This window comes from Elaeis guineensis, chromosome 16 (assembly GCF_000442705.2).
Source record: "Elaeis guineensis isolate ETL-2024a chromosome 16, EG11, whole genome shotgun sequence".
Classification (NCBI taxonomy): Eukaryota; Viridiplantae; Streptophyta; class Magnoliopsida; order Arecales; family Arecaceae; genus Elaeis; species Elaeis guineensis.
The window spans coordinates 6,139,160-6,283,338 of NC_026008.2; the positions used below are offsets into that span (position 1 = coordinate 6,139,160).

The 144,179-nt window shown below is 41.3% G+C and overlaps 1 long non-coding RNA gene across 1 annotated transcript; it reads left to right on the forward strand.

The window, feature by feature from the left end:
* Nucleotides 1-717: 717 nt before the first annotated feature.
* LOC140854336 (uncharacterized) lies at nucleotides 718-103,485 on the forward strand. The gene is made up of 3 exons (XR_012137543.1): nucleotides 718-906; nucleotides 1,347-1,413; nucleotides 102,797-103,485. It is a non-coding gene; the product is annotated as an uncharacterized lncRNA (long non-coding RNA).
* Nucleotides 103,486-144,179: the final 40,694 nt, after the last annotated feature.

Genomic DNA, 144,179 nt, shown 5'->3' on the forward strand with positions numbered 1-144,179 from the left:
TTTGTGGTATAGATTCAAAAAATATAAAAATAAAAAGAGCCATGAATATTTTGTTATTGGAGGGGAAGAGTTGTCGAGAATTGCTTAGTGATTATGTAAAGTTAAACTTGAGTGGTGTAGAGGAAAATTGCAGAATTGTATCATGGCATTGGAAAAAATATATATAACAGTATTGAGACCTTAGTAGCATGAAGAAATAGTAAAAAATATGAAAGTATATAGTGTAATTGGGACGGAATATGTTTAGTAAGTTGAAGGAAAAAAAAAATCATTTTAGGATTGATGAGAAAATTCATAGCTTATATGGAATTGAAGATGCAAAATCAATCAGAGTTCAATTGGATGGAAAGATATAAGTAATCAGAGATAAAATTGAAGAATTTAATTAGATGGGAATTACATGAATTAGTATGTATATACATTGGTGTATTGTGAGTCTATGTGAGAGAAACAGATTTCTGCATGGATGCATTGATTTGCAGAATTTGGATACGCCGCTTGTCCTTTCCTTGTGTTGCCACTTGTCTTACTTGGTTCAGCTGAATTTAATTGAGAAAGACAAAATACATGCCAAAACAGCTGAAATATCCTTAGGACAACCCCTCAGCATATTATTGTTTTGCTAGTTTTCCCTGTGCTTGACACCTAGCAAGCAGCTCCCTTAAATTTATTGTATTTCAAGTTTTAGTCAGCGATGCCTCTTGGTTGCTATTTTAGTTCAGTAGTAAAAATAAAAGAATAGAAAGGGAAAAGGGCTAGAGAGGATGGTATTTTCAATCAAGAATTCAGACGGAATTCAGCTAGAAGAAGATGTTCTATTGATAACCAAATCTGGAAGAAAAGATGGCTAATGGTAGGAAGGGAAAGAAGACTGTGTTTGTGGCTATAGTGCTCCAACTAATTGAGGTAAGAACTTCAACCCTAAACTAAATTTAAATTGAATTATGTATAATAACTATAAGACTTGATGTGCTGGGGGAATTGAAATATATGAATTGTGAACTTAAATTGAAGAATCAGTGTTGCTGCTGATTTTATTGAAATCTATCTGAATTGTTTCAGCAATTAGATGATATTATGGTGTTGGCTGAATTTGAGATAGATGATAAAAATAAAATACAGTCAAATTGCTGAAAATTTTAGAGTTTATATGGAGGCTTAGCTAACTCTAAGCAATGCAAAATAGAATAGAATAAAAGTAAGAGTTAAGGGGGCTAAGAATGAGTATAAAAAGCAAAAAGTAAGAGCTAGAAGAGCTAAAAAATAAGCATAAAGAAGCAAAGTATATATTCTCATATTCTTGTATCATGAAGTATTGTATTAATCGGTGTGTATCAACTTTATAGGAAAGGAAAAGAGGGCTCATGAGGGGTGTTTTGGATAAGTCAAGGACCAAGGTATAGCTAGTAAGAGGTGAGTGGGTTTTCCTATTTGACTTTGGTAATTTCTCCACTATACTTTGCTATGAAAGAACTTACTTCTGAAAAAGAAAGTTAAATTTTGTTATTCTACAGCTTAAATATTGGTATATATGCAAGCATTGGAAACAGGAAGTGATATGATATGATATCTTATTGAATGTTGAATGTATATATGAATGTATCGGTTTGAATAGCTTAGCATTTTGCTTTAAGAAATGTTTTAAATCAGCATATCAGCCTTTGAATCAGCATATCGGCATTTGAATTTTTATTAAGCATGTTTTTGAAAAGGGCTATCCATAGGAGTGATCAATCTATGAGGGGTGCTACTACATCAGCATGTAGACAGCAACAGTCGGCGCCACAAACATTAAAAAACAGCATAAAATTCAACATGCTTAGTGGGGCTTAGCAATATCGTTGAGATGTATTGGCTGCCATGGGAGTGGTGCCCTATGGTGTAGTCGGCAATAGCTAGCAGTATTCTTTTTCAAAATGATTTATGGCATAGTTTTATTCTAGTTTAGCAAATAAATATTTTGAAAGCATATTAGTAGTATGAGCTATATGTTATGATGAATATTAAAGCTAAGCTTTCCTATTTTCTCATAGTTAGATAGATTATTCACTCATTGGGACTTAGGTCTCATCCTCCTCACTTCTTTCTATTGCAGATTTAAAGCCTCTGAACTAAGCATAGAAGTATTAGCATCATCATTTGCACTTATATAGAAGAAGTTTGGCATATCAACTAAGTGAGAGAAGTGTGTTGGGTTATAATATATGTTGGGATTGTTCAATTCAGAAAATGTTAATATACTATCTCATGCTCCCGACCCGAGATCACGAGTCCAGGATCATGGCAACTGCCACACACTTATAGGGAACTCTCTCCACAAGCATGCAAGGCATCTTATCATGACATCAATGCATTATAGTGGAATAAAATTTAAATAATTATTATTCAATTTTATTTCAAAATAACTAAATCAAATATCTTACATCAAATAAAATTTTACTAAAAATAATAAAAATAAATCTAAGTTCAATGAAGCAGATGATTCCAAGTCTCGCCTATAAATTTCTCTCCCAAAAATAACCACATGTTCATAATTAAATTTTTTGAATTTGAAAAATAAAAGAGGGAGGTGATGAGCTTGAAAATCTAGTAAGAAATGAACATTTCAACTAGACATTTCAGATATTATATAATATTCAAAAACAACATCATAAATAAACATAAGAATATATTACATGCTAATTCAATGCAAATCTAATCTTTTCAAATATTCATATATAATATAATCATAAATTTGATTCGAAACAAAACACTCGTAACTCAACAGCCTCAATTATGATCAATATTTAACCCCAACTGATGGGATCTACTAAATACCAGCACACAACCTGATAGGGTCCACTAAATACCAACATACAACCCTCATTAGCAGGGTCCATTGAGTACCAACGTATAATTTCTATGGGCAGAGCCCACTGATCACCAACATATAATCTCCATTGGTGGGGTCCACTAAAACATAGTTAGGCTGAAAACATAAATCCGATCCATATCAAAGAACTTTTGTATCATAACATATCATAATTTTTACTGAACATATGCATAATAAATAAATGATAAATTTTTAGAATCACTTTTTGTTCAAAACATAATTTCATAAATCATACATAATTTTAAATAATAATTATTTACTTTCAAATAAATATGAAATATCTCAAGAAAATGATTCATTACTTACCTCGCACTCCAATGAATCCTTATAACTTCTGAAATTTCTCTTTCAAAATCTAATATCTAAAATTATGATTTTATCAAAATTAATCATCATTATTTTTAAAAATAAAAATCTTAAATCCTCACATGGCTAGCTATTCGACAGTTTACGGTCAAGATACCTTCACAAGGATCTATCAAAGTCCAAAGAGTCTTTCTAAGGTCCAGAAAATTTTAGAAGAGAGGCATCTTTTGATAGAGATTTGTAAAGAGAGAAAATGATATTTTTTTTAGAGAGAGAAAGTGGAGACTCAAGCTCAGAGAGATGGGAGAGAGGGAATAAGAGAAAATCTCTCTATTCTTTTTCTTTCTTTTTTTTTCTTTTCTTCTTTACGGGAAACAGAGGACTTGTGCATCCTTTTCGCCTTCTTCTTTCATAGAGTAGGAGAGCTCTTGCTCCCCTTGTTCCTGAGCTAGGACGGCAACCATCGTGGCTGGAGGGGCAGTCCCCAACGATGGTGGCTGGTCGAGTTCGATGACCAACGGCAATCGAATGGTGGGGTGAAAGACCCAAGAACAACCACAAAAAATATGGTAAAATTTAGGAAGCATTTTCAAGATTTTTTGATCAATTAATTTGGCAAAAACTCCTGCTTAGGACTTGAAGAAGATGTGGAAGGGATGTACCAGCTTTTTGATGGGGACCGATTCGATTTTCAGTGGCTAAATCAGGATCAAACCATTGCAATATCAAAAAGAAATCAGAGGATAACGGCAACTATCAACATTGATCCTTGGCATGGGGAAAACTAAATGATTTATGCCTTATAGACCTCCATGGGAAAGAAATTTGAGTTCGATTTCCACTCAATTTTTTGAGTGGATTAGGAGTCCTAATTGGTGAAGAACTCAGGAGTTCTTCCATGTTGCTCTTTTCCCATGCTATTCCAGCACGTGCAATGCATGTGCTGGTCAAATAAGTCTCTTCCTTCTTTTTTTTTTATTTTTTTGTAGCCCACTTTAAGATGTGTACTATATTGGGGATTGAGGTATCACATTCTCTCTCCCTAAAAAGAAATTTCATCCTTGAAATTTTTCTTGCTCAAGTCTTCAAAATTTCTTGTTTTGGATTCATAGTTGTAATCTCATCCTCGAACCTTTCAATATTCTAGTTTTCAATACAATTTTATCATTAAATTGTCTCATAAGAAAAATGTCAATGTCACAAGGGTTGATCTGTATCAGAACCATTTATTCCTTACAATCAAATCAATATTTTAATTCCTAATATGGATATTGAGTTCGTTGCCAAAACATCATCTAAACTTGTCTTAATCATTCTATCACAAGATTTTGATCAAACTTTACTATCTCTCAATAGATGACTATTCGAGTATAAAATTTAAAATTGATAAACAATCCCACATTCTTCCTAATGGATAGAGGAGTATAAACTTCAATTTTAGGAGAGAGAAAATCTATTGCTAAATATTTTCAAATTTAAGATCAAAAATTGATAGTCTACTCATTCAAGACTTAGGATTTTATGAATTTTCTTAGCATTGTAAATAGAAGATCTACTTGTAAAAATCACATAGAGATATTCGAAATAGTCTAGAATCAAAAACATTATCCTTTCCCTATAAATGATTTTTTTTATTAAGGAATATCAAATCATGTATTCCATCATAAACTTTTAACTCAAAGATTCAATATTGCTGACTATGTCAAAATAATCCAGATAATTCAGATCATCATGCTTTCGCTACGTTCTCTGATTCATATCGATCAATGTATTTGTATTAAATCTATGGTTTCTAAGTTGTCACAATCAATATCAGTTATCATCCCAATGTCTCTAATGTCTATCCACCTACACTCTGTTTGATTCTGTATTATAATTCATCCACTTATGCTCTGATACTATATTAATCTGGCTCTAATATCATATTAATTATCATGCCCCCGATTCGAGATCATGAGTCTAGGATCATGGCAACTATCGCACACTTATAGGAAACTCTCCCCACAAGCATGCAAGGCATCTTATCACAATATCAATGCATCATAGTGGAATAAAATTTAAATAATTATAATTCAACTTTATTTTAAAATAACTAAATCAAATATTTGACATCAAATAAAGTTTCACTAAAAATAATATAAATAAATCTAAGTTCAATAAAGCAGATGATGCCAAGTTTCACCTCTAAATTTCTCTCCCAAAAATAATACCCATATTCATAATTTAATTATCTGAATCTGAAAAATAAAAGAGAGAAGTGATGAGCTTGAAAACTCAATAAGTAATGAATAGCTCAACTAGATAATTCAGATATTATATAATATTTAAAAATAATGCTATGAATAAACATAAGAATATATTACATACTAATTCAATACAAATCCAATCTTTTCAAATATTCATATACAATATAATCATAAATTCGATTCGAATCAAAACACTCATAACTCAATAATCTCAACTATGATCAATATTTAACCTTCATTGGTGGGGTCTACTGAATACTAGCACACAACTTCTACTAACAGGATCTACTAAATACCAGCGCACAATCTCCACTGATAGGATCCACTAGATACCAACACACAACTCCCATTGGCAAGGTCCATTGAGTACCAACGTATAATCTCGATTGGCAAGACCCACTAATTACCAATGTATAATCTCCATTAGTGAGGCCCACTGAAACATAGTTAGGTTGAGAGCATAAATTCGATCCATATCAAAGCACTTTGTATCATAACATATCATAATTTTCACTGAACATATGCATAATTAATAAACCATAAAATTTTAGAATCAATTTTTGTTCAAAACATAATTTCATAAATCATACATAATTTTAAAAAATAATTATTTACTTTCAAATAAATATGAAATATCTCGAAAAGATGATTTATTACTTACCTCGCACTCCAACGAATCCTTACAACTTCAAAAATTTTTCTTTCAGAACCTAATACCCAAAATTATGCTTTTATCAAAATTAATCATAATTATTTTCAAAAATAAAAATCTTAAATCCTCATATGGCTAGCTATTCGACAGTTTGTAGTCAAGATCCCTTTACAAGGATCTATCAAAGTCCAAACGGTCTTTCTAAGGTCCAAAAAATTCTAGAAGAGAGGCATCTTTAGGGAGAGATTTTTAGAGAGAGAAAATGATATTTTCTTTAGAGAGAGAAAGTGGAGACTCAAACTCAGAGAGAAGGGAGAGAGGGAATAGAGAGAAAATCTCTTCCTTCTTTTCCTTTCTTTTTTTATTTTCTTTTCTTCTTCATGGGAAATAGAGGACCCATGCATTCTCTTCCCCTTCTTCTTTCACAGAATAGGGGAGCTCTTACTCCCCTTGTTCTCGAGCTAGGATGGCAACCACTATAGATGGAGGGGCAGTCCCCGATGATGGTGACTGGTCGAGTCCGATGACCAATGGTGGCCGAACGATGGGGGGAAGACCCAAGAACAACCATAAAAAATAGGGAAAAATCTAGGAAGCGATTTCAATATTTTTCTATCAATTAATTTGGCAAAAACTTCTGCTTAAGACTTGAAGAAGATGTGGAAGAAGATGTGGAAGGGATTTACTAGCTCTTTGATGGGGATCGATTCGATTTCTAGCAGCTAAATCAGGATCAAACCATCAAAATATCATAAAGAAATCAGAGGATAAATAGCAACTATCAATGTTGATCCTTGGCATGGAGAAACTAAAGGATTTATGTCTTTGAATAGATCTCCATGGGAGAGAAATTTGAGTTTGATTTTCCCTCAATTTTTTGAGTGGATTAGGAGTCCTAATTGGTGAAGAACTTGGGAGTTCTTCTATATCGCTCCTTTCCCACACTATTCCAGCATGTGCAATGCATGTGCAGGTCAAATAAGTCTCTTCCTTTTTTTTCTTATTTTTTTGTAGCCCACTTTAAGATGTGTGCTATATTTTGGATTGGGGTATCACATACTATGCATTAAAGTGATATGTATAAAGCTATGGATTGATGAATAAAAGCTAAAGGTTGTTACTAGAACTATGTTGAGATAGCTTAAGAATTGTGTTTGAATTGTTCTGGAGTAGGTTGTGGTAGATGAATAGGGTTTACTAGTGGCTTATGAACCATAGTATAAGATACTGATAAAATTATGCTCAACTATTACACCCTTGCTCGGTCTAGGGAGTGGGATGTGACACCAGCATCTTTACTACAACTATCAAGGTAACAAAGTATCTGACATCATGACCACATTCACTAAGGTGACAAAGTGTCTGGCCTCATGATTACGTTTGTCAAGGTGATGAAGTCCGACATCATAACTACATTCATTGAGGTGATGAACTATCCAGCATCATCGTGGGGTTGTCCACTTTGGCCTACTCGCACACCATAGCTTATGCTTGTGGTAGAGCCATAGCTTATGCTAGCGATAGCTGTGGGGTTGTCTACTTTGACCCACATGCATACCATAGCTTATGCTTATGGCAGAGCCGTAGCTTATGATTGCGGTATCCATGGGGTTGTCTGTTTTGGCCTACACGCATACCATGGCATATGCTTGCAGTAGAGCCATAGCTTATGCTTGCAATAGTCATAGGGTTGTTTGCTTTGGCCTACATGTATACCATAGCTTATTCTTAAAGCAGAGCCATAGCTTATGCTTGCGGTAGCATTAGGGTTGTCCATTTTAGCCCGTGTGCATACTGTAGCTTCTGCTTGTGGCAAAGTTATAGCTTATGCTTTCAGTAGCCATGGGGTTGTCCGCTTTGGCTTACGCATATACCACAGCTTATGCTTGTAGCAGAGCCTGGAGCTTGCGGTAGCCATGGGGTTGTCCATTTTAGCCCGTGTGCATACTATAGCTTCTGCTTGTGGCAAAGTTATAGCTTATGCTTTCGGTAGCCATGGGGTTGTCCGCTTTGGCCTACGCATATACCACAGCTTATGCTTGTCGCAGAGCCTGGAGTTGTGATGGGCTTCATCATGCCGCTTTGGCTTACGCATATACCACAGCTTATGCTTGTAGCAGAGCCTGGAGCTTGTGGTAGCCATGGGGTTGTCCGCTTTGGCTTACGCATATACCACAGCTTATGCTTGTAGCAGAGCCTGGAGCTTGCGGTAGCCATGGGGTTGTCCATTTTAGCCCGTGTGCATACTATAGCTTCTGCTTGTGGCAAAGTTATAGCTTATGCTTTCGGTAGCCATGGGGTTGTCCGCTTTGGCCTACGCATATACCACAGCTTATGCTTGTCGCAGAAACTGGAGTTGTGATGGGCTTCATCATGCCGCTTTGGCTTACGCATATACCACAGCTTATGCTTGTAGCAGAGCCTGGAGCTTGTGGTAGCCATGGGGTTGTCCATTTTAGCCCGTGTGCATACTATAGCTTCTGCTTGTGGCAAAGTTATAGCTTATGCTTTCGGTAGCCATGGGGTTGTTCGCTTTGGCCTACGCATATACCACAGCTTATGCTTGTCGTAGAGCCTGGAGTTGTGATGGGCTTCATCATGGTGACGAAGTGCCTGGCATTCTTTTTGTCTCTCCTAATGGCCTGATATGGGGCCCTACTTATCTGCAAAACTTGGAGGTAAGGGAAAGAAAGGTTTCATTAGGAGAGTTTCTTTACATTCATTGGTAGTACATCTGTAGGCTGCTCGAATTCCAAGGTCGTTGAAGTGGGGTCCGATCCAGCTACCTTAGATGGTAGGTCTCAGGTCTGACGATCTCATCCCATCTTAGTAAGTTTGCCTCTAGTTGGCCTTCATTGGTTGGCACTCTTAGGTCATTCTTTTTACTTCACTTCGGAGAGATCAACTTCAAGAGGTTGGCCTTTAGAAGATCGGCCTCCAGGAGGTCAGCTCATGGAGGCCGATTTATGGAGGTCAGTTTAGTATGATCTTCACCTTAGCTTAATCTTGAGCTTTGCCTGAGCTCAGCCTTGACCGTCACCTTGGCTCAGTCTTTAGTTTCACCTTGGCTTGGCCCTTAGATTCACCTCAACTCGGCCTTGAGCCTCACCTCGGCTCAATATGACCCTTCACCTTGGCTCAGCCTTGACATTCACCTCAGCTCGATATGACCCTTGCCTTGGCTTGGTCTTGAGTTTCACCTCAGCTCGACCTTGAGTCTCACCTCGACTCGACCTTGAGTCTCACCTCGGCTCGAGTGCTCAAGGACCTATGGTCCTGTAAGGAGGAAAGAAGATAGAATGATGGATGAGAGTTTGAGAGCCCCTTAACATGAGAGTTTTTGAGCCATGGGAGTCTCTCCCTCTTAAAGCCTATTTTCTTGAAATGTCCTTGATTATACAAGAAAGCATGAATCCATCATGATCCAAATATCAAAAAAATTTCCATAGCCTCCTTTATTTGGATGTTGCAATCTCCTTCCCCATTTGGGTTGTATGCCCCTCAATTTCTAACTCAACTAGGATAGCCTAGAGAGTGTTAACTAATCCACTTAATTTATGGCCATGGAAGAGGAAGTATTCGAGTAGTTGAGGTTAACATCATTCACCAACTCATAGATCACCTATGGGACTTTCTTAAGGAAGCCTTTCTTATCCTGATGAGAAAATAGAAAGGGCATTTATGGTAGTTTGGATGTGACATTAGATAAATAATGAAATATGTATAGAGTCCCATCATGAAGTATCATGCTCTCGATCCGAGATCATGAGCCAAGGGCCTTGGCAACCGCTGTATATTTATGAAGAACTCTCTCCACAAACATGCAAGACATCTCATCACGATATCAATGCATTATAGTAGAATAAAATTTTAAATAATTATAATTTAATTTTAAATTTAAATAACTAAATCAAATGCCCTACATCAAATAAAGTTTCACTAAAAATAATAAAAACAGGTCTAAGTTTAATGAAGCTGATGGTGCCAAGTCTCGCCTGTAAATCTCTCTCCCAAAAATAATGCCCATGTTCACAATTTAATTATCTAAATCTAAAAAAAATAAAGAGAGAAGTAATGAGTTTAATAGCCCACTAAGTAATGAATATCTTAACTAGATATTTCAGATATTATATAATATTCAAAAATAATACCATGAATAAGCATAAGAACATATTTCATGCTAAGTCAAAGCAAATCAATTCCTTTCAAATATTCTTATACAAATATAATCATAAATTTAATTCAAATCAAAACACACATTGCTCAACAGTCTTGACTATGGCCAACGTTTAATCCCTATTGGCAGGGTCGAAAACCAATGCACCATCCCCATTGGTAGAGCCAAAAATCAATGCATGACCCCCATTGGTAGGATCAAAAATCAATGTATAATCCCCATTGACAGGATCAAAAATCAACGTATAATTCTCATTGGTAGGGCCTACTAAAACATAGTGAGGTTGAGAGCATAAATTTAATCCATGTCAAACACTTTTGCAAAATAATATATAAGTCTCATGATTCCACTAAACATATGCATAATCAATAAATCATATTATTTCAAAAATTACTTTCCATTCAAAACATAGTTTCATAAATCATGTATAATTCAAGAACAAATATTTGCTTTCAAAATAAATATGAAATATCTTATGAAGATAGTTCATTACTTACTTTTTGCAGAATATTAAACGAACAGATCGATTAACTTTGAGGGGATCCTTAAGAGTCTATTATTTAAAATTATATTCTCAAATTAATTCTAATTTAAAACTAGATCTAAATAAATTTCAAATCAAAATCCTACTTAAAATTAGATCCTTTACTAAGTTCAATCAAAATCATCAAAAGGAAGTCCTTCATTGGGCTAATCTTAAAAAAATAACTTTGAGAGAGATAAATCCATCAAGAGAGAGAAACAATCTAGAGATAAAAATTAGGGATCAAACTTTAGAGAAGGAAGAGAGGGTAGAGAGAGATTCTCTCTCTTTTTTCTTTTTGTCTTTCTCTTTTTTCTTTCTTTTTCCTTTTTCTCTTTTTTTTCACAGAACAACAGAGGACCCGCACGTCCTCTTACCTTCCTCTTCTTCCTTCATGGAACATGGTTCTCGTTCCCCTTATTCTCGATGCCAAATGGTCCCCCCTCCTAGCTGGCAACATCTGACAACTGGAAGAGAGCATCATGACGACACAGGTGGCCTTCGTTCAATGACCAACGATGGTCAAACAGTGACAGAAAAAAATCAAGAATAAGCAAACACAGATGGTGAAAGCAGGGCAACCACTAAATTAGAATTTCTAAGAAATTTCTAATAGAAAGTTGGCTAAGATTCGAACTTAAGAACCATGGAAGATTGAGAAGAAAATGATTAGAGTGATTTACTTGATCTTCGACAAAAATTTCTTCGATTTCTATCCGCCTAAACAAGATTAACCTGCTGATAATCCATGAAGAAAGAAGATGAAAAGGGCAGTGGATCTTGAAAAATTTTTGGTTAGGAAGAAGTAAGAGATTGAGCATTTAAATAGATTCTTCATAGGAGAACTTAAGATCCTTTTTAATTCAAAATCCGAGTGCTTTTAGGTCTCTCGATTGGAAGAGAACTCCTTTGGGAGTTCTCCATGTAAACTCCCAATTTCCCACTGTGTTTCTAGCACATGCATTGCATATGCGAGCTTTTTTTTTTGCTACTTTGAGATATGTGCTATGGGATTGGATATTACATCCTTCCTTTCTAAAAAAAAAATTCATCCTTGAAATTTTTCTAGCTTAGGATTCATAATCCAAATCTCATCCTCCAACATTTTGATATTCAGATTCTCAATGCTACTTCATCATTAAATTATCTCATAAGGGAAAGGTCAATATCTCAACAATTAATCTGGATTAAAATCATTCTCTCTAGTAATTGAAATCAATATCTTAATTCCAAACTACAATATCAAATTTCTCATCAAACATCAACTATTCTTAATTTAATTAATCTATCACAAGATCACGATTAAAATTTAACATCCTCCAATGGATGAACATTTGAGTATAAAAATTTAAGATCAATAAACAATCTCATATTTTTTATTCTAGCAGATAGAGAAATATATACTTCAAATCTTGGAGAAAAAAAACCTATTGCTAAATATTCCAAATCCAAAGTCAAGAATCAATATTATTGGCTAGCTCAAAGTAACTAGATTATCATGCTTCCACTGCACACTCTGATTTGAACCATCAATTTTTTTTCAGATGTAATAAATAATTGTTCAATCAATTAACACTTTATATTGAAAAGATTCTAATTTAACTTCCAAGCATGTCAAAAGAAACTTTTGTATCATGTCCCCAATATGCATCAAGCACATCCATCTAAATCAATCTTTAAGTCAATTGACATATCCTAAACCATCATATAAGTTACTATAATCCAATATGAATTAAATCTTAATTCTCTATCCATTCAATTAAACAATTTCAAATCAAAATCTCATAATTAAAATAAATTACTTTCTAATTGCTCTACCATGTTAGGACTTAATTCAAGACAGATAAGTAAAACCAACTCAATCATCTCTTCTAAAGTCTCTTTCCTTCGAGATCTTTGATATCTATCAAAATTCTTCCATAACAATCATGCAAGCCTCTCAAAATTAAATCTCCAAGCAATACTGGATTTTATCAAGGACCTCAATAACAAAGGTAAAAGAATCTAGATTAGTTTCAATACCTAAAATTTTAAATTATACTTTCACATATCTTATAATCCTCGAATAGATATAAATAAGATCTTTTATCTTGATCATACAAAATAGCAATCAAGGATTCTACTTGCAGCCTCAACAATAATGATAGAAGATCTCTCGATCAACCTTGCTACATAATCCTTGAATAAAAGTTTTATTTATATCATATAATCTTTAATAGACATACACAATATCTATCATTTGGATCGAAAGATGGTAATTAAAATTCTATCCAAATGAATATTTAACTATCTCATAATTAATTTCTTCAATATGAAATAAACTTGTTTACAGTACCCTCAAATATATTTTTTGTTTCTATATGAAAGCTTCATACATGATCAACATTCTAGTATAAACTTTCAAAAATTTATTTCAATCAAATATCATAAAAGATCTTCTTAATCCAATCTAAAACAAACAACATTTTATCAATGAATCTTTACCTTATCATTCTAGAATTAATTTCAAATCAAGAATAACATCATAGTATTCTTCCATGTTAAATTTGAGCTTGCAATTCACTCAAAGTATTAATGATTAAATTCATAATCATAATACACAATAAAATTTCTTGATCAAAATCCAGCATGATCCATAAATTGTCCATCATATGTCAAATCTTATGAATCATAATTTCTAAGCAATCTTTTCATTCATAATAATAAAATTTAGTCAAAAATCATAAAGATAGCTCATACTGCAATCATCATCGATCTATATCCCAATGTCCCTAGTATCTATCCACTTACACTTATCCTATGTCTGATTTTATATGTCATAATTTATCTACTAATACTCTAATATCATATTAGTTATCACACATCTGACTTAAAATCATGAATCGAGGGTCATGGCAATCACCGCATACTTATGAAGAACTCTCTCCACAAGCATGCAAGGTATCTCATCACAATATCAGTGCATCATAGTGAAATAAAATTTTAAATAATTATAATTTAACTTTAAATTTAAACAACTAAATCAAATATCTTATATCAAATCAAGTTTTACTAAAAATAATAAAAATAGAGCTAAGTTTAATGAAGCTGATGGTGCCAAGTCTCGCCTCTAAATCTCTCTCTCAAAAATAATGTCCATGTTCATAATTTAATTATCTAAATCTAAAAAAATAAAAGAGAGGGATGATGAGCTTAATAACCCAATAAGTAATGAATACTTTAACTAGATATTTCAAATATTATATAATGTCCAAAAATAATACCATGAATAAACATAAGAATATATTTCATGCTAAGTCAAAGTAAATCATGTCCTTTCAAATATTCATATATAAATATAATCATAAATTTGATTTGAATCAAAATACACATAGCTCAACAGCCTTGACTATGGCCAATGTTTAACCTCCATTGATAGGATTGAAAATCAATGCACCATCTCCATTGATAGGGCTGAAAATCAATGCACAATCTCCATTGGTAAGGTTAAAAGCCAATGTATAACCCCCATTGACAAGATTGAAAATCAACGTATAATCCTTATTGATGGGGCCCACTAAAACACAGTTAGGCTAAAAGCATAAATTTTATCCATATCAAACACTTTTGCAAAATAACATATAGGTTTCATAATTCTACTAAACATATTCATAATCAAAAAATCATATTATTTCAGAAGTTACTTTTCATTCAAAATATAGTTTCATAAATCATGCATAATTCAAGAACTAATATTTACTTTCCAAATAAATATGAAATATCCCGATAAGATAACTCATTACTTATTTTTCATAGAATACTGAATGAATAGATCGATTAACTTTGAAGGGATCCTTCAGAGTCTATTACTCAAAATTATATTCTTATATTAATTCTAATTTAAAATTAAATCTAAATAAATCCCAAATTAAAACTCCACTTAAGATCAGACCCTTCACTAAGCTCGTTCAAAATCATCAAAAGGAAGTCCTTCACTGGGCTAATCTTAGAAAAATAACTTCGATAGAGAGATATCCATTAATAGAGAGAAACAATCTAGAGAGAGAAATTAGGGATCAAACTTTAGAAAGGAAGAGAGGGTAGAGAGAGAAATTCTCTCTTCTTTCTTTTTTTTCCTCTTTTTTCTTTCTTTTTTCTTTTTCTCTTTTTTTTCACAAAAAAATAGAGGACCTGCATGTAACACCCCGAGCCAACAAAGTGGTAATCTAAGAGATTTGCAGTTTCATTTAGCATTCATGTATGTGTAGTACAGCACTTCATCATATATTTGAGCATTTAAATGTTGATTAAGCAATAGTAATAAAATTTAAGTATAGTTGTTAGTTAAGAAAAAAATTATTGAGGAAAGAGATCAATAATAGTGGCATTAAAGTTAAAATTTGATAATTATTGAGCATAGAATGCATGATATTTTGAAGGATAATTAAGATAATATTATGGGTGTGGCAATTTTTGGGTACAAACTTATGATTTATAATAATTTTTGAAATCTAGAGGACTGGATCGACTCAGTTTTAAGAAGAGTCGGCTCAGTCACAGAAAATAGAAAGCATATCAGAAAAGAACTATGATGGTATGCAAGTTGGTCGATCCAGTTTTATGCTGAGTCGACCAAGTTTTGGACTGAGTCAGCTCTACCTCAAGATGAGTCGAATAAGCCGCTGGAACAGTTAAGTGGCGGGAGTTAGCCGAGGTGTTTTAATTTGAGGATTTAAAAAGATTTTTAAAGGAATTACTCAGCAACCATTTTGTATAAACAAAGGGGTAGGAAACCAAGATATTTGTTGCTTATTTTATAGGATTGACACCTAGCAAGCAACTCTCTTAAATTTATTGTATTTCAAGCCTTAACTACCAATTTTTTCCTTATGGTGCTATATTGAATTTTTGATGAACCCAAAAAAAAAGGATAGAGAAGGAGAGGGTTGGAAAAGGAGGTGTTCTCAAATAGAAATTAAAGGGATTTTAGCTAGTAAAAAGTGCTCTAGATAATTGAGGAAAGGAATAGAGTTCAAATGGGGTGTTTTGAATGAGTTAAGCATCATATAGCAGCCATAAGAGGTGAGTGATTTCTATCTAACTGTGATGTTTTTATTGTCTTTTGTTATGAAAAAAAATTATTTTGAAAAAAAAAGTTAGTATCTTATTGTTTTATAGCTTATATATATGCATGCAAGCATGGAAACATGACATGATTTTATTGATCGGTTACTCAAGAATAAATATATATATGTGGAACTATTTTGGACAGTGGAGCCTTCTTGTCTTGAAATTATATTGTATCAGCTCATCAGCTTTTTGGTGAGATTTATCAAACATAAATTTTTTAGCAAACCACCTATAGGAGTGATCAACCTATGGGATAGTAGATAAGTCCAATCGACTAGTTGACGGTAAAGTATATGCCTATGGTTATGAGCCTGCAGCGAAACTATATGCTTGTGGTTATGAGCCTGTGACAAAACTATGTGTCTGTGGTGATGAGCCTGTAGTGAAACTATACACCTATGGTAAACATTATGCCTATGATAAAATAATATGTTTGTGGAGAAAAAGTATACCTATGGCAAAATAATGTGCCGTGGAGGCTTAATGGTTTTAAGGGTGTGCTGGGGTGTAGTTAACAGTAATCACATGCCTGTGTTTGTTATGGTTTATTCCTTTTACATGGTTCAGCATATAGACTATCTTTTACATGACTTTATCCTTGTTTAGCATATAAAAGTGTTGAAGGTATAATAGTCTATTCTAGCAGTGCATGATGTAAGATATTATGTATATTAAGCTATATCTTTTTAGTATCTTCACTGTTAGATGGACTATTCATTCATTGGGATTTTAGTCTCATTATGTGGTTCTTTTTTTTCTTTTCTTGACAGATTTAGAGTATCATAACTTAGCATAGAGGTTGCATTATCAACACTTATGTTAGTGGGAGTCGGTTATGTCAACTAGTGGATGGGGCCTATTTGCTTTTGGTCATGTTAGCCTGTGAAAATATTATATTTTATGATATATTGTATGACATAAAAGAATAGTACCTTATAAGCCAATCACATAGGTAATACGATGAAACTTTTCTATGATATCTTCCTACTCATTTGCATGACATTGATTATTTTTTTATTAATGAGATATTATGTTTTATCATTTGCTGCATCATATTTTTATGATTATGATAAACCCCATAGATTAGGACAATAATTTTAGGGCCATGATGAGATCATGCCAGTAAGATCTAAAATCTTGATAGTGTCAATTTAAAATATTCTCAGTAATTGGATTATCGAGTCGGGGATCGATGATGCCGATAAGACTGGAACATCCTATGTATGCTCAATGGAGAGGATGATTGATCTCACAATCACTTGTGTGGTGATACTAATACAATGATGTAGGTGCTCATTAGAGAATGAGTTCACTGAACTGATCCACAGAGAGAACATCTGATGAAGCCTTATAGTATATCGACAGATGGTTCTCCAGTGAGAGTGGTACAAGTGATCCTTTAATTTGAAATCACTATGATATCTTATGTATATGGATCCTTACTTTGATTTATTCTCTAGCATGCCACTTTGAGATGTGTGTGGGATATTTTGGATGAACAGTAGAAAAGATTTCTACTGGTTCATCAACTGAATCATCATCATCTGATCAAGATATATATGGATAGGTATTTGAGCTTGACATATTTTCATACCCATAATCTATTTGGGATGTTGTGTGATCGAAGGATTGAATTACACGGTAACTCATCATGAAAAGATAATTTTGATATTTTTATCAAATTTTATATCTTTTAGGTAGTCATGATATGTTGCTAGATATCAATCTTGACTTGTAGACTTATAAGAATTAAAAGAGTTTAATTCAAAAATTAATTAGAAGGTGTTCGAATTAATTGATGCCTTTGGGCTGACCTAATCAGATTAGGTCATAAGTCTGGATCCACTGCTGACTAGGTATGGAACCCAATGGGTCACACACAATAAGGATTTGATCTTGGTTTAATCTATTTGGATTTATTATAAATCCTATGGGTTAATTAAATTGCTAGCACATGAAATAACTCAAATTCCTAATTGGATTTGGTGCAGAGGTGTTTGTGCAAACCATAAAGCTTAATGCCTTGATTTAATGGGATTAGGTTTGAACCTACAAATTATTAGGTGGCTTATTTGATTTTTATGGAAGTGTTCCATGTAAAGTCAACCTCCTCCACACCAATCCACATACTAAAATAAATTGGCACCCCATTTATTTTTGGTGTCAAGAAGGTGGAGTCATTCTGGTTTACTCCTCTTAATTTTGCTTTCTTATTTCCATGCATTTGTTGTTTCTCACACCATCAGATGGCACCTTGGGATGTGTGGATGTAGAAGAGAAGGAAAAGTCTTTCTCTATGAAGGAACTCACACACCAAAAAAATATTGGGATGCCCACATATTTTGTGCGATGAGAATGGAAGAGTCCATCTCATTTAAAACTCTTAACTACCTTCCATTTTTTCTTATTATTCCATGCTAATTCCTAAAGGGTGGCAGCATCAGATGGCACCTTGGGGGGTGTGTACAGAGGAGAGTCCTTCTGTTGATTAAATACCTAACCAACTCTCTTTATTAGTAATTAAACACCAGAGAAAATGATGGATGCTAATTGTTGGCATCCCTTGGAGGCACCCTTTTATACCTTATAAAAGGGACGCCACTTATGTGATAAAGATGGTTTTTTCTTTGCTTGTTAAGCATGGGAATAAAGAGAAAAAGATAGAAAAATTTTCAAAGAAAAAGATAAGAAAAAGAGAGAAAAAAAAATAGAAAGGAAGGCAAGAGGAAATTGGAAAGCATGTGATGCTTGTCCTAAAATTCAGATTGTTCAAGTATTAAACATCTAAAATCTATTTTTTGTAGTAAGATCTTTTGAGAAAAGTTCTCTAGTGTGGTCCTAGTGGAGGTTTCAAAGGCATATAGGCAATGGTGCAACCCATTCTTGAGAAGGATGATTTGCAGTGAACTTGCAAAGAAAGCTGCAGCATTACGTCAAATTGAAAAGGACCCTGATCTGTCCCATGTGGATCACCATTGGAGGGCTTCTACTTTGGAGCCTTGCGGAGATCTTTCTATTATCAGATTCTCATCTTCATATTTGGTATATGATTTCTAATCCCTCATTAATATGCATGCTAGAATTGTTTGTTTGTAATCATTAAGGAGTTCCTAGGGTTTGTATTTCGATAGTCATATTTTAATTGTTAAAACTTATTTTCAATAGTTGAATGTATATAAAAAATTTTAAAAATCATATTCCACTACGTCACCAAAATCCAACAGTGGCATCAAAGCTATCCTTGATTGATTCAATCAAACATCATGTTATTATTGTGATATGGATTAGATCCAATTCATATTACATCAAAATTAGATTTTCTAAATGATGTTTAATGAATGTTTTTGATGCATCTTTTGTTAAAGATAAATATTTTTAGTCCATGATCGAACTTGGATATGAGATTCCATGGTCTTTAGACTTGTGAGACAAGTTTAAGTTAGATCTTATGATCTAATTTTTTTATGAAATTATAAATCTAGTGCATGTGATGCGCTGAGCCTTGGAATGATACATTGGATGTACATTGTCAAGACCTAGGGTTCTTGCATATGATGTGTTGATGCAAAAATTTGTCGACGTCGGAGAAGCTGGAGTCGAGGGAGTCGCAGTCACCGTCGGGACCTGCAAAGGAAGTCTAAACCGGAGTTGGGGGTGCTCTGACAAGACCCTCCGATGCTCAAGTCAGTTCTCTGTCTCAACAAGAATGGAGTGCTCGAACAAAAATTTTAGCAAAATTTTTAGATAGAGATTAGAGCTTAGAGAATAACATATCTGGGGGTCCCCTTTTTATAGGCAGAGGGTGTAACAGATTGACAGTGATGTCTGTAACCGCCTGGTGGTGGGCCGTTCGGGGCCATAAGGAGTTTATTACGGAGAGTAGTGGAGTGGCATCGTGGCCATCACCGTGGCCTGCCACGTGGAGCCTGTTGTGGAGAGTGGAGTGATGTTCGTTGTCGTGACTTGTCAGAGCATGATGGAGCCGCATGAGATCCATCATAGAAAGTGGAGCAGAGTCGGGGCCATTACTGTGGCCTGCCAAGGAGTCCAGGCCTGTCGGCCGAAGCTCGATTGGGGTGTCTGGTGGAGGGGGGTAGCCCTCAGTCTGAGAGAAGCTCGGATGTTGCTGGCGAGCTTTCTACCGTTGGGTGCCTCGGGCGCTAGCACTGCAGGCGAAGGTCATCATTGTAGAAGCTCAGTCAAGGGCTTTCTGTGGATGAAGTTCAGTTTCACGCAGAATCTGGCAAAAGGTCAACTGGCAGTGGATGTCGGATGGTGCTGGAGAGATTCACCTACTGGAGGGGTTCGGCTGCTGGAGCCCGTGCATTGTAGGAGTTCGTCCAGAATCTGTCCGCTACAGAAGCTCAGTCGGAGTCTGATTTTCATAGAAGTCCGAATGGGGATCATTCGTTGAGGAAGCTCAACCAAAGCCTGCCTACAATAGAAGTCCGGAAGGAATTCGTTCACAAGGGAAGCTCGGGTGGAGGCTTACAGTAGAAATCCGACGCGAACCGCTCGTAGTAGAAATTTGAAGTAGACCGCTTGTAGTAGTAGCTCAGAGTAGATCGCTTGTAGCAGAAGCTCGGAGTAGATCGCTTATAGCAGAAGCTCGGAGTAGATCGCTTGTGGTGGGGGCTCTAAGTCCGGCCCTTATAAGAATTCGGATGAGGTCTACCTGCAATGGGAGCCCAGGGCTGAAGTCCAACTCCCGTAGGAGCTCGGACGAAGTCTACCTACAGTAGGAGTTCGGGGAAGAAGTCCGGCTCCCGTAGGAGCCCGGATGAAACCTAGAAGGTGGTCGACTGTCGTAGAAACTTGGATGGAGTCCGTCCGAATCTTGTTGGAAAAGATCCGGAAGAGGTCCGGAGAATGGTTGACCCTTGTAGGAGGTCGGTCGAATAGTAGAATCTAGAGAGCACTTGGAGCATCCTGATAGACGATCGAAGAAGCTTATCGTCGGAGAAGCCCGGGAGATGTGGCAGGAGTTCATCCGTCAGGGGAACCCGATCGTCACTTGTGGAAGAAGCTGTGGGAGTTTATCCATCGGCAGAACTTTGGAATATTGCGGAAGCTCGACCACTGGAGAGGTTCGAAAATATATCGCCCAAGGCTGGACGTCGGTAGAGTCCCGAGAGGGTCACTCCTGGTACAAACTTCGGCTGGGGGGGTATTTTATACCCAACACCAGTCCCCCTACTTTCGAGTTCAATTTTCGAATGAAGAAAGTATAGAGGAATTTTTACAGCCGAAGTTGCCCCCTTGATTTCTGCGTGCGACCGCCCTCAGATATTCTGGCACTTAATGCGTGCAGGCTGGAGTCTTTTTAAATCGGGACGATCCGAAGAGACTTTTTGAAATTTCTCCTGGAGCATTGCTCTAGGTACGGTGCAATAATGGCCTTGCCAGCTGTCAGCCACTTTTAGCTGCCTGCTGTGGCAGGCTTCTTGATATTGTCGGGGTTGAGGGACCAGAGGTGGTCGGTGCTGATGGCGGAACAGTAGAACTTGTTGCAGGGGCGGTGGAAGTAGCGCATGCTGACCTCGTCAAAGTACCTAGGATGGTAATTGTCGGAGAGGACATGGTGGTGTGCATGCCTCCGGCGTTACTGCGGCCTCTCGGATACTTTCGGTTCTTCTTGATGCAGGTCATCGTTGCCGCCGCCATCGCCACCGCTGCCCCTTGAGTTCTATCCCCCCTTTTCCCCTTAGGGTTAGGGTTTCGACAATGGGGCGGAATGAAGCGGAGGGTGAGAGTCGATGGGTTCATCATACGTATTGAGAAATACTGCTGAGAAAGATGGAACTGGAAGGAGAAGTCGAAAGCTTGAAGTGGTCTCTAATATATTCCTTTCAGGTCTTGTAGTATTGTTCTTCTTTCCTTGGCCTTCAGGGTTTTGTAACATATACCTTGTTAATCGAAAATGAAAAGGAGATTTTCTGTTACCTTGTCCGCACTTTGCATCAAGTTATCGTCCGCCTAACTTCTTTTATTTTTATATTTTTTTATATATTTTTTTTTTGTCTCGTTCGATGTCGATGTTGTCTGAAGGTTCCTGGTCGTCACCACGTTAGCTTGCTTTTCTTGTCATCTTTCTTTTTTGGCCTTAAGGGCTCTGCAACGCATACTTAGTTAATGAAATGAAAAGAAAATTTTCCATTACCTCTTCTACTCATGTGTTGAGTTGTCGTTTGCCGGACTTCTTTCGATTTTTGCCTTGCTCGATATCGATGTCATTCGAAGGTACCCAATCATCGTCGCATTGACCTGTCCCCTTTGTTTATGGCCACAAATTTGTCCGGGGCCACTCGAGTTTGATGCTTCCTTTCGGAGTTTGAGCTCGGAGGTCTGAACTTCTCGTCGCCCTGAGTAAGCCATCTTATCCTTGGCCTGTGTTGAGAGCTCTCTTGGAGACTGGAGATTTTTGATAAGAATCTCCATCCTCGCTGAGATGAGGTTCTCTGTATCTTTGATGTAATTTATTTTTCATTTGTCGCTGGTGTAGCTCGTCGCTTTCCTTTTTAACTTTCCCCCTTTTTCTTTTTCTTTTCTTGAGTGAGGGTTTTTCCTCTGCTCTTAGTGGGATCGCGGGAGCGCGGAGGGGCCATCGAGAAGGTTTTCTTTTTCTTATCTAGTCTTGAATGATCGGATCTTAGTTGGCATCAGGATGAGGTTCTCCTCCTATTCCTGATGTAGTCAATTTCATCCCTGATGTAGTCGATTTCAGCTCAGGTTAGGACGAGGTTCTCCTCCTGTTCCTAACAGGGCGTGGGGTTACATATGGGCGTTGCAGGGCCTCTCCCTCCATCCGATCTAAAAGTAACCAGGCCTTCAACTTTGCTTATATTAGGGCAAGTTTCTCCTCCTGTCCCTAACAGGACTGTGGGGGCACATATGGGCGTTGCAGGGCTTCTCCCCCAATCCGATCTATGGAGAACTGGACCTTTGACTTTGCTCATGTTAGGGCGAGGTTCTCCTCCTGTCCCTAACAGGGCTGTGGGGGCACATATGGACGTTGCAGGGCCTCTCCCCCCATCCGGTCTAAGGAGAACCGAGCCTTCAACTTTGCTCATGTTAGGATGAGGTTCTCCTCCTATCCCTAATAGGGCTGTGGGGGCACATAAGGGCGTTGTAGGGCCTCTCCCTCCATCCGATCTAAGAAAAATTGGGCCTTCGACTTTGCTCATGTTAGGACGAGGTTCTCCTCCTGTCCCTAACAGGGCTGTGGGGGCACATATGGGCATTGCAGGGCCTCTCTCCCCATCCGGTCTAAGGAGAATCGGGCCTTCGACTTTGCTCATGTTAGGGCGAGATTCTCCTCCTGTCCCTAACAGGGCTGTGGGGGCACATATGGGCGTTGCAGAGCCTCTCCCCCCATCCGGTCTAAAGAGAATCGGGCCTTCGACTTTGCTCATGTTAGGATGAGGTTCTCCTCCTGTCCCTAACAGGGCTGTGGGGGCACATAAGGGCGTTGTAGGGCATCTCCCCCGATCCGATCTAAGGAGAACCGGGCCTTCGACTTTGCTCATGTTAGGGCGAGGTTCTCCTCCTGTCCCTAACAGGACTGTGGGGGCACATAAGGGCGTTGTAGGGCCTCTCCCCTCATTCGGTCTAAAGAGAATCGGGCCTTTGACTTTGCTCATGTTAGGGCAAGGTTCTCCTGCTGTCCCTAACAGGGTTGTGGGGGCACATAAGGGCGTTGTAGGGCCTCTCCCCCCGTCCGGTCTTAAAATAACCGGACTTTCAACTTTGCCCATGTTGGGATAAGGTTCTCCTCCTGTTCTTAACATGGCTGTGGGGGCACATAAGGACCATTATATGGGCCTCTCTCCCCGTCCGGTCTTAAAATAATCGAACTTTCAACTTTGCCCATGTTAGGATGAGGTTCTCCTCCTGTTCTTAACAAGGCCGTGGGGGCACATAAGGACCGTTATATGGGCCTCTCCCCCCGTCCGATCTTAAAATAATCGGACTTTCAACTTTGCCCAGGTTAGGATGAGGTTCTCCTCCTGTTCCTAACATGGCTTTGTTTTCGTTGTTTAAAGGGGTTATCCCCTGTCGTTATGGGTCCATGCCAAAAGGGAAAGATATGCAAATCTGAAAAGAATCTTGATTTAAAGCAAAGTCATTGGTAATACACTTATAGATTTTTCAAATCCCATGATCGTAGAAGGTCTGCTCTCCGTCGAGGTCCTCCAGAGATAGAGTTGATGATCCCAATTGGAGGCCAATCTCCAGGCTGCTCTTCTCTCCTCGGCGGCTCAGGTTGGGGCAGGGCCCTTGGCCGATCCTCTCTACCCTCAGGCCGACGTCGAATGAACCTGTCGAGCCGACCTCGTCTGATGAGCTCCTCAATCTCGTCTCGGAGTTGAATGCATTCCTCTGTGTAATGGCCGTGGTCACGATGGTAGAGGCAGAACTTGTTAGGATTGCACTTCCCGGGGTGTGTGCGCATTCTTTCTGGCCTTGAGAGCTGCTCCCTGACCTCCATCAGCACCTCGATTTTCGATGCATTGAGGGGGGCATAGCTGTAGAATCTTCCTGGGGGGGAGCCCCGCCGAATCCTGCGGTCCGAGCTTCTCTGCCTGTGTGCTCGGGGAGGAGTTTGGACGTGCTCGTGCCTGGGAGGAGTCCAAGAATGTGACCGAGCTTCACTCGGCCCTCTTTCAACTGCGGGCTTGCTGGAGTCACCCGCCTGCTGCTCCTTCGTAGCTTCCTCGTCCTTCAGCTTGAAGGCTTCCTCTGCTCGGGCATATCCTTTGGCCCGAGCCAGCAGATCGGCAAAGTCTCTGGGATACTTCTTTTCTAGGGAGAAGAGGAGGTCATTCTTTTGAAGGCCGCTCTTTAAGGTGGCCATTGCAATCGATTGGTCTAGGTTCCGGACCTCTAGGGCGGCGACGTTGAAACGGTTGACATAAGCTCGGATGGATTCTCCCTCCTTTTGCTTGATGTTGATGAGGGACTCCGAACCTCATCAGAGACGTCGGCTGCTGATGAAATGAGCCACGAACTGGTGACTCATCTGGTCAAAGGAGAAGATTATACCCGGCTTCAGTGTCGAGTACCAATTCCTTGTTGTTTCCTTCAAGGTAGATGAGAAAGCTCGACACAAGATGGCGTCTAGCGCGTCATGGAGCAGCATCATGGTCTGGAAGGCCTCCAGGTGATCGATCGGATCCGAGGCCCCGTCGTAGCTCTCGAATTGGGGGAGCTTGAAGTTCGGCGAGATTGGTTCCTACATGATCATTTGAGAGAAAGGAGGGTCAGTGCAGATATCCTCACCATAAGCAGTGGGAGCACGACGGAGCTCTTCGATCCGTTGGTTCATCTCTTGGAATCTCTGATCCAGGAGGTCCTCTCGATTGCAGGCCTCGAGGGTCTTCTGGTGGAGTGGAGGCAGGGACTCTCCGGGGGTTGAATCATGATCGGACGGAGGACTCTCCGCCTTTTATTTTTCTTTTTTGGGAAAGACAGGGCGGCTGGCCCATGTGGCCCGCCCGATCGTCAGATTCTGGAACTCCGACGATGCTGTTTCCAACCACACCGATGCCTGCGGCTGCTGCGACTGCTGCTGCATGGCCTGCACTACTTCGGTGAGGCCTCTGACCTGTTGAACCAGCAGGTCAAACTGCTCCATGCCGACTGCCGTCATCATCGTCGGAGGAGCCCAGGAAATCAGAGATGAGGTCGAGGCTTGCGGAGCTCGCTGGGATCTGGCTGCGGAGGCCACTGACCACCTGGTGGATGCCCTTCGAGGAGGCATCAGGTGGAGATCAGGCAGGCAACCGGAGGAGGAGATGTCGAAGAAGATGACCGGAGGTGGTCCCATTGAGCGCTCCTTTAAGAACAAGGGTACTGTGAAGACACAAGGTCGAAGGTTCAAGCCCTTCCTCTAGCGCCAATCCTGTTGATGCAAAAATCCGCTGGTGTCGGAGAAGCTGGAGTCGAGGGAGTCGCGGTCACCATCGGGACCTGCAAAGAAAGTCTAAACTGGAGTTGGGGGTGCTTCGGCAAGACCCTCCGATGCTCAAGTCAGTTCTCTGCCTCAACAAGAATGGAGTACTCGAACAGAAATTTTAGCAGAGTTTTTAGATAGAGATTAGAGCTTAAAGAATAACATATCTGGGGGTCCCCTTTTTATAGGCGGAGGGCGTAACAGATTGACAGCGACGTCTGTAACCGCCTGGTGGTGGGCCGTTCGGGGCCATAAGGAGTTTGTTACGGAGAGTAGTGGAGTGGCGTCATGGCCATCGTCGTGGCCTACCACGTGGAGTCTGTTGTGGAGAGTGGAGTAATGTTCATTGTCGTGACTTGCCAGAGCATGATGGAGCCGCGTGGGATCCATCATAGGAAGTGGAGCAGAGTCGTGGCCATTACTGTGTCCTGCCAGGGAGTCCAGGCCTATCGGCCGAAGCTCGGTTGGGGTGTCTGGTGGAGGGGGGGTAGCTCTCCATCTGAGAGGAGCTCGGATGTTGCTGGCGAGCTTTCTACCGTTGGGTGCCTCGGGCGCTAGCACTGCAGGCGAAGGTCATCTGTTGTAGAAGCTCGGTCAGGGGCTTTCTGTGGACGAAGTTCAGTTTCACGTAGAATTCGATAGAAGATCGACCGACAGTGGATGTCGGATGGTGCTAGAGAGATTCACCCGCTAGAGGGGTTCGGCTGCTGGAGCCCGTGCATCATAGGAGTTCGTCCGGAATCTTTTCATTACAGAAGCTCAGTCAGAGTCTGGTTCCCGTAGAAGTCTGGATGGGGATTATTCATTGAGGAAGCTCGACCGAAGCCTGCCTGCAATAGAAGTCCAGAAGGAATTCATTCACAAGGGAAGCTCGGGTGGAGGCTTACAGTAGAAATCCAACGCGGATCGCTCGTAGTAGAAATTTGAAGTAGACCGCTTGTAGCAGAAGCTCGGAGTAGATCGCTTGTAGCAGAAGCTCGGAGTAGATCGCTTGTGGTGGGGGCTCGGAGTCCGGCTCTTGTAAGAATTCGGCTGAGGTCTACCTACAATGGGAGCCCAGGGCTGAAGTCCGACTCCCGTAGGAGCTCGGACAAAGTCTACCTACAGTAAGAGTTCGGGGAAGAAGTCCGGCTCCCGTAGGAGCCTGGATGAAACCCAGAAGGTGGTCGACCGCCGTAGAAACTTAGATGGAGTCCGTCCGAATCCTGTTGGAAAAGATCTGGAAGAGGTCCGGAGAACGGTTGACCCTTGTAGGAGGTCGGCCGATAGTAGAATTCATAGAGCACTTGGGGCAGCTTGATAGACGACCGAAGAAGCTTATCGCCGGAGAAGCCCGAGAGATGTGGCAGGAGTTTGTCCGTCAGGGGAACCCGGTCGTTACTTGTGGAAGAAGCTGTGGGAGTTTATCCGTCGGCAGAACTTTGGAACATTGCGGAAGCTCGACCGCTGGAGAGGTTCGGAAATATGTCGCCTAAGGCTGGACGTCGGCAGAGTCCCGGGAGGGTCACTCCTGGTACGAACTTCGACTGCGGGGGTATTTTATACCCAACATGATGCATTCACCCAAGATCCAAGGGCCAGCTACCATGGTATTAGGCATTCATCATTATGGGTCTTCCATTATGATTATTGCCCTAGGTATGTGTGGGGTCGAAAAAATTTTTTTTTATGGAAAGGATGCTTAAGACATGGATTAGGATTTTTGTCGAAGGATTTATTTTAACTATAATTCATTGATCTAATGTGATTAGAATTTATGATTGTAGATTAAATCAAAATCGTAGTTCTAATTTGATTAGAAATTATGTTTAATTAAGATTGATCAAATTATTATTGACCTAATTTGATTTAAGCTTGAGTCATGATTGATCGGATCTTAGCTAACCTAATTGGATTAGGATCAATCTAAGAATTTGTCAACTCAACTCAAAAGGATGACAAATGATTGACTTAAAATTGAAATTGGGTCAAGAGTTGAACCTGAATCAAAAATCCTAGATGGATCTTATGCCCATTGTTGGGTATAAAATCCCCCCCAGCCGAAGTTCGTATCAGGAGTGACCCTCCAGGGTTCTACCGACATCCGACCTTCAGCGACATCTTTCTGAACCTCTCCGACGGTCGAGCCTCCACAACATTCCTAAGTTCTGCCGATGGATAAATCCCCACCAGCGTCGATCAGGTTCTGCACGACGGACGGACCCCACCCAAGTTTCTACCTAGAAGGCTTCATCCGGACTCCTACGGGAGCCAGACTTCATCCCTGACTCTGGCTGCGGGTAGACTACATCCGGACTCCTACGGGAGCCGGACTTCATCCCCGACTCCGAATGTAGGAAGACTTCATCCGAACTCCTACGGGAGCCGAACGTTGTCCCCGACTCGACTGTAGGCAGACTTCATCCAGACTCCTACAGGAGTCGGACTTCATCCCCGACTCCGGCTGCAGGAAGACTTCATCCAGACTCCTACGAGAGTCAGACTTCGACCCCGACTCCGACTGCAGGTAGACTTCATCCGGACTCCTACGGGAGCCGGACTTCGTCCCCGACTCCAACTGCAGGAAGACTTCATCCGGACTCCTACGGGAGCCGGACGTCGTCTCCGACTCGGCTACAGGAAGACTTCATCCGGACTCCTACGGGAGCCAAACTTCCGCCCTGAACTCCTGTTGCAGGTAGACCTCACCTCGAACTCCTACAAGAGCCAGACTCCAAGCTCCTACGGCAAGTGGTCCTCGCCTGCAGCCTTAATGCCCAAGGCACCCAACAGGATTTGTAACATCCGAGCTCCTCTCAGATGGATAGCTACCTCTCTCCGTCAGGCACCTCAACCGAACTTTGGCCGACAGGCCTGGACCCCCTGGCAGGCCACAGTAACGGCCACAACTCTGCTCCACTTCCTGCGACAGATTCTGCGTGGCTCCATCACTCCCTGGCAGGCCATAATAATGGCCACGACTCTGCTCCAGTTCCTGCGATGGATTCCGCACGGCTCCATCACTCCCTGGCAGGCCATAGTAACGGCCACGACTCTGCTCCACTTCCTGTGACGGATTCGGCACGGCTCCATCACTCTCTGGCAAGTCACGACAACGGACGCCGCTCCACCCCCTGCAACAGACTCCACGTGGCAGGTCATGGTGATGGCCACGATTCCACTCTACTACTCTTCATGACAAGCTCCTCCTGGCCCCGAACGGCCCACGGTCAGATGGTTACAAACGTCGCTATCAGTCTATTGCACCCTCCGCCTATAAAAAGGAGACCCCAGATACGTTATTCTCTAATCTCTATTTTCCTATCTCAAAACTCTGCTAAAATTTTCGTTCGAGCACTCCATTCTTGTTGAGGCAGAGAACTAACTTGAGCGTCGGAGGGTCTTGTCGGAGCACCCCCACTTTGGTTTAGATTTTCTTTGCAGGTCCCGGCGGCGACCGTGACTCCCTCGACTCCAGCTTCTCCGACGCGGGCGGATTTTTGCACAAACAGGATTGGCGCTAGAAGGAGGGCGTGTGTCTTCGCAGTATCCTTGTTCTTAAAGGAGCGCTCAACGAGACTGCCTCTGGTCATCTTTTCTGACGTCCTCTCCTCCTTCCCTCACTAGATCTTCGCCCGATGCCTCCCCGCAAAGCATCCACACGATGATCCACGACCTCCACAGCCAGATCTCAGGCTCCGACCTCACCTCCAGTTTTCCAGCCTCCTCCTCCTCCTCCGGCAATGACGGTTGGCGTGGAACAATTTGACCTACTGGCCCAGCAGGTCAGAGGCCTCGCTGAAGCAGTGCAGGCCATGCAGCAGCAGCAACAGTGGCAGACGTCAGTGCGACTGGAGAGAATGTCGTTGGAACTCCAAAATCCGATGGTAGGGTGGGCCACTTGGAACAGCCACCCCATCTTTTTCGAAAAGATGAATCCGAGGGTGGAGAGCCCTCAGTCAAATCACGATTCTACTCCTAGAAGATCTCTACCTCCATTCTGCCAGAAGACCCTCGAGACCCGCAGTCGAGAGGATTTTCTGGATCAAAGGCTCTGGGAGATGAACCGACGGATCGAGGAACTCCGCCACGCACCCCCCGCTTATGGTGAGGACATTTGTACTGACCCTCCCTTTTTTCAAATGATCATGTAGGAACCGATCCCGCCAAACTTCAAGCTCCCTCAATTTGAAAGCTACGACGGGACTTCAGACCCAGTTGACCACCTGGAGGCCTTCCGAACAATGATGCTGCTTCATGGCATGCCCGACGCCATCCTATGCCGAGCTTTCCCATCCACCTTAAAGGGAGCGGTGAGAAATTGGTACTCGATGCTGAAGTCGGGTACCATCTTTTCCTTTAATCAGATGAGCCACCAGTTTGTGGCTCATTTTGTTAGCAGCCGGTGTCCCCGGAAGGGTTCGAAGTCCCTCATCAACATCAAGCAGAGGGAGGGGGAGTCCATCCGAGCTTACATCAACCGTTTTAATGTCACCGCGTTGGAGGTCCAAAACTTGGACCAATCGATCGCGATGGCCGCTCTGAAAGGCGGCCTTCAGAAGAACGACCTTTTATTCTCCTTGGAAAAGAAGTACCCCAGGGATTTTGCTGATCTGTCAGCTCGGGCCGAAGGGTACGCTCGAGCAGGAGAAGCCTTCAAAATGAAGGATGAGGAGACCGCGAGAGAGCAGCAGGCGGGAGACTCGAGTAAGCCAGCAATTGAAAAAGAATCGAGAAAAGCTCGGCCACGTTCTCGAACTCCTCCCGGGCACAAGCGTGCCCAGACTCCTCCCCGAGCACGCAGGCAGAGAAGCCTGGAGCGTCGGGTTTAGCTGGGCTCTCCCCCAGGAAGATTCTGTAGCTATGCCCCCCTCAACGCATCAAAAACCCAGGTGCTGATGGAAGTCAGAGAGCAGCTCCCGAGGCCAGAAAAGATGCGCACGCACCTCAGGAAGCACAACCTAATAAATTCTGTCTCTACCATCGTGACCACGGCCACGACACGGAGGAATGCATTCAGCTCCGAGATGAGATCGAGGAGCTCATCCGACGAGGTCGGCTCGATAGGTTCATTCGACGTCGGCCTGAGGGTAGAGAGGATCGACCAAGGGCCCTGCTGCAGCCTGAGCCACCGAGGAGAGAAGAGCAGCTTGGAGATCGGCCTCCAATTGGGATCATCAACTCCATCTCTGGAGGACCATGATAGGAAGCAGACCTTCTACAGCCCTGGGATTTGAAAAACTTGTAAATGTATTATGAACGATCCCGCTTTAAATCAAGATTCCATTCAGGTCTGCATATCTTTCCCTTTTTGGCATGGACTTGTAACGACAGGGGATGACCCCTTCGGACAATGAAAACAAACCCTAATATGGGCAAAGTTGAAAGTCTAATTATTTTTAGACCGAATGGGGGGAGAGGCCATACGGCGCCCATATGCGTCCCCACGGCCATGTTAGGGACAGGAGGAGAACCTCACCCTAATATGAACAAGGTCGAAGGCCCGATTATTTGTAGACCAGATGGGGGGAGAGGCCATACAGCACCCATATGCGCCCCCACAGCCATGTTAGGGACAGGAGGAGAACCTCGCCCTAACATGAGCAAGGTCGAAGGCCCGGTTATTTGTAGACCGGATGGGAAGAGAGGCCATACAGCACCCATATGCGCCCCCACAATCATGTTAGGAACAGGAGGAGAACCTCGCCCTGACATGAGCAAGGTTGAAGGCCCGATTATTTATAGATCGGATGGGGGGAGAGGCCATACAGCGCCCATATGCGCCCCCACAGCCATGTTAGGGACAGGAGGAGAACCTCGCCCTAACATGAGCAAGGTCGAAGGCCCGGTTATTTGTAGACCGGATGGAAGGAGAGGCTATACAGTGCCCATATGTGCCCCCGCAGCCCCGTTAGGAACAGAAGGAGAACCTCATCCTAACCTGAGCTGAAACCGATCACAAAGAAAAAGGAAAAAGGGGAGGAGAGTTAAAAAGGAAAGCGACGAACTGCATCAGTGACGAATGGAAAATAAATCACATCAAAGATGCAGGGAACCTCGTCTCAGTGAGGATTGGGGTTCTTATCAAAATCCTCGATCTTCAAGAAAGCTCTCAACATAGGCCAAGGATAAGATGGCTTCCTCAGGGCAACGAGAAGCCCGGACCTCCAAGCTCGAACTCTGAAAGATGGCGTCAAACCCGAGTGGCCCCGAACAAATCTGCGGCTATGAACAAAAGGATGGGTCAATGCGACGGCAATCAAGTACCTCCGAACGGCATTGATATCGAGCAAGGCAAAAGCCGAAAGGAGCTCGGCAAACAACAACTCAACATGTGAGTAAAAGAGGTAACGAAAAATTTCTTTTTCATGTCATTAATTAAGTATACATTACAGAGCCCTTGAGGCTGAAGAAGAAAGATGACAAGAAAAGCAAGCCGACGCGGCAACGACCAAGAACCTCCAGACGACATCGGCATTAAAAAAAAAAAAAAAACAACAACGCCAACAAACAAACAAGCGGCAAAAGAAGACACATAGAAGGACGAAAGATAAAAAGAGCCCTAAGGGGGCCCGACTTCCTCCGACTTCGAGCTTTCAGCTTCGACCCTCATCAGGGAGTGCCTTAAGCTCTCGACTTCTTCTTCCAATTCCTTCTCTCTCATTAGCATCTCCATATATCTCTGATGAAGTCGCTGGCTTTCATTCTCGGCCTCTCGATGCCTTTTTCTCAGGACCTCGGATTCTGCCTCCACGTCCTTGACTGCCTGCTGCTTGTATACAGCTGGATCTTCAATTACTGCAGTTCGGCCTTTCCCTCCCCAAGGGTGACAGATAGCTCTTCTACGGTTCTTCTTAGGGATTGGAGTTCGTCGGGATCCCGAACAGGAGCAAACTGAGCACCTTCAGCTAGCTGCCTTTGAAGGTGGGCAACCTCGTCGGTCGCCATCCTGAGCTTCCCCCTATAGTCGTCCACCTGCTTGCACCAGCCGGCACGGTACGCGTTATAGCTCACCTCGACATCCTGAAGCTGTTGCTGAAGGTCGGAGAACTTCTTCGACCATTTTCGATCACAGTCGGCCCGAGTCGAAAGCCAGGATGAGCTTCCTTCCAACTGGCTAATCCTCTCCTGTGCAGCCGACAGCTCCACTCTGAGGGAGCTGATCTTGGCAGCTTGGGCCCAAGATCGATCGCTGGCGTGCTTCTTATGTTCCTCGAGCTCCTTCTCAAAGTTCGCTTTCCTCCGACTGTACTCCATGATCCCCTTCACGTGGAGGTTCCGAAAGTGGGTGGCCTCCACGGTGGCCTCAGAGTGAGTCTCTCTCAACCTGCGAAGTTTGCCATCCATCTCCTTCGACCTTTTTGTTAAATGATGAACTTTCTTCTTCAGACATTGGATCGTGGACTTCAGCAGAATTCTCTATGGCTAGGGAAGCGCTTCGGCAGGACACTGCCATTGGGAGACAAAAACGTCAAGGCGCGTCTCATTGCAGAGAGAAAAAAAAAGAGGAGGGAGGAAGAGTGGAGAAGCCCTCCATAAGGAGAAACCCAATTTTATTGATTGAATATTTCTTAAAGACAAAAGGGAAAAAGAAAAAAATTACAATAAAAGAAAAATACAAAGTCGGAGGTCTTGGACCTTTGAAATAGGAGTTGGGGAGCTTGATGTTCTCGGAAGGGGGGCTGTGGTGGCAGTGGTAGTGGGAGAGGGCCCGACTTCATCTTCAGACGCCTCGTTCAAGAAGCTGAGGTCGAGCTCGGGAAATTTTTTGACCACCTTCTCTTGACAGAGCTCGAATCCTTTGATGAATGCTTCTTAGCCGAATTTGACATTCAAGTCCCTCATCTCTGCAGAGGCCTTAAACTCCTCCACTGCTAGGACCCTGACCTCCAAGATCAGAACTAAAATCTGCTCCATCAAATTTGTGACCTCGGCCTCCGCCTTCCTCACCGTCTCCTTCGAGGTCTGTTTTTCTTTCTCAAGGGCCTCTTGGAGGTTGGCTACCTCGACAGCCTTTTTTTTTAGGCGAGCGACTTCGGCCCGGTGACTCTCCTCCACCTGGATGGTGTCCCTCCTCGCCCAGTTCGTCGCCTCGATGTTGGCAAGGAGCTGGTGCCCGATCTGCAAGGGCGGTTAGGAGGTCAGAACGAAGGTTGAGAAGCTAATTAAATGAAGGTGCAAAGGGAAGGAGGAAAGTGAATCTGTTTACCTCGAAAAAGGACCCTAGAGAGTCCCAAACCCGCTATTCGAGATCGGTGCAAATGATCCTCTGGAATACCTCGGGCAGGATGCAGCCATCGACCAGTCACTTTATCAGGTCCCTGTCATTAAAAAGATTCTCCCCCGGCTCTTCTTCGGAATCGTGGGACTCTTTGATGGCAGCCCGACGGCTGCTTACCCTGCGGGCCACTGACTTCCTTCTCCTCCCCCTCTCAACCCCTGGCACTTCCTCGAAGCGGGCCCTCAAAACGGGAACCTCAGCGGGAGAACTCCTTGAAGAGGCCCGGGGAGCCGGGGGCTCAGTGTCTGAAGGAACGTCGACCGTGAGGGCCGCCTGGGCAGGCATGGCCGAGCTCGTCTCCTCCGTTCTGGCCTTCTTTGTCGATCCAGAGGCCACGACGCCTTTTCTTTTGTGAGCCTTGAGGCCCTTGGCGAGCATCCGTGCTGCTTCAACGTCCATTCCCAAAAAAAAAAAAATGAGAGAAGAGAGAGAAAAAGAGATTAGTAATGGAGTGAAAAAGGAAGAAGTAACACACAAAAAAAAAAGAGAGAAGAAGAGCAGGAGAAAAGAAGAGGAAAGGAAAGATGTGATACTCGCAGGATCCAGGGGGCTCAAGCCGATGTTGAACAAAAACTGCTCCTTCAAAAGGTTGAAAAGGGAAGGAGTCGAATAACTAAGAAGCTTTCGGGTGGCCTGAAGGTCATCCTCCCCCAGGCTGGGGTCCCGACGGACAGAGTCTCTCAGGGAGCCCTAAGGGGGCAGTCCCAGCTTCAAGGTCGGGCACTGGACGTAGAGGTACTTTTCCTTCCAATTATGGATTGAAGAGGGAGCACCCTTCAGTAACCTCTTCTTGCCAAACTGGGGGGAGAAGTACCACCAATCCTTTGCCGAGGGGTGGCGCTTGAAGGTGTAAAAATACCTAAACAAAGAAAGAGATGGCTGAACTTCAACTACGTGGCAAAGGGAGAGGAACCCTATCAGAAACCTAAAAGAATTCGGCACGATTGAAGCCAAAGAAATGTCTAAAAAATAGAAAAGAGCGACGACGAAGGACGAAAGCGGAAGACAGAGTTCGGCACGAAAGTCCTCCTGGTACAGGCAGAAACGGCCAGGTGGGGGGGTGCTAGCCCGGTCGACGGGACTAGAAAGCTCCATATCGTACTCTGGATGAACTCCAAACTGAACCCTTATCAATAAAAGTTTATCCGGAGTCAGAGAACAAGGAATGGTGCCCGACGCAAAAATTGGATGAGGTCCAGCCCTAGATGAGGGTCATCTACAGTATGAGGGTTCTGGGGGCTGAGGCGGACGAACTCCTGGAACCACTAGAGGCGGAGGTGCTAGAAGACATTTCAAACAAGGACCCTAAAAATCTCGGAGAAATCAGGCGAAATAAGAGGCGAAGGTTCGCGGGGGACCAAACCAGGGGAATGCGACAGAAGAAAAATAGAGGAGAAAGGGCACCTAGATGGCAAGAAGAGAAACGAAAGTTTCAGGACTAACCTAAGTCACTCCGAAGAATGCAGAGGTGCGAGGACAGGGATGACTCGAAGAATGCTTAGGGCCAAGGTAGACGCCAAAGAGGGTCAGAGCTCTCGAAGAGAAGACAGACACCGACAGAACTCTCAGGCGGAATGAGACTCCTGAAGGTGGAAAGGCAGGTTTAAATAGACCCTAGGATCCGGTGTTATAATGATCGTGGATCTCCCCAGGCCGACCCACGCTCGCCACGTGTCCCACTTACCACAGCAGGCGGCTAAAAGTGGCTGACAGCTGACAGAGCCATTACTGCATCGTACCTGGGCCAACGCTCCAGTGGAAATTCTGAAAGGTCTCTTCAGATCGCCTCGATTTGAAAAGACTTCGGCACGCGCGCATTAAATGCCAGAATATCTGAGGGCGATCGTGCACAGGATTCAAGGGGACAACTTCGGCTGTGAAAATTTTTCTGTACTTCCTTCATTCGAAATTCGAACTCAGAAGTAGGGGGACTGGTGTTGGGTATAAAATTTCCCCCAGTCGAAGTTCATGTCAGGAGTGACCCTCCAGAGGTTCTATCAACGTCCGACCTTCGGCCACATCTTTCCGAACCTCTCCGACGGCCGAGCCTTCGCAACATTCCCAAGTTCTGCCGATGGATAAACCCCACCAGCATCGATCAGGTTCTGCACGACGGACGGACCCCACCCAAGTTTCTACCTAGAAGGCTTCATCCGGACTCCTACAGGAGCCAGACTTCGTCCCCGACTCTGGCTGCGGGTAGACTTCATCCGGACTCCTACGGGAGTTGGACTTCATCCCCGACTCCGAATGCAGGAAGACTTCATCCGGACTCCTACGGGAGCTAGACGTTGTCCCCGACTCGGCTGCAGGCAGACTTCATTCGGGCTCCTACGGGAGCCGGACTTCGTCCCCGACTCCGGCTGCAGGAAGACTTCATCCAGACTCCTCGGGAGCCGGACTTCGACCCTGACTCTGACTGCAGGTAGACTTCATCCGGACTCCTACGGGAGCCAGACTTCGTCCCCGACTCCAACTACAGGAAGACTTCATCCAGACTCCTACGGGAGCCGGACGTCGTCCCCGACTCGACTGCAGGAAGACTTCATTCGGACTCCTACGGGAGCCGAACTTCCGCCTTGAACTCCTGTTGCAGGTAGACCTCACCCCGAACTCCTACAAGAGCCAGACTCCGAGCTCCTACGGCAAGTGGTCCTCGCCTGCAGCCATAACGCCCAAGGCACCCAATAGGATTTGCAACATCCGAGCTCCTCTCAGATGGATAGCTACCTCTCTTCGTCATGCACCTCAACCGAACTTCAGCCGACAGGCCTGGACCCCCTGGCAGGCCACAGTAACGGCCACGACTCTGTTCCACTTCCTGCGATGGATTCTGCATGGCTCCATCACTCCCTGGCAGGCCATAGTAATGGCCACGACTCTGCTCCACTTCCTGCGATGGATTCTGCATGGCTCCATCACTCCCTGGCAGGCCATAGTAACGGCCACGACTCTGCTCCACTTCCTGTGACGGATTCGGTGTGGCTCCATCACTCTCTGGCAAGTCACAACAACGGACACCGCTCCACCCCCCGCAACAGACTCCACATGGCAGGTCATGGTGATGGCCACGATTCCACTCTACTACTCTTCATGATAAGCTCCTCCTGGCCCCGAACGGCCCATGGCCAGATGGTTACAAATGTCGCTATCAGTCTATTGCACCCTCCGCCTATAAAAAGGAGACCCCAGATACGTTATTCTCTAATCTCTATTTTTCTATCTCAAAACTCGGCTAAAATTTTCGTTCGAGCACTCCATTCTTATTGAGGCAGAGAACTGACTTGAGCGTCGGAGGGTCTTGCCGGAGCACCCGCAACTCTGGTTTAGACTTTCTTTGCAGGTCTCGACGGCGACCGCGACTCCCTCGACTCCAGCTTCTCCGATGCGGGCTGATTTTTGCACCAACAGGATTTAAACATCTCCATTGATATGTTTATAAATGATATCATAATTAAAATAACATGATAAGTTTATTATCATATTTTGTAAAATGCATGAAGAGTGGTTATGGACTAGAACACATCCATCTGATGGATGTATGCATGAATGCTTTCTTGTAGGCTGATTATATAGATATATTTGTAATAGTTGTAATAGGGGCTAGGTGCCCCTGATGCATTGTATTATCAGCTATATCTTTCTTTTGTATGTTTCCAACTACTGATTGAGACTTTTACATATTGATGTAAAATTATAGAAAAAAAATTATTTCAAAATAGATAAAAATTATTTCTTTCTATTTTCAGATAAAGATCGAGCATTTGTGAAAGACTTCATGGATATGAAGAGTGGACTACCAGGCGTTTGGAGAGAAGAGACGTATTTAGATTGACCATGAGATGGTTCAATCTATGATGCACCTAGGTTTTAAACCATATACCATCCTATGGTTCAAATAATTTTTTAGAAGTCCATAACCATTAGATTTCATTTCTATACTCTTATATATTGATAGTTAGAATTAAAATTGCATAGGATGTATTTGTTTATGTTTTGGATGTCCATGAGACCTAAGTTCCTCATTTAAATTATATTAAGTCTTAATGGCAAAGTGTTAAGAGCACTACCTATGCCTTCCTTTATGCCAAGCAAATATTATATCAAGAATCATAGTAGGCTTGTTGTGCTATCCACAAGGCTTGCTGTGGGGACTGATGTGATACTATCTTGGTGCATAATGAAGTTAATGGTATTTAGCCCATACTAAGTCAATAAAGTATGTCTAAAATTATAGTGAGTTTATTGTGCTATCCACAAAGCTTGCTGTTGCTCCTTGAATTGATTTTGATTATTACAAAGCATTTGAGGGGGTTACTAATGATTTTAGCTTGGAAAAGGATTTATTGTTTATCAGGGGCAAAATCATAATTTCATCAAGTCCTAACTCGAAAGCCTCAAGAGCAAGAACAGAAGATTTGTGATCTATTTGAGGTAATTTCAAAATTTTTGGATGTGTATTTTGAAAAAAAATCATGTTTATAAAATTAAGTCGACCCTATGAGTCGACTCATGTCAAAAGGGGCTGAACGGCACAGATGATTTTTTGGCTGGCACATCCAATTGAGTCGACCCCATGAGTCGACCCCTGTGCATGAGTTGACCCTATGAGTCGATCTCTGTTGCTGTGTATGTCAAAATTATAAAATAGTCATTTTTTTTCTGTGCCACAGAAGTCATCAACCCCATGAGTCGACTCATGTGCATGAGTCGACCCCTGTGACGGAAAAACTCCGCAACGACTAGTTTTCAGCTCGTTTTGGCTGGATTTAATGCTCATTTAATGATCTTCAACGACTCTAAATCTATCCAGATAACTCTCCACCATCATTTGAAGTTATAAAAGGCACTTAAAGGAGGGAATAAAGAAGGTTCTTCAAGCATTCATTTCAGTCCTAAGCAAATAGCCCTCTTGAAGTTAAAGAAGCTTTCATTTCAAGTTCACCAACCCCTCAAGAGCTCATTCAAATCTTCAACCACCTTGAAAAAAATTAGAAAAACTTTCTTTTTATTGTGTAAAGTGCATTTAAAATTTTATTTGCTCATTAAAGGAGCTAAATTTGTATTTTCGTGTGATTAACTCACATACTCTATTTTGTCTTGATCTTTAGTTTTGGAAGGGTTCCAAAACTTAAAAAGATTAGTCCGAATCTTGAATCGGATTGTATTGGGTTAGCTTGTATTCAAAAAATAAGTATTCTAGCTTGGGATAGTTAGAGTCTGAGGTACCGACGTTGTATTCTTGTTGAATACAGTTTAGTAGATTTGAATTCCCAAGTAGGAGCTTGGAGAGTGGATGTAGGTACAAGATTGGCACCGAACCACTATAAATCTTGTTTGTTTGTATTGTGCTTACTTGCTCTCTTTCTAAATTTCCTTATCTACTTGCATTCTTGCATCTAATTTCTACACCTTGCTTAAATCACTCTCTACATATATCCTGCTCATTGTTATTTAATCCTCATAGTTCTAAATTAACGTTAAATAATCTAAAAACCCAATTAACTCTCCCTCTTGGGTTGTATAGCTGGGCAACAAGTAGTATCAGAGCTCAGTGCTCTAGCCCTACTTTGATTTAACTATCAAAGTATGGAAAAATTCAATGCAGGGGTAAAATGGTAATTTTAAAACTTTTTCAAAATTATGATTTTACAGCAAAAAAAATTAATTAATCTAATTAATTAACATGAATTTATCCTACACTAGGATCTAAATATGATATATAGCATGCATTCATTTAAATTTGAATTTCAAATTCAAACAGTAAACATTTTACTGTAATGTGTTCAGAACACAATACTTTTATGCGGGTAGTAGATCACCACAATCTGATCACTATTGGAAGAGTCTGATCATCGCGATATAGCCACACAATATGTCTGGTCTCTGTGGATCATCCACACGAAGCTCCCGATCTAATCGACTCCTCACGAGTGCTAGCTCGTTGTAGAGCCCTTTTGACGGCCGATGCTGATCGAACTCCTTCGATCGATGTCTGTCGATTCATCAGATGCTTCAGATCATCAACAGACGTGCTTGAGAGGATGTTGAAAATCTCTCTAAAATTTTTTGGGCTCACGACACTCGTAGCTCACTTTCTCACTTTCCGAACCCCAGGCTAAAACTCTAGGAAACTCATCGAAAACCTTGCACCCACTTTTCTTTCTTTTCTTTCTTTTTCTCTTGGAAGGATATGGACTTTCTTCTCACGCACAAGACTTCTCACGCCCCAGAATTTATCTCCAAAAATTTTCTTCTCTTCCACGCCCCACTCTTCTCCTCCTTTTATAACAACATCAAATGTCTTATCCAAAAGAAAGGATAAAGATGAGTAATTGCACATTTGAATTCAAATCAAATTTTGAATTCAAATGGACACCAACTCATCCCTTATCCACTAAAGGTGTGAGGTGTGACTTAAATTATGCATGGAGTGATTTCATGAGAAACCTTTTCTCATGTAATAAATAGGGCATAAAAAAAGGGATAAGGTGCAAAGATTGATTGCCCATTCAAATTCAAACTTTATTTTGAATTTGAATGGCCAACCAATCATCCTTATCCATTCATATGGCACATTAAAGTGGGGCATGGAGAGGGCTTGGCATGAGAAAATAATTCATGAGAAGTTCCTTCTCATGAATTCAAATGGGTGCAATGGAAGTGAGGTGGCGCATGGAGATTGGGTCAAGGTGGTTTAATTATTTAAACCAACCTAATTGAACCTAATAAGTTAGGTCCAATTAGACTAATTTAAATCCAACTAAATTAGGCTTAATTAGGCTCAATAAAATCCTAATCAAATCAAAAATTGATTAAGTCCAACCCCTGATCAAATCAGGGACCAAACTATCTCGACGATTAGGTCAACTCTTAACCTAATCGGGTCAAACCCAACTGAATCCAATTCAATTGGACTTGATCCAAAAATGATTACTCAATCAAATTGAGTTAATTAGTGATCAAATCACTAATTAAACCTCTCATAAATATTGAGTCCAAATCCAATGGGTAATCGGGCATCAAAATTCATCGATATGTAATCCTGATAGAAAAGTCCCAACCAGTGGGACTCTTGACCCCGGTACCCATAATGTGTGGAACTCATGATCAGAGAATCCTAATTCTCGATCACTGAGTCTCAAACATGTAGGATTCTACACCAGCCATCAGATCAGATAGGAACCTCTAATGTGTGTGACCCCGCAGGTTCGAACCTAAGTCGGTAGCACAGGAACCAATTCCTGTACTAATCGAAGTGACCATCTAGCAATGGTACCCGACATCCGGATAGGTCGAAGAGTTGCAATTGCAACACTCAGAACCTACATGAATATGGTTACTGTATAATTCATCCTTTTGACCCCTGTGTTTAGGATGACTCAGGGTTAAACTATCAACCCTGATCAGATCATCCGAATCATGCTCAACTCAAACAGTCCTGTGACTCCTCACAAGGACTACCCTGGCTAAAGTTTTGCTAAATTGAAATATGATTGTACACAACTCCTAAACTGGAGTGGTCAATCCCGTCTTGACACACGCACCAACAAGTCAAGTATTTGACTACACCCAACAGCCTTCCGTCACTGAATTAGAAATTCAGGTAGTCCAGTGCCTAAGTGCAGTGCGTTGCTTGCAAGTCACCGTGGCGGTCTCAGGTTGAAGGGACATTTATACCCATATTCCATCAGAGTAAATCTTGATAGCAGAAATAGCTCCAGAGTCGGTCATGTTCAGTGCAGATGTACCCTTACATCTCACCTGTTTGCCATACCAGTGTCTCCACACTCATTGGTTAAGAGGACAACCAACCTATATGGCACACAATGACCTATACTTGATAAACGTTGTCGTCCTTGGTAACAACGTATCATTTGGTCGCGAACAGATTTAAGGACTAAACGATAAATCCTCCTTTGTCGTGTCTAAATAGTCCTAAGGACTTCACCACAATATAGGAGTTCATTAGAAGATGAAATATTTTGTGATGAAAAAATATCAAAATAATTTTTATTAATTCATAATTCATATACATATACAAAAATGAGCACAACCGTCAACAGGTTGACGATTGGCTTTGGGACATTATTCCCAACAATCTCCCACTTGGCCTAAAGCCAATCGGTGCAGTATCTAATACCCATCTTCGACTTATAGTTGTCAAACTCCTTCACCGCAATGGCTTTAGTGAATGGGTCAGCCAGGTTATCCTTTCCGTCGATCTTCTGAAGATCGACGTCACCTCGATCCACAATTTCTCGGATGAGATGGTAGCGATGCAGAATATGCTTCGTCTGCTGGTGTGCCTTTGGTTCCTTCGCCTGAGCAATGGCTCCAGAGCTGTCATAGTAGAGCAGAACTGGACCAATAAGGAAGGGTGCTACTCTGAGCTCGATGATGAATTTCCTTAGCCACACCACTTCTTTGGCAGCATCTGATGCAGCGACATACTCCACCTCGTAAATTGAATCAACCACTGTGTGCTGCTTGGAACTTTTCTAGCAGATAGCCCTACTATTAAGGGTAAAAATAAATCCCGACACACTTTTGCTATCATCGTGATCAGACTGAAAACTAAAGTCTATAAACCCTATAAGTCTCAAGTTCGATTCACCATAAACAAGCCACTGGTCCTTAGTATTTTTTAAATACTTCAGATGGTTTTAACAACCTTCCAGTGATTCTCCCCTAGATCAGATTGGTATCTACTCACTACTCCTAGTGAGTATGCCACATCTGGTCGTGTACATGTCATGGCGTACATGATAGATACCACTATCGAAGCATATGGAATCCTACGCATACGCTCTCTCTCTTGAGGTGTTGTCGAACAATCCCTCTTCGAGAGAGAAATTCCATGGCCTATCAGTAGATAGCCTTTCTTGGAATTCTCCATGCTGAACCTCTTCAGCATAGTATCTATGTACGTAGACTGGGATAAACCAAGCAACCTTTTAGATCTATCCCTATAGATCCTCATCCCTAGGATATAGGAAGCTTCTCCCAAATCCTTCATGGAGAACTGTGACGACAGCCAAATCTTTATTTCCTGTAATGCAAGGACATCATTCCCGATTAAGAGAATGTCATCCACATACAATACAAGAAATACTACTATTGGATCATTAGCCCACTTATAAATGCATGGCTCTTCTCCGTTCTTAACGAAGCCATACGTCTTGATCATCTTATCAAAATGTATGTTCCAACTCCGTGATGCCTGCTTAAGTCCATAAATGGATCTCTGTAGCCTGCACACCTTAGACTCATCTGTGGAAGTGAATCCTTCAGGTTGTATCATATACACCTCTTCATCTAGCTCTCCATTTAGGAAAGCTGTCTTCACATCCATCTGCCAGATTTCATAGTCCAGATGGGTAGCTATCGCAAGCATAATCCGAATGGATTTGAGCATTGCCACAAGAGAAAATGTCTCTGTTGCTCCTAGATTGATTTTGATGATTACAAAGCAGATTGAAGGAATACAAATAATTTTAAAATGAAAAAGTCCTTATGCTCTTCAAGGGCAAAATCATAATTTCACTAAAATTCTGATTTGATAGTATCATTTGATAGAACAAATGATTTGTAAACTATTAGTGAAAATTTCATTGTATTTGGACTTATATTTTTGAAGTTATGAAGGTTTGAAGTGCATGAGTCGACTCATGAGTCAACTCATGGCACTGTGAGCTGATTGGCACGCAAAAAATTTTCATGGCACGCTGGATTTTTGACTTGGCACGACCTGTGAGTCGACTCATGAGTCGACCCACAAGGCATGAGTCGACTCATGAGTCGATCTCTGCTGATTTAAGCCGAAAAATCCAGAAATCTGACCCTCTGGTCTGTGCAACAGAAGTCGACTCATGAGTCGACTCCTGATGCATGAGTCGACTCATGAGTCGACCCCTGCGACGGAAAATATCAGCAACGGCTATTTTTTTGCCCATTTTAATTGCCATTTATGCTTCCTAAAATTGCTCTAACGGCTCTTTATCTACCTAAATTATTTTTTCTTGCTTCTAATGCTACAAAATGCTTAAAATGATGAAAGAAATTGCAGTTTAAATAGCAGATCAAATTGGAGAAAAAAAGAAGAAGATCAATCGGCAGATCAAAAAGAGAAGAACAGAAGAGAGGATCCAAAATTTGCAAGAAAAAGCCTGAGATCAACGAAAAATCCAAAAAGAAAAAGAGAGAGGATCCACAATATACCAGAGAGAGTGTGAAAGAGAAAAGCAAGAGCTTTCAAGGAGAGAATCCTTCACGCCTAGTGTTTCAACCTTGATCTAGAGATAGTTCAAAGCTTTCAAGAGATCTTCAATCATCAATCAACCTCTTCTCAAGCATTCAAGTGTTCATCCACTTTGAGAAAATCAGAAAAAGGGGTTCTTCATTTGAGTAAAGCTTTTATTGTTATATTCGCTCATTTAAGGAGCTGTTATTGTATTAATCTGTGCTCAAAATTTTCTAACTCTTTGTGAGTTTTTGCTCTTATTTTTGAAGGATTTCCAAAACAAGGAAAGGTTGATCCGAACCTGAAATCGGAGTGTTTTGGGTTTACTTGTATCCGGAAAACAAGTGTTCTAGCTTGGGATAGCTAGTGTCGGAGTTTCCAACGTTTTGTATTCGGGTTGAATACAAAGGATAGTGGATTGAAATTCCCAAGTAGGATCTTGGGGAGTGGATGTAGGTACAAGGTTAGCACCGAACCACTATAAATCCTTGCGTTTGTGGTGTGCTTTATCGCTTCACTTTATTTCTTTATTATATTCTTGCATTCCTGCTTTAGGTAATTAATATTGATTTAAAGTCTTAGTTTTGTTCTTCATAAGTAATCTGTTGGGCTTAAAATTTTTTAGAAACCCAATTCACCCCCCCTCTTGGGTTGCATAGCTGGGCAACAAGTGGTATCAGAGCAGGTGCTCTAGCCCTTCTTTGATCTAATAATCAAAGAGCCAAAGATCTATGGCAACCCATGTTGGTACTTCTCTAGCCGAGGGGCAATCAACAAACCGACCTCCACTTTTCAATGGGTCTAATTACACCTATTGGAAAGCTCGGATGAAGATTTTCATACAAGCACTCGACTATGATATGTGGAGTATCATAGTGAATGGTCCTCACACACCCACCAAGATCATAGATGGTGAGGAATCAACCAAACCCGAGAAAGAATGGGATGAGGTTGACAAGAAATTGGCATAATTAAATGCCAAAGCCATGAATGTTCTTTATTGTGCACTAGATGCTAGTGAATTTAATCGCATTTCTACTTGTGCATCTGCTAAAGAAATATGGAATAGGTTAGAAGTAACCCATGAGGGAACAAATCAAGTAAAAGAGTCTAAAATAAACATGCTTGTACATAAATATGAATTGTTCAAAATAGAGCATGATGAGTCCATAACTGCTATGTTTACTCATTTTACTGATATAATCAATGGTTTAAAGAGTCTTGGCAAATCTTATACTAACAGTGAACTTGTAAGGAAGATTCTCAGGTCACTGCCAAGAACTTGGGAAGCCAAGGTGACTGCCATCCAAGAAGCAAAGGACTTGAACACGCTACCTCTAGAAGAGCTTCTTGGATCCTTGATGACTCATGAACTTAGCATGAAGCAACATCAAGAGGATGAAATCAAAAAGAAAAGAATCATTGCCCTCAAATCCACAACTTCGCCTGATTATGAAATGGATGAATCTGAAGATGAAGAACAGGATGAAGAGATGGCTCTCATCACCCGAAAATTTAAGAAGTTTCTAAGAAAAAGGAAACAGGGGATGAGAAAGAAATTCACAAAAGGGGATCAAAGCAAAGAAAAGGAGAAAGATCAACCCCCTATATGCTACGAGTGCAAGAAGCCAGGATATTTCAGATCCGAATGTCCACAATTGAAGAAAGGTCCAAAGAAGTTCAAAAAGAAGGCAATGATGGCGACCTGGAGTGCGAGTGATGACTCAAGCTCCGACGAGGAAACCTCAACAGAACAAGCCAATCTGTGCCTGATGGCACATGAAAATGAGGTAACTTCTGAATCCACTAGTGAATTTACTTTTGAAGAATTGCATGAAGCATTCTATGATTCAATTGATGAATTAAAGAAACTAGGGAAGAAAAACAAAGAGCTGAAATTGAAAAATCAGTCCTTAGTGAAACAAGCTGAAAATCTTTCAAGTGAAAAATTCACCTTGATTCAAGAAAATCAAAACTTAAAGGATGAAATGAACAAGCTGAAATCTATAGTAGATAAGTTCACCTTAAGTTCAAACAAACTAAATATGATCCTTGAAAATCAGAAAGCTATATATGATAAGGCTGGACTTGGTTATAAACCCCTGAAGAAACAAAAATTTTTGAAGGATATTTATGTAAATTATTCAAGTAACAAGTCTACAAATATTACTTGTTTTAAATGTGGAAGAATAGGACATAAATCATACACATGTCTTATTAACAAATATGCAAACACAAAGAAAATATGGGTTCCAAAAGGAACCATTCTGACTAACTTGAAAGGACCCAAGAAAGCTTGGGTACCTAAGACAGAAACTTGACCTTTGCTTGCAGGTGTGTCTAGCATCCCAAGAAGGAAACAGGAAATGATATCTTGACAGCGGATGCTCGAGATACATGACTGGTGATGAATCATAATTCATCACGCTTGATGCTAAGGATGGAGGGATGGTCACCTTTGGAGATAATGGCAAAGGAAAGATCATCGGGATAGGTAACATTGGTATCACTCCCTCCAAATACATTGAGAATGTTTTATTAGTTAAAGGTTTAAAGCATAACTTACTTAGCATCAGTCAATTCTGTGATAAAGGGTATAAAGTAAGTTTTGAATCATCTGTTTGCATTGTGACGAGTCCTATTAACGATGGCATTAAATTTATAGGACATAGGCATGGCAATGTTTATATGGTAGACTTGAATGATTTAACTAAATTAGACATGCAATGTCTAGTTTCCTTAAATGCTAAAATAAATGAGACTAGTTGGCTGTGGCATCGTAGACTTGCACACATTAGCATGCATTCTCTCTCAAAATTAATTAAAAAGGATTTAGTTCTCGGTTTGCCAAAACTAAATTTTGAAAAGGATAGAATTTGTGATGCATGCCAATTAGGTAAACAAACTAGAGTATCATTTAAACCCAAAAATACTGTTTCAACTTCTAGACCTTTAGAGCTCTTACATATGGATTTATTTGGACCAACAAGAACCACCAGTCTAGGAGGAAAACGATATGGCTTTGTAATTATAGATGATTATTCTCGTTTTACTTGGGTTTTCTTTTTAGCTCACAAAAATGAAACTTTTCAAATTTTCACGAAATTTCATCGAAAAGTCACTAATGAAAAAGGGTTTTCAATTCAAAATATTAAAAGTGATCATGGAACAGAATTTGAAAATTATGACTTTGAAAATTTTTGTGATGAAAATGGAATTGGCCATAACTTCTCTGCTCCTAGGACACCCCAACAGAATGGGATAGTTGAAAGGAAAAATAGAACCTTAGAAGAAATGGCCCGTACCATGCTTTGTGAAAGCAACCTTCCAAGATATTTTTGGACAGAAGTTATTAACACAGCATGTTACATTTTAAATCATGCTTTAATTAGATAATTTTTAAAGAAAACCCCCTATGAACTTTGGAAAGGAAGAAAACCAAATATTGTATATTTTCATATTTTTGGTTGCCGATGTTTTATATTAAATAATGAAAAGAAAAACTTGGTAAATTTGATGCAAAATCAGGTGAAGCAATCTTTCTAGGTTACTCCTCCACTAGTAAAATATTTAGAGTGTTCAACAAAAGAACTTTAGTAGTTGAGGAGTCCATACATGTTGTCTTTGATGAATCTAACGATCTTCCTTCAAGGAAGAATGAGGGTGTTGATGATGCAGATCCACTAATAGAAGGTATGAAGGAGATCACTCTGAAAGACTCAGCAACTCCAGAAGACAAGGATCAAGAAGACAAACAAAATGAGAAAGGTGAAGAAATTCAAGAACAATCTCAAGGTACAAATAACTTACCCAAGGAATGGAGGTATGTTCACAACCACCCTAAGGAGTTAATAATTGGTGATCCTATGCATGGGGTAAAAACCCGTTCTTCACTTAGAGATATACTTAATCATTGTGCATTTGTATCTCAACTTGAACCTAAAACTTTTGAAGAAGCTGAAAATGATCATAACTGGATTAATGCTATGCAAGAAGAACTTAATCAATTTGAAAGAAATAATGTTTGGACCTTAGTGACAAGACCTAAAGATTATCCAATAATTGGCACAAAATGGGTCTTTAGAAACAAATTAGATGAGCATGAAAATGTAATTAGAAATAAAGCAAGACTGGTTGCTAAGGGATATAATCAAGAAGAAGAAATTGATTTTGATGAAACCTTTGCACCTGTTGCTAGATTAGAAGCTATTAGACTTCTACTTGCTTATGCTTGCTTTATGAAATTCAAACTATTTCAAATGGATGTTAAAAGTATATTTTTAAATGGATATATTTCTGAAGAAGTATATGTAGAACAACTCCCTGGATTTGAAAATCATACTTTTCCCAATCATGTCTTTAGATTAAATAAAGCTTTATATGGTCTAAAACAAGCACCTAGAGCATGGTATGAAAGGCTAAGCAAATTTCTACTAAATAATGGTTTATCAAGAGGCAATGTAGATACAACACTATTTATTAAAAGAAACCAAAATGATATGCTAATTATACAAATTTATGTTGATGACATAATTTTTGGGTCTACTAATGAATCCCTTTGTCAAGACTTTGCTAAGCTTATGCAGGGAGAGTTCGAGATGAGCATGATGGGAGAACTCACCTTCTTCCTCGGACTCCAAATCAAACAATCAAAAGAGGAAATCTCCATCACCCAAAGCAAATACACCAAGGAACTACTCAAAAGATTTGGAATGGAGAACTGTAAACCAAATCAGCACACCAATGAGTCCCTCAAGTAAGCTTGACAAGGATGATGAAGGTAAAAGCGTAGACTTAAAATACTACAGAGGTATAATTGGCTCATTATTATATTTAACTGCAAGTAGGCCTGATATCATGTTTAGTGTCTGCTTATGTGCTAGATATCAAACTAATCCTAAAGAATTTCATTTGAATGCTGTTAAAAGAATCCTTAGATACTTAAATGGTACACAAACTATAGGGTTATGGTACTCTAAGGACTCACAAATTAATTTGTTAGGATATTCAGATGCTGATTTTGCTGGATGTAAATTAGATAAAAAAAGTACAAGTGGAACTTGCCAATTTCTTGGAGTTAACCTAATCTCATGGTTTAGCAAGAAACAAAATTCGGTGGCACTGTCTACGGCTGAGGCCGAATACATTGCAGCCGGAAGTTGTTGTGCTCAAATCTTGTGGATTAAGCAACAACTCGAAGATTTTGGAATCAAACTTAATGAAACACCAATAAGATGTGATAATACAAGTACCATAAATCTATCTAAAAATCCAATTCAACATTCAAGATCCAAACATATTGAAATAAGACATCATTTTATAAGAGAACATGTTCAAAACAAAAATATAATTCTTGAATATGTTTGCACTGAAAATCAATTAGCCGATATCTTTACAAAGGCCCTTAGTGAGGATAGATTCTGTGAAATTAGGAGAAATCTAGGAATTCTAGATCTATTTGCCTAAAATTTCTCAATTTTCAAAGAATTGATTAGAGCTCAATTTTCAACATCCATCCTGGTCCCAAAAGCTCAGATTTATCACTCTAAAAACTTATCATTGAGAAAAAATTCTTCTCCCAAAATTTCTAATTTTTTTGGAATTTATTTGCATTTTTCCTGAATTTCTGAACTTCATGAGTCGACCCCCATGAGTCGACTCAATGACAAACTTGTAAATCCCACAAACTTCCCACGGGCTCATTGTTTTTAAACGGGAACCCTGTTTGTGAGACGACTCATCTTCTCATCGTCTTCCTTCCGAAAGCCATTCTTTCCAACTCTTTCTTGCTCCAAAATCAAGGATTTATCTCAAGACAATTCTCCCTCCTACTCTCCACCAAAAATCGCCTCCTTGGAAAAGAGATTTCTCGTGCTTTCTCGCATTGCTTGGCGTGGTTGGAACGTGCCCTAGCACTTCATCGAACTTCCAAAATCCACTTCTTTTCTCCACTAAAATTCCTCTTTACTCTCTTGTGATCCCTCCTCCTCTCAATTCAAGTCTTCTTGTCTGCTACTTTATTGGATATGGCTCCAAAGATGAAGCTTCCCCAAAGAAGGAAATCAATCCGTGAGCCTGAAGAAGTTGTCCGAAAGAAAAGGCATGCTCAGTCTTCAACTGCTCCCACTCCAGTTTCAGTACCTGCTCAAGGTCTCTCTCAATCCTCCATAAGCCCCAGTGTAAATCCTCTTTCTGATAGAAAAGTAGAAACCAGAAAAAATATAGATTTTCGGTTCTTTGAGAAAGAAGGCTTTACTTTTGCTACCAAGATCAAAAATCAAGGGTGGGAACTCTACTGCTCCCTTAAGGAAGTCACCTATGTTGACCTTGTTAGAGAGTTCTACCAGAACCTACATTATGAAAACGGGTCAGTGACTTCAACAGTCAAGGGGATTGACATATGCTTGGATTCTAGGATATTGGGAGATATACTTCAGTTGCCTAGTGAAGGATACTCATATATGGAACTCCCAATTAAAGAAGAAGGGATCAGAATTATCTTAGGAGAAGCTTTTTCAGGAAGTTTAAACAAATTGGAAGCAAAGCTATTATCCATTGAGATGAGGGTCCTGCATCAGATTGTAACAAAACTCTTTTTTCCTAGGAGTGGTAGACATGACTTACTTTCCGGCAGAGATGTATGTGTCATGTTTCATATCATCACTCAGACCCCCCTAAACCTCCCTGCACTTATGATAGAGGCCATGAGAGAAACTTTGAACAGATCCAAGGCACACTTGCCTTATGGTATGGCCCTTACTAGAGTATTTAGGAGGTTTGGAGTTAGCTGTGAAGGGGAGGCATCTACCAAGCTCTCACATGTGGACACTTTCAACCAACACAGCCTGCACCGAATGGGAATTACAAAGACTGTTGGTGGTTGGATCAAGGGCTCTGAAGAAAGAGCTGAGGAGAGAGCTGAGGAAAGAGCTGAAGACAGAACTGAAGGCAGAGTAGAAGAAGAAGGTCCATCTTCTCCTGTACATGACTTCAGGGCAGCATCACCAGATACCCAGTTCATTCCTGATACTAAGGCTGGCCCTTCTGAGTTTACTAGGATGCCCACACCAGTGTATCAGTCAGAGAGCAGAGCACCTCATTCAGAGTTCAGACTGGCTGACGATCAGATCGAGCATATATCTCAGCGTGTGGCTTCTTTGCTGTCTAGCCAGTGCGGTAGTACTTCTTTTGCACCTGGAGTTACCTCTTCTGATCAGACCATTACTCCCCACATCTCCACTGTGTTTCAGATGATATCAGATCAGTCCATCAGGATCCAGCAGCTTGAGGACACAGTCTGGAGACTTACTGGCAGAGTTCTTGACTTGCAGGGGCAAGTCCTTGCATTGGCCCATCCCCAGCCACAGGAGTCTACTATTGAGGTCACAGACCTCACTGCAGAGGCTGGCAGGCTCAGAGGAGCCCTAGAAGGTGGATATGAATTACTGAGGAAAGAGATCCGAGGATCGAGTGAGCATGCTACCACCCAGTTCACTGCTCTACTTCAATCTGTTTCCAGAGCACTGAACGTACTTGATTCTATTAGACTCACCCTTTCTGTTCAGTCCCTAGCATCTCAGCGTTCTCAGCCACCCAGTTCATCTCGCTCTCCTGCTCGTGGCAGAGGCAGATGGGGTAGAGGACGCACTTCTGATCCATCATCTCCTCACCCTATATCTGATGACTCCGATCATTGACTTATCTTGATCTTTACTAGATCCTAGGTATTAGTGTCTTGTTCTAGGATCTATACCTTGGGGCCATGTATTGACATTTAGCTGGTTGAATTTTATGTATTGAAACAATTATGATATTAATGGAATCATCTTTTACCTATATTTCTACCTCTTTGTAATGATATCGATCATATTTTGGTTATATATTTTTTTCTTGTGGAAATATTGTCTTCTCCTTGTTGTTGTTTGCTATTGATAATTGCTATATTAAGGGGGAGCAAACATCTGGAAAAAAAAAAAAAAAAACTCTAAAGGGGAAGAAATTAAAGAATGTTTCAGAAAAAGAAAGAGTTAACTATGTTTGATGATGTCAAAAAGGGAGAGAAATTAAACAAAAACAAAAATTGAAATTAAAAAAAAAAAAGCAAAACCCTAAATTATGAAAAAAAAAAGGGGGAGAAATTAAAGAAAAACAAAGATTGAAAGATTAAACCAAACTGGAGAAATTAAACAAAAACAAAAATTGAAATTAAAAAAAAAAAGCAAAACCCTAAATTATAAAAAAAAAAAGGGGGAGAAATTAAAGAAAAACAAAGATTGAAAGATTAAACCAAACTTGAGAAATTAAACAAGAATTGGAAGATTAAAAATATATATATATATATATTGGGAAACAAATATTAGAGAAATTAAACAAAACTTTGAGAAATTTGGTATCGAAATTTGGTATCAGACAGAACTTAAACAAAAAGCCATCCATCAAAAGCAAAATCATAAGTACAATGCAAATAAGTATTTTTTATATGCTCTGATATATTTCAAAATTCAAACTTGCTCTGATACATCTTTTGAAATTTTATTTACCTTGATACAACTTAAGAAATTTGATTTACTCTGATACACCCTAAAATTTCTTTTAACTTGCTCTGATACATGATAAAATTTGATCTGATACAGTGTGAAAGTTTCTCTGATATATTATAACATTTGCTCTAATACAGTGTGAAATTTTCTCTGATATATTATAAAATTTTTTTGCTCTGATACATTGTAAAATCTTTTCTGATATCATTGTAAAAATTATTTTTCTTGCTCTGATACATTGCAAAAGTTATTTATCTTCTCTTGCACTGATATATCTTAAACTCAAAATGATCTAATACCCTTTTCAAATCTTTAAGAAAATGGACAAACTATTTTTGCATTTATATTACATGCCAAAAGAATCATACTCTTTTCAAGCATATACGCCTATAATGGATTCTTTTGAAATTAATGCATTAACATAAATATTTTTGTTCAAATATTTTGTCATCATCAAAAAGGGGGAGATTGTTGCTCCTAGATTGATTTTGATGATTACAAAGCAGATTGAAGGAATACAAATAATTTTAAAATGAAAAAGTCCTTATGCTCTTCAAGGGCAAAATCATAATTTCACTAAAATTCTGATTTGATAGTATCATTTGATAGAACAAATGATTTGTAAACTATTAGTGAAAATTTCATTGTATTTGGACTTATATTTTTGAAGTTATGAAGGTTTGAAGTGCATGAGTCGACTCATGAGTCAACTCATGGCACTGTGAGCTGATTGGCACGCAAAAAATTTTCATGGCACGCTGGATTTTTGACTTGGCACGACCTGTAAGTCGACTCATGAGTTGACCCACGAGGCATGAGTCGACTCATGAGTCGACCTCTGCTGATTTAAGCCGAAAAATCCAGAAATCTGACCCTCTGGTCTGTGCAACAGAAGTCGACTCATGAGTCGACTCCTGATGCATGAGTCGACTCATGAGTCGACCCCTGCGATGGAAAATATCAGCAACGGCTATTTTTTTGCCCGTTTTAATTGCCATTTATGCTTCCTAAAATTGCTCTAACGGCTCTTTATCTATCTAAATTATTTTCTCTTGCTTCTAATGCTACAAAATGCCTAAAATGATGAAAGAAATTACAGTTTAAATAGCAGATCAAATTGGAGAGAAAAAGAAGAAGATCAATCGGCAGATCAAAAAGAGAAGAACAGAAGAGAGGATCCAAAATCTGCAAGAAAAAGCCTGAGATCAACGAAAAATCCAAAAAGAAAAAGAGAGAGGATCCACAATATACCAGAGAGAGTGTGAAAGAGAAAAGCAAGAGCTTTCAAGGAGAGAATCCTTCACGCCTAGTATTTCAACCTTGATCTAGAGATAGTTCAAAGCTTTCAAGAGATCTTCAATCATCAATCAACCTCTTCTCAAGCATTTAAGTGTTCATCCACTTTGAGAAAATCAGAAAAAGGGGTTCTTCATTTGAGTAAAGCTTTTATTGTTATATTCGCTCATTTAAGGAGCTGTTATTGTATTAATCTGTGCTCAAAATTTTCTAACTCTTTGTGAGTTTTTGCTCTTGTTTTTGGAGGATTTCCAAAACAAAGAAAGGTTGATCCGAACCTGAAATTGGAGTATTTTGGGTTTACTTGTACCCGAAAAATAAGTGTTCTAGCTTGGGATAGCTAGTGTCGGAGTTTCCGACGTTTTGTATTCGGGTTGAATACAAAGGATAGTGGATTGAAATTCCCAAGTAGGATCTTGGGGAGTGGATGTAGGTGCAAGGTTAGCACCGAACCACTATAAATCCTTGTGTTTGTGGTGTGCTTTATCGCTTCACTTTATTTCTTTATTATATTCTTGCATTCCTGCTTTAGGTAATTAATATTGATTTAAAGTCTTAGTTTTGTTCTTCATAAGTAATCTGTTGGGCTTAAAATTTTTTAGAAACCCAATTCACCCCCCCTCTTGGGTTGCATAGCTGGGCAACAGTCTCATCATAATCTATACCATAATGTTGACGATATCCCTTGGCAACCAGACGGGCTTTATAGGTTTCCACCTTTCCGTCTGCACCTCTCTTCTTCTTGAAGACCCATTTACACCCTATGGGTTTTACTCCTTCGGGTGGGTCAACCAATGTCCACGCATCGTTGACCTTCATGGACTCTATTTTGGATTTCATGGCCTCTAGCCATTTCTCAGAGTCGGATCTCTGCATTGCATCCATATAGGTGATCGGATCCTCATCATTTTCATCAAGTTCGATAGGATCATCATCCCGAACTAAGAAACTATAGTATCTATCCGGTTGATGTAGTACTCTACCAGATCGCCTTAAGGGTGCTTGAACAATGGGCTCCGGATCTGATCTAATCAAATCCAATTCAGGTTCAGCAACTTGCGTCAGATTTTCCTCTTGCCGAACTTCGTCAAGTTCGACCTTAGAGGCAACAATCCCTTCACCAAGGAACTCCTTTTTCAAAAAGATTGCCTTAAGGCTGACAAACACTTTTTGCTCATCAGCTAGGTAGAAGTAATACCCTTTGGTCTCTTTTGGGTATCCTATAAAATTACACTTGTCAGACCTAGGTCCAAGCTTGTCCGTAATTAAACATTTAACATAAGCCGGACACCCCCAAATTCTAAGGTGCGAGAGTACTGGCTTACGTCCTATCCATATCTCATATGGCATTTTGGTTACAGGCTTACTCGAAACTCTATTTAGAAGGTAATAAGTCGATTCGAGCACATATCCCCAGAGAAAGATCGACAGACCAGCAAATCCTATCATGGATCGAACCATGTCCAACAAGGTCTGATTCCTCCTTTCAGATACACCATTATGCTGTGATGTTCCAGGAGGTGTCCACTGAGAGAGAATCCATTCTCCCCAAGATATATCAGAAAATCATTAGAAAGGTATTCACCTCCTCGATCAGATCGAAGAGTTTTAATATACTTTTCAGTTTATTTTTCTATCTCATTTCGGAATAGTTTGAACATTTCAAACGTCTCCAACTTATGCTTCATTAAATAGACATACCCATACCTAGATAGGTCATCTATGAAGGTTATGAAGTAGAAATATCCACCTCTTGCACTTGAGCTCATGGGTCCACATACATCAGAATGTACCAGAGCTAAGAGTTCACTGACTCGCTCACCTTTTCTAGTAAAAGGTGACTTGGTCATTTTACCAAGAAGACAGGACTCACAGGTTAGAAGTAATTCACAATCACCTACTTCAAGAATTCCTTCTTGAGCCAATCTGTTTATCCTGTTCTTATTAATATGACCTAGCCTATAGTGCCAAAGGTAGACTTCTGACACATTATCTATTCTAGGGCACTTACCGGAGGTTTGAACCACATTAACAGGTTGTGATAAAAAGTAAATTCCATTATTAAGTTGTCCAACAAACATTGTAACACCATTCAAAATGATATTGCATACGTTTCTTTCTATTAAAAATTGATAATCATTCATGGCCAAAAGACCTACAAAAATAATATTTAATAAAAAGCTTGGACAATAGTGACATTCACTCAGAATTATGTTTCGAGAATTGATTACAAGGTTCATGATTCCTAATGCTAGAACTGGAACTTTGCTTCCATCTCCAACGTTCAGGAACCTCTCGCCTTCATCAAATCTCCTACTGACCTGCAGACCCTGCATCGAATTGTAAATATGATAAGGGCTTCCGGTATCCAATACCCAGGCAGTAGTATCATAAATGGAAAAATTGCAAGGTGTTATCATATAAGTACCTTGATTCTTCTTCGGCCTGTTCGGGTCCAGGGAGGCAATGTATAGAGGACAGTTCCTCTTCTAGTGCCCCTGCTTCTTACAAAAGAAGCACTCCGCCTGGCTCTAATCGGGCTTGCGCTTCTTGATCTGACCCTGTGCAGACATCCCAGCATGCAGCTACACCTTCTTATTCTTCTTCTTCTTGTTCTTCTTCTTCCCTTTCTTAAAGGGTCGATGATCAGAAGAAGATCCTCCCACAATATTCACCGACTCCTTATGGAGCTGGTGATCCTTCTCAAAGTTCTGCAGCAATCCCAACAAGCCGTGGTAGTTCACTACAGGCTTTGTCATCCGAATATGAGTAAGGAAGGGGAGGAAGGACTTGGGAAATGAATTAAGGATCGCATCCTTATCGAGCTGCTCGTGCAAGGGAAAGCCCAGTTTACTTAGGCGCTCAATCATTTCGATCATGTACAGTACATGATCAGTGACTGAGGCTCCATCCCTCATCCGAGCATTGAAAATAACACAACTAGTTTTGTGCCTTTCAACGTCGTCAGGCATGCCAAAGGAGTCGTTCAACATTTGAAGCATCTCCTGTGGTTGGGCATTCTCGAACCTGCGGCTGAACTCATCATTCATTGCCGCCAGCATAATGCACCGAACGGTGGTGCGGTCGTTGAGCCACTTCTGGTAAGTGTCTCAGACCGTTCCTCAAGCATTCGGGGCTGGCTCCTCAGGTGCAGGATCTGTTACTATATAAAGGATCTACTCATGCTCAAGGACGATTTTTAATTTTCGATACCAGCTATCGAAATTAGGTCCCATGAGCTTGTCATTATCTAATAATGACCGGAGGGATAGGGTTGTGGCCATAGCTGCATAAAGGAAAACCATACCTATATTAGTACATAAATTATAAATACTAAAGACTTGGACTTTAGTCTAAAGTTTCTCCCAGTATTTTTATGAATTGGTAGCCTCAACCTTCAATTTGAGGAATTACTTTAATTCCTTAGTAGGTACTAGAATTCACACAGACTACACACGAGCCCAACTTTGGTTGGTCAACCCCTGTGCATCTATGGGTAGGTTCATAACCAGTTGTTTCTCTAAACAACTTCTAGTAATTAATTTTGCCCCAGAACCTAATCAGTAGGCTTTGGCCTCCACTGAAAAAATCTGGTTAGATCCAACCATTAACATGATTTGATTTGGTGAATCAGACCAATAAATGATCAAGCCCGACTTTGGTCGGCCAACCTAACCACCATCAGAAAGACTCAAACCAAATTATCATACTATGAATGATAATTTCATTAGTCAATAAGCACCAGGCCTTTGGGCCTCCAATGATTATTAAACTAATAGACTCATTATCACTCACTTAATGGGAGGCTATGACTTAGTTATCAATATAACTTAATCATTTTAAGGACCTAATAATTTTTGAGAATTTTATTAAAGAATAGATGAGAAGATAACTTACCAGCCAATTTCAATCCTCCCACTGACTTCACCAAGTCAGATTAAAAAAGATTTAATTAAGCCAGCATTAGGAGCACCTAAATCAGTCAAACTGATTTACCTAATGACATGAGTGAGCCCTAATCACCAAGTGATCTAATCAAAACCTAATTCACCAGGTTGGCCAAGTAAGTGAGATTAGTGGTGGGGATAAGCCATTAACTCGTCAGAGATCAAATCACTGCGAGTAGCTCCTGCTTAAAAACCACTGATCAAACTGCCAAACTTACCTTAGACACTGTTGGTGCAAAAATCCACTTGCACCGGAGAAGCTGGAGTCGAGGGAGCTGCGGTCGCCGTCGGGACCTGCAAAAGAAGTCTAAATCGGAGGTGGGGTTGCTCCGACAAGTTTCTCCGATGCTCAAGTCAGTTCTCTGCCTCAACAAGAATGGAGTGCTCGAACGAAAATTTTAGCAGAGTTTTTAGGTAAAAACGAGAGCTTATAGAATAACGTATCTGGGGTTCCCCTTTTATAGACGGAGGGGGCAACAAATTGATAGCGACGCCTGTAACCGTCTGGTAGTGGGCCGCCCAGAGTCAGGAGAAATTTATTGCGGAGGGTAGTGGGGTGGACCCGTGGCCATTACCGGGGCGTGCCACGTGGAGTCAACCACGAGAAGTGGAGTGGCATCTGTTGTCGCGACTTGCCAGAGGATAGGAGAATCGCGCGGTATCAGTCGCAGGAAGTGGAGCAGGACCGTGGCCATTATTGCGGCCTACCAAGGAGACATGGTACCGTGTGGAATCCATCGCAGGAGGTGGAGCAGGGTCATGGAATGATGGAGCTGCATGGGATCTGTCGCAGGGGATGGAGCAAAATCGCGGTTGTTACTGCAGCGCGCCAGGGGGCGGAGGTCTGTCGGCTGAAGTCCAGCTGGAGTGTCTGGCGAGGAGAGGTAGTTAGCCATCCATCCAAGAGGAGCTCGGAATTCGGCCTTCGCAGGGGTTCGGGTGGAGTCTTCCTTTAGTCACAGCCGGGGATGGAGCCCGGCTCCCATAGGAGTCCGGGCGGAATCTTCCTGTAGTTAGGTGCGAAGTCTGGCTCTCGTAGGAGTTCGGATGGAGCTTACCGACAGTTGAAGTTGGCGACGGAGTCCGGGAGCGGATGGAGCCCGGCTCCCATAGGAGTCCGGGCGGAATCTTCCTGTAGTTAGGTGCGAAGTCCGGCTCTCGTAGGAGTTCGGATGGAGCTTACCGACAGTTGAAGTTGGCGACGGAGTCCGGCTCCCGTAGGAGTCCGGGTGGAGTCCTCCTTGCGGTTGAAGTCGTGGGTGGAGCCCGGCTCCCGCAGGAGTCCGGGCGGAGTTCGGCTCCCATAGGAGTCCGGGTGGAGTCTTCCTTGGCGTTATGGACAGAGCCCGGCTCCCGTAGGAGTCCGGGTGGAGTCTTCCTTGGTGTCGTGGACGGATTCTGACTCTCGTAGGAGTCCGGGTGGAGTCTTCCTGCAATTAAAGTTAGGCGCGAAGTCCGGCTCCCGTAGGAGTCCGGATGGAGTTTACCGGCAGTTGAAGTTGGCGACGGAGCCCGGCTCCCGTAAGAGTCCGGGCGGAGTCCTCCTCGCGGTTGAAGTCGTGGGTGGAGCCCGGCTCCCGTAGGAGTCTGGGCGGAGCCCGGCTCCCGTAGGAGTCCGGACGGAGTCTTCCTTGGCATCGTGGACGGAGCCCGGCTCCCGTAGGAGTCTGGACGGAGTCTTCCTTGGCATCGTGGATGGAGCCCGGCTCCCGTAGGATTCCGGGCGGAGTCTTCCTGCAATTAAAGTTAGGTGCGAAGTCCGGCTCCCGTAGGAGTCCGGACGGGGCTTACCGACAGTTGAAGTTGGCGACGGAGCCCGGCTCCCGTAGGAGTCCGGGCGGAGTCCTCCTCGCAGTTGAAGTCGTGCGTGGAGCCCAGCTCCCGTAGAAGTCCGGGCGGAGCCCGACTCCCGTAGGAGTCCGGGCGGAGTCTTCCTTGGCGTCGTGGATGGAGCCCAGCTCCTGTAGGAGTCCGGGCGGAGTCTTCCTTGGCGTCGTGGATGGAGCCTGGCTCCCGTAGGAGTTCGGGCAGAGTCTTCCTGCAATTAAAGTTAGGTGCGAAGTCCGGCTCCTGTAGGAGTCCGGACGGGGCTTACCGGTAGTTGAAGTTGGCGACGGAGCCTGGCTCCCATAGGAGTCCGGGCGGAGTCCTCCTCACGGTTGAAGTCGTGGGTGGAGCCCGGCTTCCGTAGGAGTTTGGGCGGAGTCTCCCTTGGAGTCGTGGACGGAGCCCGGCTCCCGTAGGAGTCCGGGCAGAGTCCTCCTGCAATTAAAGTTAGGTGCAAAGTTTGGCTCCCGTACGAGTTCGGACGGAGTTAACCGGCAGTTGAAGTTGGCGACGGAGCCCGGCTCTCGTAGGAGTCTGGGCGGAGTCCTCCTCGCGGTTGAAGTCGTGGGTGGATCCTGACTCCCGTAGGAGTCCGGGCGGAGTCTCCTTTGGAGTCGTGGACGGAGTCCGGCTCCCGTAGGAGTCCGGGCGGAGTCTTGCTGCAATTGAAGTTAGGTGCGAAGTCCGGCTCCCATAGGAGTCCGGAAGGGGCTTACAGCAGTTGAAGTTGGCGACGGAGCCCGGCTCTCGTAGGAGTCCGGGCGGAGTCCTCCTCGCGGTTGAAGTCGTGGGTGGAGCCCGGCTCCCGTAGGAGTCCGGGTGGAGTCTTCCTTGGCATCGTGGACAGAGTCCGGCTCCCGTAGGAGTTCGGGCGGAGTCTTCCTGCAATTAAAGTTAGGTGCGAAGTCCGCCTCCCGTAAGAGTCCGGACGGAGTTTACCGGCAGTTGAAGTTGGTGACGGAGCTCGGCTCCCGTAGGAGTCTGGGCGGAGTCCTCCTCGCGGTTGAAGTCGTGGGTGGAGGCCGGCTCCCGTAGGAGTCTGGGCAGAGTCTTCCTTGGCGTCGTGGATGGAGCCTGGCTCCCGTAGGAGTCCGAGCGGAGTCTTCCTTGGCGTCGTGGATGGAGTCCGGCTCCCGTAGGAGTCCGGGCGGAGTCTTCCTGCAATTAAAGTTAGGTGCGAAGTCCGACTCCCGTATGAGTCCGGATGGGGCCTACCGGCAGTTGAAGTTGGCAACAGAGCCCGGCTCCCGTAGGAGTCTGGGCGGAGTCCTCCTCGCGGTTGAAGTCGTGGGTGGAGCCCAGCTCTCGTAGGAGTCCGGGCAGAGTCTCCCTTGGAGTCATGGACGGAGCCCGGCTCCCATAGGAGCCTGGACGGAGTCTTCCTGCAATTAAAGTTAGGTGCAAAGTCCAGCTCCCGTAGGAGTCCGGACAAAGTTTACCGGCAGTTGAAGTTGGCGACGGAGCCCGGCTCCCATAGGAGTCCGGGCGGAGTCCTCCTTGCGGTTGAAGTCGTGGGTGGAGCCCGGCTCCCGTAGGAGTCCGGGCGGAGTCTTCCTTGGCATCGTGGATGGAGCCCGGCTCCCATAGGAGTCTGGGCGGAGTCTTCCTTGGCGTCGTGGATGGAGCCTGGCTCCCGTAGGAGTCCGGGCGGAGTCTTCCTGCAATTAAAGTTAGGTGCGAAGTCTGGCTCCCGTAGGAGTCCGGACGGAGTCCTCCTCGCGGTTGAAGTCGTGGGTGGAGCCCGGCTCCCGTAGGAGTCCGTGTGGAGCCCGGCTCCCGTAGGAGTCCAGGCGGAGTCTTCTTTGGCGTCGTGGATGGAGCCCGGCTCCCGTAGGAGTCCGGGCGGAGTCTTCCTTGGCATCGTGGATGGAGCCCGACTCCCATAGGAGTCCGGGCAGAGTCTTCCTGCAATTAAAGTTAGGTGCGAAGTCCGGCTCCCGTAGGAGTCCGGACGGGGCTTACCGGCAGTTGAAGTTGGCGACGGAGCTCGGCTCCCGTAGGAGTCTGGGCAGAGTCATCCTCACGGTTGAAGTCTTGGGTGGAGCCCGGCTCCCGTAGGAGTCCAGACGGAGTCTCCCTTGGAGTCGTGGATGGAGCCCGGCTCCCGTAGGAGTCCGGGCGGAGTCTTCCTTGGCGTCGTGGATGGAGCCCGGCTCCCGTAGGAGTTTGGGCGGAGCCCGCAAGGGTCAATCCCGCTGAGAACTTCGGCCGTGGGTATTTTATACCCAACACTAGTCCTCCTACTTTCGAGTTTGAATTTTGAATGAAGGAAGTACAGAGAGATTGGCATAACCGAAGTTATCCCCTCGAATCCTGTGCATGACCGCCCCCAGATATTTTGGCATTAAATGTGCGCGTGCTGGAGTCTTTTCGAATCGGGGCGATACGAAGGGACCCTTCGAAATTCCCACCGGTACACTGGCCCAGGTACAGCACCATAATGTACCTGCCAATCCGTCAGCCGCTTTTAGCCGCCTATCGGGGGGAGTGGGACACATGTCGAGCGCGGGCTGGCCTGGGGGGATTCGCGATCATTATGGCACCGAATCCCAGGGTCTATTTAAACCCATCCTTCCACCTTTAGGGGCCCTATTCCGTTCCAGAGTTCTACCAGTATCTGCCCTTCCTTCGAGAGCCCTGTTTCTGTTGGCGTCTTCTCGGGCCATAGGCGCCCTTCAAGTCATCCCTATCCTCGCCCCTCTGCATCCCTCAGAGCGATCTAGGTTAGTCCCAGCACCTTCATCTTTCTTCCCGCCACTTAGGGGCCTCTTCTTCGCCATTTTTTTTTTGTATTTTTCTGAGTTAGTTTCCTGTGACCTCTCGCCCCTTATCTTGTCCGTCTTCTTCGGGATCTTTAGAGTCTTCATTCAAAGTTATTCAAAATATCGTCCGGCTCTTCCGCTCCCAGCGGTTCCGGGAGTTCTTCCGCCTCAAACCCCCAGGTCCCTCGCTCTGTAGACGAACCCGCGTCTGGGGCTGGGCTCCACCTGATTTTTGCGTCGGGCGCCATTCCATGTTCCCTGACTCCGGATGAACTCCTTCTGATAAGGGTTCAATATGGAGTTCCTCCAGAGTACGACCTGGAGCTGCCTGGCCCCTCTGACTGGGCTAGCACTCTCCCACCCGGTCGTTTTTGCCTGTATCAAGAGGCGTTCCGTGCCGGACTCCGACTTCCACTTCCGTCCTTTATTGTCGCCCTCTTTCGCTTCCTAGACATCTCCTTGGCTTCTGTTGCTCTGAATTTTTTTAGGTTTTTGATAGGATTTCTCTCTCTTTGCCACGTAGTCGAGGTCCAACCATCCCTCTCCCTGTTTAGGCACTTCTATACCTTCAAGCGTCATCCTTCGGTGAAGGACTGGTGGTACTTCTCCCCTCAGTTCGGCAAGAAGGGGTTGCTGAAAGGTGCCCCTTCTTCAATCCATAATTGGAAGGGGAAATACCTCTTTGTCCACTGTCCGACCCTGAGGCTGGGCCTGCCCCTTTGGGGCTCTCTGAGGGATTCTGTCCGCCGGGCCCCCAGCCTGGGGGAGGATGACCTCCAGGCTGCCCGAAAGCTTCTCGCCTATTCTGCTCCTTCCCTTCCCAACCTTCTGAGGGAGCAATTTCTGTTCAACATTGGCCTGAGCCCCCAGGATCCTGCGAGTACTTCATCTTTTCCTTTCTCTTCTTTTCTTCTATCCTTCTTCTTTCTTCTCTCTTTTTCTTTTTCTTTTTCTTTCTTTTTTTTTTTTTTTTTTTTTGATCTCTGATTTCTCTCCTCTTTCTCTTCTTCTTTTTTTTTTTTTAAGGGATAGACGCCGAAGCAGCACGGATGCTTGCCAGGGGCCTCAAGGCCCACAAGAGAAAGGGTGTTGCGGCCGTCGGATCGGCAAAGAGGGCCAGGGCGGAGGAGCCGAGCTTGGCCGTGCCTGTCCAGGCGGCTCCAGTGATCGACATTCCCTCAGACGCTGAACCTACGGCCCCCCGAGCCTCTTCGAGGAGTCCACCGACTGGGGCTCCCACTTCGGGGGTCCGCCCCACGGAGGCGCCCGTAGCCGAGAGGGGGAAGAGAAGGAAGTCGGTGGCCCGCAGGGTGAGTAGCCGCCGAGCCACCGCTGACGAGTTCCTCTGTTCCGAGGAGGAGCTGGAGAATCCCTTCAATGACAGGGACTTGATCAGGTGGTTAATCGACGGCTGCATCCTACCAGAGGTCATCGAGAGGATCGACCGCGCCGATCCTGAGCAGCGGGTCTGGGACTCCCTAGGGTCCTTTCTCGAGGTAAACAAATCTCCATTTAACCGGCTATTCGACCCCTGTTCTGACCCCTTTGTCGCCCTTGCAGATTGGGCACCAGCTCCTCGCCAATATCGAGGCAATAAATCGGGCGAGGAGGGACACCGTCTAGGTGGAGGAGCGCTGCCAGGCCGAGGTCGCCCACCTTAAAGAAAAGGCAGCCGAAGTAGTCGCCCTCCAAGAGGCCCTGGAAAGAGAGAAACAAGCCCGGGAGGAGGAGAAGCAGACCTTGGAGGAGACAGCGAGAAAGGCGGAGGCCGAGGTCACCAACTTGGCTGAGCAGATTTCAGTCCTGGTCTCGGAGGCCAGGGTCCTTGTGGTAGAGGAATTCAAGACCTCCGCGGAGATGAGGGACCTGAATGCCCAATTCGGCCAGGAGGCGTTCATCAAGGGATTTGAGCTCTGTCGTTTTGCTTTTCTTTCCTTGGCCTTCCGGGCTTTGTGGTGTGTATTTCGGAAATAGAATAAAAAGGGGATTTTGTGTTACCTCGTCCGCACGTTGTATTAAATTATCATCCGTCGAACTTTTCTTGTCGTTCGACTTGTCTGATGTTGACGTCGTTGGGAGGTGCCCAGTCGTCGATACGTTGTCTTGCCTTCCTCATCGTTTATGGCTGCAAGCTCGAGCTTGGCGGTCCGAACTCCGCATTACTTCGGGGACATCGCTGTCTTCTTGACCTGTGTCGAGAGCCTTCTTAGAGGCCGGGGGTGTTTGGTAGGAACTCTCTGTCTTTATTGGGATGAGGTTCTTTAGGTCTTTGGTGTGGTTCGTCCTTTATCTGTTTCCGTCGTAGCTCGTCGCTCTTCCTCTTTAATTTCTCTCCTCTTTTCAGAGTGAGGGCCCTCCCCTCGCTTTTTGCGGGGTTGCATAGGAGTGTGGAGGTGCCACTGAGGGGCCTTTTCCCTTCACCCGATCTTGTCGGGCGGTCGGGTTTCGTCTCCATCAGGACGAGGTTCTCCTCCCGTTCTTGCGGGGGCACGTAAGGGCCATCGCCAGGGTCTCTCCCCCAATCCGATCTAAAAGAATCGAACCTTCGAGTTTGCTCATGTCAGGACGAGGTTCTCCTCCTGTTCTCGACATGGCCGTGGGGGCGCGTTAGGGCATTGTAAGGCCTCTCCCCCCATCCGGTCTAAAAGAACCGGGCCTTTGACTTTGCTCATATCAGGACGAGGTCCTCCTCCTGTTCCTGACATGGCTGTGGGGGCACATTAGGGTGCTGTAAGGCCTCTCCCCCCATCCGATCTAAAAGAACTGGGTCTTTGACTTTGCTCATGCCAGGACGAGGTTCTCCTCCTGTTCCTGACATGGCTGTGGGGGCACATTAGGGCACTGTAATGCCTCTCCCCCCATCCAATCTAAAAGAATCGGGCCTTTGACTTTGCTTATGCCAGGACGAGGTTCTCCTCTTGTTCCTGACATGGCTGTGGGGGCACATTAGGGCGCTGTAAGGCCTCTCCCCCAATCTGATCTCGAGATAATCGGACTTTCATTTTAGGTATGTTAGGATGAGGTTCTCCTCCCGTTCATTTACAGGTTTTTTGGGTCCCACAGTTGTGGGAGGTCTGCTTCTCCTTGAGGCCCTCCGACGATGGAGTCGATGGTTCCGATGGGAGGCCGATCTCCGGGCTGCTCCTCCCTTCTTGGCGGTTCAGGTTGCGGAAGGACCCTTGGCCGATCTCCTCTACCCTCAGGCCGGCGTCGGATGAACCTATCGAGTCGACCTCACCGGATGAGCTCCTCGATCTCGTCTCGGAGCTGGATGCATTTCTCCGTGTCGTGGCCGTGGTCACGGTGGTAGAGACAGAACTTGTTGGGGTTGCACTTCTTGAGGTGTGTGCGCATCCTCTCCGACCTAGGGAGCTGCTCCCTGACCTCCATCAGTACCTGGGTCTTCGAGGCATTGAGGGGGGCATAGTTGCGGAACCTTCCCGATGGAGAACCCTGCTGAACCCCACGATCCGGACTCCTCTGCCTGCGCACCTGGGGTGGAGTATGGGCATGCTTGTGCCCAAAAGGGGATCGAGAATGCGGTCGGGCTTCTCTCGACCTTTTTTCGACTGCGGGCTTACTCGAGTCTCCCGCCTGCCGCTCTCTCGCTGTCTCTTCATCCTTCATTTTGAAGGCTTCTTCCGCTCGGGCGTATCCTTCAGCCTGAGCCAATAAATCAGCAAAATCTCTGGGGTACTTCTTCTCCAAGGAGAACAAAAGATCATTCTTCTGAAGGTCGCCCTTCAGAGCGGCCATTGCGACTGATTGGTCCAAGTTCCGGACCTCCAGCGTCGTGATGTTGAAACGGTTGATGTAGGCCTGAATGGACTCCCCTTTCCTCTGCTTGATATTGATGAGGGACTCCGAACCCTTCCAGGGGCGTCGGCTGCTGACAAAATGGGCCACAAATTGGTGGCTCATTTGATCGAAGAAAAAGATGGTACCCAGTTTCAGAGCCGAGTACCAGTTTCTCGCCGCTCCCTTCAAGGTGGATGGGAAGGCCCGGCATAGAATGGCGTCGGGAGCACCGTGAAGCAGCATCATCATCCAGAAGGCTTCCAAATGATCAACCGGGTCCGAAGTCCCATCGTAGCTTTCGAACTGGGGGAGCTTGAAGTTTGGCGGGATCGATTCCTGCATGATCATTTGAGAGAAGGGAGGGTCAGTGCAAATATCCTCACCATAAGTGGGGGGAGCATGGCGGAGTTCTTCGATCCGTCGGTTCATCTCTTGGAGTCTCCGGTCTAGGAAATCCTCCCGACTTCGAGTCTCGAGGGTCCTCTGGCAGAACGAGGGCAGGGATCTTCCAGGGGTGGAGTCATGATCCGATTGAGGGCTCTCCACCCTCGGGTTCATTTTCCCAGGAAGGATGGGGTGGCTGGCCCAAGTGGCCCGCCCCACCGTCGGATTCTGGTGTTCCGGTGACACCCTTTCCAGACGCACTGATGCCTGCGGCTGCTGCTGCTGCATAGCCTGCACAGCTTCTGTGAGGCCTCTGACCTACTGCGCTAGCAGATCAAACTGCTCCGCACCGACCGCCGTCGTCGGAGGAGGAGGAGGAGGTTGAGAAACAGGAGGGGAGACCGAAGCTTGAGATCTGGCCGCGGAGGCCATGGATCATCGCGTGGACGCCTTGCGGGGAGGCATCGAGCAAGGATCAAGTGGAGAAAGGAGGGGGGAGGGGATGCTGGAAGAGATGCCCGGGGGTAGTCCCGTTGAGTGCTCCTTTAACAACAAGGATACTGCAAAGACACAGGCCCTTCCTCTAGCGCCAATCCTTTTGGTGCAAAAATCCGCTTGCGCCGGAGAAGCTGGAGTCAAGGGAGCCGTGGTCACCGTCGGGACCTGCAAAAGAAGTCTAAACCGGAGGTGGGGTTGCTCCGGCAAGACCCTCCGACGCTCAAATCAGTTTTCTGCCTCAACAAGAATGGAGTGCTCGAACGGAAATTTTAGCAGAGTTTTTAGGTAAAAATGAGAGCTTATAGAATAACGTATCTGGGGTTCCCCTTTTATAGACGGAGGGGGCAACAAATTGATAGCGACGCCTGTAACCGTCTGGTAGTGGGCCACCCAGAGTCAGGAGAAATTTATTGCGGAGGGTAGTGGGGAGGACCCGTGGCCATTACCAGGGCATGCCACGTGGAGTCGACCACGAGAAGCGGAGCGACGTCCGTTGTCGCGACTTGCCAGAGGATAGGAGAATCGTGCGGTATCCGTCGCAGGAAGTGGAGCAGGATCGTGGCCATTATTGCGGCCTGCCAAGGAGAGATGGACCCGCGTGAAATCCATCGCAGGAGGTGGAGCAGAGTCGTGGAATGATGGAGCTGCGTGGGATCTGCCGCAGGGGATGGAGCAGAATTGCAGCTGTTATTGCAGCGCGCCAGGGGGCGGAGGTCTGTCGGCTGAAGTCCGACTGGAGTGTCTGGCGAGGAGAGGTAGTTAGCCATCCGTCTAAGAGGAGCTCGAAATCCGGCCTTCGCAGGGGTTCGGGCGGAGTCTTCCTTTAGTCAAAGCCGGGGATGGAGCCCGGCTCCCGTAGGAGTCCGGGCGGAATCTTCCTGTAGTTAGGTGCGAAGTCTGGCTCCTGTAGGAGTCCGGACGGAGCTTACCGACAGTTGAAGTTGGCGACGGAGTCCGGCTCCCGTAGGAGTCCGGGTGGAGTCCTCCTTGTGGTTGAAGTCATGGGTGGAGCCCGGCTCCCGCAGGAATCCGGGTGGAGTCCGGCTCCCGTAGGAGTCCGGGCGAAGTCTTCCTTGGCGTCGTGGACGGAGTCCGGCTCCCATAGGAGTCCGGGCGGAGTCTTCCTGCAATTAAAGTTAGGTGCGAAGTCTGACTCCCGTAGGAGTCCGAATGGAGTTTACTGGCAGTTGAAGTTGGCGATGGAGCCCGGCTCCCATAGGAGTCCGGGCGGAGTCCTCCTCATGGTTGAAGTCGTGGGTGGAGCCCGACTCCCATAGGAGTTCGGGCGGAGTCTCCTTTGGAGTCGTGGATGGAGCCCGGCTCCCGTAGGAGTCCGGGCAGAGTCTTCTTGCAATTAAAGTTAGGTGCGAAGTCCGGCTCCCGTAGGAGTTCGGATGGAGTTTACCGGCAGTTGAAGTTGGCGATGGAGCTCGGCTCCCGTAGGAGTCCGGGCGGAGTCCTCCTCGCGGTTGAAGTCGTGGGTGGAGCCCGGCTCCCGTAGGAGTCCGGGCGGAGTCTTCCTTGGTGTCGTGGATGGAGCCCGGCTCCCGTAGGAGTCCGGGCGGAGTCTTCCTTGGCATCGTGGATGAAGCCCAGCTCCCGTAGGAGTCCGGGCGGAGTCTTCCTGCAATTAAAGTTAGGTGCGAAGTTCGGATCCCGTAGGAGTCTGGATGGGGCTTACCGGCAGTTGAAGTTGGCAACGGAGCCCGGCTCCCGTAGGAGTCCGAGCGGAGTCCTCCTTGCGGTTGAAGTCGTGGGTGGAGCCCGGCTCCCGTAGGAGTCTGGGCGGAGTCTTCCTTGGTGTCGTGGACAGAGCCCAGCTCCCATAGGAGTCCGGGCAGAGTCTTCCTGCAATTAAAGTTAGGCGCAAAGTCCGGCTCCCGTAGGAGTCCAGACGGGGTTTACCGGCAGTTGAAGTTGGTGACGAAGCCCGGCTCCCGTAGGAGTCCGGACGGAGTCCTCCTTGCGGTTGAAGTCATGGGTGGAGCCTGACTCCCGTAGGAGTCCGGGCGGAGTCTCCCTTGGAGTCGTGGACTGAGCCCGGCTCCCGTAGGAGTCCGGGTGGAGTCTTCCTGCAATTAAAGTTAGGTGCGAAGTCCGACTCCCGTAGGAGTCCAGACGGAGTTTACCGACAGTTGAAGTTGGCGACGGAGCCCGGCTCCCGTAGGAGTCCGGGCAGAGTCCTCCTCGTGGTTGAAGTCGTGGGTGGAGCCCGACTCCCGTAGGAGTCCAGGCGGAGCCCGGCTCCTGTAGGAGTCTGGACGGAGTCTATCTTGGAGTCGTGGACAGAGCCCGACTCCCGTAGGAGTCCGGACGGAGTCTTCCTGCAATTGAAGTTAGGTGGGAAGTTCAGCTCCCGTAGGAGTCTGGATGGGGCTTACCGGCAGTTGAAGTTGGCGACGGAGCCCGACTCCCGTAGGAGTCCGGGCGGAGTCCTCCTCGCGATTGAAGTCGTGGGTGGAGCCTGGCTCCCATAGGAGTCCGGGCGGAGCCCGGCTCCCGTAGGACTCCGGGCGGAGTCTTCCTTGGCATCGTGGATGGAGCCCGGCTCCCGTAGGAGTCCAGATGGAGTCTTCCTGCAATTAAAGTTAGGTGCAAAGTCTGGCTCCCGTAGGAGTCCGGACAAAATTTACCGACAGTTGAAGTTGGCGACGGAGTCCGGCTCCCATAGGAGTCCGGGAGGAGTCCTCCTCACGGTTGAAGTCGTGGGTGGAGCTCGGCTCCCGTAGGAGTCCGGGCGGAGTCTTCTTTGGCGTTGTGGACGGAGCCCGGCTCCCGTAGGAGTCCGGGCGGAGTCCTCCTCGCGGTTGAAGTCGTGGGTGGAGCCTGGCTCCCGTAGTAGTCCGGGCGGAGCCCGGCTCCCGTAGGACTCCGGGCGGAGTCTTCCTTGGCATCGTGGACGGAGCCCGGCTCCCGTAGGAGTCCGGACGGAGTCTTCCTGCAATTAAAGTTAGGTGCGAAGTCCGGCTCCCGTAGGAGTCCGGATGGAGTTTACCGGCAGTTGAATTTGGCGATGGAGCCCGGCTCCCATAGGAGTCCGGGAGGAGTCCTCCTCACGGTTGAAGTCGTGGGTGGAGCCCGGCTCCCGTAGGAGTCCGGGCGGAGTCTTCTTTGGCATTGTGGATGGAGTCCGGCTCCCATAGGAGTCCGGGCGGAGCCCGGCTCCCGTAGGAGTCCGGGCGAAGTCTTCCTTGGCGTCGTGGACGGAGCCCGACTCCCATAGGAGTCCGGGCAGAGTCTTCCTGCAATTAAAGTTAGGTGCGAAGTCCGGCTCCCGTAGGAGTCCGGACGGAGCTTACCGGCAGTTGAAGTTGGCGATAGAGCCCGGCTCCTGTAGGAGTCCGGGCGGAGTCCTCCTCACGGTTGAAGTCGTGGGTGGAGCCCGGCTCCCGTAGGAGTCCAGGCGGAGTCTCCCTTGGAGTCATGGACGGAACCCGACTTCCGTAGGAGTTCGGGCGGAGTCTTCCTGCAATTAAAGTTAGGTGCGAAGTTCGGCTCTCGTAGGAGTCCGGACGGAGTTTACCGGCAGTTGAAGTTGGCGACGGAGCCCGACTCCCGTAGGAGTCCGGGCGGAGTCCTCCTCGCGGTTGAAGTCGTGGGTGGAGTCCGGCTCCCGTAGGAGTCCGGGCAGAGCCCGGCTCCCGTAGGAGTCTGGGCGGAATCTTCCTTGACGTCATGATGGAGCCCGGCTCCCGTAGGAGTCCGGGCGGAGCCCGGCTCCCGTAGAGTCTGAGCGGAGTCTTTCTTGGCGTCGTGGATGGAGCCCGGCTCCCATAGGAGTCCGGGCAGAGTCTTCCTGCAATTAAAGTTTGGTGCGACGTCCGGCTCCCGTAGGAGTCCGGACGGAGCTTACCGGCAGTTGAAGTTGGCGATGGAGCCCGGCTCCCATAGGAGTCCAGGCGGAGTCCTCCTCGCGGTTGAAGTCGTGGGTGGAGCCCGGCTCCCGTAGGAGTCCGGGCGGAGTCTTCCTTGGCATCATGGACGGAGCCCGGCTCCCGTAGGAGTCCGGGCGGAGTCTTCCTTGGCGTCGTGGATGGAGCTAGGAGTCCGGACGGAGTCTTCCTGCAATTAAAGTTAGGTGCGAAGTCCAGCTCCCGTAGGAGTCCGGACGGGGCTTACTGGCAGTTGAAGTTGGCGACGGAGCCCGGCTCCCGTAGGAGTCCGGGCGGAGTCCTCCTTGCGGTTAAAGTCGTGGGTGGAGCCCGGCTCCCGTAGGAGTTCGGGCGGAGCCCGGCTCCCGTAGGATTCCGGGCGGAGTCTCCCTTGGAGTCGTGGATGGAGCCCGGCTCCCGTAGGAGTCCGGACGGAGTCTTCCTTGGCATCGTGGATGGAGCCCGGCTCCCGTAGGAGTCCGGGCGGAGCCCGCAAGGGTCAATCCCGCTGAGAACTTCGGCCGTGGGTATTTTATGCCCAACAGACACCAACCGGTTCATTAGTTTTAATTTGATCAACTTAGTAAATAGGGTTCCACCGCATAGCCATGAATTAAGTCCATCTTGGTCTAGTTAAAGATATGGACCCATTCAACTACAACTATTGGAGTTGAGTCTAGAGTATCTTTGACCTAATCTAATTCAACTTTTGATTAGATTTGATCAATTACTCTAATTTAGTCCATTTCTTTAAGCTAACCTTAGGTCTAACCCAATTATGGACCTAATCCATCTAACCCAGTGACCCACAAGTTTATGCAATTGTCTTAGGTCTTAATTCACAATTCTAGACCAACTAACAACACTTAATTCTTTTAATTAAGTATTTGGACTGATAGGTCAGGTTTTGGTATTTTAAAAATAATTTTAAAGTTTGAAAGGTTTTATTTTCTGTTCACCAAATATGTTGACTCATTTCACAAATAGATCAGCACATTTCATAAATAGCAATCCTATTGCTAATTACATAATAGAAAATAACTCAATCAATATAAATCATGAATATTCCTTTCGTTACTTCATCTGCATGGGATATAATTGCATCGACACCCCTACCGCCATAGGAGACCCCATCGAATGGGAAGAGAAGACCTTTAAACTCTACTTTTCTCCTATGACCGGACGGCCATGGCAACCAACCCAATTCGATTACTTGCTACTTGGATCAAGTATATCTAAATATACCAATTACAAAATTTAAATTTTAAATTTCAAATTTTAAATTTTAAATTTTGAATTTCAAATTTCAATCAAATTTCAAATTTTAAATTTTCAAATTTTTGAATTTCAAATTTTGAATTTCAAATTTTGAATTTTAAATTTTGAATTTCAAATTTGAAATTTCAACCAAATTTCATCTTTCAAATTTCGAATTTTGAATTTCAAATTTTTGAATTTTGAATTTCAAATTTTAAATTTTAAATTTTAAATTTCAAATTTTGAATTTTAAATTTTTGAATTTTGAATTTCGAACAACTTTCAAATTTTGAATTTCAAATTTTTTTGAGTTTTGAATTTTGAACAACTTTCAAAATTTAAATTTCAAATTTTAAATTTCAAATTTCAAATTTAAACTTTTAGATTATAACTTAATCTAGGCATGCAAATATATATATCATATCTAAGAACCCGCTCTGATACCATTTGTGGAAAAATTCAGTGCAAGGATAAAATGGTAATTTTAAAACTTTTTTAAAATTATGATTTTATAATAAAAAAATATTAATTAATCTAATTAATTAACATAAATTTATCCTACACTAGGATCTAAATATGATATATAGCATGCATTCATTTAAATTTAAATTTCAAATTCAAACAGTAAATACTTTACTGTAATGTGTTCAGAACATAATACCTTTGTGCGGGTAGTAGATCACCGCAATCTGATCCCCGTCGAGAGAGTTTGATCATCGTGATGCAGCCACACAGTGTATCTGGTCTCTGTGGATCATCCATACGAAGTTTCTGATCTGATCGACTCCTCACGAGTGCTAGCTCGTTGTAGAGCCCTTTTGACGGCCGATGCGGATCGAACTCCTTCAATCGATATCTGTCGATTCTTCAGACACTTCAGATCATCAACAGATGTGCTTGAGAGGATGTTGAAGATCTCTCTGAGATTTTGTGGGCTCACGACACTCGTAGCTCACTTTCTCACTTCCTGAACCCCAAGCTAAAACTCTAGGGAACTCACCAGAAATCTTGCACCCACTTTTCTTTCTTTTTTTTCTTTTTCTATTGAAAGGATATGGACTTTCTTCTCACGCACAAGACTTTTCACGCCCCAAAATTTTTCTCCAAAAATTTGTTTCTCTTGTACGCCCCACTCTTCTCCTCCTTTTATAACAACATCAAATGTCTTATCCAAAAGAAAGGATAAAGATGAGTAATTGCACATTTGAATTCAAATCAAATTTTGAATTCAGATAGACACCAACTCATCCCTTATCCACTAAAGGTGTGAGGTGTGGCTTAAATTATGCATGGAGTGATTTCATGAGAAATCTTTTCTCATGTAATAAATAAGGCGTAAAAAAAGGGATAAGGTGCAAAGATTGATTTCCCATTCAAATTCAAACTTTATTTTGAATTTGAATGGTCAACCAATCATCCTTATCCATTCATATGGCACATTAAAGTAGGGCGTGGAGAGGGCTTGGTGTGAGAAAATAATTCATGAGAAGTTCCTTCTCATGAATTCAAATGGGTGCAATGGAAGTAAGGTGGCGCATGGAGATTGGGTCAAGGTGGTTTAATTATTTAAACCAACCTAATTGAACCAAATAAGTTCGGTCCAATTAGACTAATTTAAATCCAACTAAATTAGGCTTAATTAGGTTCAATAAAATCTTAATCAAATCAAGAATTGATTAAGCCCAACCCCTGATCAAATCAGGGACCAAACCATCTCAACGATTAGGTCAACTCTTAACCTAATCGGGTCAAACCCAACTGAATCCAATTCAATTGAACTTGATCCAAAAATGATTACTCAATCAAATTGAGTTAATTAGTGATCAAATCACTAATTAAACCTCTCATAAATACTGAGTCCAAATCCGATGGGCAATCGGGCATCAGAATTCATCGATATGTAACCCTGATAGAAAAATCCCAACTAGTGGGACTCTTGACCCCGGTACCCATAATGTGTGGAACTCATGATCAGAGAATCTTGATTCTCGATCACTGAGTCCCAAATATGTAGGATTCTACACCAGCCATCAGATCAGATAGGTACCTCTAATGTGTGTGACCCCGCAGGTTCGAACCTAAACCGGTAGCACAGGAACCAATTCCTGTACTAATCGAAGTGATCATCTAGCAATGGTACCCAACATCCGGATAGGTCGAAGAGTCACAATCGCAACACTCAGAACCTACATGAATATGGTTACTGTATAATTCATCCTTTTGACCCCGATGTTTAGGATGACTCAGGGTTAAACTGTCAACCCTGATCAGATCATCCGAATCGTGCTCAACTCAAACAGTCCTGTGACTCCTCACAAAGACTACCCTGGCCAAGGTTTTAATAAATTGAAACATGATTGTACACAGCTCCTAAACTGGAGTGGTCAATCCCACCTTTACACATGCACCGACAAGTCAAGTACTTGACTACACCCAATAGCTTTCCGTCATTAAATTAGAAATTTAGGTAGTCCAGTGCCTAAGTGTAGTGAGTTGCTTGCAAGTCACCGTGGCGGTCTCAGGTCGGAGGGACATTTATATCGATATTCCATCGGAGCAAATCTTGACAGCAGAAATAGCTCCAGAGTCGGTCACGTTCAGTGCAGATGTACCCTTACATCTCACCTGTATGCCATACCAGCATCTCCACACTCATTGGTTAAGAGGACAACCAACCTATATGGCACACAATGACCTATGCTTGATAAACATTGTCGTCCTTGGTAATAACGTATCATTTGGTCGCGAACAGATTTAAGGACTAAACGACAAATCCTCCTTTATCGAGTCTAAATAGTCCTAATGACTTTACCACAATGTAGGAGTTCATTAGAAGAAATATTTTGTGATGAAAAAATATCAAAATAATTTTTATTAATTCATAATTCATGTACATATACAAAAATGAGCACAACCGTCAACAGACTGACGATTGGCTTTGGGACACTATTCCCAACACAAAGAGCTAAAGATCTATGGTAACTCAAGTTGGTGCTTCACTAGTCGAGGGGCAGTCCACAAACCGACCTTCACTTTTCAATAGGTCAAACTACACCTATTGGAAAGCTCAGATGAAATTTTTTATTCAGGCACTTGACTATGATATGTGAAGTATCATAGTTAATGGACCACACACACCCACTAAGATAATTGATGGTGTAAAATCAACCAAACTCGAAAGAGAATGGGATGAGGTTGACAAGAAAATGGCTCAATTTAATAATAAAGTCATGAATATTTTATATTGTGCTTTAGATGCTAATGAGTTTAATTGTATTTCAACATGCATGTCAGCTAAGAAAATATGGGATAGATTAGAAGTAACACATGAAGGTACTAATCAAGTTAAGGAATCAAAAATTAACATGCTTGTGCATGAATATGAACTCTTTAAAATGGAGTATGATGTATTAATAACTGAAATATTTACTTATTTTATGGATATTATTAATGGTCTAAAAAGTCTTGGTAAGTCTTACTTTAACAGCGATTTTGTCAGAAAGATTCTTAGATTTTTACCAAGGACGTGGGAGGCCAAAGTGACCGCAATCCAAGAAGCTAAGGATCTGAATATTTTACCCTTGGAGAAGCTTCTAGGATCATTAATGATACACGAGCTAAGCATGAAACAACATCAAGAAGAAGATGTCAAGAAGAAGAGGACAATCATCCTCAAGTCCACTACTCAACTCGATGAGGAATTCGAAGAAACTGAAAATGAAGAGCAAAATGAAAAAATGGCCCCCATCATTAGAAAGTTTAAAAGATTCTTGAAGAAAAGAAGACGAGGGATGAGGAAGAGGCCACCTACAAAAGGAGAACATAGCAAAGAGAAGGATAAGGAGCAGCCCCTTATTTGTTACGAATATAAGAAGCCAGGGTACTTCAGATCTGAATATCCATAACTTAAGAAGGGCCCCAAGAAGTACAAGAAAAAGGTTATGATGGCTATTTAGAGTAATAGTGATGAGTCAAGCTCCGAAGAAGAAGATTCACATGAGCAAGCCAACTTGTGCCTTATGGCATATAAAAATGAGGTAAATGCTAAAACTCCTGATGACTTTACTTTTGAAGAACTTCAAGAAGCATTTTATGATCTAGTTGATGATCTAAAGAAGTTAGGGGTAAAGAACAAAGAATTAAAATCAAAGAATCAATCTTTACTAAAAGAAAATAAAATAATTTTAAATGAAAAATTGGTCTTGACACAAGAAAATCTAAACTTGAAAAATGAAATTACTAAGTTAAAACCTATGGTAGAAAAGTTCATTCTTAGTTCAACTAAACTTCAAATGATACTTGATAGTCAAAAGGCCATTTATGATAAAGCCGGTCTTAGCTACAACCCTTTAAAGAAACAAAAATTTTTGAAAAACATCTATGCAAACTCATCAAGCAATAAGTTTTCAAATACTACTTACTTTAAATGTGGTATAGTAGGACACAAATCCTATACTTGTTTCTCTAACAAATCTGAAAATTCTAATATGAAGAAAATATGGGTTCCAAAAGGAACCATTGTAACTAACCAAAAAGGACCCAAGAAAGCTTAAGTACCTAAAGTGAAAACTTTATTTTTACATGCAGGTGTGTCTTACATCCCAAGGAATAAATCGAAAATGATATCTTGATAGTGGGTGCTCAAGACACATGACCAGTGATGAATTTTAATTCATCACACTTGATGCAAAAGATGGAGGGATGGTCACCTTTGGAGACAATAGCAAAGAAAAAATCATCGGTATAAGTAACATTGGTATCACTCCCTCCAAGTATATTAAAAATATTTTGTTAGTAGATGGTTTGAAACATAATCTATTGAGCATTAGTCAATTCTGTGACAAAGGATACAAAGTCATTTTTGAATCTTCATTATGCATAGTAACTAGTCTCAATGAAGAAGACATTAAATTTGTTAGGCATAGACATGGTAATGTTATATGGTAGATTTGAATGATCTTTCTAAGATAAACATGTAATGCCTAGTAGCCTTGAATGCCAAAATTAATAAAACTAGTTGGCTTTGGTACCGTACGCTTGCACATATTAGCATGCATTTACTTTCAAAACTTATTAAAAAAGAATTGGTTATCGATTTACCTAAATTGAATTTTGAAAAGGATAGAATTTGTAATGCATGTCAACTAGATAAACAAATAAAAGTATCATTCAAATCTAAAAATATTATTTCAACTTCTAGGCCATTAGAATTATTGCACATGGATTTATTTGGACCTACTAGAACTACTAGTTTGGATGGAAAATGATATGGCTTTGTAATTATTGATGATTTCTCTCATTTTATATGGATTTTCTTTTTGGCACATAAGGATGAAACTTTTTATGTGTTCTCAAAATTTTATCGAAAAATTACTAATGAAAAAAGTTTTTCAATTCAACATATTCGAAGTGATCATGGAACCGAATTTAAAAATCAAGATTTTAAAAAGTTTTGTGATGAAAAAGGTATTGACCATAATTTTTCAGCACCTAGGACATCCCAATAAAATAGAATAGTAGAAAGAAAAAATAGGACCCTTGAAGAAATGGCCCATACCATGCTATGTGAAAGTAACCTCCTAAAGTATTTTTGAACGGAAGCAATTAACACGGTATGTTACATATTAAATCATGCTTTAATTAGACCAATACTAAAGAAAACACCTTATAAGCTTTGAAAAAAAGAAAACCAAATATTGCATATTTACATGTTTTTGGTTACCGATGTTTTGTTTTGAACAACAGTAAAGAAAGATTAGAAAAATTTGATGCAAAATCCGATGAAGCTATTTTTCTTGGTTATTCCTCTTCTAACAAAGCTTTTAGAATTTTTAACAAAAGAACTTTAGTAGTAGAGGAGTCAATACATGTTGTTTTTGATGAGACTAATGATCTTTCCTCAAGGAAGAATAAAGGTATTGATGATACAGATCCTCTTATAGAAGAGATGAAGGAGCTCATCCTAAAAGACTCAACAATTCAAAATGATGAAGAACATGAAAACAAACAGGATGATAAAGGTGAAGAACAATAAGAACAACCTCAAGGTACAAATGATCTACCCAAAGAATGGAGGTATGATCACAATCACCCCAAGGAACTAATCATTGGTGATCCTACACATGGAGTAAGAACTCGTTCTTCACTTAGAGATGCATACTATCATTTTATATTTATTTCTCATCTTAAACCTAAAATCATAGATGAAGCTGAAAAAGATTATAATTGGATAAATACAATGCAAGAACTTAATCAATTTGAAAAAAATAATGTATGGACTTTAGTATCAAGACCTAAAAATTATCCAGTAATTGGCACAAAATGGGTATATAGAAATAAACTAGATGAACATAGAAATATAATTAGGAATAAAGCAAGATTGGTTGCAAAGGATTATAATCAAGAAGAGAAAATTGATTTTGATGAGACCTTTGCACCTGTTGCTAGATTAGAAGCAATTAGGCTTTTACTTGCATATGCATGCTTTATGAATTTTAAATTATTCCAAATGGATATCAAAAGTATTTTTCTAAATGATTATATTGTTGAAGATATTTTTGTAGAACAACCCTCTAATTTTGAAAATCATGCTTTTTCTAATCATATTTTTAAATTAAATAAAGCTCTATATGGTCTAAAGCAAGCACCTAGGGCTTGGTACGAAAGGTTAAATAAATTCTTGCTTGAGAATGACTTTTCAAGAGAAAATGTAGATGCAACCCTTTTCATTAAAAGAAATCATGATGATATCTTAGTTATACAAATATACATTGATGACATTATTTTTGGGTCTACTAATGAAACTCTTTATCAAGATTTTGTCAAGCTCATACAGGGAGAGTTCGAGATGAGCATGATGGGAGAACTTACATTCTTCCTCAGACTCCAAATCAAACAAACAAAGAAAGGGATCTCCATCATCTAACGCAAATACACAAGAGAACTACTCAAAAGATTTGGAATGGAGAGCTCCAAAGCAAATGGTGTATCTATGAGCCCATCATGTAAGCTTGACAAGGATGAAGGAAGTAAAAATATAGACTCAAAACTTTATAGATGGATGATTAGTTCTTTATTGTATTTAACTGCTAGTAGACCAGATATTATGTTTCGTGTTTGTTTATGTGCTCTCTTTCAATCAAATCCAAAAGAATCACACTTAAATATAGTTAAAAAAATTCTTAAATATTTAAAAGGTACATAAACTCTAGAATTATGGTATTTTAAGGACTCATCAATTGACTTAATAGGATATTCAGATGTCGATTTTACTGGATGTAAATTAGATAGAAAAAGTACTCATGAAACTTATCAATTTCTTGGAGTTAACTTAATCTCTTGGTTTAGCAAGAAGCAAAACTTGATAGCACTGTCTACAGTCGAGGCCGAATACATTACAGTCAGAAGTTGTTGTGCTCAGATCTTATGGATTAATTAACAACTTGAGGACTTTGGCATTAAACTCAATAAAACTCTCATAAGATGTGATAATACTAGTGCTATTAATCTAACTAAAAATTTAATTCAGTACTCTAGATCAAAATATATTGAAATTAGACATCATTTCATAAGAGAATATGTCCAAAATAATAATATAATTCTTGATTATGTATGTACTGAAAAATAATTGGCTGACATCTTTACTAAGGCCTTAAGTGAAAATAGATTTTGTGAAATTAGAAGAAAATTAGGAATCCTTGATCCATCAGCTTAAGTATCTCTCTGATTCCAAGTTCTTAATGCTAAAAATTCATTGAACTAAATTTGTTGAGCTCAATTCTCATCTCTTCTTTTTTTTAAGAGCTCAAAAACTCAAAACTGTCCTTTACATGATCAATCTCTGGGTAAATACCCTTCTCTCAAAGTTTCAAATTTTTTTTTCGAAATTTTTCCATCATTCGTTTGAATTTTTTCATGCCATGAGTTAACCCCCAGGGTTGATCCTAGGGTAAACTTATAATTTTTGACAAAACCCTTCGGGCGCTCTCTTTTTATTGGAAAATTTTTCGTTGAGCCGACTCTTACCCTTTTTCTTCTTTCTCCCACCGAACGAAAGCTCTCTCTCTTTTCTCTCTCAAACCGAAGGTATCTCTCAAAATCCCTCTTCCCACTAATCTTTACCCTTCAAATCATCCATTAAGGAACCAACTTTCTCTCCTCTTTCTTTCTCGTTTGGGCAGTTCGAGCTTGCCCTAGATTCAACCCCTCTTCTCCAAACTGGTGATTTACCTCTCCAAAATTCTTACTTTTTCTTCTAAAATCCTTTTCTCTCTACCTCTCATTTAGTCTCCTAAGCTCCTTGCAAGTCTCTTTTGTCCAAATGGCTCCCAAAATGAAGCTCCCATAAAAAAAAAAAAATCTGTTCGCAGGTTCGAAGAGAGTATGCACAGAAAAAGAATGGCAGCCAAGCCCTCTCCTGCTCCAATCCTAGCTCCAAGTCTTGCTTTAGCTTCTACATAGTCCCCAATCAGTCCAAGCAAGGTATCTCTCTCTGATCGAAAAGTGAAATTCGGAAAGAATATAGATTTTAAGTTTTTTGAAAAAGAAGAGTTCTCTATTGGATCAAAGATTAAAAATCAAGGATGAAAGTTTTACTATCTATTGAAAGAAAATACTTATGTTGATTTGGTCAGAGAATTTTATTTGAACTTAAGTTACTTCAATGGAACAGTAAAGTCTATAGTGAAAGGTGTTGATATTATTCTTGATCCATTGCATTTGGGATAAATCCTGTACTTATCTTGTGAAGGCTATACTAATATGGAGCTCCCAATCAAAGAAGAAGGAATTAATGTTATCTTAGGGAAAACTTTTACTGAAAGTTTAAATAGATTAGAAGTCAAGATACTTTCAGTGGAAATGAGGCTTTTGCATCACATGGTGACCAAGCTCTTTGTCCCTAGGAGTGGTAGGCATGACCTCTTATCTAGTAGGGATATTTGCATCATGTACCATGTGATCACCCAGACCCCCTTGAACCTTCCTGGTTTGATGTTTGAGGCCATGAGGGAGACCCTGAACAGGTCTAAGGCTCACTTGCCTTATGGTATGGCACTCACCCTGGTCTTTAGGAAGTTCGAAGTCTGTTTTGAGGGGGAGGCAGTCACCAAATTGTCACACTCTGACACCATCAATCGCCACACACTACACCGCATGGGTTTTTCAAAGACTGATGGCGGTTGGTCAAAGGGTGTTAAGGAGAGAGCAGAGGAGGAGAGACTGTCTTCATCTTCTCTTGATCACAGAGCATCTCCTGATATTCAGTTCGTGTCTGATCATGAGGCTGGTCCCTCAGAGTCAATGAGGAGGCATGCTTCAGTTTCATAGTCAGAGAGCAGGGTACATTCTTCAGAGTTCAGACTTGCAGTTGATCAGATTAAGCTGATGTCCCAACGTGTTGCCTCTATTTTATCTTAGCAATTTGCCACCTCAGTCTTTGCTCAGAGGTCGACATCTCAGGATGACTCAAACGAGACTTTGATCCCTTATATCTCTACTATTTTTTAGATGCTCACAGCTCAGTCCATACGACTTGAGGAGCTTGAGGGATGTGTTCTGAGACTAACGAACAGAGTTCTAGATTTGCAGAGGCAAGTATTAGCCTTAGCCCATCTCCAGTCGCATGAGAACATCACAGACGTCTCCAACCTGTCTACAGAGGCGGCTAGACTTTGGAGAGTTTTGGAGGGTGGATTTGACTTTTTGAGGAGAGAGATCAGGGACTCCAGTGAGGCTGTCTCTACTCAGTTTGGTACCCTGATGCAGTCTGTGTCGAGAGCTTTGGATTTTCTGGATACCATCAGACTTTCTCTTCTAGCACAGTCCATATCTTCCCCGGCTCCAGGACCTTCTCGCTCCTCTACTCGTGCTGGTACTTTTACCTGGGGCCGAGACAGACGTGGTCGAGGTTGTGCCTATGGATTTGATCCTACATTTCCTTATCATATCTCAGACTCTTCTGATTCTGATGCCTCCAGCCATGATATATATTAGATCTAGAATAGTTAGTCTTTTATGTCTAGGATCTATCTTATGGCCTTTGTATTTGTTGGCTGATTGACTCTTGGATAGTTGTTATCCATGACTTTTGTATTTTGAGTTGACTCATATGTATTGGGACACCTATGTATTTAGTCACATTTTGGATATATATATTTATATGCTTTGAATTTCAATGAATGTTTATGATTGGGATCAATTGAATTGTCTTAATCATGAGATATGAAAAATAACTCATATTTGTGCTATAAAATATTATGAATAGCAATATCTTCTATATGAGCAAATTGATATGTCCTTTATGATTGCTATAATGAGGGAGAGTAGAGAAATAAACAATCAAAGAGGGAGAGTAAAGAAATAAAATATGGTATCAAAAAGGGGGAGTAGAGAAAATATGTCTTTTATGTCATCCTTTTTTCTTCTCTCTTCAAAATCCCTTAAGATCTTAATTGATGCTGTCAAAAAGGAGGAGTAGAGAATCAAAAATCAAGATCGAGCAATAAGCAATAGAGAAATAGAATCGAAAGCAATAAGCAAAATTATCAAAGAAAATGTATCAAAGAATCAAAATTGCTAGCAATTTTTAATTTAATCTTCAAAGCAAATGATCTTATAAGCAAATTTCAAATTGATTTTCAAACTACTCATGATGCATTTCATTCAAATAACTGGCTATAATATTTAAGTGATGCATCTTCATAAATTTGAAATTCATGTTCAATACTTTATATATGTTATACTCTATTTTTGCTCAAGTATTTTGTCATCATCAAAAAGGAAAAGATTGTTGCTCCTAGAATTGATTTTGATGATTACAAAGTATTTGAGGGGGTTACTAATGATTTTGACTTGAAAAAAGATTTATTATTTATCAAGGGCAAAATCATAATTTCACCAAGTCCTAACTCGAAAACCTCAAGAGCAAGAACAGAAGATTTGTGATCTATTGGAGGTAATTTCAAAATTTTTGAATGTATATTTTGAAAGAAAATCATGTTTATAAAATTGAGTCGACTCATGTCAAAAGGGGCTGAACGGCATGTTGATTTTTTGGCTGGCACACCCAATTGAGTCGACCCCATGAGTCAACCCCTATGCATGAGTCAACCCTATGAGTCGACCTCTATTGCTGTGTACGTCAAAATTACAGAATAGTCATTTCTGTTCTGTGCCACAGAAGTTGATCCCATGAGTCGACTCATGTGCATGAGTCGACCCTATGAGTCGACCCCTGTGATGGAAAAACTCCGCAACGACTAGTTTTCAGCTCATTTTGGCTGCATTTAATGATCATTTAATGATCTCCAACAGCTCTAAATCTACCCAGATTACTCTCCACCATCATTTGAAATTATAAAAGGCACTTAAAGGAGAGAATAAAGAAGGTTTTTCAAGCATTCATTTCAGCCCTAAGCAAAGAGCCCCCTTGAAGTCAAAGAAGCTTTCATTTCAAGTTTACCAACCCCTTAAGAGCTCATTCAAGTCTTCAACCACCTTGAAAAAAATTAGAAAAGCTTCATTCTTATTGTGTAAAGTGCATTTAAAGTTTTATTTGCTCATTAAAGGAGCTAAATTTGTATTTTCGTGTGATTAACTCACATACTCTGTTTTGTCTTGATCTTTAGTTTTGGAAGGATTCCAAAACTTGAAAAGATTGGTCTGAACCTTGAATCGGATTGTATTAAATTGGCTTGTACCCAAAAAGCAAATGTTCTAGCTTGGGATAGCTAGAGTCGGAGGTACCAACGTTGTATTCTTGTTGAATACGTTTTAGTGGATTTGAATTCCTAAGTAGGAACTTAGGGAGTGGATGTAGGTACAAGGTTGGCACCGAACCACTATAAATCTTGTTTGTTTGTGTTGTGCTTACTTGCTCTCTTTCTAAATTTTCTTATCTACTTGTATTTTTGCATCTAATTTTTACACCTTGCTTAAATCACTCTCTACATATATCCTACTCATTGTTATTTAATCCTTATAGTTCTAAATTAACGTTAAATTATCTAAAAACCCAATTCACCCCCCTCTTGGGTTGCATAGCTGGGCAACACTTGTTATAAATATTGATATGATATTGACTTAGTGATGCTTATAGCATATTTTGGTAGTGTTGCCTTATTATGCCATCCACAAGGGTAGTATTACATAGATATGACCATATAGGATTGAAAGATATGACTTAACTAAAATATTATAGTTTGTTATACTATCCACAAGGCTATATGTATTTTAGAGGTAAAAGTTATGTTGAGAGTTTCATGAGATGTAATTAGTAAAGAGTTACCCATCTTTGAACTCATAGGAGCTTGTTGTGCTATCCACAAAGTTTTTTATGAAAAATTGAGATCTCAACCTCACTAAGAAACTTGATGATAGATTTTTTTATTTTTCATATTTAAGGGCTATGAAATTTGCTAAAATAGTGAGAGACGCAATTAGATAAAAGATCTCATCTAAATTGTGCATGTCATCATGAGTAGTCTTTTTATGCTCTTATATATTCATCTGCATCTTCACTATCACTGCATGATATATTTGATGCCTTTTAATTGACCAAATCTCATGGATTGAGGAACCTAAGAATAATTTTCACTTAGAAGATAGTCTCTTATGCTCCTAATTTTGATTTGATTGGAGATGATACTATTAAGAAAGAAAAACCACATATGAGATATGACAGGGATTGACAATATGACTGTCAAGTGTATCCTGATTAACTTAATCATGTGATTAAGTCAATTAGGTTCTTATCATGGATGATGAGTTAATCTAGGATTTGATCCTGCTAACTCTCTTGAATTTCTTCTTTAGCATCTTTCAGGAGAAGAAGGTGAAGAATATCTTCGCCATGGGTATTTATTTTTATTACAGTAATGATGAGCATTTGATAGAAATTACAAGAGTTATCTTATAAGTATAAAGAGAAGCAGGATGCAAAAGTTGCATCTGCTAAAGGTTTGTATATAATACAAACTAATTTATCATTGAGTGTTTCAGCTTTACAATTTTGGGTATGAGATACATCATATAGGTCTCACTTATGCAAAGCATTGCTGGGCCTATAAAGCTGAAGAGAGGTGACTTCATGCCTTTTTGTCTCTAATGGATAGTCCATCTAAGCTAAGGCTAAAGGAATCTACTTATATATATAACTTTCTAGCAAGGTTTAGAAACTAGTAGACTATTGTTATATGCCTAAATTTATCAAAAATATTATTTCAATTCCTTTGTTATTGTAGCATGGTTTTGAAATTAATATAAAGAGCAAAAGTTGCTCTCCTTCTGAAAATTTTTTTATGGCTATGGAAATAATGGTCTTATGTTTCTATCACTTAATGATGTTATTCTTCATGTTGATGAGAACAAAAAAAAATATGATACTCACACATCTCTGGCATTACCAACTTAGTCATTTTTGTAGTCAAAGATAAACAAGTAATACAAAGAAGAGTTCTTTGATCTGTATGATTTTTGAATCATATAGAACTTATAAATCTTATCTCATAGATAAAATAATCAAGATCTCATTTACTAGACATGAGAAAAGAGCGAGCGAGCTATTAGGCCTTGTACATATGGATGTTCGAAAGCTAATAATATCTCGATCCAGAGATAGACACCCCATATGAGATATGGTGTGTTTCTTAATTTGCTTCATAGACCTTGTTATCTTATTATAAAAATATATCCTAGAAATTATTGCATGTGTTCTAAATTAGATACCATCAAAATCTGTTACTAGCACTCTATATGAGATATAAAAAAGGAAAGAGGCAGGTTGCCTAGCTTATATGAAAAGAGTTGATGTACATAAGCTTTGTGCTAGATCAGGTTTATATACGTTTATAGGTTATCCTAAAAGTAGTATGTGATACTACTTCGACCATCCTACTGGACAAAAGGTATTTTGTTAGTAGGTATGCTACTTTTGAAAAAAAAAATTATCTAAGAAGGGGGTAGTGGGAGAATAATTGAACTTGAGAAGTTCAAGACCTGTGAACTATCCCACCAAAATCTGTGGAGTATCCACAAGTTGATCCTCGACCAGATATGTCCATTGATGAGGCACTAATATGACACACATCTCCTCTCTGAAGGTCAATAAAAGTGTGTAATGTACACTCAGATACGGATTTGTCATTCAGAATGACAATATACCACACATCATTGAGAATGATGTTCCTGGACCTATTCAGAAATAGTCATGAGTAGAGACTCTGACAGATGGCTTGAAATCATAAAATCCGAAATGGACTCCCTATACATCAATCAAGTGTGGACTTTGGTTGAAGCAGCTATGGGTATGATCCAAAAGATTGCTAATAGAAATGTTAACCCAAATTTTTGCTTGCTATAGCCGCACACCATCTAGAGAGTTTGTCTCTAGTGGGAGGGCAAATCTATTTATAGATTAAAATAGACATTGAGGAGATGGTACTTCTATTTTTTATAAGATAGTCAAAATATTTGACTTTATCAAAATATAGATGAATCGTGTGTGTGCAAGAAGATAAGTGGGAGTCCCACTAAATTTTTGGTTATGTATGTGATAGACATACAGCATATTGGGAACATTGTCCCGATGTTGCAGTTGATCAAAGACATGCTTATCATAAAAGTTTTCTTTGAAAAGATTTGGGTAAAGCATCCAATATACTTGGTATCTATAGAGATAGATTTAAGTGAATACTAGGCTTGTCCCAGTCTAGGTACATAGATTATATGTTGAAAGAGTTCAACATGCATAAGTGTAAAAGAGTTTACTTACCTATATATTCAATGCACCAAGCTTGATATGGTTTATGTCTTGTGTATGATCATTAATTTCAGATAGATCTATGATAGAATCTTTTGAAAATTGTAAAAAGTATTCTCAAAATACTTGAGAAGTACTAGAGGGGCAGTGAATTAGAAGAGTTCCAAACAACAAACTGTATTTGACTCAATTAATTGCTGCTAGCACAGATTGCTAAGGAAAGTCACCTGATGAAAGGGTTCATCACTGAGTTGGGTGAGATCTCACCAGAAACCCATGGACATCCTATGGCACGTTCACCTCATTCATGATTAGATCATAAAATGAGTTGATATAAAGAACAGTATAATGGATCAGTTTACTAAGCCTTTACATGGCAGCAATGTGTTCGTTACCTTGATTGTATGGGCATCAGGTATAAGGGCGAGTAGCTTTAGTGGAAGTAGGAGATTGAAAGAATAGTGCCCTACAAGCCAATCACATGGGTGATACAATGCAACTTTTCTATGATATCTTCCTGCTCTTTTGCATGACGTTGGTTATTTTTTTATTTATGAGGTGTTGTATCTTATCATTTGCTGCATCATATTTTTATGATTATGATAAACCTCATAGATTAGGGTAATAATTTTAGGACCATGATGAAATATGCCGTGAGATCTAAAATCTTAATAGCTTCAATCTAAAATATTTCTAATCATTGGATCGTCGAGTCAGAGATCGATGATGCCAGTAAGACTGGTACATCCTATGTATGCTCGATGGAGAGGATAATTAATCTCATAATCACTTGTGTGGTGACACTAATATAAGGATGTAGGTGCTCATTAGAGAATGAGTTCACTGAACTGATCCACAAGAAGAATATCTGATGGAGCCTTATAGTATGTCAACAGATGGTTCTCCAATGGGAATGGTGTAAGTGATCCTTTGACCTGAGATCACCATGGTACCTTGTGTATATGGATCTTTACTTTAGTTTATTTCCTAGCATGCCACTTTGAGATGTGTGTGGGATATTCTGAATTTGATGAAGTATGCATGAAAGTTGTGAGTAGTTAATATGGAATTGATCACTCTTTATAGGAAGAGAGAACATCCTATGTGATCTCATAGGATGATGACTCTGAGAGTCTCTGGTCAGAGCAGGGATGAATAGTAGAAAAAAATTTTATTGATTCATCAACTGAGTCATCATCATCTGATTGAGATAAATATGGATAAGTATTTGGGCTTGATATGTTTTCATGCCCATAATCTGTTTGAGATGTTGTGTGATCGAAAGATTGAATTGCACGATAACTCACCACGAAAGGATAATTTTGATATTTTCATCAAATTTTATGTCTTTTGAGTAATCATAACACATTGCTAGACATCAATCTTGACTTATGGACTTACAAGAATTAAAGGAGTTTAATTCAAAAATTAATTAGAAGGTGTTCTGATTAATTGATGACTTTGGGCTGACCTAATCAGATTAGGTCATGAGTCTGGATCCACTGCTGGCTAGATATGGAACCCAATGGATCACTCACAATAAAAATTTAATTTTGATCTAATCTATTTGGATTTATTATAAATTCTATGGGTTAATTAAATTGCTAGCATATGAATTAACTCAAGTTCCCAATTGAGTTTAGTGCAGAGATGTTTGTGCTAACCTTAAAGCTTGATATCTTGACCTAATGGGATTAGGTTTGAACCTACAAATTATTAGGTGGCTTATTTGATTTTTATTAAAGTGTTTCATGTGAAGTCAACCTCCTCCATGCCAATCCACATGCCAAAATAAATTGGTGCCCCATTTTTTTTTGGCATTAAGAAGGAGTCCTTTTGGTTTACTCCTCTTAATTTTCCTTTCTTATTTCCACATAGTTTTTGTTTCTCATGCCATCAGATGGTGCCTTAGGATGTGTGGATGCAGAAGAGAAGAAAGAGTCCTTCTCTATGAAGGAACTCACATGCCAAAAAAATATTGGGATCCCCACATATTTTGTGCGATGAGAATGGAAGAGTCCATCTCATTTAAAACTCTTAACTACCTTCCATTTTTCCTTATTATTCCATGCTAATTCGTAAAGAGTGGCGACATCAGATGGTGCCTTGGGAGGTGTGCATAGAGGAGACTTCTTTTGCTGATTAAATACCTAACCAACTCTCTTTATTAGGAATTAAAAATCAAAGAAAACAATGGATGCCAATTATTGGCGTCCCTTAGAGGTGACCTTTTATACCTTATAATAGGGATGCCACTTATGTGATAAAGATGGTTTTTTCTCTAGTTGTTAGGCATGGGAATGAAGAGAAAAAGATAGAAAAAATTCAAAGAGAAAGACAAGGAAAAGAGAGAAAGAAAAATAAAAAGGAAGGCAAGAGGAAATTAGAAAGCATGTGATGCTTGTCCTAAAATTCAGATTATTCAAGTGTTGAATATCTAAAATCTGAATTTTTATGGTAAGATCTTTTGAGAAAAATTCTCTAGTGTGGTCCTAGTGGAGGTTTCAAAGGCATACAGGCAGTGGTGCAATCCGTTCTTGGGAAGGATGATTGGCAGTGAACTTGCAAAGATAGCTGCAGCACTACGTCAAATTGAAAAGGACCCTGATCTGTCTCGTGTGGATCACCATTGGAGGGCTTCTACTTTAGAGCCTTTTGAAGATCTTTCTATTATCAGATCCTCATCTTCATGCTTGGTATATAACTTATAATCCCTCGTTCATATGCATGCTAGAATTGTTTATTTGTAATCATCAAAGAGTTCTTAGGGTTTGTGTTTCGGTAGTCATGTTTTAATTGTTAAAACTTATTTTCAATAGTTGAATGTATGTAAAAAATTTTGAAAATCATATTTTGCTATGTCATTGGAACCCAACATGATAAGTAGTTTAAGTCTAAGTGTAACCAAAGTACCTGTTAAAATGTATGATACGTGTTAAGCTATGAAAATCAGTAAATGTTAAAGATATCTTACTTTTGAACTATGTGTACAAAGCATAGATTGATGAATGAAATCTTGTATTGATTTTTAGAAATGATGAGTTAACTGAATTATTTGTGTTAGTAGTTTGAGTTATTAATTTGAGTTAAATTTGAACTGGTTATTAGCTCAACTATAATTTAGTATTTTCCTTCGTCCTTATTTAAGGGTGGGGTATATCACCGTTGCTCAATTTTAGGGATGGGGTGTTACATATTTAGTATCAAAGAAAAGGTTTATAACCACATGGGACTGTGGCATGAATGGAATCAAGACTCTTGAGATTATAATCACTAGGGGTGCAATAGAATAGTATCAAAACTTAAGGATATGATTATTGAGGATGAACAATTTACTAGATTATTAAGGATATACTTGGGCATATGCATAGCATAATTAGTTCACCTCTATTGATTAGCAAATAACATAAAGCGGGTTGAGTGGTCTTGGAGTCAACCTGACTGATGGATGAGTCGACTCAATGTCCTTTACGGGCTCTTTTCAATGGGATTTGTTTCTAAATTTATGTTTCAATTTGAGGTGTTCTTAATTTGTCTTAGTTTCATTCTAATAATATTCTTCATATCCAAAAACATTCTAGAGGAAAATTCAAGAGAATAATAGTAGATGTTTTATTTTGAGATTTGCTTATCATTGGGGTCATCTTAAAGGTTGATAAATTTGATTATGTCAATTTTATCTTTTAGGAAGACGGTGTAGATAAGATCAAGACTTGGTGGAGGGCAACTACCCCCAAATTAGGGTAGAGGCCGAGGTCAGGGTAGACCAAGAGGAGTTGATAGGGATGGTCAACCTCATAGGGTATCATCTTATGTCTCATCTTTTGCCTCGAGAGCAGAGGCAGAGGATTTACAGTCGTATGAGCATGTGTGTGGTTTTTCATCTATTACACTAGTATCCACACCTCTAGCACAGGCACAGGCACCCATTTCTGGACTACAGAAAATGGTAGGCATAATTACTCAGACTATTCTGCTACTATAACTCTACTCATAATGTACAATCTCAAAGTTCAAATAGAGAAAGAAATTTTGAAAGAGCTAGAAAATTGAGGGTAACAAAATTTTTGGGTACTACAAATCCAATGGAGACAGAAAAATGGATCCAAAAAATAGAGAGGGTATTTGCACTAATGAAAAGTATTGATGAGCAAAAGGTGAGCATTGTTACCTTCCTACTAGAAGGTCGGGCTCGATATTGGTGAAAATCCTATGTCAACATGCATCCGTAGGGTTATGTTATCTCTTGGGATGATTTCAGAAGGGAGTTTTACCAGCAGTATTACTCAGTTGTATATCAAGATTAGAAGAGGAGAGAGTTGCTCGATTTGACATAGGAGAAAATGACAGTGGCTGATTATGAAGCCAAATTTATTGAGCTGTCCCACTTTGCTCCAACATTTGTTGTGGATGAAAAGAAAAAATATTGATTGTTTTAGGATAGGCTGTACCTTCAAATTAAGACAAAAATAAAAATATATAACTATGGTAGTTTTGCAGAGTTGGTTGCAGGAGCTATTAGGGTAGAGAAAATTGAGAAGGAATTTTATAAGAGTAAGCAGGAAAGGGGTAAGAGAAGTGTGCAGAACATTTTTCTGGGTACAGAGGAAAGTCAGGCATCAAAAAAGGTTGAAGTATTTAGGCAGTCTAATCAGAACTTCAGAGTATCAATAGAGTCGGGCATTGGTTCTTTTGCTTTTATCAGCCCAGAATAGAGTAAAATAGAACAAAGGGTTGTGCCATAATCAGCAGGAAGTAGGGTGATAGAAAGAAGGGAGAATCAGGGCAATATAGTAGAGATGCCAGTCCAGTTACCACTTCACTAAGCCAAGTCCCCCAATGTGGTATTTGTGGAAAGTTTCATCATGGAGAATATAGAAGTGGATCTAAAAGATGTTTCAAGTATGGTCAAAGAGATCATCAAAGGAAGGACTATCCTAATAAAGCTTCAGCTAGGAGTCTCTCACCAAAGTCAAATGCTCCATAAAGATTTCAGACCAGGGGTAACAATTATATTACTGATGTACGAGCAAGTAAGGTGGGGATTGGTACCTGTGGGCAGGGTGCTATACCAGCAAGATCGAGCAATGAGCCAAGAGTGGTGACAGGAGGCACAGGTTACTCTTAATGGAGTGTCAAGTATGACATCTATAGCCGAATGGATGATTATATCTCTAATTTCAGCAAACAAGATTTGACCGAAGTGTAAAAAAGAGTTGGTCTTTGACCTTAGGTTGTTATCTAGTTGAAAAAAAAAGAGAGAAAAAGAAAGAAGATCAAGAAAAGCTCTAAATATTCCGTGGATTAAATCAGAGTGCATAGCGAAAGCGTGATGGTTTGAATTGGTTAAATTTATTGAAAGGATGTAGTTCTAATTTAGAGGATGTTATAAAGGATTGAAGGTTCCTTTCAAATGAAAAGGATATACAAAAACTCAAGGCTAAATAAGAACTTTGTGTTCTTAATATTTTGACTTTGTAACATGCCAATTTCAAGGATGAAATTTATTGAAGGGGGGAGAGGAATGTAACACCCCGAGCCAGCAAAGTGGTAATCTAAGAGATTTGCAATTTCATTTAGCATTCATGTATGTGTAGTATAGCACTTCATCATATATTTGAGCATTTAAATGTTGATTAAGCAATAGTAATAAAGCTTATGTATAGTTGTTAGTTAAGAAGGAAAATGATTGAGGAAAGAGATCAATAATAGTGGCATTAAAGTTAAAATTTGGTGATTATTGAGCATAGAATGCATGATATTTTGAAGGATAATTAAGATAATATTTATGGGTGTGGCAATTTTGGGGTACAAACTTATGATTTTTAATAATTTCTAAAATTTAGGAGACTGCGTCGACTCAGTTTTAAGAAGGATCGGCTTAGTCACAGAAAATAGAAACCATATTAGAAAAGAACTATGGCGACATGCAGGTTGGTCGATCCAGTTTTATGCTGAACCGACTAAGTTTTGGACTGAGCCAGCTCAGTCTTAGGGTGAGTCGATTAAGCTGTCGGAACAGTTAAGCGGCAGGAGTCAGTCGAGGTGTTTTAATTTGAGAATTTAAAAAGAATTTTTAAAGAGATTACTCAGCAGCCATTTTGTATAAATAAAGGGGTAGGAAATCAAGATATTTGTTGGATATTTTATGGATTGACATCTAGCAAGCAGCTCTCTTAAATTTATTGTATTTCAAGCCTTAGCTATCGATTTTTCTCTTATGGTGCTGTTCTAAATTTTTGGTAAACCCAAAAAAAAAAGAATAGAGAGGGAGAGGAGCTAGAAAAGGAGGTGTTCTCCGTTAGAAATTAAAGGGATTTCAGCTACTAAAAAGTGCTCTAGCTAATTGAGGAAAGGAATAGAGTTCAAAAGGGTGTTTTGAATGAGTTAAGCATCATATAGCAGCCATAAGAGGTGAGTGATTTTCATCTAACTATGGTGTTTTTATTATCTTTTGTTATGAAAAAGGGTTATTTTGAAAAAAAGTTAGTCTCTTATTGTTTTATAGCTTATATACATGTATGTAAACATAGAAATAGGATATGATTTTATTGACAAGTTACTCAAGAATAAATATGAATATGTGGAATTGTTTTGGATAGCTGAGCCTTCTTGTCTTGAAATTATATTGTATCAACTCATCAGACTTTTGATGAGATTTATCGAACATATTTTTTTGAGCAAACCACCTATAGGAGTGATCAACCTATAGAATAGTAGATGAATCCAATCGACTAGTTGATGGTAAAGTATATGCCTGTGGTTATGAGCCTATGGTGAAACTATATGCTTGTGGTTATGAGCCTGTGGCTAAACTATATGCCTGTGTAAACATTATGCCTGTGGCGAAATAATATGCCTATGGCAAAAAAGTATACCGGTGGTGAAATAATGTGCCGTGGGGGTTTAATATTTTTAAGGGTGTGCCGGGGTGTAGTTAACTATAATCAGATGCTTGTATTTGTTATCGTTTATTTTTTTTACATGGTTTTATCCTTATTTAGCATATAGACCATCTTTTACATGTCTTTATACTTGTTTAGCATATAAAAGTGTTGGAGGTATAATAGTTTATTCCAGCAGTGCATGATAATGATATTATGTGTATTAAGCTAAGTTTTTTTGGTATCTTCATTGTTAGATGGACTATTCATTCACTAAGATTTTAGTCTCATTATGTGGTTCTTTTCTTTTTTTTTCTTGATAGATTTAGAGTATCATAACTCAGCATAGAGGTTGCATTATCAGTACTCATGTTAGTGAGAGTTGGTTATGTCAACTAGTGGATGGGGCCTATTCGCTTTTGGTCATGTTAGCCTATGAGAATATTATATTTTGTGATGTGTTGTATGACGAGTAGTTTAAGTCTAAGTGTGACCAAAGTACCTGTAGAAATGTATGATACATGTTAAGCTATGAAAATCAATAAATGTTAAAGGTATCTTACTTTTGAACTATGTGTACAAAGCAAAGATTGATGAATGAAATCCTGAATTGATTTTGACAAATGATGAGTTAACTAAATTATTTGTGTTAGCAGTTTGAGTTATCAATTTGAGTTAAATGTGAACAGATTATCAGCTTAGCTATAATCTGAGTTATTATTTGTATAGCACCATCGCTCGATTTTAGGGATGAGGTGTTACACCGCGCATCCTCTTCCCTTCCTCTTCTTCCTTCACAGAAGAGGGGTTCTCCTTTCCCTTGTTCCCAACGCCAAATAGTCCCCCCTCCCAGGTCGAGGCAACCCATAACCAGAAGAGAGCATCACAATGAGACAGGCAACCTTCGTCCGGTGTCCGACAGTGGTCAAATGGTGCTAGAAAAAATCAAGAATAAGCCAACATGGATGGTGAAAGCAGGGGAACCAGTGAATCAGAATTTCTAAGAAATTTCTAGCAGAAAGTTGGCTGAGTTTTGAACTTAGGAACCATGGAAGATTGAGAAGAAAATGATTAGAGTGATTTACTTGGTCTTCAATAGAAATTTCTCCGATTTCTACTAGCCAAAACAAGATTAAACCACTGATAATCCATGAAGAAAAGAAGAGTAAAAAGGGTAATAGATTTTGGAATTTTTTTGGTGAGGAAGAAGTAAGGAATTGAGCCTTTAAATAGATCTCTTTATAGGAGAATTTGAGATCCTCTTTAATTCGAAATCTGAGTGCTTTTTGGTCTCCCGATTGGAAGGGAACTCCTTCGGGAGTTCTCCATGTAAACTCCCAATCTCCCATAGTGTTTCCAGCACATGCATTGCATGTGCTAGCTTTTTTTTTTTTTGCTGCTTTAAGATCTATGCTATGGGACTGGACATTACATGAAGGGATGAGAACATTGGGATTAGTTCGAAGACTCCCTGCATCTCTCTCTATCTTTACTTTCTCTTTCCCCATTAGTCTCTAGCAAACCATTTTGCTTCCTTTTTTTGAAACGGGGAGAGAAGCCATAGGAAAAGAAAAGGGCCTCAGAGGTGGGAGAGGCCCCCATCTAGATATGGTTGGATCCGATGGGCATCTAACCAATTTGGTTTTTAGAAACTTGGCGGCATTGGGGTAGTGTGGTGGAGTTCCTTTGATTAGGTACTCACTCCTTCCCGTAAATGGACTTGGTAGTCCTTCCTCTAGTGCCATTCTGTTGCGATAGATTCTCAACTTAGGTCGAAGTTGCTGGAATGAGGTGAAGCCTGATGAAGATGATGGCCATCAGACCTGCAAAATAACTCCCTGACTAAAGGTGGCTCTGGTGAAGATCCTCCAACATTCAAATCAAAAATCTAGAACAAATAGGGAGGAGTGTGTGAGAGAGTTGCATACCTTTCAGGGTCCCTCTATTTTCCTATTTATAAGCTCGAATTGGAGCCTTAGAGAGGATTGTGGTGGTAGGTCTCTCTACCTCCATTGAGTATATCCTCGAAATCCTCACTCTGATTTTTTCAAATTTGGTGGGTGGTGTCACCTTACCCGACACGTGGCCGGCCACTATTATTTATGATGCTAGCTGGGGGCCATGGGGCCTGATGGTTGATGTGACCTCACCCTGTGCATGGCTAGCTACTTTCAATAAATAATTTCGGCCTATCCCTCTTGGATTTGATGATTGATGTGACCTTATCTGATGTGTAGTCTGTTGCTCCCATAAATTATGGGAGTTTCGTATCAACCTTCCTAAATATGGTGGCAACAATAGAAGTCAGCCAAAATGAAGATCGTCGGCTGAAGGATGGTGAATACTAGAGAGATGGTTTGGTGACCGATGCATGGATCAGAGACCGACGCATGAGTTGATGGCTGATGCTTGAGGTGTTCCTGGCGATCATAGGATTTGAAGATCTGCATAAAGGCTGAGGGTCAATCTTTTCTGTTATGCTATATAAGGTCAACTCAAAGATCTCAAGTTGGCTAGTATTAAGGTCGGAACGGACTTGACTTCCCTACACATTGGATGTAACTAAGGGAAGAATTTTCTACCCATAACAACAATCATTCAAAATGCTTAAAATCCAATTCTTTATTCAATATAAGATTTTACTATGGACCTCAATAACAATGACAAAAGAACTCTGGATCAATTCATAAACCCAAAATTTTTAAATTAAATTTCACATTCATCTCATAATTCTCCAGTAGATATAACTAAAATCTTTTATCTTAATCTCAAGATGGCAAATCAAAATTCTACCAAAATGAATATTCTACAATTTCAGATAAAATCAATTTCTTCAATTAACTATAGATTTATTATAATTTCACATATGTCCTAAAATCTCAAGTTGATATAAATAAGATCTTTTATTTTGATCCAAAGATATCAATCAAGAATTTCATTAACAACCTCAACCATGATGGTAGAAAATCCCTCGATCAACTTATATATATAATCTTTGAATGGAAATTTTATATATACCATATAGTCTTCGATAGATATAAAAATTGTTAATAATTCTATCAAGATGAACACTCTATGATCTGAAATAAATTTAATTTCTTCCATTAGAAATAGACTTATTCATAATATTCTCAAATATACATTCCTCCTAACATGCCAGTTTACACATAATCCACATACGAAGTTCAATTTTGAATCATAAAAGATTTTTATTAGTCCAAACCTTAAACAGCTTTTTATAAATAAAGATTTATCTTGCCACTAAATAATCAACTTCAAAACTAGGAGCAATATCATAATATTACTTCCATATCAAATTTGAGCTTACAGTTCATTCGAATAAATAATGATCAAATTAATAATCATAATACACAATAAAATTTTATGATCAATCCTCTCGCAATTACTTTAGATCAAATCTAGCCACATAACATGATCTATAAATTGTCCATCCTATATCAAACTCTATTAATTATGATTTTTTAGTGATCTTTTCATACATAATCTCAAGGTTTAACCAAAAATCATGAAGATAACTTATACTAAAATCATCATGGATCTAGATCCCAATATCCATAGTGTCTATCAATCTATAATAATTATATGTCTAATTCTATATGTCATAATTTATCTACTTATGGTTTGATACTATATTAATTGTCACATCCCTGATCCAAGATTTACGAGCTAGGGGTCACGGTAACTGTCGCACACTTATAGAAAACTCTCTCCAAAAACATGCAAGGTATCGCATCATGTTATCATAAAGCAGTAGTGGAATAATTAGTCATAAATTAAATCCAAAATTTAACTAATTAAAATTTAATTTTAATATCTCATAAAATTTAACAAAAGTTCTTATATCAACTTTAATAAAATTTTCAATCTAAAATAAAAGCATTGAGGTTCTACTTCTAATCACTCTTTCATACATATTTTCATATCATCTTAGTTCTCAAGAACTATAAAAAAAGTTAAAATAGGATAATAAGCTAAACAGCCTAGTAAGCAATGATTACTTCAACTAGATTATATCTAGCAATAAAATAAATAATCATTTATAGAAAGTAAGCATATGGAGTTCATTAGTTTAGAATCAATTTCTGTTATACAGTATTATTAAAACATAATTCATGTCAAATTCAATTTCTTTTCAAAATTTGAGTTTATTTCAACCAATTTCCTTCAAATTATCAAATTCTCATCAATCATTCTTGTCAGCTATGAGCTGTAACCATATTATCACTGTGGTAGGGTCATAACATCGTGTATCATCTTGATGGGCCATGTGTCATCTTATGGCAGGCTACATATCATCTTGCAACGTACTGTATATCGTCTCACAATGTGCTATATATCATTGTGCAGCATAACCCTAGGAAACCATGAATCTACTGGTGGTTTGTCATACATCTGTTGGTGACTAAGCTGCATGTCATCTTGCAGCAAATCCCTAGAACCTACGGATCATCTGATGGTTTGTCGCAAATCTACTAGCAATATGTCGCGTATTTGCTTGCGAATATACATTCTCAGGACAAATCTATTACCAATGTATTAGCCCCCATTGGTGGAGTCCACATAGTCAGGCTAAGAATTCAAGTCATCTCGAATCCAATTCTCTTCATGAATCTTATTTCTTATTTCAGTTCGATAGAAATACATATAATCATATGATATCAAAATCATTCATATAATACATAATAAGATCAATACTTTTAGTCACGCTTCATCATAACATTTCAAAATAAAATATTTCAATAACAAATATCATTCATCAAGTTCATGCATCATTTCATAAATTATGTGAATAAAATATTTTTATAATTTATTGATAAATCTAAAAAAAATGAAGCATTACTTATCCCATACATTCTAACAAATCCATATAATTCTAGAATTTTTTTTCTAAAATCTTCTGTTCATAGATCATATTGCAGTATTCCATTACCGAACATCTACAACCCTATACAAAATCAATTTCAATAATTAAAAAAATATGAATAATTAAGAAAGATAGAATTGATGGTTAGCCATGTCCAATAGTCTAGATTGGTCTGATCATCTAATTTAATCCGATCAAGATCTAATTAGGATATAGATGGTTTAATAGAGATCGAGGATGATCAAATCCATAAATTATGTGAATAAAATATTTTTATAATTTATTGATAAATCTAAAAAAAATGAAGCATTACTTATCCCATATATTCTAACAAATCCATATAATTCTAGAAATTTTTTTCTAAAATCTTCTATTCATAGATCATATTGCAGTATTCCATTACCGAACATCTATAACCCTATACAAAATCAATTTCAATAATTAAAAAAATATGAATAATTAAGAAAGATAGAATTGATGGTTAGCCATGTCCAATAGTCTAGATTGGTCCGGTCATCTAATTTCATCCGATCAAGATCCAATTAGGATATACATGGTTTAATAGAGATTGAGGATGATAAATTCAGTATTGTCCGACAAAAGTTAAGATGAAGGTCGATATGTCGTTCGATAATCAGATGTCAGTTTGATCAAATATTTTTATCTAATCAAAATCAATAAAGATACAAGAATTCAATAGAGATCAATAAATATCGGATCATGTACAGCTCGATAAAGATTCGAATGGTGCAAATATGCTATCTGACCGATAAGGTGGTTTAGAATTTGGCTATCTAGGTCAGACATGGCTGAAAATCTTTCATTGAGTTCATAAATTAAGTGGAGAGAGAAAGTTATAGGAGAGAGAAATTAATAAGATGGAACATGGCTAATCTAGCAACACTATTCGACCTTCTGATCGGTCTAACCAAGATAATTTAATCAAATCATGATTGAATTACTATATAAATAATTCAATAAAATCATAGGTGATAAAATCTAATGATATCTGATCTGATCAAGGTGGATGCCCACACGCTGTACATCGACCACAAATCAGGACCTCTTAAGTAGGGTCATTCAAATGCATCATTAGTCTTCTCAAAGATCTAGAAAACCCTAGGAGAAAGAAATAATCTAGAGCAAAACTTTGAGAGATAAAGTAGAGAGAGAAAGTGGAATGAAAAAGAGAGGGAAGGGAGGAGAGAGGGGAGAGAGAAATTTTTTTTTCTTTCTTTCTTTTTCTTTTATTTTTCTTTCTTTTTCTTTTCTTTTCTTTTTTTCTTATCTTATCTTTTTTTCCTTTTTTCTTCTTCTTCTCTCTTGGTGGAACAGGGGACATCTCGTTCCCTACTATTCCTCGAATAAAGGGGCTCAAAGCTAGCAGCAGCTATCTCCGATGATGCGGCCCTCAATAGTGCAACCAACGGTCGGCTTTCCAGAACTCAACACTGATGGATGGCATCAAAAATCAAGAGAATGCAAATGGCAAAAATAAAGAATTCACCTCCCAACAAAATCCGATGATTTGCTAGCTGAAGCCTATGCTCCAAGGTCATAAAAGAAAAGGGAGGAGGGTTAATCAATGAGGGCCAATGCCAATCTTGTACCACTACAACAAATAATGCAATTGGCTACCAAAAAAGTCATCTTAAAAAGACTATATTTGGTTGCTAAAAACTTTTACCAACCAAAAGATGTGGTCGGTAATTTGATCGTGGAAGCCCCACCAAACAATTACCTTTGGCGATCGTTTTTTAGTTTGGTCGGAAAACCGAGATGTAAGACAATCAAAACAGATTGAGTTGAGTAAAACAAATTCTTCAACAACGATTTATTTTGTCACAACATGGTTAGATTTTCATCGTAAAAAGCCGATATTAGTCGAGAAAGATGTAATGCCTTTTGCACATGACAACCCATTCACCACCAAAATAATTGGTGACAAAAAAAATCTTAGCATTGCCAACCAATAGTTTTGATCGTGAAATGTTTGATGTAGTAGCATGTACAACCAATTACTTTGGTCAGCATTGATTATTATCAACCATTTGTTTTGGTTGAAAAAATTTGGTGCGGACTTTTAGTAACCAATTTTTTCGTAGGAAAAGATTTATGCCTTGAGCAACCATTTCCTTTGGTTGAAATATGTATGAGATAAAAATAATGAGAAAACCATCACCAACCAACTTTTTGGTTGTAAAAACATAGAATATTAACAACCAGATTTTTGGTTGGAAAAAACCTTCTTTTTTTTTTTTTTTGGCATACCTATTTGATATCTCTGCATGTTCCCGGTGTCACATAATATTCAAACATGCATTCCCACTACTATATGATCTCTCTGTAATTAAGAATCCACAAAATCAATCAAATTGATATATTGCAAGTGAAGAACACCCAAATACTTCTAGTCCTAAATATAAATTTGTCAATACATACAATAATCCATAACATAGACAAAATATTTGGCTATAATGTCCAAACTGTCGTCATAGGCAGCTGTTGACATCAAAAAATACAAACACTGATTCTTCAAAAGATCAAACATATGCAAAAACAAGTAACCATATGTTCCAAAAGCATGAGTAGGTTTTGGCAAAAGTCCAACTTCAGTAGGTTTTGTTAACCCAAAATCAGCAACCTGCATGACAAGCAGACATTATAAAAGCCCAAACCAAATTTCTATGGAAGAAGCACAAAGTGACTCAACTAAATTTATTGTCTTGGTTCACTGACTGATACATATTGACGACTAGCAATAATACTCATCCTGCGATCGAAGGATATGTTTTGGGATCTTTGTTCATAAGATACAACTTATGGAATTTTCACATGAAGTAAATATTTTAGGCTACAATATATAAGGATTGACTTAGACAGGCTTGCATGCTCAGAGGAGTATAATATCTAATATATTGAAAATGCAAAGGATTAGCAAAGACCACCTAAAAGAGATGGAAAAGACTGTGACTTGGATGTGCACTTATTTGAATACATGACTTTCAAACAACCGACTGTTCGTGGCAGAAGCTTTAATAGATAAAAGACATGGCTAACATCTACCTTTTTTGAGGAAAATGGTAAACCTCTACTTACCTCCAACCTTTCTGCTGAGAGTCAGATATGCCAACCTTGAAATTCTTGGTTCTGGCAACAAGGAAATGCAATTAGGATATGAAGACTATGACTTAATCAAAGCCATTATCTGCCTTCAGTATTGCAAACAATCTGAGTGGGAATTGTTGAGGAGTTTCATGTCAAATATATAGCAATAGGAAAAGAAGCATATGTTTTGTGGGAAAGAAAAAAAAAAAAGGGAAAAACTGCATATGGCTTTGCAAATGGAGCAAGCACAGCATACGCCCACCTTACTATAGTTGCAAATGGTTTTGTACTTGAAAATTGAACTAAGCACTCCAACACAAAATAAAGGTAGAATGTATTGGAGCAATATGAAATTTTGGAGCAATATGAAATTTCAAGAATGTACCATAGCATGCATAAGATGAAGTAATTCATGTGTCAAAGCTTAAATTAAAAAAGTAATGCATGTAAAGTTTCTAATTATCAGAATTTTTAATGTACCAAAATTCTTATCATGTATCAGAGCTATTAATTACTAGAGCTATTATTGGCATTCAATGTATTAGAGCACACTATTGGCATTCAATGTATCAGAGCACATTATTGGCATTCAATGTATCAAAGCACATTATTGACAATTTTCCTTTGTTCTTTTTCACAGTTCTCTCTTTCTTCTGTACTGCAATAGACAAATGTCTCTATGCTGGTTTTGGGGAGGATTAATAGTCTAGTAGCAGCACTTCTTCTTCATGGACTAATTAAGATGCACATCTTCTCTATGGATTAATGAAGATGGTTTTCTTTAATGTACAATATTTTCCTTTTTATGCTTGACTACTACTTCCAAGAGAACAAAGCTTGTACCCAACTTAACACTCTAATCTTGTAAGTTGTAACCATAGTTTTTTTTCAATTTCCTTTGCATTCTTGGAGTTACATAATTGAATTGCCGGTACTTAGTAGGCTTCTATTATGTCCTTAGTTTTCTTCTCCAGGCCAAAGGGTGTTGATCTATTCTGTGCCAATTCCAATACTGTATATACTTGACAGGTTTCACACTGCATTTTTGAGGCCATAAATTTGGATGTCTCAAAACTAGTTGGTGTGTGTGGAGCACTCTGATACCAGGAGCAAAATGGAAGAATACTAGTTGTGCATGTATTAGCAATGGATACGAGACCTTACCAACAAAATTTCATAGGTTTTCAGCTTTCACATTCTGGATGGATAATTCAGTGGTAACTTCTCATGAGCATCTAAGTTCAGCTAAGCTTCAGTTCTGAAGTAAAGATGAAAATACTATTATTGGCATTCAATGTATCAGAGCACATTATTGGCATTCAATGTAATCGGAGCTTTTCACATTATTGGCAAATGATATATCAAAGCTTACTAGAGGCTTTTTACAATGGAAATCTTTAAATTTATTTTAATCTATCTGAGCATAAGCTGCATAACATTTAGAAACCTTTAAGTTCATCTACATTAACTTCAAATATGCAATAAATCATACATATAATAAATGTTCAGATCTTTAAGTTCTGATATACTATCAATCAGATAAACAATAAACCTACATATACTTCATTGATTATTCTCCTCCTTTTTATCATCATCAACGCAGTAGGTTAATTAAGAGTAAAGCAAAATTGACATTTATGCAATTAACATTCATTGACAATAGATAAATATGGTAAGATTCATTCTTCAATATCTCTCTCTACTGGTGCGTGCGACTATTTCTCCAAGCTTCGAAGGCTTCAACAATAAGAGGAAAACATCTTCCTCTTCGTGTGAGTCCCCTATTGTTCTCTTTCTCTCTTCACTGTTCCTCTTCCCCAAGAGGAAGCTTCAAAGCCTCTGGTAGGTGATAGCCTGTTTCCTTCGCTGTCGCACTCTCTCTCTCTCTCTTTCCCCCTTTTGAGGAAGCTTTGAAGTCTTTGTTTCGTTGACTTCTCTCTCTCTTCGACTAAGAGAGACGAGTGGACTGTGGAGTGTTAAAAGGTAAAGGATGAAGCACAAGCTACCTAATCCATACTGTTCAGATCCCTATTTCTTCTATTTGGGATTCCTTGATTTCTTTTTTTTTTCTTTTTTAATAATTAACAGTTCTTATTTTTTTAATAGAAGTATTATTATATTTTTTATTATTTTTATAATGTAAATTTTGTTTTTATGCTAATTCTTATTGTTTTATAAAAAAACTGGACTTGTTATTGAATCTTACGGTTCAAGTCATGCTTCGAGTCACGATTCCATTCAAGGCATGGGCAATTCACGAGTCGAATTCCGATTTGACAACTATGCTAACATTCATTCTACAGACATTGTTTTCTTATGGGAACATGTTCATTACAGACAAATTTTTGAGTAACTTTGTTCGCTAAGTTGGCAAAATCTTTTTACTCCCACAAGAACTTACAATGCCTCAGTGCAAGATCCTTTGAGATTGCAAATGTGGTCAAACTTTATTGCTATTACCTTCTAACTAATTCCAATGATTTTTTTTTTTTTAAGGATTAAGAATTTATACTTTTTAGCATATTGTTTTTCCCCTTAAACACAGTTAGGTTCAGTATATCAGTATGAATAAAAGCAATATATTTATACTGTAGGTCTGAGCGATACACAGCCGCCTCTTTCTCTGGAATTTTTCTATTGCCAGAATTTTTAAAAAATCCTTCTATATGGTATGAACTGATACAATCTCTTATTAAAAAAGGGTTCTGCTAGCTACAGCTATGTCATAGGGACCTCATTTGGTACTATTTTCATCATGTTCATGGACTTTGGTTTCATTATATAGACAAATTTCTGTCTAATAATTTATATCAATACACACCAGACAAATTTTTAGGTAAAAGTTGCACTGCTCTGTTCTGTGATAAGCAACACCTAAATCCATTTTTAAATGTAATAGAAATTATATTAAAATGAAATTACCATATCATGGGGTGTTATTCTCCAACATAACCAATGCTGCATTTATCTATAAAGGTTTAAAAGTTACTTGGTTCTATTTTGTAGACTGTTCTTCAGTTCTTCATTTTTTGAAGCACGGTGATTATGCAAATGCAACTTCAGCTTCAATTTGTCACTAATGCATTTCACTTCATGCTGGTTCATATCTATTGCTTCATTGTTCCGCCTTGGTATTACATCCAGATTGCAATGCTATGGGTCCATAATCTTAATCCTATGGCACAGCTGTTTCTGTTTGTTGCGGCCAATCCCCTCGTCGCCTGATCGCCAGGAACGAGCGCCTGCAAAAAAGGAAGTCCACACTGATCGGAGGCGGCTCCGGCGGGGACCCTCCGACGGTCAAGTCAGAGAGGTGACTGGGCAATAGTGAAATGAAGACAGAGAGCTCAAACGAGAGAGAGAAAGAGAGAGAGGGGGAGCAAGCCTGTGGTTTCGAAGTCCTTCTGTACTGTTGCCTTCCCCGATATTTATAGTGGGGTGCGGTATGGCGCCGTCATTAATGGCGCGGACAATTGAGGAATTGTCAATTCATTGTAGATTGTCAGAGTCGCCGTGAAAGCGTCATATCGCCGCGGGGCTGTCAAATCACTAGGATTGACAATGCCCCAGGCGGGATAATGCCCTTAGGTGGCAGTGCCGCATATTGACAGGCTCTGGCGGCTGTACGGCGATCGGAGGAGTCGACCGACCCTAGGTCGGTGGCCATCTGTGTGGCGTCGGGTGGAGATTCGGGCCCCTTTGACGGTCAGCCGGGCATGTTACGAGAGTCGGCCATCAGACTCCCTGGTTCAGTCGGCCCGGAGAGTGGAAACCCGACCGACATATCCACGGACGGAATAGGGCCGTTAATCGATCGGCCGGTCGGTCGGTCCCTCCGGCAGTCGGTCGGTCGGTCAGTCCCTCCGTCAGTCGGTCGGTCGGTCGGACCCTCCGGCAGTCGGTCGGTCGGTCGGTCCCTCCGCCAGTCGGTCGGTCGGACGGTTGGTCATAAGTTGGCCCGAGCGGGGTCGGTCGGTATTCTCCAACACTGTTTAAATATGTTCTGTTATCAGGGGTCTTTTTATGCTGCTGGTACAAGCAAGTGTATTATTCTGCTTTGCATAAGATCTGGTCACTTATTGTCACTTCGGGATTTTGGGCCTTGCATTCTGCTGCTCCCACTTGGCTGATCCTTGCTTTCATGCTACTCATATCTTACCCACATAGCTACTTTGTTTGGGTTTTGTATAGAGAATTATGTATTTTACCTGGTTGTCTTTTCTTTTGTTTCTTCTGTATTAATGCTTTTGTTCTAAGGGCTGAGCCTTTTTGTGGTTACTGTTACTTGTGTTGGGGCTCAGTTTATACTTGTGGTCTTGAACTGCAATAGTGAATAAAGTTTTCTCTCTTTACCAAAAAAGCTGAAAAAGAAAAAGGTCATTAAGCAAAATATCCTATGCTTATCTGATATGGATATATATCTAACACACATTCTTGGAGCATCACATGAATGTCCATGGAATACAGGAACCACACTAACATGGACCAAAACCTGTTCAAAGTGTTTTACAAATATTTCTTGATATTAATGTTAGGCTTTTTTTTTTTCATACATTAATTTTCAACTATGAAAGTCTCAATTAGCATTCCAATTTGCAAAGTTTGCACTTGTCATGGTTAATTAATAAACACAGTGTCTAGTGCTTTACTATCCAAAAAGGACAAACTATAACTTTTTTTTTTTTTGATGAAATTGATAAAACCTGAGGAACCTAGGTACCAAAATAGAGTTGTGCATGCATTTCTTACCAAACAAGAAGCATGGGTACAGAACTTATTTAAGTATCCTTCTTGTTCACAGGCTTGTAAGGACAAGCAGGAGGAACCCTTTCAGGTTTCCTGTACTCCCAGCCAAAAAGTCTGTACGTAGACCTTACCCTGCAATAGTATATAAAGGTTGAGTGCCAACAAATAGACTTAGCAAGTTAGAATAATGTAACAAGAGAAAATAATCATGCACAAACATTATTTTCATTAGAACATACTAGGTAATTTTACGGTAAAAAAAAAAGTTTTTATCTATTTTCCATTAGGTAACATTTTGTAATTTAATTGGTCATTTACGGATATTCATATTTATTAGAGACAATCTGACTTATAGCCGCATTATAGGTCCACATATACATGCTATACATCATCTTATGCCTACTTCAAGCATAGCTCCTAATGGGAAAACATAGTTTGGATTTGAACATAATCCCTTTCCTTGTTTCCTACTTCAAGTCAAAGCATAGTACAAATTGTTGGTGAATGTAGACGATTTCATGCATGTATTTCAAAATTTTTTCGAATAAATTACAGTTGAAAGCAAATAGATTAATCAAATTAATCTAACATGCATATGATCTAATCATCAAATCAACCTACTCTAGAATCTATGATATGATATGTTGCATAAAAAATCTGAAATAATCACATGACAAAATCTGCATGCATGGATGTAAGTGGTAGATCAAATCTACACCTATCTGAGTTCAGAACTCGATACCTGAGTGTGGATCGACGATCATCGCTGCTAAGAGACATGGTAGAGATGATCCTTGCTGGTTGCTCACAGCCGCACATGCGTCCGGTCTCTACGAAAAATTCACTCAAAGTTTTGATCTGATCGGTCTTCTCGGGAGTGTTAGCTTGCACGAAGATCTTCTTCTTAGCTGATCTGGATCCCTTCTTCAAATCTCTGAAACCTTTCTAGAGGTTGAAGATGAACTTTTGGAGGAGATAAAGAGATGAAAAAAAGATGGAGAAGAAAATAATTTTCTTCTTTTGTGTTTTTCTCTTCCCAAACCCTGAGGTAGAAATCCTAGAAGACTAGGTTTTGCGCACACCTCAAGAGAGAAGACTCTCCTCCTCTTTTTCATGGCAAGAACCATGCCCCAAAGCCCCTCAACATGGAGAAATCCTTCTCAGGTCTCTTACATGCACAAAAGTGAGAAATAGACCCCTTTTTATTAGCGTGTAATAGGGTTGGGTGAAGAGTCCAAAGAATCTTGGACTCTTCAAGATATGTCGCCCTTCCACAAATTCCACGCCCCAAAAAAAACATGGGACGCCCCTTCTTTTATTTTTTCATGTGAAATCAGATCCTAATCTAATTTTTCACAATAAAAATCTTCTCAAAGTGTCACACTCATAAGGAGAAAAAATAAGTTGGCGTGTGGAGTGATTTGGATAAGAACATATTCTCTTGATAAGGAATGTTTTGAAATTCAATTTCAAAACCTTTCTTTTATCAAAACCAAATCAGATTTGGATGTGAGAAAGGTAGGAGAAGACCTCTTTGGTGTAAAAAAATCTCACACAAAAAACTTCTTGAGCATAGAGAAAGTTGGCGTCAAAGTGAGAGGCGCATGGGGAGGAAGAGTCCAATCCTATATGGACTCTAGGTTTCCTTATTTAAATCCAAACCAAATCACATCTGGTTTAGCCCAAATAAATTAGAAGAAATCTAATCTAATTAGGTTCATAAATTTTTAATCAAATCTCAATCAAATCAGAAATTGATTGAACTAAAATCCTGATCAAATTAGGGATAATTCTCCCTTAGCGATTAGGTCATCTCATAACCTAATCGGGTCAAACCTAATTGAATCTAATTCAATTAGATTTTATTTAATCCTCTTTGCTCAATCAAATTAAGCTAATCAGTAATCTAATTATTAATTAATCCTTCATTAATTCACTAACACTTGGTGAATAAATTTATTACAATTTTTGCTTAAGGTTAATCATCAATCGAATTGACGATTAAGCCCTTCAACGATTCTCAATCGTTGATCAGCCACATGATCAGTCAGAAATTTTTTTTGAGTGTGACCCCATAGGTTCGAATCTAAGCTGGTAGCACAGAAATAAATTTTTGAACCAATTGATATAACCATCTAGTAATGGTGATCCGACGTCCAGATAGGTCGAATGATGGCAAAGCAACATTTAAGAATCTACTGGCATATGATTATCGTATAATTCATCCCTTTGACCCTAATGCTCGAGGATGACCTAGAATTTAACTATCAATCCTAGATAAGTCATCCATATTATATTTCAATCTTTCAAATCTATCACATGGATTACTCGAGCCCAGATTTTGCTAAATTGAAATACATTGATATATTAACTCCTACTAATTCAGAGAAATCAATCCCATCTTGATTCACGTACCGACTTGATAAATACTTGACTGCGCCCAGAAACTTTCCGTTACTGAATTAAAAACTCAGTTAGTCCGACACTAAAATATAGTGAGTTACTTGCAAGTCACCTAATGATCTCAGGTCGGAGGGACACTTATACCCATACCCTTCGCGAGCTACCCTTGATAGCAGAGTGCTCCGCAGTTGATCATGTTTGGTGACGATGTACTCCTATATCTCACCTATATGCCATACCAGTTTCTCCACATCATTTGGTTACGAGGACAACCAATGCATATAGCACACAACGACTTACACTTGATATCATTATCGTCCTAGTAATAGCGTATCGTTTGGGTGCGAACTAATTTAAGGACTACATGATAAATTCTTCTTTATCGATCAAAGTAGTCTTAAGGACTTCATCACAACATAGGAGCTCATTAGAAGATGTAACCTTGTCATGAAAAAGGCCAAATAACTTTTGTTATTTATCAATTCATATACATTTATAATTAGCACAATCGTCAAACGATTAGTTTTAGGACACATTTTCCAACACAAATTACAAAGTAAGATGAATATAACTCAAATCTGAAAAATAGTCCCGTTTCTTTTTTCCTACCAACGGATAGATGTGAACCTAATTTAGATTTAATACATGGTTTCTAAGGAATAGGTCTGAACACGGTTCAGCTCCCAGGAACATATTCAAACATATCAGAGGTGAAACTATGTCTTGGGTTGGTTCCAGAAGAAAACATGAGGAGAAGTCTCTGTCTTTATCTCTCATTTTCCCTGTAATCCTGGTTGCTTAAAACCCGTAACCTGAATCTGAAAACCTGTAAATCGGTAAACAACACACACCTGTAAGCCTACAAACACCACAATCTGTAAACCTGCAAAACTTTAAAACTATCCCTCAGATGGTTGACCTTGGTCAACCAAAGTCCCCTTGTACTCCCAGGTAATCCTCTTCTTGATTAATAAATCAGGGTGGCAACACCTCCCGCTTCCATCAAAAAAAAGAAGAAGAAGAAAATAGGAGGAGAATTGAGATTCATGGATACAAAGAAGGGCTTCAATCACCTAACACATGAAAGTGTTTAAGATGCGCTATAGGTGAATTTCCATTACATAGCACATGAAGAAGCTCATAATTCTATATTTTGAGGAATGAATCATTTTAGAATCATCAACCATACAATCTCTTCTCAATGGTGGCCACTAAACATTTATCAGAGAATCTATTTACTACTAAAACATGGCATGAATTAGTTCAATGACTTCATGAAACCTGAGCAGATCACGTTTGAACTCACGGACCATAATTGCTCATTTATTTACAGATAGCAACAGGAAGTGATAGTCAAACTAGCAAAAGGGTAGTTCATGCAATGCAAAAGACGGAATGAGCTGACCTACTATCAAACACCCAAGAATGCTCGGCACTGGGACTGGTCCGACGAACATGTTCCACTCTTTCAGACCGAAGTCACTCCTCCCAGTAATCAGGACAGCTGTTTGAGGACATGCAGTGAGAAGAGATTCTTTACCACTAAAGCAAAATAGCAAATGTGACATAGAGCACTTTAATAAAACTATACCTTCGGCCTAACAGGATGTTTTGCTCATCTAAGTGAACAGCACCAGCATATACTCCTGCCTGAAGTTACAAATCAAGAACAAACATCATATCAGGTAGATATTTCTATATGTTTTTTTGTTTTGCTGAATGATTTAAGGAACATTATTCCACTCTCATGTGACATTGTAGGCAGATATATTCAGACATTGCATATATTCAATCACAGAGAGAAGAAAATAAGAAAGAAATGCACCTGTTGACATAAAGGACATTTTGCTTTAGGATCCACAGTCTTTAGCCCATTGACAATCGAAAACGGATCCAGCAGAACAGCAACACATAAAACAGAATATATGACCACAAGTGAGTGAAATAGGATCGAACACTGTGTCCTGTAAAATGCCAATATAAACATCAATAAGAGGAAATTGGACTGCAAACATGGAAGTGTTGCGGCCAATCCCCCCGTCGCCCGATCGTCGGCGTCGCGCACCTGCAAGAAAAGTTCTCACTGACCGGAGATGCCTCCGACGGGGACCCTCTGACAGTCAAGTCAGAGAGGAGACTAGGCAACAGTGAAAAATCAGGGGCTCAATAGGAGAGAGAGAGAGCTCAAGAGCTTAAAGGCGCTTCAGAGAGCTTGAGGAAGCTTGATCAAAACTTACCAAGACTGTTGCCTTATCCCATTTTATAGTAGAATGCGGTATGGTCCCGCCATTAATGGCGCAGACAACTGGAGAGTTGTCAAATCGCCGGGGGCTGTCAAATCACTGGGATTAATCCATGTCCTTGGCAGGACAATGTCCTAGGACAGCCATACCGCATGTCCTTGACAGGACAACTGTCCATAGCGGTTGTACGGCGTTTGGGCGGGCTGGCCGATTATATGTCGGCATCCGACTGTCGGGACGTCGGGTGATGATTCGAGAACACCGTCGGTTGATTTGGTGCCTTATGGAAGTCGGACGTCGGCTGCCGCCCCCGACAGTGAGTCGGTGATATGGGTTCGGCCGCTCGGTCGGTCAGGAATAGTATGGATCTGTTCGGCCGACATACCTTCGGTCGGACATTGTCGGCAGCCATTGTCGGCAGTCATTGTCGGAGTCATCATCGGAGTCGTCCATCGGAGTCATCCGTCGGAGTCGTCCGTCGGTCCGGTAGATAGAGTCGGATGTCGGTCGGACCGATCCGAGGGTAAGTCGACGTACAGGGGTCAGTCGGCATATCCAAACAGTTGCTCCCCCCACTCCTGAGTCGGATGTCGTGTTGGCCAGCATTTCCACGTGGACGACGGCTTCGGGTGAAAGGAGTGGTTTTCCATCACGTCATGCTCTGACTCTAACGACCGTACCAACGAACGATCCGGTGTCAGACATTCCATTGGGAACGCGAACCACCGTCTCCTTGGGAATGCGAACCGTCGTCTCCTTGGGAACACGAACCGCCGTCTCCTTGGGAACACGAACCGCCGTCGGTTAATGAATCCCGAGATGCGATTTTTCCACCACGTGTCAGGGGGCTATTGGGTCGGAACCGTTCATGCGGATGGAGGCGACGTGGCTCGATCTGGGGGTAGGTGCGTCGAACCGTCGGACCGAAGAAGGGCCCAGGCACTGTCACGTGTCGGCATCCGGAAAACCTTCGTTCGGCGTGCTCTCATCTCGACCGTCGAAGGGCCTTATATATATACGGCCACTTACATCCAAAACTTTACTTTTTGCTGCAAATCTTTTCCTGGCACTGAGGCCTTGTCGAGTTATCCCCCAGTTTCAAGTAGTTGTTTCCGTGCTCTCCCTTTGAAAGCTCTTCTCGAAGTTTTGCCCATTCTTGTCTCCTTGCATCCTTTCTCCTTTGCCATTTTCTTTTTGTTCTCCTTTCTGGGGCTAGCGTTATGGCTAGAACCTCTCCTCGAGGAAGTCAGTCGGAAAACCTGACTGATGATTCCCGATCGACCTCGGAGGTAGAGGTTTCTTCACTTTCGGGGGCAAACGTCGAACGGCTCAAAGAGCAGTACAGTATTCCGGAGTAGTTCGAGCTCTTCGCCCCTAGGGCTGAGGGTCGGGTTAACAACTTGCCTCCGGGCCAGGTGGCCTTTTATGTCGAGGACCTTCGGGCAGGTCTTCACTTTTCGATTTTGAAGTTCGTCCAGAACGTCTTGGATTATTACGGGCTTTGCCCGGTGCAACTGGTGCCGAACTCAGTCCGGTTGATAATCAGTTTTGCTTTGTTGTGTCGGCTTTTGTCGATCTTTCTCCGCATTTCTCTCTTTCGGGCATTCTTCGTCCTCCGACCCCACCCGAAAGCCTGAGGGTGGTGGTTCTTCAATCTCTGGAAGGGTCTTTCGTTCATCACCGATCTTCCATCATCGATCCACGGGTGGAAGAACTAATTTTTCTTTGCTTCCTCTTCGCTACCTTGAGGGTTCCCTTTTCGCTGGGACGACCCTCAGACTCAGCCAAATGAAAACAGTCGGATGGAGGCTAGAGACCGAGAGGACTTTCACCAACTGAAGGATGTGTCAGTGCCGAAGCAGAGGGAGCTTGTCACCGAGCAAGCTCTGTATGATGCCGGCCTGAGTTTGCTTCCCCATTTAGGTACAGTTTGATCTGTCGATCATTTTTTGTCTTTCTATCCATCTTCGGTCTTGTGCTAATCCTTTGTTGAAATTGCAGGCATGCCACCGAGAGTGAGATTGATAGATGCCGACATTCGACAGCATGCGGCGAAGAAGAGACCGACGCCTGGGGCCGGACCTTCGCGGCCCCCCAAGAGGCCCCAGATATCGTCCCCGATCGACATTGCAACGACAGCAATGCAGCCCGACACCGAGCATGGGTCGGGCTTTGAGCCGATCATTGCCCTGTTGGTGCCGGCGGTGCCACCCGAGGCACCGTCCGAAGAAGGGGCGGCTGAGGGGGCAGTCGAAGGAGTTTCGGCTCCCCCACCCATGGAAGAGGTTCGGGCCGAAGCACGTGAGCCCGAACGACCTGCGGCGGCTCCCATCACACCCTTGGGAGGAACTCAATCGAGTTCAAGTTTCTCGTCCCTCTCCGATCTTCGGGCCTGGGCGACTGATCGGGGGAAGGCTTTGATGGTGACGGCGGATGACTCGAGGTCGGCGGGCCGCATCGCATCGTCCGACGTTTGGGTCTCCGAGGGAGCGTCGGCCTTGGCCAACCATGACTTGGCTAGGAGGTTGTGTCAGGCAACCATTCTCCCGACCGATCGGGAGCTCCTGAGGAGTCGGTCGATGATCGAGATGCTCTCCTCCTTTTACCCGACCATGATCCAGGTGAGCTCTTCTTCTTCTTCTTTCTTCATTATTATCTTCATCATTTCATTTTTCTAACGACCGGCACTTGCAGCTGATCTACAATATGTCCGAGCTGGAGGTCGGGTACCGAAGGTTCGGTGACATCCGAGTGGCCTAGAAGAATAGGGCCGAAACCGCCAAAGCTGAGAAGGCGATGCTGGTGGACTAGCTAAAGTTGTCGGTCGATCGTGAGGCTAGGCTTGAGGAGGAGATCTCCTGACTCACCAATGGCCTAGCCACCTCAGAGGCCGAACTTCAGTCGACTCGCGAGTAGGTCCAGCGCAAGGCCCACTCCGTTTGTCGGCTATGGCTGCATCAGGGAGCTCGAGGCTGAGCACGAACAACTTTGTGTCAGCCTGGACAACCTGGCTAAGGCCGAGAAGAACTTGTCCTCCGCCCAAGCTAACGCCGACATAGCGAAGGCGGAGATGGAGTCGGCCAAAGAGGTGCTAAGCCGGGCGGTGGAAGATTTTCGTGGCTCGGACGAGTATCGGGAGGAGCTTCTCAAGAGTGGCTTCGCCTTCTATCGGGTGGGGTATGAGGACGCCCGAGATGCGATTCAGAGTCTGCATCCGAAGCTTGACCTGAGCAGCGTCATCCCTCCAGGGTCGGAAGACCAAGCCACAGAGGAGGAGGCCGAACCACTGCCGGCGGGATGGGCTACCGAAGGGGAGGTGGCTCCAACCTCCAGTCCCACCCCGACCTGAGCGGGCACACCAGTTGCTCCCGAACTCTCCCCGGTGCAGGAAGTCGACTCCGACGAATAGTCAGAGTATCTGCTCCGTTATCTTTGTATTCTTTTGTTTCTATTTCGTCTTTGATATTTGTAATCGGACTTCGGCCCAATTTTGTAATTGGACTTTAGTCCAATTTTGTAAGTCACTTCAACTAAATGAAATCAAAGACTTTTCAAACATTTTTTCGCATGCAGTTCAAAGTGTTTGATTTGCCGAGCCATCCCCGAGAGTATAGGTCGTAGCTCTGACATACCTTGTTAGGACGTTCGGTAGGATCCAGCGTAGCCGATCAAAGTAGTCAGTAGCATACGCCATGCTAAGGGCAGTGCAAGCCCCGATCGCAGGTCGGCATCCTGACTGTTGTACAGGTTGCATAGGATCCGATGGTCGAGAGTCATTCCGACTGTAGGTCGAGCATGCACATCGGGTCGGATGTCGGTCAAATCCCGAATGTGGCATGTCGACACGATCATCCTGTAGAGTCTAATAGTCGAGGGGTGTCCGACGTATTCGGATAGGATAACGATGACAAGTCGAATATCCATTGTAGAGTCTGATAGTCGAGTAGTGTCCGACGTATTCAGATAGGATAACGATGACAAGGTCAGGCGTAGCACGTGGACACAATCATTCCGTAGAGTCTGATAGTCGAGTAGCATCTGACGTATTCGGATAGGATAACGATGACAAGTCGAATATCCGTTGTCCGGCCCTTGGTCGGACGTGCACGTCGGGACGTATGATAAACGGTGGCAAGCCAAATACCCTTCAACCGGTCGTGACCAAGTCGGTATGTCGCGAGTGCGACCGCGATCATCTTGGCATTTTGCCCTTCTTAGTCGAAGCTAAGTCGGCAAGTTAGCCAGCTGCATTGGTCGAAGCCCTTTGCCTTCAGAGACGGAGGCCGTCGTAGATATTCCATCCCTTCGATCTCCGTCATAGAATCTGATAGTCGAGTAGTGTCCGACGTATTCGGATAGGATAACAATGACAAGTCGAATATCCATTATCTGGTCCTTGGTCGGGCGTGCATGTCGGGACGTATGATAAACGGTGGCAAGCCGAATACCCTTCGACCGGTCGTGACCAAGTCGGTATGTCGCAAGTCGAACTGCGGTCGCCTTGGCATTTTGCCCTTCTTAGTCGAAGCTAAGTTGGCAAGTTAGCCAGCCGCATTGCTCGAGAGTCGACTGTGGAAGGAGCGCGGCTTCAACTTAGAGAGGTTTCATCACTAGCGCTGGCCTTCCGTTTATGTAGACAGAACGATCCTCGTGGGAGCTCGATGTGTCGTCGGCGATCGAGCTGTCGATTTGGCAATCGAGTCATCAATTCGGTGATCGGGCCGTCGGTTCTGCGATCGAGCCGTAGATTCGACAGTCGGCGATCGAATCGTAGGTTCGATGATCGAGCCGTAGGTTCGACGATCGAGCCGTAGGCTCGACGGTCGAGACGTAGATTCGACGATCGACGATCGAGCCATAGATTCGATAGTCGATGATCGAGCCATAGATTCGACAGTCGATGATCGAGCCGTAGGTTTGACGATCGAGCCGTAGGCTCGACGGTCGAGACGTAGATTCGACGATCGACGATCGAGCCGTAGATTCGGTTTAGATTCGATGATCAAGAGATAGATTCGGCATAGATTTGGCGATCAAGACATAGATTCGGCGATCGAGCCGTAGGTTCGGCGATCGAACTGTAGATTCGGTGATCAAGACATAGATTTGACGATCGAGCCGTAGGTTCGGCGATCGGGCCGCGTTGATCGAGGCCCTTTGCCTTCAGAGGCAGAGGCCGTCATAGATATTCTGCTTCCTCAATCTCTGTCAGGATCTACGTGCGAGGAGCGGAGAGAGAGGGGTGTAGGAGTCGTACCTGCGATGCGTCGGTCTCAGACTCCATCATCGGGGTGAGACCCGTCTATCGGTGGGGGGCCTGCTGGGTTCAGCAGGAGCTCAATTTTTCTTTCGCTTCTTCTTCTGGCCCATGCCCTCGGTCAGGCACCGGTTGGAAGCTCCTTCGTCCGCACGCTGTATTTATACGCGCACTCCAGCAATTCGACAAACATCTGGGGGAGGGTCTTGTCCAAGGAATAGGTGAACCAGGACCCCCTTAGCCCTCTCTTCATGGCCGAGATAGCCATATCTTCGTTGAGATCCCGAACCTCAAGTGTGGCCACATTGAATTGGGCCACAAAGTGTCAGTGTCTCATTTTCTCTCTGTTTGAGGGAGAAAAGACTGTCCGAGGTTCGTAGCAGTTTCCGACTGGTGCTGAAATGGGCCACGAAAGAATGCTCGAGTTATCCGAAGGAGTAGATACTCTTTGAGCGGAGGCCGAAGTACCAGGCCCTGGCAGCTTTACGAAGCGTGGTGGGGAAGTCGATGTAGAGGAGGGCATCAGTTGCCCCTTGAATTGTCATGAGAGCCTTGTAGCTCTCCAGATGGTCAACTGGGTCGGTGGAGCCATCGTAAGGCTCCACATGAGGCATCTTGAACCGACTAGGGATTGGTTTGTCGAGAATAAATTGGGAGAGAGGTTGGATGGTTCGAAAGTCGACGTCGTTCGAAGACTTCTGACCATCCACCTAGATCTAGGCAAGCCGACGGTCGATTTCTTCGAACTTACGTTCGTAGTCATCCAACCATCGGTGTTGAGAAACCCCAAGGGTCGAACCTCCCGACGAATTTGAGAGTGAGACAGACGGTGTCCGCGGTCGCTTCTCCTTCCTCGCCCGCTCCAGCTGGGAAGGAGAAGGACGTCGAGATCAGTGGGTGTCGCACCATGGCCGCCTCACTCCTTCTCGGTGGGAGTGTTGAGATGGCTGCTCTTGAGGAGGAGCCGAAAGTTGACGCGGGCGTCAGTGGCTGCTTCTGGACGGCATAGGGTGCACCGCCGGTTGTTCCATCGGTGGTTGCGGCAACTGAGTCGGTTGCTGTTGGAGGTTTTTGATCGCGTCTGTCAGAACAGTCATTTGCCGCATGATCGTCGCGATCTGCACCTCCGTGGTCACCACTGGATGCAGAGAGCTGGGTTCCACCATGGAGGGCAAAGGAGGTGCCTCTTCTCGATGGGAAGAGTACTTTGCCGATCCGATAGCTCTCGATCGCTGAGCTCTGGTTTTTGTCATCTCGAGAAGTTTTTCAAGCCCTATGGAGCTCGCTGGCTTACCTTTGTCGGAAACCCCCCTTCCTACCCAGAGTACGGGCCTTCCCCCCTCCACCAAACACGTGAGGTATTGTCCGTTTCGGGATGGCGCGTGCCCTGAAGGAACACTGAGAATGCCACCCCTCACAGTTTTGCCCCGCAAAAGGTGCCTCACGTGGGCAAGAGAGAGCCACACTCTTAAGCAGTAGACACTCTCGACTGTGGTCGATATGGGACTTTCGAGGCTCAGCCTCCCGATGCCCGACCCACAACACTGCCCCCCAGTCGAGAGGGTCTGCGCGCGGGTGTGAGGACGGGTTCCCCTACCTAACGTGCCAAATTTGTTGTGGCCAATCCCTCCGTCGTTCGATCGCCGGCGTCGCGCACCTGCAAGAAAAGTCCTCACTGATCGGAGATGCCTCCGGTGGGGACCCTCCGACGGTCAAGTCAGAGAGGAGACTAGGCAACAGTGGAAAATCAGGGGCTCAGTAGAGAGAGAGAGAGGGAGAGCTCAAGAGCTTAAAGGCACTTTAGAGAGCTTGAGGAAGCTTGCTCAAAATTGACCAAACTGTTGTCTTACCCCATTTTATAGTAGAACACGGTATGGTCCCGCCATTAATGGCACAGACAACTGAAGAGTTGTCAAATCACCGGAGGCTATCAATCACTGGGATTAATCCATGTCCTCGATAGGACAATGCCCCAGGGCAGCCATACCGCATGTCCTTGATAGGACAACTGCCCATAGCGGTTGTACGGCATTTGGGCGGACTGGTCGACTATATGTCGGCATCCGGCTGCCGGGACGTCGGGTGATGACTCGAGAACACCGTCGGTTGATCTGATGCTTTGTGGAAGTCGGACATCGGCTGCCACCCCCGACAATGAGTTGGTGATACGGGTTCGACCGCTCGGTCGGTCTGGAACAGTATGGGTCTGTTCGACCGACATAGCTTCGGTCGGACATTATCGACAGCCATTGTTGGCAGTCATTGTCGGAGTCGTCGTCAGAGTCATCCGTCGGTCCAGTAGGTAGAGTGGGGCTTCGGTCAGATCGGTCCGAGGGTAAGTCAGCGTACAGGAGTCAGTCGGCATATCCCAACAGGAAGCATTAAGAATAACACAGTAACCAACACTCGAACTAACTCAGAAAGCAAACAAATTTCCTATTGGAGAAAATAAAAAAATAAAAAATAAAAATAAAAAAACCAAATTAGAAAAGGAGAAACCCCATGCTTGGGGATAAGAAGGTGACCTAGAGCACTTAGCGTTCACCCAGCAAAGGTGTATATATGCTCACTATTTGAAGAGCGTCGGAGACAAAAGAGAGCTGAGCACTCAATCTTTCTCAAGTACTTCCCCAATGGAGACCTCTGGTTCGATTCTATTTTGATGGCAGAGTGTTTTGTGGGCTTTTATTACTCAACCGTTATCCCAGGCCTGGCTGATTGCTTTGAGATGGCAACACTACAGAGCTGGCTCTCTTCTCTTCCCAACCAAGTGTGCCTTCTTTTCATCTACTTCTTTGAATATCTTAGCCACTCAACGAATACTTAATTTAAGCCACTAAAAATATTAAATATTATAATAATTAATATTATTTTATTAAAATTTGATACTCTCTAGTCTATTTTGCAGGTGATGGAGAGTTTGGATTTATACGATTTAAATTAGATTCAAATCGAATCAGATTTGAGTGAACTAGGCAACCAGCTCCCGTTTCAGTGTGAACACAACTTAAATATCAAGAGTTCAGATTAAATGATCACTCTAAATGAAGACCAAGTGTGAACACGACTTATTGATCAATGGAGAAGAAGCAAGAGGCTTGATCTAAGGGTCCTTATTCATGTTCCCACCTCTTTTTTCATGAAACCCTAACCTCCTCACTCTATAAATAGAATCCCAAGGCCTCCATCTTCTCGAATGAAGCCAACGCCTAAGTTTCTCTCTAAGTTGCAGCCCCATCTCTTTTTATTTCTTCTCCATAAGTATAGGGGAGGTCCTAACCCTAGCACGCCTTCTATTAAATTTAGGAGAAGCTCTAATCCTAGTGCCGCTATCATTTCTTTTCTACATACCCTCTTTCATTTATCTTTCTTTCTTGGAGTTCCTAGATCAAGCTTTCCAGCCATCCTACCACTGTCTGTACAGAGGAAGATGAAGGATTCAAGGAAACACATCCACTATCGGACGCAGCAAGAAGATCAACTTAGTTTAGTTGTCTTGTATCGCAATTTTATTTCTTTTTCTTTATGTATGCTTCTTTATTTAATTAATAAAAAATAATTTTATTGTAATTGTCATGCTTCTTTCTTAGTTTCTTGAATCTATTATTCTTTTCTTTTGTATTTTTGAAACAATCGACTAAGATTCCTATGGATACGATCCTGACTTACCCTATCTACATAGTAGTGAATATGGTTAATTTTGGTGTGCTATGACACGCATCAAATTTTGACATCATTGCTGGAGATCTTGACGCGATTGTTTTGAAAAAAATTAGAAAAAAATTTGTAAAATAATAAAAAAATATTTTACTACTTTCTAGATTTTTTTATTTTAGATTGTTTGACTGCCTCATATGCTTTATTACTTTATATTTCTAATTGATTATTTCCTTCTCTTGCATCTTACTTTTCATAATTTACTTGATCAGTAATTTTCCTTTTATTGTTAGTTAATTTACTTAAATTGCTTAATTACCTTCTATTTACTCTTTTTTTTTAAATTTCTGCCTCATATTGCTTTTCATATATGGTAGATTTACTACTTTATATCTAGATTTCTTTATTTACATGCATAAAATAAATTTCTTACTTTTTATAGCCTAGTGATTTACTACATCTATAGCTTACAATAATTTACTACTTTATATAATTAGTGATTTTTTGCTTTCTAAGTAGATTAGATTTTTTGCCTTTTATTTAGATTATATAATTATCTTTTATTCTTAACTGTGAGATTACTTTATTTACATAGTTAAGTAGTTATCTTATTTATTACTACTGATTATTCTTAGTGATTTACTACCTTCCATAGCTTAGAATAATTTATTATCCTAAAAGTAGATTTGATTTGTTGTTTTATTTGTAGGTTACCTACTTGCCTTTTAATCTTAGTATTATTTATCTTTTATTTCGTTAAATTCACTAGATTTTCTCATATCTAATTAACCTAATTCAAAACTTACTTCTTATTCCTTCTAGCTTAAAGATAACATAATACAAAAAGAATACAAAGACACCACATAACACTTGACTAATATAAATAAACCAATTAAATCTTAAAAGCTACTTTACATATTTTGATATCTTTTCTTTTTTCATTGCATATTGTCATAAAAAATCATAAGGGCAAAATTCTAATCAACATAAGGTGAGGACTTCATCACCCTTCCTTGGCTCACAATGTTGAAAAATGTATCCCAAAGCCAATCGTTAAACGATTGTGCTCATCTTGTAAACTATATATAAATTTTTATTAATAAAAGTTATTTGATATTTTTATTACAAATTGACCATCTTTGAACTCTTGTGTTATAATGAAGTCCTTAAGACTATATATATTCATCGACAAAGGAGAATTTATCGTTAAGTCTTTAAAATTGTTCGCGACTAAATGATACACTATTACTAGGATGATAGCGATATCAAGTGTAGGTCATTGTGTGCCATATGAGTTGGTTGTCTTCTTAACCAATGAGTGTGGAGATACTATTATGGCATGCAGATGGAATGTAGGAGTACATTCACATCGAACGTGACCATGTACCGAGCACTCTGCTGTCAAGAGTAGCTTGTGAAGTGTATGGATATAAGTATCCCTCCGACCTGAGACCACCACAGTGACTTGTAAGCAACTCACTATACTTTAGTACCGAACTATCTGAGTTTCTAACTTAGTGATGGAAGGATACTAGGTATAGTCAAATGCTTATCAAGTCGGTGTGTAAGTCAAGATGGAATTGATCCCTCTGAATTGGTAGGAGATATGCATCAGTGTATTTCAATTTAGCAAAACCTTCACCAGGGTAATTCATGAGATAGATTTGAAAGGTTGAAATACAATGTAGTCGACTTAATTAGGGTTGACAGTAAAATCTTAAGTCACCTTGAGCATTTGGATCAAAGGGATAAATTATGCGGTAACCATACGTCAGTAGGTTCTAGAAGGTTGCTTTCCAACACTTTGACCCATCCGATCGTCGAGTCATCATTGCTAGATGGTTACATCGATTGATACAGAAAATTATTTCTATGCTACCAGCTTAGGTTCAAACCTATGGTGTCACACACATTAGAAGATTTGATCAGATCTATTGGCTGAAGAGTCCAATTGGATTATGACTCTGGTGAAGAGTCCTACTTGGACTAGGACTCTGTGAGAGAGTCCCAATGAGACTAGGACTCTACTATTTATAGAGAATTAATTAGTAATTAGATTACTAATTGACTCAATTTGATTAAGTAAAGAGCTTTAGAATAAGTTTAATTGAATTAGATTCAGTTCGACTCAGATTGGGATTGATATGATCAAATTCGATTATAAGAGAAATTTGATCCTGATTTGATTAGGATTTGGACTCATCTAATTCCTAATTAGGTTAAAAATTTAATATGATATTTGGATTTCTAATTGGATTAAGTTTATTTCTATCAATGATTTCAATCCAAATTTGATTTAAATTAGAATTGAATTAGAAATGAAGAGTCTAAGTCAGATTAGGACTCTATCTTTATCTTTTGCACCACATCTGGATCTATGCCAATTTTTTCATGCCTAATTGAATTTGGGTTGTGATTTTTGGCATCATGAGAGAGGATCCAATAAGGGTAGTCAGCTATAGCTGATGAGTCATAATATTGTCTCTTGCCTAATTTGAATGCGATCCGAATTAGAGATAAGATGCAGACTAGGAAAGAGATTTTTTGTATATAATATATTATTAGAGTCATATTTTTTTTTCTTATTTTTTTTGAGGAATTATTTAGTGTGTGAGACTCCATATTTTTTCTCCACATCCTAATAATTTTTCTAGAATTTTTGGAGATTCCAAAAAGAGGTTTTGGCATTGATTCATGGCATCCTTTCTTGGAAAGTCCTAATTCTTAGTCTATAAAAAGGGGACCCCTCTCTTGGACGCCCCATGATCAATTCTCTTGTAGATATTTTATTTCAAGAGCCTCTTCTCCTCTTCTCTTTCTCCTTCAGATCCTCTATCACTTTGGAGTGTCCAAGGTGCTTGTAAAGGAAGGAAGATGTCAGCTGTCGAAGTTGTTCGCAGACTAGCATCTCTGACCCCTGATCTGCGCCAATCTTCATGTGGATTTTTCTATAGAGGCCAAATGATTTTGTGTGGTTGTGAGTGATCTGAGGAATACCCTCTCCAACTATTGGATCAGAGGAGATCAAGATCAAAATTTATTTGGTAATGATCTCTAACTTATTTTGATTCCTATGGTAGATCTAATAGTTAGATCTAGAATTTCAACATCGATGAGATCGATGTGAATTTTATTTTTAGATCTAAAGTATATATTTTTTATATTAAAGATCTTGATGTGATAGTCTAAGATTAAATTTTATATATGTGATTAAGATTAAATTATTTAATCTATTATTTCTACTGCATAAAATTTTTAATTGCATGTACTGCACTATCATAAATTTTCTTCAACTGATATCAGAGCCAGGTTATTTTGATATAAATTAATATGATTTTAGATCTAATTTTTTATTATTAGATCTGATTATTTATGATTTAGATTAGATCTAAATTAATTTATTTTCAGATCTGATTATTATTTATTTAGATTAGATATTCTGAGTAGCAAAGTACTCAGATTGGATAATCACCAGGCCATCCGATCATAGAAGCAAGTAGGGTTTCATGACCCTCTTCTCCTATTCAATGGGGTGCTCTTCATAGTGTGTAGGGGTGCCACTATGAGATTCCATAAAGAAAAAAAGTAAAAAGAAAAAATTTACTTTCTTGTAAAATCCTAGATCTTGAAACTCTAGATGTTGTTGTATGTGATGTAAGTTGTGAAGATAGTTAGTTACATCTAATCTTGTTTAGTCAAAATTATTTTGATCTAAAATCATAAAAAATTTAGATTTGATCTAAAAGATTTTATGACTTGATGTAAAAAGTTTACATGAAAAATTATTTTTGAAACCTTAACCATGTTGATGCAAAATTTAATTGAGAATTAAGTATCAAGCTGATTGGATCTAAAATTATGATTTAGATCTAATGACATTGCATAAAACATGAGACATGGGTTAGCTCAAATCAGGTCCTTCTCTTTAATTGGGTTAGACCTAAGGTTAGAATCAAAGAATTGATTGACCATGTAGAGAAATTGATTAAGTCTAATCAAATATTGAATTAGATTAATTAGGATTTTTCTAGTACAATAGTTATAGATGATCAAGTCCATCTCTTTGATTAGAACAAATGGACCTTAATTGTGGCTCAGTGGTTAAACCCGAGCCATTAGGTTGGTCAAATCAAAACTAGTTAACCAATTAGTATCTAAGGTAAGTTTGACATTTCGATCGGTGATTTTTAATTGGGAGCAGCTTACCTGATCATTTCGATGGTGTCTAAGGCAAGCTTAGCAGACCCTCCCATCGATCTCACTTACCTGGCCAATTTGATAAACTAGATTTTGATTAGATCGCTAAGTAATTCGAGTTAGCCCATGCCATTAAGGTTGATCAGTGTGACTGATCTAGATGTCAGTTCAATCAGCATGATCTAATCTGATTCAATGACTTGGTGAAATCAGTAGGAGGATTATAGTCTACTAATTGATCTTTTCTTCTCTTCTCTCTTCTCTAAGTCGATTAAATTTTTTAAATTATTAGATCCTTAAAATAAGCTGGTTATGGTGATAACTAGATCATAGCTTCCCATTAAGGTGAGTGATAATGGATCCATTATTTTTGATTGACATTGCAGGTGCCATCCATCTGATATTCTCTCTGAATGATGGAATTATCATTCATCGTATGATGACTCTGATGAACTATCTGATGATGGTTGGGTTGTCCAAGCCATCCTCGGGCCTGATCACTCATTAGGTAGAATTACTGAGTAAGTTCATGTTAATGATTTGACCTAATTGAAACTTTCAATGGAGGCCCATCGCTTACTGAAATGAAATTTGGGGCTAAATTAAATACTAGAAGTTGTTTGGAGAAACAATTGGTTGAGAACCTACCTATAGGTGCATATGCATTGATCGAGCCATCCTCAGACCTATATATAGTTTGTGTGGATTCTAGTACCCGCTAAGAAATTAAAGTAATTTTTCAAATTGGAGGTAGAGGCTACCAATTCGTATAAAATAATGGGAGGATTTTAGACTAAAGTCCAAGTCTTTAGGATTAATAAATTGATATACTAATTAAACTTTATTCTTTTTTTGTGTGTGTAGATATGGCCTCAAATTTGTCACTCCGATTACTGTTAGATAGTGAAAAACTTATCAGATGGAATTTCGATAATTGGTATCGAAAATTAAAGATTATCCTAGAGCACGAGTGGATCCTTTATATGATAACGGATTCGACACCTAAGGAGCCTGCTCCTAATGCCCGAGGAGCGATTCGAGATACTTATTTGAAGTGGCTCAACGATCACACCACAATTCATTGCATCATGTGGGCCTCCATGAATGATGAGTTCAGTCGAAAGTTTGAAGAAGCTCAGCTAGAGGAAATGCTTCAAGTGTTGAGGGATTCTTTTGATACTCCTGATGATGTTGAGCGGCACAGGACTAGTTGCATCATTTTCAATGCTTGAATGAGGGAGGATGCATCTATTATCGATTATGTATTGTACATGATCGAGCAGATTGAAAAATTGAGCAAACTCGCTTTTCTTTGCATGAACAATTGGGGAAAGATGCGATCCAGAACTCTCTTCTCAAGTCCTACCTACCGTTCTTCAATCATTTCAGAATGATGAAGCTTGTAGTCAACTACCACGATCTGTTGGGGTTTTTACAGACTTTTGAGAAAGATCACCAGCTCCATAAAGAGACAGTGAATCTAGTGGGAGGATCTTCTTCAGATAGTTATCATCTCTTTAAGAAAGAGAAAAAAAAAAGAAGAATAAGAAGGTGCCTGGTGCTGGGAGTCAGTCCCAGAAACTCAAGTTCAATGCTGATCAAAGTCAGGCAGAGTGCTTCTTTTGCAAGAAGCAGGGTCACTGGAAGAGGAATTGTCCTCAGTATATCACTTTTCTTGACCTAATCAGGCCAAAGAAGAAGAAGCAATTAGTTGCTGGATAAAGTACTTATATGATAACACCTTGTAACTTCTCTCTTATAGATACAATGACCTGGGTATTGGATACTGAAAGCCTTATTCATATTTACAATTCGTTGCAGAGTCTTCAGGTCACTAGGAGATTTGGAGAAGGTGAGAGATTCCTGATGTTGGAGATGAAAGATCAGTTTTGGTTCTAGCTTTAAAAATCATCAAGGTTGTATTCGAGTCTCAGTATATTGTTCTTAATAAGTGTCATTACTGTTCTAGCTTTTTTTTTAATATTATTTCTATAGGCCTTTTGGCCAATTCAAATTATGAAATATCAATAAAGAAAAACTTTTGTGATATCATTTTGAATGGTGTTACAGTTTTATGTGGACAGTTGAACAATGGTATCTATATTGTATCTAGGCCTAATGTAATGTCTATTTCAAATAAACACCCTAGAATAGATGATGTCACAGATGCCTACCTTTGGCATTGTAGGCTAGATCATATCAACAAGAACTCAAAAAAAATTTCTTGATAAATATGATGATGAATCGTTACCTACCTGTGAGTCTTGTTTGCTTGAAAAGATGACCGAGTCATCTTTTACTGAAAAAAATGAACGAGCCAGTGATGTGCTGGGTCTGATACATATCGATATATGTGGACCTATAAGCACATGCACCAAAGGAGGGTATATCTACTTCATCACGTTCACAGATGACTTATCTAGGTATGGGTATGTCTATTTGATGAAACACAAGTCTGAATCATTTGAAATGTTCAAATGGTTCCATAATGAAGTAGAGAAACAAACTGAAAAAAATATTAAAATTCTTTAGTCTGACCGAGGAGGTGAATACCTTTCTAATAAATTTCTGACATATTTAAGAAAGAATAGGATTCTCTCTCAATGGACCCCTCCAAGGACACCACAGCATAATGGCATCTCAGAAAGGAGGAATCGAACTTTGTTGGACATGATTCGATCCATGATGGGGTTTGCAACTCTACCGATCTCTTTTTGGGGATATGCACTTGAAATAGCCTATCTTATGCTCAATAATATTTCGAGTAAGTCAGTTAGTAAGATACCATATGAGATATGGTCAGGATGTAGGTCGAACCTCTTTTACTTTAGGGTCTAAGGGTGTCCAGCTTATGTTAAACGATTACAAACTGACAAGCTCAGTCCTAAGTCTGATAAGTATAATTTTGTAGGGTATCCTAAGGAAATGAGGGGATATTACTTTTACCTATCTGCTGAACAAAAGGTGTTTGTCAGCAGTAAGGTATATTTTTTAAAAAAAGAATTCCTTAGTAAAGGAATAAATGCCTCTAAAATCAAGCTTGACGAAGTTCGATAGGTACAAGAACCGACACCAATGATTGAATCTGAATCGAATTTGATGAGATCAAATATGTATCCCAATGAATAAACATCCTTAAGATGATCCGGTAGAGTACCGCGTCAGCCAGACAGATACTTAGGTTTCTTGGTCTGGGACGGAGAAGAAGGTAAAAGTGTAGACTTAAAATTTTATAGAGGCATGATTGGTTCTCTACTATATTTAACTGTGAGTAGACCTGATATCATGTTTAGTGTTTGCCTGTGTGCTCACTTTCAATCAAATCCAAAAGAATCATACTTGAATGCAGTTAAAAGAATCCTTAGATACTTAAATGGTACACAAACTCTAGGATTATGGTATTCTAAGGACTCACTAATTGATTTAATAGGATATTCAGATGTCGATTTTGCTGGATGTAAATTAGATAGAAAAAGTACTAGTGGAACTTGCCAATTTTTTGAAGTTAATTTAATCTCTTGGTTTAGCAAGAAACAAAATTTGGTAGCTCTGTCTACAGTTGAGGCTGAATACAATGCAGCCGAAAGTTGTTGTGCTCAAATCTTGTGGATTAAGCAACAACTCGAAGACTTTGGTATCAAACTTAATGAAACTCCCATAAGATGTGATAACACTAGTGCTATAAATCTCACTAAAAATCCAATTCAACATTCTAGGTCAAAACATATTGAAATCATGCATCATTTCATAAGAGAACATGTCCAAAATAAAGACATAATTCTTGACTATGTTTGTACTGAAAAATAATTAGTTGACATCTTTACCAAGGCCTTAAGTGAAGATAGATTTTGTGAAATTAGGAGAGAACTAAGAATTCTTGATCCATCTGCTTAGGTGTCTCTCTGATTCCAAGGTATCAATACCAAAAATTCTTTTAGCTTAATTCTCATCTTTTGAGCTCAAACATCCAAAATAATCATTCTCATAATCAATTTTTGGGTATACATTCTTCTCCTAATATTTTAATTTTTTTTTCAAAATTGTTTCATCATTTTTCTGAATTTCTCTGTGCCATGAGTCGACCCCCAGGGTCGACCCTAGGGTAAACTTGTAATTTTGACCAAATCTTTCGAGCACTTCCTTTTGTTGGAAAATCTTCCTTGAGCCGACCTAACTTTTCATCTTCCTCCTTCCACCAAGCCTAAAGACTCCCTCTCTTCTCCCTCAAACTCAAGTTCTTCCCCAAAAACTCTTCTCCCACCATCTCTCACCCTATAAATCGCCCTCTTGGAACCCAGCGCCTCCCTTTTCTCCTTCTTCATTTGGAGCGAGTCGAGCCTGCCCTAGACTCTCCCCATCTTCTTCTAATCGGCACTCCTCTTCTCCAAAATCTTTATCCTTCCCCTAAAAATGCTTTATCTCTCCCCACATTCGCTCTCCTAAGTTCCTTGCTAGCTCTGTTTGTGGAAATGGCTCCGAAGATGAAGCTTCCACAAAGGAGGAAATCAGTTCGCGGGTTGGAAGAAAATGTGCGTTGGAAGAGACAAGCAACCAAGACCACATCAGCTTCAGACCCTGCTCCTGCATCTGCTCCAGCTACATCTCGATCTTCAATTAGCCCCAGTAAGATACCTCTCTCCGATAGGAAGGTAGAGCCCGGCAAAAACATTGATTTCAGATTTTTTGAAAAGGAAGGGTTCTCTATCGGATCAAAAATCAAGGACCAAGGTTGGGAATTCTATTGCTCACTTAAAGAAAATACCTATGTGGATCTTGTTAGAAAATTTTATTTGAACTTGAGCTACAGCAATGAAATAGTAAATTCCACAGTAAAGGGTGTAGAAATTAACCTAGATCCTATGCTTTTGGGGAAAATTCTTTATTTATCCTGTGAGGGATACACAAACATGGAACTCCCAGTTAAGGAGGAGGGAATAAATGTAATTCTAAGAAGAACCTTCATGGGAAGCCTAAACAAATTAGAGGCCAAGATCCTTTCCATTGAGATGAGGCTACTACACCAAATGGTAACTAAGTTATTCTTCCCTAGAAGTGGTAGACATGATCTCCTCTCTGGTCGGGATATCTGCATTATGTATCATGTTATTACTCAAACCCCCCTGAACCTCCCGGCATTGATGATTGAAGCTATGAGAGAGATCTTGAATAGGTCCAAGGCACATTTGCCTTTCAGTATTCCTCTCACTTTAGTATTCAGGAGGTTTGGAGTTAGCTTTGAGGGGGAGGCAATAGCTAGGCTTTCTCACTCCGACACTATCAACCGCCATACTCTGCACCGCATGGGATTTTCCAAGACTGATGGTGGTTGGACAAAAAGTGTGGAAGAGAGAGCTGAGGACAGAGCAGAGGAGGAAGGACCATCATCACCTCTCCATGATCACAGGGCTGTATCTCCAGACATTCAGTTTGTTTCTGACCATGAGGCTGGGCCATCAGTGTCTATGAGGAGGCACACTTCACTCCAGCAGCCGGACAGTAGAGCACATCCCTCAGAGATCAGATTGGCTGATGACCAGATAGAGATGATTTATCAGTGCGTAGCTTCCATACTATCTTGTCAGATGGGTACTTCAGCTTTTGTTCAGGGATTGATATCTCATGATGTATCTGATCAGACACTGATCCCCCACATCTCCACTATATTCCAGATGATTTCTGATCAGTCAGTTCGCATCGAGCAGCTTGAGGGTTGTGTAGTGAGACTGACTGGCAGAGTATTCGACTTGCAGAGGCAAGTATTAGCTTTAGCCCATCCACAGCCACATGAGGACATCACTGAGGTCTCAGACCTATCTACGGAGGCAGCCAGACTGCGAGGAGTCTTGGAGAGTGGCTTTGATTTTTTGAGGAGAGAGATCAAGGGCTCTAGTGAGCATGCTTCCACTCAGTTCACTGCACTGCTACAATCTGTTTCGAGAGCTTTAAACCTCCTGGACACCATCAGACTATCACTTGTAGCACAGTCCTTTGCTTCTCAGCCTTCAGGATCCTCTCACCCTTCCACTCGTGCTAGCCCCTCTACCCATGGCAGAGGCAGATGCGGTCGAGGTCGAGCCCATGGACGTGATCCTTCATCTCCTCACCCCATCTCTGATTCATCAGACTCCGATCCATCCAGTCATGATATCTACTAGATTGAGTGTAGTCAGTCTTTTCTTTAGTTTTTGTCTAGGATAGTTTCTATCCATGTTTTTTGTAGGCCATGTAATGCAATGTTGACTGTTTGACTTTTGGATAGTTTCTATTCATGTCTTTTGTACTCTAAGTCAATACTTATGAATTGAAATATCTTTGTACTCACTCATCTTTTGAATATATATATATATATTCTTTGACTTTCAATGAATATTTCTGAATATGATCAATTTGAATTACTTTTAAATTATGAAATACTTGAATAGCAATATCTTTTAAATAAGCAAATTGATATATCTTTTACGATTGCTATATTGAGGGGGAGTAAAACAATAAGTAGTACAGAAACAAGCAATTAAAGAAGGAAGCTAAAGAAGTAAAATTGATCCCATCAAAAGGAAGGAATAGAAAATATATTCAAAAAAAAAAGGGGAGTAGAGAATCTCAATTGATGCTGTTAAAAAGGGAGAGTAGAGAATCAAGATTGATGAGATTGACCAAAGCAATAAGAGCAGTAAAGATTGAATATTAAGATTGAGATTGAGCAAAAATCCAAAAATCAAAATCGAGATTGAGCAATAAGAGCAATACAGATTGAACTATAAGCAAATTTCAAATTTATAAGCAAATTTCAAATTTATAAGCAAATTTCAAATTTATAAGCAAATTTTAAATTTATAGCAAATTTCAAATCTATGTTTAAACTGCTTATGATGCATTTCATTCCAATACTTGGCTATGATATTTAAGTGATGCATCTTTATAAATTTGAAATTCATATTCAATGCTTTATATATGCTTTTACTCAAGTATTTTGTCATCATCAAAAAGGGAGAGATTGTTGCTTCTTGAATTGATTTTGATGATTACAAAGCATTTGAGGGGATTACTAATGATTTTGTCTTGGAAAAAGACTAATTGCATTTCAAGGGCAAAATCATAATTTTATCAATACCTGATTCAGAAGCCTCAAGAGCAAGAACAAAAGATGTGCAGTCTACTGAAAATTTTTTTTAACATTTTTGGAAGTATATTTTATAAGAAAATCAGGTTTTTATTTTTGAGTCGACCCCATGAGTCGACTCATGGCTTAAAGAGCTGAACGGTACGCTAAAATTTTGGCTGGCACTCTCTGTGAGTCGACCCTATGAGTTGACCCATTGGCATGAGTCGACCTCTACTGCTTTGCAAGCCAAAATTACAGAACAGTCATTTTCTATTCTGTTCCACAGAGGTCGACCCTATGAGTCGACCCATGAGCATGAGTCGACCCTATGAGTCGACCCCTGTGACGAAAAAATTTCGCAATGGCTAATTTTTAATCCGTTTCAATTGTATTTAATGCTCATTTAATGTGCTCTAACGGCTCTATTTCAGCTCAGATTACTCTCCACCATTATTTGAAGATATATAAAGAAACTTAAAGGAGAGAATCAAGAAATAAAAAATAGAGAGAGATTTTTGAAAGAGGTTCTTCAAGCATTCTTTTCAACCCTAAGCAAGAGCCCACTTAAAGCATTCAAGAAGCTTTTAATTCAAGTCCACCAACTCTTCAAGCACTCATTCAAGTCTCCAACCATCTTGAGAAAATCAGAAAGAGCTTTCTTCTATTTGAGTAAAGTATATTTAAAGCTTCATTCGCTCATTAAAGGAGCTTCATCTGTATTTTTTGTGCAATTAATTGTAATACTCTCTTTGAGTTATTATTTTTATTTTGGAAGGGTTCCAAAATGTGGGAAGGTTGATCCGAACCTTGAATCGGATTGTATTGGGTTGGCTTGTACCCGAAAAATAAGTGGACTAGCTTGGGATAGCTAGAGTCAGAGTTTTCGATGGGTGTATTCAAGTTGAATACAGTTTAGTGGATTGGAATTCCCAAGTAGGAGCTTGGAGAGTGGATGTAGGTGCAAGGTTGCACCGAATCACTATAAATCTTCTTGTTTGTGTTGTGCTTAATTGCTCTCCTTTTAGAACTTCTTTACTCTCTTGCATTCTTGCATTCAACCATCAGCCTTGAATCAACTACACTCTCCTTACTTATCTTGCTATTGTTAAATAATCTTCATAAGGTGTAAATTAAGTTTAAAATTTTTAGAAACCCAATTCACCCCCCCCCTTGGGTTGCATAGCTGGGCAATATTTTTTTATATGCTTTAAAATCGGTGTATAGGCCTTTTTGGGCTGCATTTCCTTTGGTGGCTAGGCCCATATGGGCTTAGGTATTACACCCTATCAGTCGAAACCTCATTCAAAGCCTTTCTCCTCCAAACTAAAGCCAATACCTCCAATTTCCATCCCATTTCCATCGAATATGATCTCCAATGGCATCCTGTAAGAGCATCACCCAAAGAAAGAAGTAGTGCTACATGGAATCATCGAGCCCTAGTGTCATGCCCCCGACCTGAGATCATGAGCCAAGGGTTGCAGCAACCACCGCATTCTCATAAGAAACTCTTCCTACAAGCATGCAAGGTATCTCATCAAGCTATCATAAAGCAACAATAGAATAATTAACTCAATAAGTTTAGTCCAAATTTAATCATTTAAATTTCAACTGTTATCCCAAGAATTGATTTTGATGGCTACAAAATATTTAAGAGAAATACAAATGATTTTTATTTTTGAAGAAGCTTAAGTGTGTATTTCAAAAAATCCAAGAATTTTGAATTGATAAAGACATTTGGAGAAGGCCAAAGTTGCAAATTTATTAAGTTGGAGATTATGATAATATTTTTTTAAAGCCTCAAGAGCATTCAAGATGACTTCAAAATATTTGGAGGTGATTTCAGGATGCTCAGAGATAAAAAATGCAAGAAAACCACCTTCCAGACTTTAGGGGCTGATCCTTAATCTCAGGGGATGACCCCAAGGTCATCCCCTTTTAAAAAGACATTTTGGCATGCCATTTTGGGTTGGCATGCCATGTTGGGCTGGCACACAAAAGAGGACGACCCATGGGGCGACCCATATGCTAGGGGGCGACCCCTAGGTCGACCTCTGCTGTTCCACAGGTTGAAACAGAAAGCATTTTTGTTCTGGGTGAAAAAGGGCAGCCCATGGGTTGACCCCTGAGGTGACCCATCGGGTCAGGGGTTGACCTATGGGGATGATCTTTTTTCCAAGGGTCGACCCATAGATCGTCCCCCATGGATCTAACGCCATAACGGCTAGTTTTTGAGCCCATTTTTGGTGCTTTTAATACTCTCTAACCATTCTTCAACAGCTCTAAATGGCTACTAAACTTTCTTCAACATTGATTGAAGGTATAAAAGCATTTAAAAGGAGGAAAAGCATAAGAAAAATTAAGAAAAAAAATCATTCAAAAGAAATTTCAGCTTCAAAACAAAGAAGAATTCAACTCAAGCTTAACCACCTCTCCAAAGTATATTCAACTCTCCATTTTATCTAAGAGTGTTTTTAAAGGCTTCTTCAATCTTGAGTAAAGTATATTTAAAGTTTTATTATGCTCATTAAGGAGCTAAATCTGTTTTACATTGTGATATATCTTTTTGCTTGTTGTTTTCGTATAAAAGTTTTGAAAGGTTCCAAAACTTGGAAAAGATTGATCCGAATCTTTAATCAGAGTGTATAAGATTGGTTTGCACCTGAAAAATAGGTATCTAGCTTTGAGAAAGCTAGGATTGGTAGGATTTGATGTTGTAATCATTATATATAATTAGTGGATTGAAATTCTCAAGTAGGAGCTTAGGGAATGGATATAAGTGCAAGGATGGCACCGAACCACTATAAATCCTCCTTATTTGTGGTGTCTTGATTACTCTTCTTGCTTTATTGTATTGATATCTTACTTATTCATTTTAATACCTCACATTATTCACTTTTTCCACTGCACATTACATATCACATTCTAGACACAAATTTTTTTTGTGGTTCACTTTTCACTTAATTTTTAGAACCCAATTCACCCCCCCTCTTGGATTGTATAGTCGGGCAATAAGTGGTATCAGAGCCAGTGCTCTAACCTCTTCTTGATTTCACTATCAAGAGCCAAAGATCTATGGCAATCCAAGTTGGTGTTTTGCTTGCCGAGGGATAGTCCACAAACTGACCCCCCTTTTCAATGGATCCAACTACACCTATTGAAAAGCTCAGATGAAGATCTTTATTCAAGCACTGGACTATAATATGTAAAGTATTATAGTCAACAGACTACACACATCTATCAAATTAATTGATGGTGGGTAATCAACCAAGCCTGATAAGGAATGGGATGAGATTGATAAGAAAATGGCTTAGCTTAATGCTAAAGTCATGAATGTATTGTATTGTACACTAGATATAAATGAATTCAATCATATTTTAACTTATAATTCTACTAAAAAAATTTAGGATAGACAAAAGATAATACATGAAGGTATTAATGAGATTAAAGAGTCAAAAATCAACATGCTAGTCCACAAATATAAACTCTTTAAAATAAAATCTGATGAGTCTATTATCCAAATTTTTGCTCATTTTATTGATATTATAAATGGTCTTAAAAGTCTTGATAAGTCTTACTCTAATAGTGATCTTGTGAGAAAAGTTCTTAAATCTCTACCAAGAACATGGAAAGCAAAGGTCATCACAATTCAAGAAGCGAAGGATCTCAATATTCTACCTTTAGAGGAGCTTCTCAGATCGCACATGACACATGAATTGATCATGAGACAATACAATGAAGAAGAGACCAAGAAGAAGAAACCAATTGCTCTCAAGTCCACTGCTTGAGAAGAAGTGGAATTAGACCAACTGAAAATGATGATGAGAATGAAAAATTGGCACTTATCATTTAAAAATTCAAAAGATTTATGAAGAAAAGAAGACATGGGATAAGAAGAAGGCCACTAGCAAAGGGAACCAAGTAAAGAAAGAGATAAGAAGCAACCTCTTATATGCTATGAGTGTAAGAAATCCGACCATTTCAGATATGAATGCCCACAACTTAAGAAGGCCCCTAAGAAGTTCAAAAAGAAAGTAATGGTAGCTACATAGAGTGATAGCAATGATTCGAGCTTCGATGAAGATACTCATGAAGAAGCCAACTTGTGCCTTATGGCACATGAAAATAAGATAATTATAGAACCCTTAAATGAATTTACTTTTGATGAACTTCAAGATATATTTTATGATTTATTAGATGACCTAAAAAAGATAGGACTTAAGAATAAAGAGCTGAAAATGAAAAATCAATCTTTATTGAGAGAACAGGAAGAAATTTCAAATGAAAAGATGGCTTTAACTTAAGAACATCTGAACCTAAAAAATGAAGTAGCTAAACTAAAATCAATTGTAAAAAAGTTTACTCTAAGTTCAGATAAACTTCAAATAATTCTTGATAATCAAAGAATAGTGTATAACAAAGTCGGTCTTGGTTATAACCTGCTGAAGAAATAGAAATTTCTAAAAAATATTTTTATCAACTCCTTTAATACTAAATTTTCAATTATTTTATGTTTCAGATGTAGAAAAGTAGGACATAAATCATATGCATATTTTTCTAACAAATTTAATATTTCTAATGTAAAAAAATATGGATTCTAAGAAGAACCATGTGACAAGAAGGATCCAAAAAAATTTGGATACCTAAAGTTAAAGTTTAAATTTCTGTGTAGGTGTGTCTTGCATCCCAAAGATCAGAAAAAAAATTAGTATCTTGATAGTGGGTGCTCAAGACATATGATGGATGATGAATCCCAAATCATTACTCTTGGTATAAAAGATGGAGGGATGGTCATCTTTGGAGATAATGGCAAAAGAAATATCATCGGCATAGATAATATTGGTATCACTCCCTTCCAATTCATTAAAAATATTTTATTAGTTGATGGTCTTAAACATAATCTTCTAAGCATTAGTCAACTTTGTGATAAGGGCTTCAAAGTAAATTTTGAATCTTTAATGTATATTGTAACTAGTCCCAATGATGATGGCATAAGGTTTATTAGATATCGGTATGATAATATTTATATGGTAGATTTAGATGATCTTTTCATATAAAACATGCAATGTCTAGTAGTAATGAATGCCAAAATCAATGAGGCTAGTTGACTTTGGCACCATAGACTGCTCACATAAGTATGAATTCTCTTTAAAAACTTATCAAAAAGGATTTGGTTGTTGGTTTGTCTAAATTGAATTTTGAAAAAGATAAAGTTTGTGATGCATGCCAACTAGGTAAGCAAACTAAAGTTTCATTCAAATCTAAAAATATAGTTTCAACTTCTAGACCACTAGAATTATTACATATGAATTTGTTTGAACCCACTAAAACTACATGCTTAGGAGGTAAATGATATAATTTTATAATTATCGATGATTTTTTATATTTTATTTGGGCTTTGTTCTTGGCACATAAGGATGGGACATTTTCAGCTTTTTTTAAGTTTTACCAAAAAGTTTCAAATGAAAAAAAAATTTTAATTCTTAAACTTCATAGTGATCATGGAATCGTGTTTGAAAATTAAGATTTTAAAAAATTTTATGATGAGAAAGGGATTGAACATAACTTTTCTGTACCTAAGACACTCCAACAAAATGAGATAATAGAAAGAAAGAATAGCTCTAAAAGAAATGGCTCATACCATAGCATGTGAAAGCAACCTTTTAAAATATTTTTGAGTAGAAGCAATTAACACTGCATGCTACATTCTAAATCATGCATTAATTAGACCAAATCTAAAAAGAATGCCTTATGAACTATGAAAAGGAAAAAAAACAAATATTTGATATTTTCATGTTTTCGGTTACTGGTGTTTTGTTTTGAATAATGGTAAAGTTAAATTAGGAAAGCTTGATGTAAAATTTGATGAAGCTATCTTCCTTGGTTATTCCACTTCTAATAAAGAATATAAAATTTTTAACAAACGAAACTTAGTTATAGAAGAATCAATGCATGTTTTTTATGAGACTAATGATTTTTCATCAAGAAAGAGAGAGATTGTTAGTGATGCAGATCCAATTATGGAAGAGATGAAGAAACTCACTCTGAAAGACTCTATGCTCCAAAATGACAAAGAACATGAAGACAATCATGATGATGAGGGTGAAAAATAGTAAGATCAATAAGAGTAAGCACAAGGTACAAATGATCTTCCAAGAGAATGGAGGTATGTCCTCAACCATCCAAAGAAACTTATAATTGGTGATCCTACACATGGGGTAAGAACTCGCTCTTTGCTTAGAAATGCTTGCAACCATTTTACTTTTGTATCTCATTTAGAGCCAAAAATTATAGATGAAGCTGAAAAAGATCATAATTGGATTAATGCAATGCAAGAAGAACTTAATCAATCTGAAAGAAACAATATATAGACTTTAATAATAAGAGCTAAAGATCACCTCATAATTAGAACTAAATGGGTATTTAGGAATAAGTTGATGAAAATGAAAATATAATTAGAAATAAAATAAGATTAGTAGCCAAGGGATATAATCAGGAAGAAAAAATTAATTTTGATGAGACTATTGCACTGATAGCTAGATTAGAGGCCAATAGACTTTTGCTTGCTTATGCATGTTATATGAACTTTAAACTATTTTAAATGGATGTTCAAAGTATCTTTCTAAATGGATATATCTGAAGAAGTATATGTTGAGCAACCCCTCAGCTTTGAAAATCATATTTTTCCTAACTATATTTTCAAATTAAATAAAGCTTTATATGGTTTAAAACAAGCACCTAGAGCATGGTATGAAAGACTTAGTAAATTTCTTCTAGATAATGATTTTTCAAGAGGATATATAAATACTACTCTTTTATAAAAAAAAAATCATGATGATATCCTAGCTATTCAAATATATATTGATGATATCATATTTGGATCTACTAATGAAGCTTTATGTCAAGACTTTGTCAAGCTCATGTAGGGAGAGTTCGAGATGAGCATTGTTGGTGCAGAAATCTGCCTGCGCCGGAGAAGCTGGAGTTGAGGAAGCCGCGGTCGCCGCCAGGACCTGCAAGGGAAGTCTAAACCGGAGGTGGGGTTGCTCCAGCAAGACCCTCCGACGCTCAAGTTAGTTCTCTGCCTCAACAAGAATGGAGTGCTCGAACGGAGAGTTTAGCAGAGTTTTGAGATAAGGCAAAAGGGCTTAAAGAATAACGTATCTGAGTCCCCCTTTTATAGGCGGGGGAGGCAACGGACTGATGACGATGTTTGTAACCGCCTGGTAGTGGGCCGCCCATGGTCAGGGGAATTGATTGCGAAAGATAATGGAGCAGACACGTGGCCATCATCATGGCCCGCCACATAGGGCCTGTTGCAGGTAGTGGAGTGGCGTCCGTTACTGCTAGTTGTCAGCGAGTAGTGGGATTGTGCAGCACCCGCCGCAGAGAGCGGAGCAGCATCATAGCTGTTGACACAGCCTGTCAGAGGGTAGTGGGGTCGTGCAGCACCTGTCGTAGGGGGAAGTGGAGCCGCGTGGAATCCGCTACAGGAAGTGGAACAGGATCATGGCCGTTATTGTTATCTGCCAAGGGACACGGATCTATTGATCATGGCTCGGCAGTAGTCGGAGTTCGGCCTGTGTAGGAGTCCGGGAGGAGTCCCCCTTTCGGACGAGGTCGTGGGTGGAGTCCGGCTCCAGCAGCTGATATTGAGGTCGGAGACTAAGGACGGAGCTTGGCTCCCATAGGGATCCGGACGGAGCCACCCTGCTGTCGATGGCAGAGCCCGGCTCCCGTAGGAGTCCGGGCGGAGCCGTTCTGCTGTTGATGGAGGAGCCCGACTCCCGTAGGAGTCCGGGCGAAGCCGTTCTGCTGTTGAAGGAGAAGCCCGGCTCCCGTAGGAGTCCGGGCGGAGCCGTTCTGCTGTTGAAGGAGGAGCCTGGCTCTCGTAGGAGTCCGGGCGGAGCCGTTCTGCTGTTGATGGAGGAGCCCGGCTCCCGTAGGAGTCCGAGCGGAGCCATTCTGCTGTTGATGGAGGAGCCCGGCTCCCGTAGGAGTTCGGGCGGAGCCATTCTGCTGTTGAAGGAGGAGCCCGGCTCCCGTAGGAGTCCAGGCGGAGCCGTTCTGCTATTGAAGGAGGAGTCCGGCTCCCGTAGGAGTCCGGGCGGAGCCGTTCTGCTGTTGAAGGAGGAGCCCGGCTCCCGTAGGAGTCCGGGCGGAGCCGTTCTGCTGTTGATGGAGGAGCCCGGCTCCTGTAGGAGTCCGGGCGGAGCCATTCTGCTGTTGATGGAGGAGCCCAGCTCCCGTAGGAGTCCGGGCAGAGCCGTTCTGCTGTTGATGGAGGAGCCCGGCTCCCGTAGGAGTCCGGGCGGAGCTGTTCTGCTGTTGATGGAGGAGCCCGGCTCCCGTAGGAGTCCGGGCGGAGCCGTTCTGCTGTCGATTTCGACTGCGGGTAATTTATACCCAACACCAGTCCCCCTACTTCCGAGTTTGAATTTCAAGCGAAGGAAGTATGCAGAGAGAGATGTGCGCAGTCGGAATCGTCCCTTCGAATCCTGCGCACTGCCGCCCCTATTTAATGCGCGCACGTCAGAGTCCATTTTTCGGTGAAGGTGACTTGAAAAGTCTTTTTGGAACCCCCGCTGAAACGCGATCCCAAGCGTCGCTTTGCGGGAATTTGTGAGCGGTCAACCCTCGATGGCGGTGAAGGGGATAAGCGCGCCACGCGGCACACCTTAGTTGGCCCAGGTATACCTGCCGCCATAACTGCGCCAGGATCCATCGGCTATTTAAACCCCTCGGCCCCTTCGTAGCTTCATTCTGGCGTTGTTCTTTCATCTGAGAGCCCTGCTTCTCTCGCCCCAGTCCCTGTTTCCTTCCCTTAAACCATGTTATCTACTCGGGAGGCTGTCTTCGAAGAAATTCTTTGGGTTTGGAGGAAGGAGAGAAGGAGAATGGCGGCCGGTGAGAATCTCCGTCGCTCTAGAGGGAGCCCAAGGAAGAATTCCTTCAACAACAGGGGTTTAATAACGGGGGCTGTCGGGGAAGCTATTCTGCCCGCGAATCTCGGGGCAGCAAGGCGGGGTGATACCGGTCAAGAGGGCAGAATAGACGTCACAAGCCATGACGGGATCCTTGACGCCGTCGGGGCCGAGAGACCAGAGGCGGTCGGCGTTGACGGTGGGGCAGTAGAACTTGTTGCGGGGGCGGTGGAAGTAACGCATGCCGACCTTGCCGGAGCATCTCGGGTGGCGGCCGTCGTTGCCCCCTCCGCCTCCGGGGATCCACCCCACCCCTTTTCTACCAAGGTTGGGACCTCGGGAACAGAATGAGGCGAGATGGGCGAGAGCTGTTACACGCACTGGAGAATGCGATTTGAGAAGGATAGAGACGGAGTTCGTAGCTCGGAGCGGTCTCCGATTCGTCCTGCCCGAACCGTGCCCGCGATACTTGTGATGACGTGTATCTTCTTTTTTCCTGACCCACCGGGTCCTGTAATGTGTACTTCTGTTAAATGAAAAAGTAATTTCAGTACCTTGTTTTCATCTTGTGTTAAATAGTTGTCTGCCGGACTTCTTCATTTTCCTTTCGTTCTCTTTGTCTGTGTCACGTTGTTCCAAGGTCATCGGCGACTTTTTCAGTTCACGTGGGGTCGTCATTTGCCGAGCTCCTTTTTGGCTTTTGTGTCGTTCGGGGATACCCACTTGTCAGGTTCGCCCGGATTCTTCTCCGCTGAAGTCGGGGCTAAGTTCGGCTCCCTTGATAGTCCGAACGGAGAAGCCCTCCGGGAGTTGGAGTAGCTCGATTCTCGTAAGAGCCGGGGCAAAGTTTTTCTACAATCAAAGTCATAAGTAAAGTCTGACTTCCGTAGAAGTCCGGGCGGAGTTGTTCTGTAGCTGTTGTTGGCGGTGGAGCCCGGCTCCCGTAGGAGTCCGGGCGAAGCCTTTGTTGCTGTCGATGGCGGGGCCCGGTTCCCGTTGGAGTCCGGGCGGAGTTTTCTTGGCGTAGGGACTCGGCTCCCGTAGGAGTCCGGGCGAAGTCTATTTTACGGCGGAACCCGGCTCCCGTAGGAATCCGGGTGAAGTTTTCTTGGCGTAGGGACTCGGCTCCCGTAGGAGTCTGGGCGAAGTCTTTTTTGCGGCGGAACCCGGCTCCCGTAGGAATTCGGGTGAAGTTTTTTTTTTTTTTTTTACAGCGGAACCCGGCTCCCGTAGGAGTCTGGGTGAAGTTTTCTTGGCATAGGGACCCGGCTCCCGTAGGAGTCCGGGCGAAGTCTTTGCTCATGTCAGGATGAGGTTCTTCTCCTGTTCCTGACAGGGCTGCGGGGGCACATATGGGCGTTGCAAGGCCTCTCCCCCCATCCGGTCTAAAAGAATCGGGCCTTCGACTTTGCTCAAGTTAGGGCGAGGTTCTCCTCCTGTCCCTAACAGGGCTGCGGGGGCACATATGGGCGTTGCAAGGCCTCTCCCCCCATCCGGTCTAAAAGAACCGGGCCTTCGACTTTGCTCAAGTTAGGGCGAGGTTCTCCTCCTGTCCCTAACAGGGCTGTGGGGGCACATATGGGCGTTGCAAGGCCTCTCCCCCCATCCGGTCTAAAAGAACCGGGCCTTCAACTTTGCTCAAGTTAGGGCGAGGTTCTCCTCCTGTCCCTAACAGGGCTGTGGGGGCACATATGGGCGTTGCAAGGCCTCTCCCCCCATCCGGTCTAAAAGAATCGGGCCTTCGACTTTGCTCAAGTTAGGGCGAGGTTCTCCTCCTGTCCCTAACAGGGCTGTGGGGGCACATATGGGCATTGCAAGGCCTCTCCCCCCATCCGGTCTAAAAGAACCAGGCCTTCGACTTTTATAAGGTTGCCCTCTCGTTTTTGATACCGCCTGCTTGAATTGTCCTAAGACAAATGGGCACGCATTTTTTGATTAGGATGAAATCACTGGTAGTACATCCGCAAGTTTTCTGAGCTCCACGGTCGCGGGAGGTCAGCTCCCCCGAGTTCCCTGAGATAATAAGTTCCAGGTCGGACTACTTCCTTGACCTCATAAGGTCCCTCCCAGTTTGGGGCAAGCTTCCCCCGGTCCTGAGGTTGTGAGACAGCAGCTCGTCGGAGCACCAGATCCCCTGCTTTGAATGCCTTGTTCTTCACTCGGGCGTTGTAATATCGGGCAACTTTCTGTCTGTAGGCTGCCATTCGAACCTGAGCAATCTCCCGCCTTTCTTCCAGTAGGTCGAGGTTGGCTCTGAGACTTTGCGCGCTTTGGGGTTCGTCGAATGCCACGACTCGTGCCGACGGGAGTTTAAGCTCGATCAGGATGACGGCTTCCGTGCCAAAGGCTAGAGCAAAGGGAGTTTCTCCTGTAGGCAACCTCTGGGTGGTCCGATAAGCCCATAGTACATGATAAAGTTCGTCCGCCCAAGTCCCTTTTGCTCTTTCGAGCCTGGTCTTAATCCCTTGCAAAAGGGTTCTGTTTGTTACCTCAGCTTCACCGTTCGCCTGGGGATGGGCCACTGATGTGAATTTGTGGGAGATGTTTAGGTCTTCACAGAATTCAGCAAATCTGGCTCCCGCGAATTGCCATCCATTATCAGTGATGAGGGTTCTAGGCAAACCGAACCTGCACACGATCGATTTCCAAACGAAATTCTAAACTTTCGCTTCTGTGATTTTGGCTAGTGGCTCGGCCTCGACCCATTTGGTGAATAGTCGATCGCTACAAGGAGAAATTTCCTTTGACCAGATGCCATGGGAAAGGGGCCAAGAATATCCATTCCCCATTGCGCAAAAGGCCATGGGGCGCTCAAGGGAGTAAGCTCGGTAGCAGGTTGTCTCTGAATGTTGGCGTACCTCTGGCATCGATCACACTTTTTGACATATTCAATTGAATCATGGTGCATTGTTGGCCAGTAATACCCTTGGCGGAGCAGCTTGTGGGATAGAGACCTGGCACCTAAATGGCTTCCGCAAGCTCCCTCGTGCACTTCCCATAAAGCGTAGTCAGCTTCTGAGGGTCGGAGGCATCTCAAGAGAGGCAAGGAGTACGATCTTTTGTATAATTTGCCTTCATAAAGAATGTACCGGGAGGCTTGATTTCGGAGTTTCCGGGCTTCTTTCGCATCCCGGGGGAGAATCTCATCTCTAAGATAAGTTATTAGCGGGTCGACCCAGCTGGGCTCGTGGTCGATCTCCATTACGAGTCGCGGTTCTCCCGTACTTGGTTGTTTTAAAACTTCAAAGAGGACGCCCTTTGGCAATTCGGCCGGAACCGATGTCGCCAGTTTGGAGAGAAGATCGGCTCTGATGTTCTCCGACCTTGGAATTTGCCTGATGTTGAAACTGCCAAAGGCAGGGATGAACTCCTTCACCTTTTCGAGATATTTGGCCATACTGTCCTCCCGTGCTTCAAAGCTCCCGCTGACCTGCCCTACCACAAGTTGGGAATCGCTGTGCACCCGGAGTTGACCTATTCCAAGCTCCTTAGCGATC